This window comes from Cupressus sempervirens, chromosome 8 (assembly GCF_028749045.1).
Source record: "Cupressus sempervirens isolate cs-2001-9-10 chromosome 8, ASM2874904v1, whole genome shotgun sequence".
Lineage (NCBI taxonomy): Eukaryota > Viridiplantae > Streptophyta > Pinopsida > Cupressales > Cupressaceae > Cupressus > Cupressus sempervirens.
Window position 1 is genome coordinate 654,232,517 of NC_143125.1, and position 144,179 is coordinate 654,376,695.

At 34.3% G+C, this 144,179-nt stretch overlaps 1 protein-coding gene and 2 pseudogenes across 1 annotated transcript; all 3 read left to right on the forward strand.

Annotated features, from left to right (window-relative positions):
• The first annotated feature begins 3,906 nt into the window (after nt 1-3,906).
• Nucleotides 3,907-4,930, forward strand: LOC149544131 (toll/interleukin-1 receptor-like protein). The gene is made up of 2 exons (XM_089795896.1): nt 3,907-4,388; nt 4,798-4,930. Exons 1-2 carry the CDS (start codon nt 3,907-3,909, stop codon nt 4,928-4,930), a joined length of 615 nt encoding a protein of 204 aa, XP_089652022.1.
• Nucleotides 4,931-38,577: 33,647 nt separating this feature from the next.
• LOC149544132 (mitochondrial carnitine/acylcarnitine carrier-like protein pseudogene) lies at nt 38,578-86,353 on the forward strand (annotated as a pseudogene).
• Nucleotides 86,354-88,843: 2,490 nt separating this feature from the next.
• On the forward strand, nt 88,844-90,186 carry LOC149544133 (uncharacterized; annotated as a pseudogene).
• Nucleotides 90,187-144,179: the final 53,993 nt, after the last annotated feature.

Genomic DNA, 144,179 nt, shown 5'->3' on the forward strand with positions numbered 1-144,179 from the left:
AACCTTGTATAAACATTTCGCATAGCTACGGTCTTAAAAATTCTACTAGTTTGATTTTAGCCACTAAATGCAGAGGAAGAAAGAAGAATGCATCCACGAGAAATGGAACTTACATTATCTGTATCGATTTCAGCCACTAAATGCAGAGGAAGAAAGAAGAATGCGTCCACAGGAAATGGAACCTACATTAAGTGTATCGCGAAGGAACTCCTAATGCTTTATTTGCAACACAGCAATGGAAAACCCGAACTTAACTAAACATAGATTTCTTCCAGTATATAATTTCCATAACTAAGAACTCTAGAAACAACAATTTTACCTCAACAAAAGAAATACAGTTAATGTGCAACCCTGCAACTTTATTGTACCAAAAATTATTCTGACTGCCATAACAAATCTACAAAACTGGGTCGTATTATAAATACATCTGTTCAGTTTGAGGGGAACTTATTAGAAAAGACAAAATTATTATTTTAGATAACCAACAATTAAGAATGAATAAATTAATTAATAAATAAATGTTTTAAAATATATATATTATATTAAATTTAATATTCATTAAAGAATTAAATTTAGATTATAATTCTAATTTAAATGAATAATGTAAAATTCACATTTTATCATTTTAATGTTTATTTTTTTCTAGTATCAATAGTTTGTCGGGGATCAACCTATCACACATTATACTTTTATATTCAATTGGCTCTAATTTCTAATTAGTTGTGACTGTAGTTATCATTTTGTATGAGACATTCTCACTTATCAAGATTAAAACACAAATATACCTTCCTACTACCAACATTTTAATGCAAAGTATGGTCACCTAGATGCTTTTGTCCTCCATCATAAGCATGGTAGGAAGATAGTTGTCCTCAAGTTTTCATATAGTATGAGAAACATGAGTTATTTGAATAAACACAAACCCTTAGCCCCCCCGCAACCCTCTCTCTCTCTCTCTCTCACACACACACACACACACACACACACACACACACTCACAAGTAAACAAAATATTATCCTCTTCTAAAGCAACAATATTGCTTACACACACACACACACACACACACACACACACACACACACACATATCTGAAACAAAGAAAACACATCAGTGACACAAATTCATAGTTTAACTATGATGTGGGTTGTTTACAAAATCATTTGGGATGTGTGTATGAAATTAAGATAAATTTATTTGTCAGATGCAATGGCACAATTTTTTTTATGTAGATCCAATTCAACTCACAAACTTACAATTGCATCGCCAATAAAGCCACATGATAAAAAATATTTATTTTTAAAGGTCAAGATTTGGAGAGAGATAAATATAGAGAGATAGATAGAGAAAGAGGGATACAAAGAGGGTGTTCATGTAGTGGCAAGGAGAGACAAGGAAAGAAAGAGGGACAAGTACAAAGGAGAGGGAGGGAGATAGGGTTTGGGGTGAGGAAGATACATACATACATACATACATACATACATACATACATATATATATATATATATATATATATATATATATATATATATATATATATATATATATATATATATATATATATAGATATATATATATATAGAGAGAGAGAGAGAGAGAGAGAGAGAGATGACGTTTCATACCTCTATAGACAAAGAGACCAATACAATATTTTATTTAGGTCACATGAACAAGAATAAAGCTTATGGCCATTCCAATAGTATTCTATGTCAATGTATTGCATGCAAAGTCAAGCTTAAATATTCTTCGTATTACAATATAATCATCAAAAAAGGAAAATAAAATCCACATTGAACATATGTTGTCATGAACCATTTAATATATTTACAATTAAATGAGATCCTTAGATTTTGGATTTAAGTTGGTAATGCCCAGACTCTGTAGAAAATATCCAATCATTTTTTCTTCCTCTAGGGATGAGCATTGCTACCATTACAAATTTACAACACTCTTATAATTAGGTCTAATGGTGGAAGGAGAATCCAGGACTCTAGCTCTCACATTCATATTTTTATTATAAGAATTTGAATAATCAAAGGAAACATATATATGCCCTTATATGGTTTTAAATATTTCCTACTCAATAGACATGGAGATGGGGTCTTGGTTAACTCAATTTGAGCATAAAAAATCGATTGAATTGTCAACAATACTCTGCTCACTCTCGACACTTGCCAGACTAGACAATTTGTAATAGGAACCTTAGGTTTTCTCTTAGTTAAGAAAGAAATAAAATGCAATAGGCTTCTAGATCTTAGATCTCATAGAGGGCATATAAAAAATCAAGTCTAGAAAAATCTCTTTGATGCCTACTCAAAAAGGGTTTTAGATTGTAGGTTTGAAGTGGAGAATCCTATTTAGTCAAGAAGTGGGTTTGGCATCTAGCTGACAGAGATCACGAGTATCATAATAGTACAAAATCAAATGATTTAAGGCCACACCTTGCAGTGTATCACATTTAATCATTATGTTTGAATTAACTTGTTTCTATCTTAGACAAAATATCTTATTTTTATACTTTGCAAGAAATCAAAGTTGTATGTGATTTGATATGTGCTTTTATTCTTACTACTTTTTTTCATATATATCTTGTACCAATGACATGTCTAATGAATGCATATGTTTGGTAGGTAAGAATATGAATGGATATTGAAGAGAGGGATATGGAGCAAGAAAAGAGTGATTTAGTGAGGGGAGAGAGAGGGAGAGTAGATGGAAGATATAAACATATAAAAAAGAGAGAATGAGAGAAGTAGAAAGTGATGTAGAGAGAGGTAGAGAGGGATGTGTGTGTGTGTGTGTGTGTGTGTGTGTGTGTAGGAATGAAGAGGGATAAGAAAGATAATGAGATAGAAACAAAAATAGAGATAGAGACAAAGATAGAGATGAGGGAAGAAATATAGAGATGTAGACATTTCAAAGTATATGGAGGGGGTGATGGAAAGAGTGGATGGATATAGAGAGGGAGATGTGTCTAGATATGGAGGGGGAGAAGAAGATAGAGGTAGATATTAATGTAGAGTGCAAAAATGGGAGAAACATTTATAGATTTATAGAGATAGATTAAGCGGCAAAGACAAGAAGAATATAGAGGATGATATAGAGAGGGAAAGATAAAGAGAAAGAGATATAGACGGTAAGATATGTTGATAAAGAGATAAGGAGATATAGAGAGGATGGGAAGAAGATACATATAATGGAACAAATAGTTAAATTATCTTCCATTCCTCTACAACGTAACCATTGCACACTAAGGTGCGATTGTTTATATATATATGGGAAGTGGATTTGGCGGAGAGTTCTAGATGGTCGGCAATTCTAGAGTGCTGTTAGAAAGTCTTTGAATTAAACGTCCTTACCAGACAATTGTATATATATATATATATATATGAAGAAAGTGGATTTGGCGGAGAGTTTAAGATGGTCGGCAGGAAGTCTTTGAATTAAAAGTGCTTAGAAGACGAGACATTATTGTTAAGTTGATCTGCTGACTTCTGCGCGTCTTCCGTGCTGTTACTTATGCAAAGACTGGTCACCGGTCGGAAATCAATGGTTTCAGCCTCTTTTTTTCTTGCATCGCTATCATTTCTTCGCCTCACAGAAAGCGAAACGAAAAGGAACAATTTCAAAAATATTGATTGAAAGTTCCAAAGTTTCCTTGTGCTTCCTTTCTCCTCTGTCCACGACGAGCCACTTTTATTATTCTTATTTAATTACATCGTATCCCTTCACGCTTTCTCTGTTTGTTCCACCTGGCTTCCTCCACGTTTCTCTTTGGCGCTACCTGCATCTCTAAGCTTTTTATATGTTTCGGATTTCTCTTCGCCTGATGAACAACAAGAATCCCTTTCTTCTTTGACACTTCCATCTTTTTCACTTTGTTGTTGTGTCCCGTCGAATCCAATTTCATGGCATCATTTTCCAACACTAGAAGCAGTTTTCCGAATGTTACAAAATCTGCACCATCCGATATATTTATTAGTCACGCCAAACATCTGCTGTCTGGACTCATCTCCGAGAAACTTAAATATGCAGCCATGCAACTGAAGGTTTTGCTGAATTTAGAAGAGCGTCAATTGGCGGATCAACAAGTAAAAACAACAATCGAGTGTGCTTCCCTGCATTTTGTCATATTTTCAAAGGAGCATGCTCAATCCAACCGCTGTTTGGAAGAGCTGGCATTTATACACAGAAGAAGGAAAATCAGTAGAATTGTTCCCATCTTCTACCAAGTTAAGCCTGAAGATGTACGATATTTGAAAGGAAACTATTTTGACGCATTTGAGCGACACAAAAGAGAAGGAAAACACAACTCAAAAAAGCTTCCGAAGTGGAAGAAAGTACTTTTCAGTGTTTCACATTACATCGGTCCCATTGCTAATAACATAAAGTAAGTACCGATTGTTCCACCTCACGCGCTATATTGTTTTCCTTTCACTGCTCTCTATGTACAAAAGGAGTTTTGGGGATGCCTTTCAACGACTTAAAGAGAAGGGTAGATTCACCTCAAAGTAACTTCGGAAGTGGAAGGGAACACTATTTGGTGCTTCATGGCGTCTCGATCCAATCCTTCATGGCAAGGAGTGGGCATCAGTCCCGTATTCTTTTCATATCGATTACAAAGTTAAACTCTTATAAGATAATGTTTGGTTGTTTGATTTTTTTCTTGTATTTCGTATTAAGTGTAATCACAACTCTTAAAATCTAATGATTATTTTTTCGCATTTTGTTGTTATATATGTGCAGAGATGAGGATATGCTGCTCAAGAATATTCCATTTTGTTGTTATATATGTGCAGAGATGAGGATATGCTGCTCAAGAATATTCCATCTGTACGTAAAGGATTTGTAAAACTAAATGAAAGGCTGCAGAATACTCAGCATAAAGGGAGCTCTATTTTCAAACTGCTTTTATCATTATTCAATATTTGAATGTATGTACTTTAAATTGTATTCAGTATATTATATTATTATGAGTCAGGTTAATCCATACAAATTGCACTAAAGAAAAAATAAAATCAACTTTTTTTTTTTGTTCAGATTCACAATAGTAATTTTTTTTCAAATTTATTGTTGTTTTCGACTACGAACTATGTAGATCATGAAGATCAAATGCGAAAATTTTCAGAAAAATCTATGATGTTTTCAATTTTTTGGAAATTGGTCAACTGTACAATTTGTAGGGAGGATAGTCGCATCCTATCATTATTTTCCTCAATATGAAGCCATGTTCTCTTGATGAACAATCAAGAACGTCATTCTTATGAAAATGTTTCTAGGATGATTATTCAAATTTAGATTTATTCTATTATATCAATTTGAATGCTAAATGTGAATGATGTTTTTTGAGTGCATAATGATATCAAATGAGAAAATGAATTGCATTAAATGTATTTATATTAGTCATCCTCTAAGGAAAACAATTGGCATGAGTGGACATAATTTTTAACTTTTAATTTTCAATATTTGTGGATCAAGTATAGCAATCTAAGGTCACTCCCTTAATGACAGCATAAAAAATGGATCGATTTGAATTATATGCATGCATATAATCATTTGATAAATGTATAATTAGTGCTACTTTATTGAGATATGAGTGCATAAAGAAAATGTTAGGGGTTAATTAAATATGAAATATGTGTGACATTAGAGTAGATATTCCATTTGTCAATATATCTATTTATCAAGGGATTCTCCTTACAACAAACAAAAAAATAAATTGAAAATATAATTGGTACACGAAATTTATAATTTTTCTATCTTACCTTTCAGATGCATGTGAATCCTAGAATGATTATATGTCTAAAAATATGTAGCATTGACACAAAATTTATGCATAACATAAGATTTTGAATATCAAAGTATATAATCATTGCATACATATAAATTTAACATAACCTACAATGTGTCATCATGTAAATATTCAACATATATGTCATACATATTCTCCAAGTTAAACTTAGAAAACAAAGAGAAAGTTAGCTTGTATGATAGGAACAAAGAAAAAGAAGATTCCATATGATTGAGGATGAAGGGTGTTGAGAAAAAAAAAATTGTTGATAAAGTTGAATGAATTTGGAGATCATTGAGGGATCAATTTCCATAACCTACAATCATGGATCATAACAAGGATATTCTAATTTACCTTAACAATATCAAATTTCCACAAGCTATTAGTAAATATCAATATATTTCTAGATTCGATTGTATGTGTTTTCTAGATGCTAAAAGAAAACTAAATCAAATCTAGAAATATATTGATATTTACTAATTTAAGTTGTTATGAATTACATAAAAGAGAGTGCATAATGTGTTGGACCCTTATAATTAAAAGAGTGATAATATCTAAAAAGAAATTATTTGAATTAAATGAAATTATTTTATTGTGATGTTTATTTTTTCTAGAAGTTGAACCATTTAAATTTTTAATACTGATAGGCATTCTACAATGGCAGAATGGGGGAGTGGGATGGTGTGAGAGTGTTAATGATAACTTTTATTCTTCTAGGTTAAATTTGACAACCATATACATGTCAAAAGTTTAAATCTTATTACAAATAGAGTATAATTTCAAAAATAATTTAATAAATGCCACATAAAATGTCTATTTAAATTAGCATATTTGGAGTTATAAATCATCCATTTTTTAAGAAATTAAAACAAAAGGATCAAGTTAGTAAAACATTAAATAAATGAAGATGAAGGAAATACAAATAATTTTAGATGTAGTAAATTAAATTATAATTATTTTGTAGTGGATATCTATCAATATTTCTTTAGATAGTTTTATTTAAAATATCTATACTAGTTTAATTATACTATAAAAAATTTATAGTACATGTGCATGTAAATTTTGATGAACAAGTTGAACTATATAACATAGCCTACTTAGAATGCACATAACACTCAAGTTCAGCATTGATTGTTAATAAACATTAATAAAAATATGTAGTATCTGCACCAACACTGTCTGTTATGCTAGAATGTATGATAGTTATAATGAAGGATTGTGAATGACATAATATATGAGTACTTTCACTAAGATAACGTCATCTCTCTTCCTTCTCTTTCTCCCCACACATCTATTAATATAATAAGAAATTAACCATAATTATATTTATTTAAAAATAAATTTTAACAAACATTGTCTAGATCATTCAATTATGGGAGCTCTTGGTGAGTTGGAGTCCCTGCCTTTGAGCTTAGAATGATAAAATATTGTATTTTTTGAAAATGTATTTTCTAGTTAGAGTGTGAATTATTTTTAATCTATTATTCATTTTTTTAATTAATTTTTATTTAAATAAAATCAATATTTATCCTAAAATTAAAAATTAATAAATTTATAAAATATTTTTTTAATAAAATATTATAATGAAAATGATTTTTTTAATGAAATAATAGGTGTTTAAAAAATACTAATCAAAAGTTCTCATTTGTATGATCTTTTGAGAACATTTGACTTGTGAATTTGGAATGGCTAAATAAGCAAGTCATATATCTATTTAACTATTTGTTTGTGTAAATATGTATTTACTATTTACACTTACTTAAGTTTACTTAAGTTAGTTCATTATTTTATTATATTGTATTATTTTATTATTTTATTTTGTGAGACACTTAGGAGTTTGCGCACCTTATGAGTTTTCATGTTGACAACACAGAAGTACACAACTCTAATTCAACACATGGTGTCTACAACACTAGAATTTGCATCATTTATTGAGTTGTCATGAAGATAACACAATTATTCGCACTCCTTTTGTAGCACATGTTGTCTACAGCATAAATTTGCATGCTACACCATTATAGGCTTATCCTTTCATCATCGCACTTACTTCTTTGCTTAATGGAGGATAACCCATATCTGGTGGACATGTGCTTGGTTGTATGACTTATCATGTAGCTGATTCTTACGCATTCTAGATGCATCTCAGAGGCCTTTATATACAGGCACTCTCAGTGCACTTTCATGCATATTGAATTGAATACATTTTTATTCTGACCATGCTCCTTCTAGTCTACATTTGTGCTTGTGTTTGAGTTCTTAGTTCTTGGGTGAATTTTTCCCTAAGGAAAATTCTTACATGGTATCAGTGCTCTTGGAGATTTTCTCTTCACATGGCCATTTGAGACCATCTTCTTGCTTTAGCACCTTAGTCTGAATATGGAGTATCATAGTCATTGGGAGCATCTAGAGCCAGAACGAACCTCACCATTGTGTCCAGAATGTCTATTCAATGAAATTTGACTATAATTTTGCCTACCCTAGGCATAGTCAAAATTGAGGCAATTTTTTTTGCAAACTGACACCTGAAGGACCAATTTGCAGAATTGGTATGATCATTTCAAATTTGTACATTTAATTTTTAGATCTACATTTTTTCATCTACATCTCTGCTCTTTTTTTTGGATCTGCATTATTTTTTCTAAAAAATTAGCCATCGAGCTATAGGAGAGATTTTTTGTAGGTGAAGATTGGTGCTTGTTGGTGCAAATTAGATATTTGCATCACATTCAAAATGTGAAAAAAGAACCAAATCACATTTTGTTTCATCCAAATCAAAAATCCAAGGAAAAATCTAGAGCCATTTGATTTTTGGAGGCGTGATGGTGATGATTCAGAAAAATAGCAACAACAGTGATTTTCAAATAGCGATCTCTCCCTCATACAAAATCCTTTTTGTGAGAAATTTTTTGTTTTGTTTTAGGGTAGAATTTCATGATCTACACATTCATGTAGGTGGTTTGAGATCTCTGTTCCTAAATTTTTCTACAACTCGCAAATCCCAATTTTTTCCACTTCAAATGCTTAGTATGGGCTCATCTAGACACATATTTAGGTTTCATTTTTTTTTAAAGTGCATAATTTTTTGTCTACTATCTAAATCTGCAATAAAATTATAGGTTATGTGGACAAAAATATTGCTTGAAGAAATAGGCCCTAAATTGGCAAGTGGCTATAAAGCACCAAATCATACATTAAGTGGGGGTTCTTTGATTTATTTTGCATCTTTGGGGTTTACATTGATTAGTCCATCATGGAAGAGGAAGATTTAATTACCTTGACACGATATAACTATTAGGAATGAAGTCAATTGGTTATCCCATATCTTAGTCAGCATAATGCACTACCATATGCAAGAGGACTTTTATACGATGAGGACACATGTTCCATCCTTTGTCATGCACTCTTTCTATTTATGGATATGGAGGTTATGGATTTACTTGATGAATTGAAGTCAAAAGGTTTATATAATATTTGGATCTATCTTTGGGAGCCTTATGGAGATCCACAAATTCCTCCATTCCCAGTAGACCTTTTACCTCTAGTTCCAACTGCATCCTCTCCTAATGAGATCACACCTCTTGATGCTCTTGTTGCTCCTACTAATCCTATTTCAGCCATAGATGCTTTGGATTTATTGCAGTAGGACACTTTACGTCTTCCTACTTTACCTTCATGTGATGGCTTCCTACCAAACATTGCATAGTTGCTTGTGGAGTCGCACATTGAAGATGTGGGGGACATCCTTGATTATATTCATCTTCTTCTTGAGGCAAATTATTCATATATTGGCATGGTGAATGATTCATGTACTTCACCACAATAGGGTAAACTTCATCTTCCAGTTCTAGCCTCAGGTGATGACTTCTTCACTAACATTTTAGGTTTGTTCATAGAGTGACAGACCATAGATTTGGGAGATAGCCTTGATGATTTACATCTTCTTTTTGATGAAGATGATCCTTCTATAGTTGTTGTGAGGGCTCACTCTGACCCTAATGTCCATTCTCTACATGATCTATCTTTACAGGTTGGCGTGATTGTGGATCCTTATAAACAATAGTTATTTGAGGTCTCTTTATCAGTTGAGGAGACTGATCACTCATTGGGATAGGTTCAATAGACATCCTTGCTAGATCTTTATTTTTTCTTTTCAAAACTATTGGAAGGGGTGACCATCAGAATCAACACAAGGATAGTTGATCAGGTTTTAGGGCCACCGTACATCTTTAGGATTATACCTTTGTCTTTGTTTCTTCCAAAGGGGAGGAACATCATTTTGCACTCTTGGACCAACTTCTATCTTGAAGCAACAATCACTGGTTGGAATTCTTCATTAGGGTTGGATTACCCTATCTATTTTCCTCTTAGGGGGTTTTGTCCTTCTCCCACTACTCTTTTTTATATACTTGATGAATGTTATAATAGGGGGATCTTGATTACTCCATCCATCCATGCATCTTGCTTTTTATCTCTCTTTTTGGGGGAGGATTTTTCTCACAAGGTTTTCCCTCTTTCTCTACTTTATGAGAGATTGCATTTTATTATATACATGGGTAGCTAACATGGCCTAGTAGTTGGGAGCCATCATATATTTTCATTCTAGTTTTCATAAGCTTAAGGGCATTCTTCTAAGTTGCACTTAAGGGGGGGTGTTGGTGTAAATACGTATTTACTATTTACACATACCTAAGTTTACTTAGGTTAATGCATTATTTTATTATTTTATTTTCTGAGACACTTAGGAGTTTGTGCACTTTTATGAGTTTTCACGTTGACAACATAAAAGTATGCAACTCTAATTCAGCACATGGTGTCTACAACATAGTTATTTGCACTCCCTTTTTAGCACATTTTGTCTACAACATAAATTTGCATGCTACACCTTTATAGGCTTATCCTCTCATTATTGCACTTACTTTCATGCTTAAAGGAGGATAACCCATATCTGGTGGACATGTGCCTACTTGTATGACTTATCATGTAGTTGATTCTTAGGCATTCTAGATGCATCCCAGAGGCCTTTATATATAGGCACTCCTAGTGTAGTTTCATCCTTATTGAATTAAATACATTGTTATTCTGATCATACTCGTAGTCTCTAGTTGTGCTTGTGTTTGAGTTCTTAGTTCTTGGGTGAATTTTTCCCTAAGGAAAATTATTACACTATTGGTCCCTAAAATTGAATCACCTTAAACTCTCAGGAATGAATAATAATTTACACCCATTTAATGAAGATAAACAAAAAATAGAAACAATGTACAAAATAGTTAGAACAAAATTCATAAAGGTAGACTTAAAATTTACTTATATTTTATGTATATTTCAAATCATTCCAGTATTTTGGAAATTTAAATTTAAATTTATCATCATACTTTTTGGATGAGAATATAAAATTTGAACATTTCCAATAATGTCAACACATGCTTCCAATTTATTTTAAATAAATTTGAGCTTTTGTTTCTTAATTGAAATCACACAATTGTATTCAATAGACTATAAATAATCAACACATGATTTTATTCAAAATACTTATAATTCATGTCATAGGCATTTCCTTATTTGAAGATCAAGGAGCTAAAATTGTCATCCAACGATTGGAAATAGTGTAGGAGGAATGAGTACCATTGAAGTCATCTCCAATGTTCATTAGTTCTTACCTTCTTTTAAACTGTTATTTTGGAATGCCTATTTTCACCACTTTATAGGTCATCGCGCTTCGAGCTCATACATTTTTCGATTGGCTTTTTCCCTAGGATTTGGTTTTGCAGATGGGGGATTTGTGTGACTAGTATTTTTTCTCTACTTAAGATGTTTAGTTTGTGGAGAGTGATGATGGAGATCTAGAGATAGTTGTATCAAAGGATATAGTAGGAAAAAACCCTACAAAGTCCTATGTGATAGTTTCCTATGTGAATTTTACAAAGCTTTAATGGGGGACATTTTCCTTGATCTACATCAGGTATATCAAGAAGCATACAATTCTCATTCCCTAGGCAACATTATTAATATGGCTAATATCGAATTCGTACCTAAAGCCAGTGATCTTGAAAACATATGCAATTGGAGGCCCATCACTTTGTTGAATGTCTCTTACAAGGTTATTGCCAAGGCTCTCTCCCTTAAAGTATGACATCTACTCCCATAGATTGTTCATCCTGAACAAACTAGTTTCATTAAATCTAGATATATTATGGATAATATTATTCTTTTTTAGGAAGGTATAGAGTGGGCTCATCAGTCCAAACTATAGGCCTTTTTTCTTAAGATTGATTATGCCAAAGCCTATGACTAGATTGAATAGTATTTCATTTTGACCATGCTTCAAGCCTTGGGGTTTGGTCCAACCTTTCTGCAATTAGTTCAAGTGCTTTTTGGTGATGCCTCTGCTTGTATTATCATAAATGGTTGGTAATCTAAAACTTTTAGGCTCTACAGATGTATCCATCAAGGTTGTCTCTTTAGGGCCTTAGTGGCTGAAGGGTTAGGTTATCTTCTTTCCAACACTATCTCTCGGGGTCTTGTGCATGGCATGCCTCTCCTAGATTTCACTATGCAGCTTGTGAATGGCCATTTTGTAGATGAATCCTTTCTCACTCTTCTTGAGGATGAAAAAAATATTGGCAACACCTTACAATGCTTGGATACTTTTTTCCTTTCCTCTGGGTCTATTATTCAATGGCACAAGACCCTTTGCTATAGATAATCCTTCTTTTCAGGCTCTCAATGGCTGCAGTGTTATAGATGGAAATGGGTTCATCATGGAAAAATATTTTATTTTTTGGAAATTCCTTTTTCTTTTCAAGTTTCCCCTATGGAGCTGTGGAATGTTGCCCTGGCATAGATTGAGAAGAAATTGGACTATTGGATCACCAAACTTCACTCTCTTGTAGGAAAATTTTAGATTTGTTTTAAAGTTTTGGCTACTACACATGTCTATTATTCCTTACATTGACCCCCTTCCAAACCTTCATAACTCTAGCTTGAATGCCTTCTAAGGGATTTCCTCTAGGCCTCTAATGCTATGCATCATGACTTTCACAGAGTTTCCTGGGACTTTTGTTGTCTATCCAAAGACTCTTGCGGCCTTGGACTTCTTTCTGTAATGCTAAAAACTTAGCATACTATAAATGTTATTAATAAAAAATTTAACATTTACAATAATAAATAATAGAAACACTTATGATAAGATGAGGTGAACACCAAGAAGGAAGGAAAACTAAGAATGGTAAGCTCCTTGGGTGTGACCTATGATAATGTAGAAGTGTTTATATAGATAGGAGATGTGTGGTCAGTTGTACTTAAGCTTCAAGTGATGGGTTGTTGTCAAGCATGGAGACGAGTGGAGGATTTAGTTCAATAAATGTGTAGGTGGGTTGGAACATTGCAATGGTGTAAAATGGCTATACTATAGTGGCTAGTGGGGTGTTATAACTTTTCTTTTTGTAGATGATGGATTGTGAGAGAGGAAGGGCTCAATTTATAGGATAAGGGGTAGTGAGATGGAGGGTTAGAATGTGAGGATGAAGAGAAGGTGAGGAAGAACTAGGATGTAATGAGAGGAGAGCACATGGATTGTGCTTCTTTAGAGCTCTAGCCTTGTGACAAGTGTCATAAGAGGATTGGGTGGTCAAAATGGAGGGTAAAGGGGAGTAATGAGGGAGGAATAGTCTATAAGAGGGATGTAAGAGGCATTTATGGCATGTAAGATTAATTAATGATCTTTGATTGGGATGGAAGAGGACATGGGAGACCATTGACTTTGGCTTGGGTTAGCAAGTCTTAACCATTGCTCAAAGTTGTGCACATGTTTAGGACGGGGATTAGGCTTAGCTTATAAAGGGGTTTAGGAGGTAAGTGGCTTAGCTTTGATGGGATGGGTTAGTTAGGTGGCTAAGTGAGGTTAGTATGGGTGAATGGGTTGGATTAGGGGTAAAGATAGGTTTTAGGGATGGTTTAGAGGTTTGGGATGATTTACTAAATTATTTATTTAATAAAAGGGGGTTGAGGAATCAATTTAAATAGTTTTTTACATTTATTTAATTTAATAGAGGAATACAGATTTATTTGATAAATTAATTTTGGGTTATCATTTTATTTTATCAATTGGACTATAGTTAATTAAATAAATTATTTAACTAGGGGGTGATTATTAATTAATTAAATAATAAATATATAATTAATAATATCCTAGAAGATGACTAAATAAGATTACCTAATGTCATAATCAAATTTAGGTGTCCACTTTTTGCCCCTCTTTGACATAGTGTTGGGACAACACTATTTCAATGAAGTTCGAATATAAATGATGCGAAGAGGATTTTTTAAAGAAACATGATTGGCTTGGTTTTGAATAGAAGAAGATAGAATGAACTACATGATGCCCCTTCAAGAAGGTGGTGAAGATAGAAAATGAAACTCGATGACTTATTGAAAAGCTACAACAAAGTGATGGGAGCAAGGGGTGGAGAAGGGAAAAAAGAGTGTTAAAAAGATAATTAAATTTTAAAATTAGCATGGGGGGAGGAAATGATGGGTGCAGGAGGGGTTAAAGAGGGAGGAAGGGTGCCATAGGAGCTCTATAAGGGAGGCTAGGGGGGTAGAAAGCATCATTGACTCTCATACTAACATCGATATATCACTATTTGGAGCTCTAATTTGAATGACATGATGGATGTTTAGAGATGACCAAAGCATCAAGTGGATGGGGTATGAAAAGTATAGGTGTGGTGGATACTAGACCTAGTGGTACAGTAAAAAACTTTACTTTGTTATTTATGTATTTACTTTTGTAGTGTTCCCACAACTTAGAAAACATGTTCTCGTAGGCACAGGCTTGACGAGATCGATCTAGGGATTGATGGGATAGTGATCCCACAAAATCAGGTAGGGGGTAAGGCTAAAAATTAGTATCAAAAAATGTTTTCATGAGATCATGAACTTGGTAAATTCTTATGAGAGCACGAATCTGCCAACAATTTGTTGTAAGATAGTGAGTTCACTAGTGATTTATTCTTGTTTGCAAGAATGTGTTCTTGTGGTTAAGGGTAGTTTTAAGAAAGTTCAATGCAGGAATGGGAAAAAAATTGACTGAGATGGGTAATGGGTTGGGCATGTTCTCACAGTAAATTGGGGCTATGGGAATGCGGGGGTTCATCTAGGATAGTGGGAATGCTGGATAGGGCTCTAGGGGCTAGGAAAAAGTCAAAGAGAGATCCTACTATAAAATGTAAAGGCAATATTGCATGAACACTCTGGCAAGAATTCTAGGAAAGGAAAAACTACAAATTCTAGTGGAAAAATGATGGATTTGGGAAGGGGGATTGTTGGGTTTTTTGAATCATGGTTAAATTGTATAGAAAGTGAAAAATGGCATGATGTTGGCTTGTATGTAGTGTTCATTAGATTCTCTAGTGCCATGGGAGCAATGTGTGGCTATACTACATGCTGTGAGACTAGGTGGGGATAAATAGTATTAGATTGGATATTTGACTAGGTTACCACACACAAAAACATATATGGCAATGGTAACAGCCTTATGTGAGTGATGACATAGTAAAACTAGGACATTCTATTTGCTAATAGGGGAGATGCTAGTGACTTTAAAGGATGTTTACATGATCTTTCAATTACTTGTGTGGGGGATGCTAGTGATGACTACCAAGGAGATGATAGGAGAGGTGGCGATACAACAATTGGTGAGACCTATAGTTTAGTATCATATCTAGAGTGGAAAGTTTCCTTTAGATGGGCACTTGGACCAAGTAGCAATAGAGAGGAGGATTTATTTCTATGTATGTAGGCTTGTTTTAGGATATATTTCCCTAGATACTAGTGGCATAGGAGTTAGAATGGAATTGATGCTGATGATCATGCAAATTGTCGGCGATGGAGTCCTAGTGGCATGGGGCTAATTGATGCTAGTGGAGACCATCATATTGTATACTAGGGTGCAAGGTACGAGGGGAGGAGTGTGGGGTTTCCAAAATTGTTATAGGTGTAGGCCTAGGAGTATATTGTGGTGTTTAGGAGGTGGAGGGATATGCTAGAAAAGGAGTCAGTTGTATATAGCTAGGGTGATTTTCTCACCTATCAGCATATAGAGGAGGTGGACTACTAGCGAGTCCACATAGATGAGATTCGGGTCATTACATGGAGATCATATATATGTATGGGGTCGTGGGTGGAGGAGAGTTATCATTTTTCATACACTATTTCACCATGTTTTATTTTTGGGTGTTGGGAGTACATTACAGAGTAGTACTAGCCACACAAGCCCCTTTGATAGTGTAGATGGTCATAGGTTACAACAAGGGAGCTAAACTAATATCAATGTGTGATACAAGAGCCAATTACTATTTTTGGGCCTACACTTATGAGGGAGGGGTTACTATAGGCATGGTGAGACTTAGCACCATAGGTGTGGGATTGGTTTAGGGGTGTTGCATTTACGGGTTCAACTTAGGAGTACCAAGATGGGTTTGAGTGTCCTTGGCTAGTAGGTCAAGCTCAGGTCACTAAAGTAGCAGTAGTAGTAGGAGAGATCTCTTGAGTGGTGAGGCAGGGGAGATATGCTCTTAGGGGGTTGCAGTAGTGAGAAGAGGTGGTTGTACAGTAGGAGGTGCCACTAAAGTAGAGGTGGAGGGTTGTAAGGGAGGAGAGACTAGAGGATGTGAGGCTACAATGAGAGAGGGGAGAGGATAGGTCAATAGAGGAGAGGAGACCATAGGAGGATGTTGGAGAGGGGCCACAGGGGCTATTAGGTGGAGGGGGAGGTAGATCATTATTAGGGGGAGGAGATGATGGATTAGCATGTAGGTATGTGTGCTTGCAGTAGGCACAAGATGCAACCAGCCAGCTATTGCAGGATATGTAGTAGGAGAGCTATTAGCTCAGGCTAGAGTGCAACAAGTTCTATTATGAGTGGGATGTGGTGCTAGGATAGGTAGATAAATAAGGGATAGAGTTGGGGATGTTGCAGGTGGAGTTTGCACAATTTGATGGGAGGTTGGAGGTGACGGCTTTGGAGAGACATGTGTTGTAGGGGAGGATGGATACTATCTAGGAGGAAAGGGTTAGATTGGAAGTGGATATGGTGACATTGAGGGCCTATGTGGTGGTAGGTGGAGGTTTGGAGGAGTTAAGGTGGTTGAGGGGAGAGGTGGAGGATCTAAGGGAGAGAGCAGGGTTCTACCACAAGAGATATCATACAGTATTGCCAATTGAGAAGATAGAGCATTATAGATGGTTGACACAGTCAAGTATAGTTTAGACTCATATAGGTATGCATGGAGAAGGAGAGAGTGGATGGAGCATTGGGGTTCATAAAGGAATAGTGGGTCTCAGTGCATATGGAAAAGCCAAACGAGAGATAGGGGGATAGGTGGGAGGATGGATGAGGTTGAGAGCTTAAGTAATAAAGGGTGTAGATGAGGTCACCACCTCCACCAAAAACAACACCAGATGCAGAGTGGGACACCCATGAGTTTCATGGAGAGGACGCAATGGATGAGTATGATCAATGATATGTTATTTTGGTATAGTATTTTTGGATGTTTTTGTAGGCACAAACCCAATGTATTGATATGGGTGTTTGTATGATACGGATACTATATTTTTAGACTATGATTGACTTTCAATATTTTTTCAAGGATGGGTGGTGTATTAGTTATTCTTTGTGGGTGTGATATATATGATCATTCTTTGGGGTTGGATATGGATGTATGAAGTACTATGTCATGAGTTGTGTTTTATGTGATTATTTTGTATGAGATGTATGTGGTTAGATGTAGAAGAGAGATTGACATCATTTTAAGCAAGATGTGATGTTGATGAGATGTATGATGTTAATGACGTGTTATGATGCAAGATGTGATGTGTTTATGATGAGATTTGGAAAATAGTTTATGATGATGTTTATGATGGCTAAAACAACTGGAAATGAATTTATGATATGATGATGGATGTTATGTGTTTCAACTTTATGATGAGAAATATAATGTGAATGAACTTTTTAAAATGGTGATAATGAAACATGACAACATGACTATAAACTAGGATGATGAAGTACAAGAAAATGAATGCAAACTATGACGGTGAAACATGATAAAATGAGATTTAAAAACTATGGTTAAAGTATGATAAAATGAACTAACAAATTATGATGGTGAAACATGATAAAATGAACTCAACTATGATGGTGAAACATGATAAAATGAACTAAAACTATGATGGTAAAGTATGATAAAATGAACTCAAACCATTATGGTGAAACATGATAAAATAAATTAAAAAATATGATGGTAAAACATGATAAAATAAACTCAAACTATGATGGTGAAACATGATAAAATGAACTAAAAATATTATGGTAGGATATGATAAAATGAACTCAAACTATGACAGTGAAACATGACAAAATGATCTAATAATATTATGGTAAAACATGATAAAATGAACTCAAACTATGATGGTGAAACATGGTAAAATGAACTCAAAAATATGATGGTGAAACATGATAAAAGGAACTCAAACTAGATGGCGAAACATGATAAAATGAACTAAAACTATGATGGTGAAACATGATAAAATAAACTCAAACTATGATGGTGAAACATAATAAAATTAACTAAAATTATGATGGTGAAATAAGATAAAATGAACTCAAACTATGATGGTGAAACATGATAAAATGAACTCAAACTATTATGATGAAACATGATAAAATGAACTTAAAAATATGATGGTAAAACATGATTAAATGAACTCAAACTATGATGGTGAAACACGATAACATGAACTTGAAAATATGATGGTGAAACATGATAAGATGAACTCAAACTATGATGGTGAGACTTGATAAAATGAACTAAAACTATGATTGTGAAACATGATAAAATGAACTCAAACTATGATGGTGAAACATGATAAAATGAACTAAAACTATGATGGTGAAATATGATAAAATAAACTAAAACTATGATGGTGAAGAATGAACTTAAAAATTATGATGGTAAAACATGATAAAATTAACTAAAAAATTATGATGATGAAACACATGAGTATCAGGTTTTTGAGTCTTAAGTTTATGATAATGATGATGAACTTAATGTTCAAGATAGGGAAATGAATCAAGAGATTCTAATAATAGAGGGATTGAAAGCTATGATAATGCATAGATGACCCAAGAATGAACCATAAATATTAGGATGAGGGAAAATGAAGAGCGACGTGGGGTTTTAAGATGATGCAAATCATGACTGAAAATAGGAAAAGAGATTAAGGGAATGTAGGGGGAGGTGAGTGGATATGATATGAAATTTAAGTAGAAGGATAAGGAAACATATGTGGATTGTAGGAAGGTGGCATAGAATATCACGGATCAACCATAACCTTGGTTTGATGGTGGAAACAATATGCACAACTTTTTAAACATAATGGTTATAGGAGACTCAAGGAGATAGAAATGGGTAGGAGATTGGGATGAAAGGAAGAGGTGATAATGTGGTAGAATGGAGCTTGTAAAGGAATGGGTGAGTAGATAGGATAAATGTTTAGGGTAGGAGGAGAATGCGTAGGATGTGGATAGTACGGATGTAGTGTGAAAAAGAGGTATGAACAAGTAGTTTTTTGTATGGGACAAAATGAAAAAGGTGTTGGGATATACTTGAAGCTTGAGGGTGGGGTACTTCATAAAGAAATTCCACCATGTAGTGTGAGCACTTTGTTTGATATAGGAATATTAGGGATATGCCAAGGTTACTAAGAACATCAAGGCCTTTTCTCCAATATTACACAGGACTAACTCAAACAAGCACACAAGCATTGCCTAAGCATCACACATGAGTCCCAAAGAAATTGATATGGAAATGATGTTGGGTGATCCACAAGAAAATGATATTTCCCAGCTGCATCATATGATCACAAGTGAAAACATGTTTGGAATGTGCAAGGGTCATATATGACTGACTCACAATAACAAAAAGACCTTGATCAAAACCTCACTTTTGAATTGCCCTAGTCAGAGTGCACCATGTCAAACCACACCATGATATAAGAGATCATGGTAGCCATAAGGAGGGAGTAACTAAATTACTTGGAAAATATCCATTTGAAGAAACTACAAAAAACTCAACATCAGAAGAAATAATAAATCTATGAAAAAGTAACCTCTTACCAAAGAGATCAGTTTGACTGGATACTAATGGGCCCATGTTAGGTATGAGGAAGGATACACCCTGTAAGAACCTAGTAGTGGTATTTGTAGGCTATGATATAATTGGAAACTATAATTTTCTATAGGCAATATATTGGTGATGTGAAGTCTCACTACAGGATTCAAAAATGTACAAGTGTGACTATATAACATGTGGGTGGTTCAAAAACTATGGTAGAATATAGTAGTAGGTATGCATATGATAGGGATAAGCTTAGGATGAGAAGGTAGCATAATGCATATAGTACTTACATTTTTCAAGGGTATGATACATGGATATGATACACATGGTAAGGTACAAGGGTAGGATAGATGTGCGAACCAAAATAGAATGAAATGTTATCATGGGTTTTAAGGGATAATGATAATATGTCATGAGTTATCAAAGTGTGGGGATGGAACTCTTGGAACACCTTTGGGAAATGGTAAGATGGATGATGAGATGTGGAGGGATGATTGGGGAGGTATAGTTCATTGATATATAATGAATAGGCTAAGTACGCATGGTGTCTATTTGGTAGGTTTTCACTAGGGTACCTATCCAAGGCACTTGAATTGCCAAGTCTTCACCATTGGATGCTTATTTTTATTACTATTTTTTTCTCTAAGGTGGTAGGATACACTGAGGATCTTAGGTATAGAATTTCTATAAGTGAATGATGTTGGTGGGATCTTTCAATACTTTACCTTCAAGTGTGGATAGCTGATAGGCCCCTGAGCCATAAGATGTTGTGACCATGCAAGGACCAAGTCATGTGGGTTTCAACTTGCCTTTATTTTCTCAATTAGCCTGGACCTTCATGTTTTCTTTGAGTAACATGTATCCTTCTTGAAATTGGTGTGGATGGACCTCTTCTTGGTGAAGTTACACTTGAGGCAATTCTGATAGACCATAAGATGGTCATAGGCGTGTTGCCTTTTTTCATTAAGTAGATCTAGCTAGGTGAGTCTAGCTACTCTATAATACTCATCTAATATTTGGTCTAGAAAAGAAATTCATAGGGATGGGAGTTCAACCTTAATAGGTAATACTACTTCAGCACCATAGACCAAGGAGAATGGGGTTATGCCTATGGATGTACGAAATGAGGTGTGGTAGTCCCATAGGGTGGGGTTGATTTGAAAATGCCAATCACAACCAAAATCATTGACAAATTTCTTTAGGATTTTGAGTAGAGTTTTTTAAGTTTCCTCTGCTTGACCATTAACTTTTGGGAAGTATAGGCTAGAAAAACGGTGATGGATATGAAGGGAGGTGCACAATTCTTCCATATTAAGGTTTTCAAAGTCACCTCCATGGTTAGTAAAAATGGTATCCAAGATGTAAAAGCAACGTATGATATGGTAGAGGATAAAAATGGACACTTGAACTCTTATGGTGATGATAAGTGGGACTACTTCTACCCACATAGTGAAATAATCAATAGCGGTAATTATTCACTTGTGTCCTTCTAAAGAGAGAGGTGTTATAACATCAACAAGGTTAAACCTCCAACATGAAAATGATTATGGTGGTGCAATGGGTTGAAGATCTTGAGCTAGGGCTCAAATTAAATTGGCATGTTGTTGATAGGTAGATAACTTTTGACGAAGTCACATGCATCATGCTCTAGAGTAGGCCAATAATATCCAACCCAAAGTATCTACTTAGCTAGAACTATTCTCCTTGTGTGAGCACCACAAAGTCTAGTGTGCACCTCTTTGAGAGCCATTGTAGCCTCATTTTGGTCTAAACATTGAGAGAGAGTTTCATGATAGCCGTGATGATATAGGGTTTTAGATATGATAGTGTAATAGGATGCTCTACAAATAAGCTTCTGGTGTTGGGTTCGTGTGAGATGGGGAGATACGATAACTTTTAGTAGGTAAGCATAAATTTTGTGGTACTATGGGGATTGGGGACCAACCAAGATGCATACCTATGTTTATTCATTATTCTCCTATGCAAGCTTATGTAGCTGCTCAACTAAGAACTCATACTATGTAGCCTCTTGAGGGATCTCCAAAAGTGAAGCAATAGTAGCCATGGCATGTACAACCTTGTTTCGTAATCTAAGTATATACATGAATTAAATCTAGGTAAAATGTTCCTTCAATTTATTTATCAATTCTTTGTATGGCTAAATCTTGTCCTCTTTAGTTTGATATTCATCTAGAACTTGATTGATAATAAGTTGTGAATCTCCAAAGACTTGTAACTCTATGATGTTCCATTTAGCTACTATTTTGAGCCCTACAATAAAGGTTTCATTCTTTAAGATTTTTTTGGTACACAAGAACTAGAAATTAAAAGATTTAGGAATGTAATCACCTTGAGGGGTGACCAAAAGTATGTTGGCTCCAAAGCCATGGGATGTGTAAGATCCATTAAAGTATAACTTCCAGGATGGTTGTTTGTCAATTAGGAAGATATGTTCATTTGGGAACTCCATAATGAGAGGGTGATAAACAACCAAAGGTGCATCAACCAAGTGATCTTCTATAGCTTGACATTTGGTATCCTTTTTGTTGACATATTGGATGTCAAATTCATTGAGCAACATGGCCCATTTAGCTTGATGCCTTATGAGTACTATGCATGACAACATATATTTTAATGGATCAGTCTTGGATATTAGTTTCATAGTGTGGATTAACATATAATGATAGAGCTTCTGATTAGTAAAGACCACAGCTAAGCAAGCCTTTTCCATTGGTGTGTAATTAAGCTCATACCCAACTAGAGTATGGTTGATGTAGTAAATAGCCCTCTATTTCCCTTAATCATCAAGTTTTGCTAAAAGACCACCTAGTGCCATTGGGGTAGCTATGATGTATAATATGAGTGGGTGTCTTGGAACTAGAGGAACTAAGATAGGAAGATTAATCAAGTATTACTTGATCAGTTCAAAGTTACATTGGCAAACAAGATCTCACCTAAAATTTTGATCCTTTTTTACTAAATGTGTAAATGGTTGACACTTATCAATGAGCTGGGAGATGAATCTTCTAACTAATTATAGTTTCCCTTAGAGAGAGAAAATTTTTCTAAGTGTCTTAGGAGGAGCCATATCCATGATGGCCTTGACTTTTTTATGGTCAACCTCTATATGACGTTGTGATACAATGAACTCCAAGAGCTTTCTAGATGTAACACTGAAGAAACATTTCTTAAGGTTGAGCATGAGATGGTATTTAGCCAATCGATCAAAAACTCCCTCAAGGTGAGATAAGTGATCAAGGGGATTAAGAGTCTAGACTAGAATCTCATCCATGTAATCTTTAAGAGTTTTGTGGAATAGGTAATGGAATATGACTATTATTGTGCATAAATATGGTGCCCCAATGTTCTTTAATCCAAACGACATCATGTTATAACAAAATGTCCCCCAAAGGGTGTTACATGTTCTCTTATCTTGATATACCTCTACTATCTATATTTGATTGCATCAAGAAAAACCATCCATGAGTGATAAGAGCTCATGGCCTACGGTGAGATCAACAATCATTTCTATGTTTGACAATGAGAAATCATCCTTTGGGCAAGCTTTGTTGAGATCTTTGAAGTCTATACAAATCCTAATATCACCAAAAGTCTTTGTGACAACTACCATCTTGGATATCCATTCTAAATATCCAATCAAGCAAATGATCTTTGCTTCTAGTAGTTTTTCTAGCTCTACTTTAACCAATAAAGCAACTTTGGGATGCATCTTGTGGAGTTTTTTCCTTATAGGCTTAGCCTTTGGATCCATGACCAAATGGTGTACCACTAACTTGGGGTCCAACCTCAACATATCTTCATAGGACCATGCAAAGTGACTAATATTTTCATGAAGGAATTAGATGAGAAGTTATGCCTATTTAGGTGGTAGTGATGTCATAATGTATGTGATCTTTGGTTACTCTATTGGAGTAATATTCATCAGTCTTGTTTCTTCTATCAAGATTGATGATATTGTGGGCCTATGATCCTATGGGTGACGGATGAAATGTCCATCCTTAGGTTCCTCAAAAAGGTTTTCATTTTTTGATGTATCTTTTGTTTTCTTTTCTTTTTATAAGTCATTCAATGGTGCTCCAGAAGAGTTTTTCACTAGAGGATGCCTTTTCTTTACTTTTTTGCTTTTAGTTTCATTTTTCTATTCAATTTGGCAATTGGATACTTCCTCTTTCTTGAAGTAACCTTTTGGATCCAACTTCTAGACATATGTTGATTGTGGTGGCAGCTTTTTATTTGGTGTTTCTGCTCCTATGAATCTAAGGAGTGCATGCTTTATGGATAATATATCAACATTGACAACACTTGGTTGGTCCCAATCAATGAGTTTAGGATGAGCTAGAGGTAAGTCTATAAGCCTTCTTTTCTACATCCTTAGCAATGTCTTCAACCTCAATAGGACTATTCTGGATGTTTACGAAGACATGACCCTCTTTTGTGGTGCTCCAAATTGCAAGGAGTCTGTAACCTAAGCCTTTCTTTTTCCTTTCTTTGTATGCTTCCACAAACTACCTAATGCTAGAATCTTAATGACCTAGACCACCTCCTTGATAATCTCATTTCTTGGTAGCAAGGCAATGTGACCACAGGTATTTTTGTTTAAAGTGATTAAGAAGTTCTTCACTTTTGGAGGTGGCCCTCTATATAGCCATGTACTAATGTCAAGAGTTGTTTCCTCTCTGTCGAAGATACCTTTGGAAACAAATGTGGTAGTGCCAAATTTTCTAAGCTAATGGGTCATACTTGACTTTAGCCCTTGATATGTCGGGCACCCTTGAGTATGTGGATCAAGTGGTAAAGCTATTGTCACTTAGGTTTGCACCCTTGTCCAGGGCCTATGCACGAGGACAACCTAGTGAAACATGGAAACAACCTCCAAGATGTGGGACTTGAACTGCAAGGTTGAGTCTCCAGAGAAGGCTGACTTCCTCTTACTATCAGGGCGCACCTATCTATTCTCAGAAGGAAAAGGGAGAAAGAGAGCACTAAAGCAAATCTACCTAGTCTAATCTAAGGCGGTGATGCACCAAAACAGAGTGTTCAGACTCATTTCTGCCCATATATGCACTACAGAACTAGGGTAACATCCAAAAAGTCATACACATCCAGACTTATATCGATCAACAACCACATACAGATCAGGGAACCAAACAAGATAACACCAGGAAAAGAAGATTTCACTTATATATTATTCGGTAGGTCAAAGGTAGATACAGTATGTGGACCACTGATCTCAAGAATACATCAATGAGAGGCAAAACGATGCACATATACATTGATGGCTGAAAGAGATGATACATGATGCTTATCTAGCTCAGAGACAAAGGGATTTTTACACTGCAAGTCTGCAAGCAGTAGCAAAGAAAATTAGGAAGAGTCAACCCTAAGAACAAATCACCAAATTGCCTTTATAGATTAGGCATAACTGAAGATTTCTGCATTACATTCACTTCTCACCTACTGGCATTAACTTTCCATCCTGAGAATCCAATCAAAGATCTGATTGAACATGGCCTGCATACCAAGAAATCTGATATCCCTTTGAGAAAGAGCCTGGAGAAGACAGGAACAGTGCCACAACATTCCCTGACATGGTAGATGGATTGACCGAATGGATGGAGTGTCTTTTTGTGCTTGGCATTCATTCCAAGTTGGTGGCAATTAATCCGACCATCAGATTTGTGGCAAAACCCTGATTTCTCATCATTCATGATTCGTGCATCCATCGAATTGATCAGTCAATAGGCTCGACGTGCCAACTGGGCCATGCAAGCCAATCACACCTTTGATCTCGCCACCCTGGCAGTCCATTTACATTTGACTGGGCGCTTACCACCCTTTTTGTGCGACTGGGCGCTATGTCGCTATCGAAAAAGTCTTCGAAGATCTTGATAGCGCCATAGCGCCCAAGGGTTTCAACTTGACTGCGCCACCTTTACCATGTAACCGCAACTGTGCGCTAACTGCTACGTCGACTGCGATGATCGAAATGACTGCCATCCTTTAACTATCTTACTTACTACGCTTCCAAATCTGGGCCCACGAGGACATGCGGCGCATGGGCGCTATGTCGCTAATGTTAACTCCTAGGCAGTTCTCGATAGCGAGACAGCGCCAGTCGTAGATCCTTGCAGATCCGACGATCGTACAGACTCGCCATTCATTTTGAGACTACTGGGCCCACTGTACGCTGTGCACTAACTCATATACATGGCACTTCCCTATTTGGTTCGATGAAACACCAGCTAGCAACCCAAGACCTGATCTACAGAGCGACCACATGTCAGCTAGGTGCCATGTCGCTATGTAGAAATCAAGACCAAATTCCCATAGCGCCATAGCGCCCACTGACAGCATGCCCTGAGATTTACACGTGTCCCCATCCGATTCCCTATCCTGATGCCCGGCTGAAAAATTGCGCTACAGAGTACCGACGGGACCCATCTGCCTGATCATTCCTCGCCACGATGAACTTTCTATTTGGGCGCTATGTCACCATCAGAAAACGCATTAGTTTTTCGTTGGCGCCATGGCGCCTCGCCATTTTTTGAAACCTCCGGGCTATGAAACTTTTGACCTACCATACTCTACGATCTGCGACCAAACCCATCCCACTCAGTGCCACCTCTGCAACTGCATCGCACTCTGGATGACACCTGGCATCGCCTTGCGATACAGCCCCACCTGACACGTGTCACTAAGGTGCTATGTCACCATCATAACCTTTGTGCAACTCCTCTATAGCGCGATGGCACTTACTGTTAATCCAAGCTGATCTGACGGTGGTGATCATAAACCCCGACTGTGTTAGTCGTGCCGATAGAAACTCTGACCTGGTCACACATGGTTTCTTTTGATTTGTTGCCACGATGCTTGACTTTGCCGATTGTTGGAACTCACCGCTGTGAATATCTCCACTGGGCGCTATGTCGCTATGGATATTTTTCGGCCAATATGCAATAGCGACATAGTGCAAAGGGCGTTAAAGAACTTCTCGACCCACCGAACGTCAGACCCACCCCTGCAATATGTCGACAGGGCGTCATCGCGCTATCATAAATATCGTGCATTTCCTTTATAGCGCGATGATGCCAACTGTCGGTACTGCTCAGATCTGACGGCCAAAAAACTCATGAGTCATAGCATTAAAATACTAATATGAGACTAACCGTTGAATAAGCCATGCATTCAAATTTAAATCTTTGGTGGGTAACATGAGGTAACACTTCTGGTGACTCGCAGGGGGCATGAGCCTACTGAATGCATGACCAGTGCCTTAGAATGATCCATTGGGCCATGGAGTCAAAAAAGAGGACCTGGAAGGTACAAAACTGAGGGCTACAAGAAACCCTAACCCTTAATGAGGAAATCAAAACATTGAAAACCCTTGAAACTTTGGCTCTCTCTCTGCGACTTGGAAACAAAAATAGAACCTCCTCAACAACCTAAGACTTGTCAAAACTTTGGGAACTGGCAACTCAAGAAGTGAGCCATGTGCACGCGCACTTATTGAAAAATAGGAACAAACAGGAAGCAACTAGACTAACTATATACATGGATTCACAACCTTTTCAGAAATAGGGCTTCAGATGGATCCCATTGATTGGAATGGGCAGAATTTCACCATCTGTCCTGCTTAGCTGGAACGCATTGGCCTATTTGCAACTGGAGATCAGATAAGGGCCACTCCATAGTGGATCAAATTTGGAGTGCCTTCCTGGTTTTGCTCTGTTTGAGTCCCACTTGAGAACTAAATCTCCTTCTCTGAAGATTCTGGCCATTGCCTTCTTATCAAAACTCTTCTTCATCTGCTGCTGGTGTATCTCCAGGGTTTGTATAGCTTTGTTTCTCTTTTCTTCCAGTTTAATCAACTCTGCCATTCTTACTGACATGGAACTATTTTCAACCAATTCCAGCTGATGAGCCAACTCCAAGGATGGGAATTCCAACGAGATTGGAAGTCTGGCCTCCCTACCATATACCAGCACAAAAGGTGAATTCCCAATAGATCTCTTGGGTGTTATCCTATTAGCCCACAAAGCAGTTCTTAATTTTTTATGCTAGACCCTCTGATTGTCTTCTATTGTTCTCCTTATGATTCTGATCAAATTCTTGTTGGAAGATTCAGCCAAACCATTACCCTGGGGCTAGTAATTTGATGATGTGCTTAGATAGATATTGTGACTCATTGCCCATGCACAAATTTGGGTTCCAACAAAAGATTTGGCATTATCTGAGATGATAGTAGAAGGAGCACCAAACCTAGATACAATTCCATCAAGGAATTCAACAACTGATGGCTCTGTAGCATCCTTCAAGGCAACTACCTCTATCCACCTAGTGAAATAATCGGTAGCAGCCAAGATCCATTTATGACCTACACTAGATGGAGGATTAATGGTGCCTATAAAATCCAACCCCCACTGGGTGAAGGGCTGATCCACCTGAATAGGATAAAGAGGAAGAGCTGCAAGTCTCTGCTTGCCTTGGAAAAAAGCACATTTCTCACATTTTCTCACATACCTATAACAATCATGGAATAGAGATGGCCAATAATATCTAGCCCTCATGATCTTCATGGTGGTTGTTCTTGCAGAGAAGTGGCCACCATCAGGGCCATCATGAAGTTCTTTAATCATCCTCTCAACCTAATCCTCTTCAATACATCTCAACAGGGTCCCATTAAAATCCCTCCTGAATAGGATATCATCAATCACAACATAGGGAATGGACTGTAGCCTATATTGTCTTCTTTTAGCTCTGTCCAATCCCTGAGGGTATCCATTCCCTGATAAAAAGTTCCTCATGTCATCCATCCAGCTCCTAGGACCATTACCATTTCTTACCTCGTGCTGCTCTGTTATTACCATAGCAGTCCCTTCATCTGAATCCTGACTTGATAACATTTCTTTGCATAATCCTCTCCCTCTTACCAATTTGGTAATCTAAATATCAACTTCATATTCCATTACCCTAGTGATCCATCCAACCCTCTTCTCATTGATATCTTTGCTTAACAAGAAGTCTTTTACACTCGCATGGGGCACCAACAAATGGATCCTATTGTGGGATAAGAGGTGTCTAAATTTCTTCAAGGCTCTAATGACAGCAAGGGCTTGCTTCTCAACAAAGCTATACTTATCTTCATATTCCTTGAGTCCTTCACTAAACAAGGCTATGGGTTGCTCCTCATTCTTGTCATTTGTCTAAGTCAAGACAGCAGAAATACTTGACTCACCACCTAAAGTGTAGAGGATGAAATCTTTCTCAAAATTTGGGTTCATGAGAGTGGGGGCTGCGGCTATGGCTGCCTTGATTTCTTCAAAACTCTCATTCCCCTCCTTGGTCCATGAGAAGACCATATCTTTCCTAAGCATGGCTGTAAGGGGTTTCACCATGATGGCAAGATTAGGAATAAACCTTCTTACAAAATTTATCCTACCAAGGAAACTTTGCAGCCCCTTCTTGTGTTTAGGGAGAGGAATGGCAAGTATTGCTTTTGTTCTTTCTGGATCAATGGTCAATCCATCCTTAGATACAATGTGTCCCAGTAATTTTCCTTGGCTTGTAGCAAAGACACACTTGGCTAGGTTGAGGGAAACCCCAAACTCTCTACATCTTAGAAATACCTATCTCAAATGATCAAGATGATCTTCTACATTATTGGAATATACAGTTATATCATCAAGGTATACTAAGAAAAACTTGTCAATTAATCTTTTGAAAGCCACCTCCATTGCCTTTTGGAATGTGGCACCTGCATTTGTTAGTCAAAATGGCATCTTGCAATAAGCATAGGTGCCCCATTTAGTAGTAAATGATGTCTTATATCTGTCAGATTCTTTAACCAACACTTGGTTATAACTAGAAAATCCATCAAGAAAAGAGAACCTCCTTGACCCACTGACCTTGGATAGAATTTTCTCCGTAGAAGGGAGAGTATGGTGATCTTTAAGGGAAGCCTGATTAAGATCCCTAAAGTCCACACACAATCTGATTTCTCCATTCTTCTTCCTTACAGGGACAAGGTTAGCTACCCATGATGAGTGTTTGATAGGAAAAATTATGTTAGCTTCAATCAACTTGGATAGTTCCTTCCTCATTAAGGGTTCAATCTTGGGATTCACTGGCCTCTATTTTTACCTTACTGGTTTGACCCTATCAACTAAATCTATGGTATGCTGAAACAAACTAGGGTCAAACCCCCTTAAGTCATCATATGTCCAAGCAAACACATCATTAAATTTTGGACATAGATGAATGAAATTTTCTTGCTCAGCCTCAGAACATACCTTCCCCATGTTAAGATATTTTCCATCAGCAATTGTAACTAGGGCATGATCATCTTTTTCTGTAGCTAGATTCATTCCTTTGCCTCTTGTCTGATCATCAGGATTAAAGACACTCTCCAAGGTAATGAGACCCTTGGGAAACTTGTTGGAAATAAGGTGAATGATCTGATCACCATACTGATCTTGTAGTCTTGACTGATTTCTTTTTGAAAATTCTACTTCATTCTGTAAGAAACTCACAATCTGCTCATCAGACTCAAACACTTGCCAATGAGTATTATTATCAGCAACAGCAGGCCTTACTACCACCTTTATTTGTTGCTTCTTCTCTTCCTCAAGATTCCCTGGCACATCATAAGATGCACCCACTGCTACAAGTCTATCAGCATATTTGTTTTCTTTCCTAGGAATGCTCTGGATATTAAATGCTTGGAAACCCTCAAGCAAATCCCAGACTCTGTGTTTGTAAGACTTGAGCAGGCCATTTTTTGGTGATATTCTGATTTCTCACTTGGTTCACTACCAACTCACTATCTCCATATACTTTCAAGGCTTGTATTCCCCTCTTTTGGGCAAGTAGGAGACCTTGGATCAAAGATTCATACTCGGCCACATTATTGGTACAACTGAATTGGTGCCTAAAAGAGAAGTAGTATCTTATTTGTGCAGGAGAGATCAACATAACACTAGCCCCTAATCCATTTCTATTCCTTGAGCCATCAAAGTACATACTCCATATTCCACTTATGTCATCATTAGCTCCAACAAGATCAGGAACTTGAGCCTCCTTCTCTATTATGCACTATGTACTAAGGCCTGTCTCAAGAGTTTCCGACATAGGCTCAAACTGACATTTATTTGCCCACTCATCTAATAAGAAATCAAGAATCTCTGCTATGGAGGTGGCAGGCTCATTTACTATGTCATTTTCATCCATCTCTAGAATAGGGCAATTCATATTAATGAAGTTGGGGGTGTACGGTTCAGTGTGATGAAGGGCTTGAGGTTTTGCTCTAATTGAAGCATTGGCCCCATATCTGGTCTTAAATGACATATAAGACCAATCAGCAGATATGAATCCACCTATTTGGGCAGTGAAGTCTCTTGAAAGACAGATGCCAAAATAGGGCTTGACTTGAGCAACAGATAAGTCTTGAATCACAGTACAACCAGGGCATGCATGTAGGGCCATTTCCACATTCCTAAGGATGCCTACGGTTTTGACAGTACTCCCATCTAGTTGTAACACATCCCTAATAATAGGCTCATATTTCATTCCTAAAGCATTAGCAACACACCTAGGCATTACTGAGCTACTAGCCCCCGAATCTATCATGCAATTATGGACTAATTTTCCCCCTATAATGAGAGAAACATAGAATGGAGGAGGTCTAACCTTTTTATTTGTCTCCACATCACCTGCTGGTTGTACTAAACTAGTGTCACTCTCCATGGTAGATGATTTATCTTTGGGTTCAATCTTTTCCAATTCTTGCTGCAGCATCCTTTTCTGCATTGGTATGGTGGCAATGACATCCCACATGGAAATGCTTACATTGGTTTTCTTCATTTGCTCTACCACACTCAAGGGTGCATTAGGAATTTTTTGTGAAAAATTTGGGAGTTGTACTCATGAGAGGTTGAGATGGAGTAACATAGGGATCACTTGCATCCTCCTTTCTTGGACCTTGCCTTTTCTATTGTGAAGTGTTTGTCTGCTCATTTGCTGTTTGTGTATGAGGTGTAACACTTGAAGTTGAGGCCTGCTTAGGAGAAAGGGGGGCAGTATGTTCCATAGCTCTCTTCTTGCTTCTTGTGTTATGAGCAACGGAATCCTGGTTTACATTACAATGCTCCTCCATCTGGTGATTCATGAAAGAGCAATCACCCTCCCTCTGAATATATGAGGCCTCCTTTGGATGATCTTCCTTGTATGATTGCTTTATTGCGGGCTCCTAGACAGTTAGGGCCAAATAAGATTCTGCCTTCTGACATAGGCAATAGGTATAAGAATAGTTACATGAAGGACATAAGTCTTGATCTTGGGCTAAGTTATTTTGAGGAACTAAAGCTCTGTTCTGATTTGAGCTTGAAGCAGCAACATGACTATTTTGCCTATTCTGATCAAAAGAGCTATTCTAATGATTAGGAGGCCTACCACCACTTGGAGCCTGATGTTGTAATTGGGGAGGCTTGCCACTTTGGGCTTGCTGCCTTTCTAAGGCCACCACCTTGTTACTCATTTTTTGTATTAGAGAAAAACTATCCTCTAATCTCTTCCCTTGGTCCTTCAACTCCTTCCCCTCCTCTTGCAATTTTTTATCCAGAGTCCTCTCTCTTTTATCTGTATTCAGCACTAGACCTTGGAGCATTTCCTTGAGTTCATCTATTCCGTTTGAGGATGTGGAAGCTTGGGGAACTGGAGTAAGGGCTTGTGATGTAGAAATTGTAGGAAGGGGGCCTATTGTTGGTTGGTGGTTGGGAACATCAGGAAAGGAAGGCATAGGAGGCCTTGGAGCCAACTTTCCTCCTTGCATTAGGATGTTCTCAGCTTTTATAGCTGTGTCATAAGCATTCAGTAATGTATCTCCTCCCATAGTTTGGATTGTAGTGGCAATGTCACTGTTGAAAGCTCTAAGGTAATGCAAGAAGGCATTACCAGGGGTAGGTTTCACTATAGTAGGTATTCTATCCCATGTCTTTTAGAATCTGTAATTAAAATTAGTCATACATTCATGGGGGGCTCTTTTTATTGTAGTCAGCTGCTCTAGTAGTGACAAATGGTCACTCTTATCCTCAAAATGTTTGAATAATCCTACTTCTAGTCCATCCCAATCAGTTATGGAACCATGAGCTAAGCCTCTATACAACTGTAATGCTTTTCCTTTTAAAGATGAGGCTAGAAGTCTGATAGCAACATCGTCTTCTATAATACCATGAATATTGCAGACATTCGCTACCTATTGGATATGCTCTAAAGTGGAAATAGAAGTTTCACCAGTAAAATCAGGTATACTTTTTAGTGCAGATACTGGTATATCATGTCTTTGGGCTAACAACAGAGGACTTCCACCATTAAAGGTGGAAAAAGGATGAACTCTTGGCTGTGCCATATAAACAAGTGTCCTATTGATGAGTGTTGATGACAATCTAGGCTGAGTTCAAATAGTAGGGGGAGTAGAGACAGATCTTATAGGTATATCAACTGTTATTCTACCCCTAACTAGTGATAATGAAGTTCTAGTCCTTGTTCTCCTAGGATTTGAAAGAGAAAGCTCTTGATATTGAAATTTACCTCTAGAAGACGCCCTTGTTTCAGTCCTGGGCATGAATCACTGCAAACTTGGTCTGGAACCAGACTTTTTTGATGTTAAGAGTCACCAAGTACTTGAAGAATCAGCCTGTTGAAGGCTTGAAAACTGAAGCCAACACTACTTCTTTAGCATTTATCTCTAGAATTCTTTCTTCTTGACACTAGTAGACCTGAAATCTTCTGATATGAGTCCCACTGGGCATGCCAAAAATTGTTGTCACTTATGTTTGCACCCTTGTCCAAGGCATATGTGTGAGGACAACCTAGTGAAACATGGAAACAACCTCCAAGCTGTGGGACTTGAACTATGAGGTTGAGTCTCCGGAGAAGGTCGGCTTCCTCTTACTATCAGGGCGCACCTCTCTATTCTCATAAGGAAAAGGGAGAAAGAGAGCACTAAAGCAAATCTACCTAGTCTAATCTAAGGTGGTGATGCACCAAAACAGAGTGTTCAGACTCATTTCTGCCCATATATGCACTATAGAACTAGGGTAATATCAAAAAAGTCATACACATCAAGACTTATATCGATCAAAAACCACATACAGATCAGGGAACCAAACAAGATAACACTAGGAAAAGAAGATTTCACTTATATATTATCTGGTAGGTCAAAGGTAGAGACAGTATGCGGACCACTGATCTCAACAATACACCAATGAGAGGCAAAATGATGCACATATACATTGATGGCTGAAAGAGATGATACAAGATGCTTATCTAGCTCAGAGACAAAGGGATTTTTACACTGCAAGTCTGCAAGCAGTAGTAGAGAAAATCAGGAAGAGTTGACCCTAAGAATAGATCACCAAATTGCCTTTATAGATTAGGCATAATCGAAGATTTCTACATTACATTCACTTCTCACCTACTGGCATTAACTTTCCATCCTAAGAATCCAATCAAAGATCTGATTGAACATGGCCTGCATACCAAGAAATCTGATATCCCTCTGAGAAAGAGCCTGGAGAAGACAGGAATAGCGCCACAACATTCCTTAACATGGTAGATGGATCGATCGGATGGATGGAGTGTCTTTCTGCACTTGGCATTCATTCCGAGTTGGTGGCAATTAATCCCACCATCGAATTTTTGGCAAAACCCTAATTTCTCATCATTCATGATTCGTGCATCCATCAAATCGATCAGTCAACAGGCTCGACGAGCCAACTGGGCCATGTAGGCCAATCACACCTTCGATCTCGCCACCCTGGCAGTCCCTTTATGTTTGACTGGGCGCTTACCACCCTTTTCGTGTGACTAGGCACTATGTCGCTATCGAAAAAGTCTTTGAAGATCTCGATAGCGCCATAGTGCCTAAGGGTTTCAACTTGACTGTGCCACCTCTACCATCTAACCGTAACCGTGCGCTAACCATTATGTCGATTGCGATGATCGCAATGACCACCATCCGTTAACCGTCTTACTTATTGCACTTCCAAATTTGGGCCCACGAGGACATGCAGCGCATGGGCACTATGTCACCGATGTTAACTCTCGGGCAGTTCTTGATAGCGAGGTAGTGCTAGTCATAGATCCCTGTGGATCCGATGATCGTGAAGACTTGCCATTCCTTCTGAGACTACTGGGCCTGTTGTACACTATTCACTGACTCATACATATGGCACTTCCCTATTTGGTTGGATGAAACACCAGCTGGTAACCCAAGACCTGATCCACAAAGCAACCACGTGTCAGCTAGGCGCCATGTTGCTATGTAGAAATTGAGACCAAATTCCCATAGTGCCATAGCGCCCACTGACAGCATGCCTTGAGATTTACATGTGTCCCCATCTGATTCGCTATCCTGACGCTGGGCTGACAAATTGTGCTGCAGAGTACCGACGAGACCCATCTCCCTGATCATTCCTTTCCACGGTGAACTTTCAGTTTGGGCGCTATGTCACCATCGGAAAATGAATTGGTTTTCCATTGGTGCCATGGCGCCTCTCCATTTTTTGAAACTTTCAGGCTGTGAAACTTTTGACCTGTCATACTCTGCGATCTGCGATCGGACCCATCCCACTCGGTGCTACCTCTGCAACTGCACCGCACTCTGGATGACACCTGGCATCGCCTTGCGACACGGCCCCACCTGACACATGTCACTGAGGTGCTATGTCACCATCATAACCTTCACGCAACTCCTCTATAGCGCAATGGTGCTTACCGTTGATCCAAGCTGATCCGACGGTGGTGAACATAAACCCTGACTGTGTTAGCCATGCTGACAGAAACTCTGACCTGGTCACACATGGTTTCTTTTGATTTTTTTCCATGATGCTTGACTTTTCCGATCATTGGAACTCGCCACCATGAATATCTACACCGGGTGATATGTCGCTATGGAGAGTTTTCGGCCGATATGCAATAGCGACATAGCACCAAGGGTGTTAAAGAACTTCCCGACCCACCAAACGTCGAACCCACCCCTACAACGTGTCGACAGGGTGTCATCGCGCTATCATAAATATCATGCATTTCCTTTATAGTGCGATGATGCCAACCATCGGTACCGCTTAGATCTAACAGCTAGAAAACTCGCGGGTCATAGCATTAAAATACTAATCCGAGACTAACCGTTGAATAAGCCACACATTCGAATTTAAATCTTTGGCGGGTAACATGAGGTAAGAAAAGCATCGACAAAAGAAGCATGTTAAAGACTGTATTCTCTGCAACCTTGGTAGGTTATCTTAATCATGGAAAGGGTGGAGGCTAAAATGGTATTTGGGTCATGATAGGTGCGTGAGGAACTAGCCATGATGTGGCCAATTTTGATTCCAAGATAATGGTTGGTGTATGAAGCTTCTATCGCATTGCAATAAGAAAACGGTTCATGATTTGAATGGATGGTTATTTTAGTGCCATTATGTGGAAACTTGATGCACTAATGATATGTGGATGGAGTAGCCTTCATGGCATGAATCCATGGTCAACCAAGGAGGATGTTGTATGGAAATTTAAGATTTACTACATGGCAAATTTTTTCTTCAATGGCTGGGCCAATTCTGAGAGGTAGCAATATGGTTCCTCAGTGGTGTGCTCTAAGTTGTCATATGTTTTGATGGTGATGACCTCAGTGAGGATATTTTCCTTAGTATATCCTCCTTATTTGATGAATTTTAAGGTACATAGATTTAGAGCTGATCTATTATCTATCATGACCCATTTGATTACAAAGTTAGAAACCATGAAAACTATGTGAAGTGGAAGTATATGATCAGGGTCAGCTGTTGGGATGTTAGAAGTTTTGAAGAAATAAGCACATGATGTGGATAGATGGCCGACCAAGTTGTGGAACTTGGTGACATTGATGTCAGTGTGGACATGTGACTCATGGAGAGTATTGTTGAGGATCTCTTGATAAAATGGGCTTGTGTGAAAGAGATCTAAAGTGGAAATTTGAGCTAGCATATTTACAAGGTGTTCCAAGATGTTATATTATGGTCCTTAAGGGGGTGGTCCTAATGAAGTTGGACTCGATGGTGTAGATACAGATGGGCTAGCTATATTGAGTTGATCTCTTTGAGTGGTGGCCACAAATTGGGCTTCTAGGCCTTTGATATTTATAAGATTTATAGAAGGCTTGACTTGTGATATGCATCCAATGAGGTTTCTATAGTCCAAGTATTCTAAGGTATAATTATGAGACTTGTCTTGGTTATCACCTTTTTTTTTTAAAGCATTTTTGGGTTAGTTATTGATAGGAATGTTTGCATGTTCTTTGTTGGTGTTTGTGTTGTGTGGAGGGAAAGCATTTTGGTATATCAGTAGCCCTACATTTGGTGAGGCTTGTGCCCCCACTATTATGTATTTTTTATCAATAAGGTCTTGGACATAGTCCTTGATTTGCATGCATTTGGTGGTGGTATGCCCCTTGACATGATGGAACTTGCAAAACTCATTATCCGTATACTAGGATGCCCTAGACTAACTATGTTCTAAGGGCTATGTTTGTGGATCTCAAATAAGGTTATCCTTGGCTAGTTTCTCTAAAATTGCATCAAGGGCTTCACCCAACAAGGTATATACATGAGGTTTCCTATCAATGCATGGTTTGGGTCCAGCTAGAAGTGTGATAGTGTTAGTCTAATTTTTATGGTTGGGTACTAGGACATTGTGTTGATTATTTTGTGTAGGTAGTTACTGATAGATTGATGGTTGTTGCCAGTAAGGTTGTCTTTGAAAAAACATGGTGTGGGTGTTAGATGAGCTACTTCAATGACATAAACATGTCCAATGTTAGTGACTTCATTAGTAACTACATTCTTATTTTTGTTCTAGTATCATGGTTTTTCATTGCTTGGATTGCAATCTTGGTTGTTTTCCTTGTAAAGCTTGATGACACCATCTTTGATGAGCCCTTGCTCAATTCCCATCCCATTTTCGTTAATGTCTTTGTACATTTGTAGGAAATTCATAACCATGTGATTGGAAAGACTATGATGCACATTGTTAATGAACATCTTGAAAAGGTGACATTTACGGATGGTGCATGAGATCTAGGTTATGAGAGTTTTCCATCACTGTAAGTATTCTATGAGGATTTCTCCTCCCTTCTGTTTGTTATGAACTAGATCTACTACAAATAACTTAGTTTTGACCAAATGAACATACTAAGACACAAAGGATTTAGAGAGATAGGAAAAAAATTTAATGGTGCTCTGGAGTATACAATAGAACCATTCAAGGGAGGGGGGGGCTCCTAGGCTTTTTAGAAAAAGCCACATGAGGAAAAAAAAAATTATAGGCCACTTCTTGGTAGTGCACATGGAACTCTTTGGTGTGTGTGAATGGGTCACCTTTCCCCCTAAATTTAAAAAAAAATTGGGGTTTCAAAGTGTTTAGGAAAAGGCTTCATCATAACGGTCTTGTCAAATGGGTATGGACAATCATTTTCAAATTTGAAAGTTTTTTATTTTGTTCCATCTTTGAGGGATTTGAGAGAATTTTTCATCTCTTCCAATTTAGTGTTCATAGGCATGATAATGGGTGCCCCCAATCTTGGTGCCCACGTTGTGAGGTATGTGGCGGATGGAAAAGGTTGATCTAGAAAACCTTGACTGCCATATGGTGATGGTTGAAATATGGGTTGTGAAACTATTGGGATGGATTCTATTGGTTGTTGGAATAGGGTTTGGGCATATTGTTGTATCTGTTGGGTAGACTGTTCATGGGGGAGTTGTGGTTGGGGGACATAGGTGTGGAGTCGATGCCTAACTACATAACTTTGCATAGGTGCCCAGACATATTGTTGGTGTCATGATTGTGGCTAAGAAGGTGGCAATGTGGATAGTACATGGGCCATGCTCTAAGAATATATACCATACCCAATATATATTGGTTGTGCTCCTTCTTGAGAAAGAAATTGAGTGTAAATGGGTGCTAGGTAATTAATGCGAGGAAGGGTGTTAATAGTAGGGTTTTGCAATGGAGGGATGACTTAGCTATTACCTAAGGGTGGCATATAAAAGTAGTTGGTAATGATGGAAATGAATAGACTTGAGGTGGAAGGGATGGATGTGATTGAGGTATAGGCATGGATGTAGTGCTAAAAAGAATACTAGTGGAAAGCCCTTGTGCTTGACCAAAAATCCAAGGTCCTAGTGGAAATGAGGGAGAGGTGCTTTGGCTAGTGACAAATGGATTGATGTTGATGTTGGGTCAGATGGAAGATGAAGTACTTGACCCTAATGGAGTCATTCCTATAGTGTACTAGGAAGTGGATTGGATGTGTTTTGTGATGGAAGGGAACGTGTAGTGTTGCCAGGTGAAAAAGGATTATATTGTAAAATGGGCATAAGGGAGGTAGAAGTAGATACAAATTGTATACTTGTGGTTTTTTGGGATGTGGTGTGGACTAAGGGTTGAGTGATGATGGGTTTATTGTTTTGTGGAATAGGAGCATTGAGGACTTGGGTTCTGTTAGGATAAACCACGGACATAAATAAAAACTACATGCAAATATAACCAATAACATAAAATAATAGATCACACAGAAATGAACACAAGGCACCAACATTTAACATGGTTCAGCCAATCCCTGGGCTATGTCCACCAAACAAAAAGTTCGATCTTATTACAATCCATTGATTACAACCTGATTACAATCTGTAATCCCTTACAGCTCAATACCGTCACAAGAACCAATTTTGCATCACAACATAATGAAAAATACCTAACCCTACACCTTTTTATACAAGTATTTTATCTGTTTTAGGGTTACAACATGTCAGCCATATGTTAGCCATAATATGTCGGCTACAACATTGGCCACAGCCAAAAAAAAATTTATGTACAGTACTTTCTTGTTCAATCACCATAATCTAACAATCTCCCACTTGGGGACTGATCAGGCTCCACACTAAACACCAATCTCCCACTTGGAGACTAATCCTGTAGCAATACCACTACCACATGGGGCTCCCACTAGATCAAACCACCCTGGACTCTACTATTCTTTGATTCATGTTAAGTCTAGAAGACCAACAGAAGCTGAAGAGGAGTTCAACTTCTCCCTTGTTACAACCTTTGTCAACATATCTACTGGATTGTCATTTGTATGTATCTTTGCCATCTTTAACCGTCCATCCTCCAAAACTGACCGAATGAAATGGTACCACAACTATATGTGTTTGGTCTTAGAATGAAGAGCTGAATTCTTTGCAAGATGAATAGCACTCTGACTATCAATGAACAAATAATTATCCTTTAGAGGATGTCCCAATTCTTTGAAGAAGAACTAAAGCCATATCATCTCCTTGGCTGCCTCTATAGAAGCAACATACTCTGCCTCTGTAGTGGATAGAGCATTAATCTTCTATAACCTAGAAACCTAGCTCACAGCTGGCCCACCAACAGTAAAGACATAACTTGTAGTACTTTTCCTGGTAGCAATATCCCCTACCAAATCTGAGTCAACATAGCCTTGTAAATTAGTACTAGAGCCCCCAAAGTGCAAACACTTATTGGATGTTCCTCTCAAATATCTGAGAATCCACTTGACAGCATTCCAATGCTCAAATCCTAGATGACTCATATACCTGCTAACAACTACCACTGCATGTGCAATATCTGGCCTAGTGCATACCATAGCATACATCAAGTGTCCTACAGTTGAAGCATAGGGTACCTTGGACATCTTATCCTCCTCTTCCTATGTCTTAGGACACATATCCTTAGTCAACTTCAAATGACTTGGTAAAGGTGTGCTGACAGCTTTAGCATTCTCCATAGAGAAATGTTGCAACACCTTCTCAACATAATCAGCCCGAGATAGCGTTAATGTTTTGTTCTTCCTATCTCCGCAAATATTCATACCAAGGATTTGTTGTGCTGCCCCCAAATCCTTCATAGAAAATGCATGTGCTAACTGGCATTTTAGCCCCTTAATATGATCCATGTTAGACCCAGCTACAAGCATATCATCAACATATAAACATTAAAAAATGTAGCTATCATCATCCAACCTCTTAAAATAAACACAATAATCTAAATGACACCTGTTATAGCCATGCTCATGCATAAACTTGTCAAATTTTAGATACCATTGCCAAGGTGCTTGCTTCAAGCCATATAAATTTTTCTTCAATTTGTACACTAAGTTCTCCTTACCTTTGACCTCAAAACCTTGTGGCTGAGCCATATACATTTCTTCATCCAAATCATCATGAAGAAAAATTGTTTTAACATCCAACTGCTCTAAATGCAAATATTCAGTAGCCACAAGACTTAAAATAGTTCGGATAGAAGTCATTTAAACAACAGGAAAAAATATCTCATCGAAATCAATTCCCTTTTTCTATACAAATCCTTTTACAACTAACCTGGCCTTAAATCTTTTCTTACCTCCTTCCTCTTCTTTCAACCTATAAACCCACTTATTCTATAAAGCCTTTTTACCTGCAGGCAACTTGCATAGATCCCATGTCTTATTCTTTAGCAAAGATTCCATTTCATCTTTCATTGCAGACTCCCACTAAATCTTAGTATCCACCTGCATAGCTTCATCATAACTTTCAGGTTCACTAGCATCAATAAGTAAAATAGAATACAGAGTGGAAGAAAATCTTTGTGGAGATCTAATTTGCCTTGTTGACCATCTAACATTCACTGGTGTGTGTGGTATTTGTTGTTGTGGTTGTTGCACATCATAAGGAATGGCTGAAACATCAGCTTTTGGAGTATCATCCAGCACTACATAATCATCTTCTTTCTTCTCATGTTGCTGCAACAGATCTTTGTACAACACTTTCTCATTGAATATGACATCCCAACTTCTAACAATTTTATGATTTTCAAAATCCCAAAGCCTATAACTAAATTCATTAATGCCATATCCAACAAAGACACATTTCTTTGATTTACCTTCTAGCTTGGTTCTATTTTTAGAGTCTATATGAGAAAAAGCTATTGAGATAATGGGTGTTGCACACATTGCATAATATTGTTATATTTTATTTTGTTATGTAATGTTGTGCCTAGATGGATGTGCAACATGTAAATATTCCCATAGAATATTCTTGATGAGTTGTATTGTAACATTGTGAAAATATTTTATGTAATTATTTAATATTGGGGAAAAGAATTAAATGCCCAATATTAAATGTGGGGTCAGTGGGATAGGTAGCACATGGTTTATGTAATACCACTTAGTGGTTTTGTGGGACTTGCTACTATATAAGCAGCCACAAGGGTAGTTGTTGTAGAGAGAGAGAGTGAGAAAGGCAAGAGTCGAGCGAGACAAGGCTTGACAAGTTAGCCAAGGGAGCATTTGTGAAGGTTGAAAGCATGGCATGGGATGTGTGGATTCATGCTTGTTCACATAGTTTGCTCAGTTGTGGCTATGGCCATGAAGGCTTCCATGGTTGTATGGCAATGATATTTTTTGTTGAATAATACATGGTGATGGATGCTTTTGGAGGCTGGGTTTTTCCCTCAATGAGGGTTTTCCAGGGTATATCTTGTGTCACATTTTGTGGGTATGTTGTCTATTCTCTTGCATGTGGATTTTAATTCTGTATTTATTTCAGATCTATTATGGATTATGTGGAAACGGTTATATTCTTTGTTGCCAAGTTTCTTTACAAATGGTATCAGAGCTATGGTTTTATTATTGTAACCCTAGATTGAATCCATGGGAATGCATGAGAGGATAAAAAAAAATGGCAAGATATATGAATGATTTATTTCAGGTCTGAGGGTTTTGGATTTGCTGTTATGATGGGATGTTAAAAGATTTGGGCATGAGAAATTGTTGGACAAAAGAGTTTTTTGGATGTTTCATTTAAAATGAGGGTTTTGGGGGGTAGCATGCATAAATGACCTCCTGGGCAAAAATAGACCTCACCATTGGATTCGGATCGACATTTCTATAAATTTTGATATATAATATGCCCTAGTTTGGCCATGTTTAGAAGAAATGAAAGAGTTTTTTGGTTTTAGCCCATGATGGCCGTCAAATTTAAGCCTGTCGGAATTTTCGTCACTGAAAAAATAAAAAATAAAAAATCGTACTGAAAATGGTAAAAAGACTATCTTAGTAAAATGGCCATAACTTTCTCTCAGAATATTGGATTTTAGAGTTCTTATAGGCATTGGAAAGCTAATTCAGAGAACTACAAGATGGTGTAGGTTTGGTTCTATGATTTTGAAATTTTTTTAGGTTTTGAGAGCCCTAAAGTTAGATGTTATTTATTTTGAGCACGGATTAGGGCATAATTTGGGCATACAGAGTCAGATTTTGGACTTCAAGTAGACAACAGAAAGCTCTTGGAGAGCTCTACACATTGGTTTAGATTTGGTGTAGGTTTGGCATGATTTATTTGTTGATATATTGATCTAAATAGTTTATGGTATATATTTTGACTATGGTAACTTGTGATTTTATGGCATTGGAAGATTTAAGATTTGATGTCATTGCATACTCAGTTCATATTTTAGTTTGGTCTCATGATGATATGGTTATCAGTATTTGGTTTGGATATGCATGATGACTTCTTGGGTCTACAAGTTGTGCAGTGTTGTAAGCAGTCTATACTTACAAGTTACATTTATAGCTTGGTTATGGGTTGTCTTTGCCCATTGATCTTTCATTATTGATGCATATTCAGATTGGTGGCTTGGATTTGGGTTGTCTATGCCCTAAGTCACATGATTTTATGATTTTATCTTCATGTAGAAGGGATGAGATGTTGTTACCAGGTACAATCATGACAAAGCATTGTGGTTGACTATGCTGACAGGTTGGACATATTGAGAGCCAGATGCTCGGTTCATGGATGTGATCATGGTGTCATGGATTTTGGCATGACATGATTGGATATACAAGTACATCCTTGATGTTCACTAGCTTGGATTTTCTGATACAGTTATGGTGGTATATCTTCTTGGTAGAAGATCATGGTTATTTTTTATTTTTAGGAGCTCGTGATGTGCACTTTGAGTTCTTTGATAGTTTGATGCCTTAGTTGATTCTCATGGTTAGAGGATGGATTTTTTCATCATTATGTCATGGATAGCTTGGATACATGGTTTAGTGGGAGCTTGTGACAGTGATGGGATGACAGTGCAGGATTAGTTCCTGGTTTGGTTTATTTCTTGGTTTGGAGAGGATGGATTTTATGATGCCATAGGTAACTTGGTACCATGGTTGAGTGGGAGTTGTTGGCATTGATATATTTATTGAGTGTTTGCAGATGTTGGAGGTTTGTCTTAGATCCTGTTGCTGTAGAAGCATCTTTGACATTTTCATGGTGCACTTGTTATTTTCATGGTGTTTGGAGATGGTTAGATCTTGAGGACTCATGGAGTTCTTGGTTATCTTCATGGTGTGTGGAGATGGTTCTTCCTAGTATGTGGAGATGGTTTTTCTTCATGGTATATGGAGATGGTTGCATCTTGAGGACTCACAGAGTTCTTGGAAAAGGTGTGGTTTATGCTTTTATTTGGCATGTTATCCTTGGTATGAGGATGGTTTCATTATTAGGTCATGGTATACTCTTGATACGCATTTAGAGTTGTGACATGTTATGGTGTGTTCATGTGGAGCATGTTATCTCTTTAGTTGAGATGGTAAGATCATGTTCTCATGTTTATGTTCCTGAGGCCACGGTTGAACCTTTGACATTGATCTTGGTTTAGTTTCTTGGTATTGAGTACACTGATCATAAGCTGGATACTTCATGATATTGCTATGTTGCATTTGGATTTGGCATGGATTGATTGGTTATAGGTGCTCATGGATACTTAGGGACGGTGGTGATGCTGATTTCTCTTGGATTAGAGAAGTATTTGTTGGGACGGTCGATGGTTTCAGTAGGAAGTCTAAGGGGCAATCACCTGATATGGACTTGAGAGGAGATTTTTCTTAGATGAGCCTTGGTTGGAGACTTGGGTATCTTGATGAGCATTCTCATTCCCCACTCTTGGTCTACTCAGCAGTTTGCTACTTGAGAGGTATAGCCCATTATTTTCTCTCAGTTGCATTATATTTATGCTTGTCTTTCATGGATATGGATCTTGAGCTATGGTACATGAGTTAGTTCTGGAAGGTTCATTTGAGAGATGGTTTAGCATTGGTTATCTCCATGTGCATATGTTATTATGCTGGTTGAGTTTGAGAGATGGTTTTATATTGGGCATATTTCTTGGAGTAGGAATGGTTATTCCTTGGTTTAGGAATGGTTTATTGAGTTGGATCTTCTTGTGAGAGGCTTACAACCATGATTAGTTATATGGTATGCTTTGGGTGTTGTTGAGGCTTCTTGTTGGGGTTTAATGGAGGTCATCATACTTGCACAGTTTATATCTAGAGGTGTGTGTAGAAGGACATGATACATGTTATGATTTGCATGGTTTCTCTGCTCTTGGTTATCTTCTTGGATGTTTAGTTTTTCCTACATTGGATTTGAGATTGGTTAGAAATTGTGATCACTGGTTTGTGCTCATGTATGTCATGTGATAGATGACATGGTTATTTCTTTCTCTTTCCTTTGTTGGTTGTGGTGAACTTGGGAGAGCATTGGAGACTTGTTATGAGAGTTGTTCTTGCAGGATATCAGTTTATGTGTTGTGGATGTCCTTGATGCTACATGGATTCACTTCTTTGAGATGTGTTGAGTGGATTGGTTATAGATTTGACATTATCTTTTGCAGTGGGAGCTTCTTGGTATATATGTGGCAGGTATTGCTCTTGAGGCTTGTGATTGCAGGTTGCAGATTGGATATGTTGGTGATATAAGATTCACTTGTTATACCTTTGAGGTATGGATAGTTGGATGGGTTTGGCACTTGCTGTGGGTGCTATTTCAGCTATGGATATTTTGACAACTACAGATACATGTGATTACCTTTGGATCAGGTTATTTGTGCTTAGAATTTCAGTTGGTACAAGATTTTATGATCTTCTAATGCGACAAGTTGGGTGGCTTTCTCTTTGGATGGCTTCTATGTATGTCTAGTGGGAGTGGCATAATAGGAGGTGAGATCATTCATGTTCAAGATGCTAGATACTTTAATTTTTTGTTGCGGGTACCAGGATGGAGCACTTGGTGTATTTTTCTCCATGATGGTGGATGTGCTGGGAGGGATTCTTCCCTTGTTCATTTGTGTGGCTACGGATTGACCCTATGCAATGTATACAGCAAGTGGGAGATTGTTGAGATAATGGGTGTTGCACACATTGCATAATATTGTTATATTTTATTTTGTTATGTAATGTTGTGCCTAGATGGACGTGCAACATGTAAAGATTCCCATGGAATATTCTTGATGAGTTGTATTGTAACATTGTGAAAATATTTTATGTAATTATTTAATATTGGGGAAAAGAATTAAATGCCCAATATTAAATGTGGGGTCAGTGGGTTAGGTAGCACATGGTTTTAGCACATGGTTTATGTAATACCACTTAGTGGTTTTGTGGGACTTGCTACTATATAAGCAGCCACAAGGGTAGTTTTTGTAGAGAGAGAGAGTGAGAAAGGCAAGAGTCGAGCGAGACAAGGCTTGATAGGTTAGCCAAGGGAGCATTTGTGAAGGTTGAAAGCATGGCATGGAATGTGTGGATTCATGCTTGTTCACATAGTTTTCTCAGTTGTGGCTATGGCCATGAAGGCTTCCATGGTTGTATGGCAATGGTATTTTTTGTTGAATAATACATGGTGGTGGATGCTTTTGGAGGTTGGGTTTTTCTCCCAATGAGGGTTTCCCAGGGTATATCTTGTGTCACATTTTGTGGGTATGTTGTCTATTCTCTTGCATGTAGATTTTAATTCCGTATTTATTTTAGATCTATTATGGGTTATGTGGAAATGGTTATATTCTTTGTTGCCAAGTTTCCTTACAAAAGCTTCACAACCAAAGGTCTTGAGAAAAGAATAACTCACCTTCTTACCAGTCCATGCCTCCTCTGGATTACCATAGCCCAAAGGAGTAGAGGGACCTCTATTAATCAGATATACTAAAGTATTGACAACTTCCACCAACATGTGTAAGGGCAACCCAACATGCAACCCCATGCTCCTTGCATGCTCCATTATAGTCCCATTCATGCGTTTAGCCACTCCATTTTTCTATGGAGTCCTTGGAACAATTTCCTATCTATGAATACCATTAGTGGAGCAATAATCTTCAAATTCATGACTGCAATATTCACCACCATTATCAGATCTAAGACATTTTAATTTCTTAGTAGTCTCATTTTCAACCAAGCATTTCTATTTTTTAAAAGTTTGAAATACATTAGATTTTTGTCTAAGAAAATAAACCCATTCTTTTCTAGTTGCATCATCAATAAATGTAACATAATAATGAGAGCCACTAAGGGAAGATACCTGAGCTAGTCCCCATACATCTGTATGCACAAGCTCTAATTTCTCCTTTTTGTTTTCCTTCCCAGTCTTTACAAAACTCACTCTCTTTTATTTTTCATATATACAACTTTGACAAAAATCTATATTAACACATTTTAGACCTGGTAAAACTTTCTTTGAATGAAGTAATTTCATACCTTTCTCACTCATGTGCCCAAGTCTGTTGTGCCACAATGCTGTATCAAAATCTACAGTAGCTATTTGTTCTCCTTGCTCAACTACAACAATTGTTCCTGAACATTCATTTTTCTCTAAAATAATCAAAATAGAAGGAACAATATGACCTCTACAAAGATATAAGGTGCCTACTTTCACACCTGTTCCTACTACAAGGGAACTTTTGAAACCTTCCAATTTTTATCATTAAAAGTAACTACACAACCCTCATCACTGAGTTGCCCCGCTGAAATTAAATTCCTACTCAGCCTTAGAACATGCCTTGCCTCATGTAGTAGCCAATGATTCCCTTTCTGGAACTTAATCTTAATTTTTCCCTTTCCAAAAATTTGATAGGGTTCATTATCCCCCAAATAAACAAACCCAAAATCCCCTTGGACATAATCAATGAAATAACCTCTATGAGGTGAAGCATGAAATGAAGCACCAAAATCTAAAACCCATAAATCATCAACACTTTCTAAAGATAGAAGCAAAGCATCCTCTTCAAATTTGTTACTTACCACATTTGCCTCCTTGTCTCCATCTGATTTATCTCCTTCATTTTTCTTTCGATTCTAGTAATCTTTCTTTTTGTGCCTTGGTTTCCTACAGTACCAGCAATCCTTTGGTCCTCTTGATTGAGACCTCCTCCCCTTTGATTTTCCTCTTCATTTTCCACGATTTCCAAAGTTACTTCCTCTCTTAGTCATTCTACCCCTACTTTGTGCATTCAAAGCAATTCCTAATGTAGATCCACTTGAGGATTTCGTACAAGTTTCCTCACTGAAAACAACACCAATCACATCATCATATTTTAGGGTACTAGATCTAAGAACTGAATTACTCACCACCATTACCAATCCATTCCAACTTTCAGGTAAAGAACACAAAATCAAGAGAGCCCTAATTTCTTCATCAAAATTGATACCCACAGAAGATAACTGACTAGTAATAGTATTAAACTCATTTAAATGATCTACAACAGATCCACCTTTTGCCATTTTCATATTAAATAAACACTTCATGAGAAATACCTTGTTTGAAGAAGAGGGCTTTTCATACAGCGTCACTAGGGTTTTCATCAAATCTTCTATCATCTTTTCTTTTGTAATATTAAATGCCACTGATGGTGCCAAGCATAACCGAATGCTTTTGAGTGTCTTTCTGTCCAAAAGATCCCATTTAGCCTCTGACATAGTTCCCTGATTCTTGGCTTTGCCTTCCAATGGCTTACATAAATCCTTCTGATATAGATAGTCTTCCATTTGCATCTTCCACAACTGGAAGTTTTGCCCATTAAACCTGTCAACCCTCAGCTTACCCTCATCTTCCATCATTCCCACTCAATAGTGAGACTCCCACTTAACCGTAAGACTTTCCTGCAGAGGATAACTGAAAGAAAACCTTGCTCTGATACCCCTTGTTAAGATAAACCATGGATAGAAATAAAACCTACATGCAAATATAACAAATAATATAAAATAATAGATCACACAAAAATGAACACAAGACACCAAGATTTAATGTGGTTCACCTAATCTCTGGGCTACGTCCACCAAACATCAAGTTCGATCTTATTACAATCCAGTGATTACAACCTGATTACAATTTGTAATCCCTTATAGCTCAATACCACTACAAGAACCAATTTTTCATCACAACATAATGAAAAATACCTAACCCTACACCCTTTTATACAAGTATTTTATCCATTTTAGGGTTACAACATGTCGGCCATATGTAGGCCATATTATGTCGACTACAACATCGGCCACTAATTATGAAGTATGTACAATGCTTTCCTGATCAGTCACCATAATCTAATAGGTTGAAGGGATATTAGAGTCTATTGGTTCTATTTGTGTTGGTTGGTATCCAACACTTGATAAAAAGAAGGGATCATGAGGGCTAGACAACCCTGTGGATTGTGGGTGCCATCTAAATAGAGGATGCGTAAGATCTATAATGTTGGTACATGGTAGTCTTCCAAAATCAAAGGAACCGACATTATCCCTTAAGAATTTTGTGATGATGGTCTTCATGTGTCAATATACGATGGCATTAACAATGGTTGCATGACTAGGCTAGTTCAAAAGAATAAATTTCTAGTGTAGAACTTGATTCTTCCAAAGCTTGCGGTGGTGGATCTAACGGTGTTGTGTAGACTACAAGGAATGGTTTCACCCAAGCTATACTACTACTAAGATTAGGATCCTTGTCCTTCTTATTCTATTTTTTCTTACCAAGATGTGTAGTAGGTGGCATGAAATGATGACTTCCCTAAGGATGGAGTGTGAAAATGATGGAGGGAAGTATATGCAAGGAGGTGATTTGTCTATGTATGCCTAGGGTGGAGGGACTTTCTAAGATGAAAAGGAGAATGTATGGGAATGATCCTAATGATATGGTGCTAAGTATTTAAGAAAGTATGTTTCCCTTATGTGTGAACTCAAAATGTGATGGTGATATCAACCCTAAGTTAGTCTTGTGACCTTTTGAAAGACAAATGATGATTCAAGTGTGTAGCCCAACATTTTTGTCAAGGTGATGAGGGATACAAATGAAAATGACAACTGATCCTAAATAATGCTTAATTCAAGGATACCTATGATAGTATGATGGATGGAAGTTTCTAGGGTAAACAATTCTTAATGAGGTGATACCAAATGCTTAAGAAATGAGTAAATAATGGAGGATGTTTGGACCTATGATGCTTATTTTGGATTTTTTTTCAAAATCTAAGATTCATGAAAAAAGGGAGGGGATGAGCCTACACAAATTCTTAAGTAAGATGAGGAGCTATACGTAAGACTAAGCATGTGAAGGGATAAGTGCATAAGTGTGTGTGGAAAAAGAAGGACCTAATTAGAGTAAGTAAAACTAGAGTTGTTGATAAGGATTTGGTTGACACCACATCTAAGAGTTAAGTTCTAAGTTTTTTAATCCCACTCAATTTTTAGTGATGTGTCAGCACCATCTTTCTCAACTTGATCTAGTTTCGTGAGACTTGGGCTAGGGGTATGGCTCTTGCATTATGTTTATATTTATTTATAAGCTAGTATTTGTGGAAGTTTAGCCTTTTTTAACTTGATCTTGGGTAGGTTTGACATGAGATATTTTTACGCGGTTTATCACAATTGGTGGTTTTAAGGTAGTTTTGAGCTATTATTTTTCATAATGCTTAATGATAGGAATTCTTTCAAACTCCTATCTTGAAAAGATAATCCAAGGATGAACTCCAAGGTTTTGAGTGATTTTGCAACCTACTAGAATCCACTTAGTTGAAGATAAATGTGAATGTTCACAAGGAGGCCTTTGCTAGTTCTAATAACTTCAAATAAGATGGAGAATATATTTATTGCTTCAAAAGAGTAAACATGTAAAAAGAAACATATTTTTGTACTTTTCTATTTTATGATGAATGCAACCTAACAATGCAGCTATATGAATTCCTAATTTAACCAAGGGGTTAGTGAAGCGAATAAAAAAGATAGGGTAACAAGAACTTTAAGAAAATAACATGAAAGTAAAATCCTAATGGACATAAACTATGGTAATAGGATGTCTGAGAGTTAAGCTTTCAAAAAGATCAGTAGTAACCAATGAAAATAGCAACAATGCTTCCTTAATTCCACTAATGCAATCATCAATGGGAATTTAGTAACCATAAGATTTTTCACTTTTCATCAAATCACAAGGCCATGGAAAGTGCACTCATGTGAGGTGAAAAGTTATGTAGGAACAATATGATGATTTCTTCTCAAACTAAGTATGTTGGTGGAATTTGCAAAACTATAGAAAACACCAAAATTTAAAGATCACACAACCAAAAATAATGTAATAAACTTTTGGCTCACTTACATTGCATGAACATACATCCACAAAATATAACACACTTAGGCAAGAATCACTACACTCCAAATACAAGCACCAAAAGCATATATTATTGCAAAATAATGGCAGCCTAGAATACATGTTACATTCTTGAATTTATAAGAAATCTTCTCCTCAATTTGTACTGAGAGTGAGAGATATCTTTATGCAATCATATGCTTCTAAACTAATAAAACAAATCTAATTATATACAAATTGACTCTCTAACTAGTGCTTAATAGAACTCCATCCATTTTTCTATCATGAATTGGATGCATGAGCCCTTGCATGTCTTAAAATAAATAAAATAGGTGAAAAACAAAAGAAGAGAGCCTTCAATTGATGCAGGAGTGTTTCGAAGTGTTGAAAATAGAAGCTCCATATTCATGAGGCATTTGTTGGAATTAAAGTACTGTCAAAATGCACTTCTAATGCATGGAAAACTCTAATTTTACAATGGTGGATGTTTGAGTTCTTCAAAATCTTCTAGAACACTACTGGAAAAGTGCACTTGTGCACCTAGTACACCTATGCACCTAGCACACCTAGTGTAGCAGCATACCTTAGAAGCAAGCTCCAAAAATACAAAATTTCACTAAGTGTCAAAATTGAAATTTTGACATCTCGGGTTTGTTCCCATTTATACCAGAGTTATGTCTGGATATTTTCCCTTGAATTTCTCAATTATCTTAGTGAATTGAGCTACATGTGGCATATCTAAGGCATTATATTTGTCCTTTACTTTCTACTTGTAGTCATCCACTTCTATACAGGTTTCTACAAAATCTCCAAGTTTTACATCAAGCTCTAATAGAACTTCTTTTGTTCTAAATGCTTACTGGATATCCTCATCATTATAAACTTCATCAAAAGTTTTCTAAAATTTATCAACTACTACATCTACTAGTATTAGCTTTTCATATGTATCATTTTCAAAAATATCCAAACATATATAACTATAATATTTCTTAGCTTCCCAAATTTTCTCTTGGGCTTGGTCCTTAAGCATATGAATCTCCAAATGTAATGTTTCCATTACTTTATTACTATCTACAATCTTGTCTATCCAATCATCTATCTTATCTAATTCCTTAGCTATATATACATCAATCAACATTTGATACCTTTGGCCTTTTATTGCCTATAATACTTGCAAGTCTTTTCCCCAGGTATGCACTTCATCCATTAAACCAAAATCTTGATTCAAAATTGCTACTAACTTGTCTGCATTCTCTTGCATAACATGCAATAACTTAAGATTTCCTTTAATAATTAATACACCTTTCTCCTCAAAACTTTATCGCCATTGTTGATAAGCTCTCAAAAATGGGTTCAACTATATTGCACCCCTATCTCTTCTTTCAATTGTTGCATTTAAGGTTTCCTCGAGGTTTGTGGGATCCAAGGGACCAAAGACTTTTCTCAAATATCCCTTTAGGATTTTGTTTTCATGTTGAAGTGTTATCAATTCTACCCCATCCTATTCTAGGCTCCTAAACACTTCCTTCATTCCTATTGTTACCATCAACTTTTCAGTTTTCAAGGTTGGCTTTCCAAGCACAACTTTCTAGATCTAATCATCCCTTGGATTCAATTATTCAAATTTTTATTGTGGAGGAGGGATATCTACATGAACAAAAAGGTCTTTATTTTGATGACTCATAACAAAGACTAGTTCTCATGCATCCTTTGGAGGTGAATTAGGTTTCCTTAGAACTACTATGAATTCCATTCTATCCTCCTCCTTAGTAGTGAATTGTTGTTTCTTATTTCTTATTACTTCTTTTCTAAGCTACCTTGGGATATGTTGTACTAGGGATTTACCTTTAGAGGATGAAGAAGTTTTCTCATCTATGCTCTTCTACTTATCACTCCTTTCTAGAGTTTGTTCCCTTTGTAAGAGATCTACACTAGGATTCTCTATATCTATGGAGCCTACAGTTCTCACCCCTATGTCTTGGGAAGTTTTCTGATGTTGTTCACTTATCTACCCTTCTTTTGACACTTCATTGATAGATACTTGTTGTGGTTCTTCTTCATGTTTTGCATACACCTATTCAGCTTCTATACCTAGAGGAAGAGGGGTAGTTGATCCCTTGTCTATACAGAATGTGACTTGTACTTGGGATACCATAACTATCTTGGGTCCTTGTGATTTGGGGGTCATTTGACTCCAATCCTCCTATTGAGGTTGATTATTTAGAGTGTCTCTTATCTTATCCCCAACCAACTCAGTACCCATGGGCATAAAGGTAAAATATAACATCTAAAAGACATCAATGCCCATCACATCCTGCTCATTTATCCATTGTTGCATTTCATCTTTTGATGTAGTAGTTTGAATGGGTTCATTAGGGATAGATGGTAGTGTAACCAGAGAGCTTCCCCTTCATTCCTCCTCTGTGGCTCTGGCCAACCAAGTTCTCCAGCTCAAAGGTAGATTATCCTCTTCATCCTCATCATCCTCTTCTTCTACCTCTTTTGGAATATGTTTAGGGATTAATGGGAAATGAATTACTTTCTTGATCACTTTTTGCCTCCTCCTTACTAAAGTCTTAATCTTCCTTCTTTTAGGTGTGGAGGGGAAGGCTTACTTTATCTATTGAGGCAAGGAAACCTCTTATACCTTAATTTCTTCTTCTCCTTGGCTTTGTGATACTGGAGACACTTGGGGATCACCTTGGGCTTATTTAGCTTCTACATTCTCTGGCTCTTGTATATTTTCCCCTTCCTGCTATTGAGGTGCTTGAATTTCACCCTCTTCTAATTTTTCTTTTTGAGAAGAATCCCTCTTCCTTTTTCCTTTACCTATACCTTTCTATGCCTAATAATAACCAACTTCCCTATAAAGTTGATGCGTTGTTTCTAGTTTTACTAGTGACTAGACTATAAACATGGGCATCATGACCTTTACTCCTTGAACTTTGGCTGGGAAGGATTGGGCATGAAAGACTACTATTTGAGGAATTGGATCAAGTTTGAATAGTTTCTTGATCCAATCTTGCGTCAATTTGATGATGTGCCTCACCCTATGGTTGATGTCCAAGTTTTCTTATCTATCTATCTCGGCATTCATGATAGGCCTGTTGCCAATCTTGTACTTGTTAAACAATGGGTGAAAGAAACTCCTCTAAGTCTTGTTTCACAATCTTTAATGGGATATTTATCATTAAATCCCTCTCTACTAAATATAGAGTCATCCTACAATAATCTATTATATGGACATTGTAGTTGTCTATTGCATTCATCTAGTGATCTTCAACTGCATCCTTATGTTGGAATGTTTTACCTGCTAAGTGTTGCACTCTCCCAATATTGTCAAAATAAGGTCGTGGAGAATTATACTCTTCCAATTGATATTGATCTCATTAACATTCAAAGGATGGAATGTCTTACCTCCAATCCACTTGAAAAGGTCCTATAGTCATATGCCCCATCCAAAATGTTTTGTGTTGCTTTCTATCTCTATCATATGTAGACAAGAGTTGTTGGGAAATCTCCAAGAGGATAAGTCTATCACTGGGATACCTAGGGAGCTTCATAGGGTTGATAGTTATACCTACTACCCTCAAATATGTAAAGGTTTAGAACTGGATATAATAAGCTCCAACTAGTAATAGCTTTGCACCTACCTCCTTTGATATTCTCTTCACATAATCCCCTTCTATGAATTGGATTATTGCAAAGATGAAAGAATCATTCACTATCTTGTACTCCTTGCTTTGCTCTAAAATATTTTTCTTTACTAGCTAAGGATATACAATATATGGTCATGCATTAGCATCTTGCATACTGCCCCTTTTATATAGCCCTGGATAATCTATCACTCTAGCAACCAACAAGTATATCAAATATGAAGTTATATAAAATTTCTTGTTATTCTTCACCACTATTAGTTGATCACCCAAATTCTCACTGAGAGTAGAATCCCAATCTAGTGGCATCTCTACTTTCTTTATTGTCTTAATAAAGTGCACCATAAAAATATTTAAGTGTCCAGCTACTAGCAAATCCATAACTCTACTCAAGAGCATAATTGAATATCCAATGTCTTCCTTCATGTATCCTCTTGCCATGTCTACTTTTCCCACGTATCCAATATCCAATGTCTTCCTTCATGTATCCAAAAACCAAAGTTTTTTGCGAATGGGTTTGCTAACAATTGCTTTTGAAATAACAAGATAGTTTTAAAAAGTTAAAGTTGAAGCAACGAGAATAAAGTTGTTGCGAATAGACTTACTGACAATTTTTTTTGAGATAACAAGGATAAGACTCTTTTGGACATGATAGATTATGAGCAAATAGTCTATCAAAGGATAAAGAAACTTTGAGAGAGACAAACAAGTGATGTCTTTAGCAAAAGGATTTAATAGTAACCATATAAAATGTGTATGTTTTACAAATTTTCTTCATGGGTCTTTTGCACAAATAAAACTTCAAACACACTCTTTATCCCTAAGGTCAAATTTTGGTTGCAATATGTCATTCAACGGCCCACAACTTGATGTCTCCTAATTCTAGTGCAATATGTCCCTCTAGTTGAAGAGGTGAGTTGATATAAGAGTCGATCAACAAATGATACACATCATAGAATCTTTGAGGCATGGCAAATAGAAGTCCTCCTTCTACAGGGACAATGACTCTTGGATATGAAACCCAAGTAGCCTTACCCCTCTACTAGGGGAGCATGATGATGATTAGTCTTGAGGGATGTTGTTTCCCTTGCAATGTGAATTAACATACCAAGGATAAAATCATGATAACTAAATTGGGTTATAAATAGGTTTTTGGAGTCAACCAATCAATTGTTACGTATGTGATCCACTTAAGGATACATTCTGGACATGCTAAAATCATTAGAAAGTTTTCCTACCTTAGGATATCCCTAGAAACATACCACTTGAATTTTCCTAATAGAGTGCGAAATTTTACCTTTTCCCCTCATTTATATATAGGCCATATTTTTAGTAGTTTGAGCTCCTCACAAAAGGGGACATGCTTCCCAGAGGTGGATGAACTCACTAGAAGCACTCCTAGGTTGTTGCAAATTATCTTGCTAACAACTTTTGCTACACGCATAAGGTAATTTAAGGTCTTAATTTATAGAAAATAGAGAAGAAAAAGATGTGCTAAAGGGAACAATCTCAAGACACATAAGGAACTTGGTTCATTTATATTTTGGACACTTAGTGTATCTTAACAAGTAATCTTGAAAACAAATGTGATTTTAACATACAGCTTTCACTTCCAACTTATAGTGATGCCCAAGAAAATAAATCATGTCAACAAAAAGAAATCATGCGCAAAAGCTTTGAAAAGGAGGGAATAAGGATGAGTTTGTTTATAGAGCATTCAAGATTGAATGAATTCTTTTTAAGCCCCAAAGCTTAAGTTTTTTCATATAATGTTTATTTGCAACTTAAACTAAATGTTCATCACATTGGTTCATTTTTAAAGCTCAGCACTCAAGATTTGGTTTTGTAATTATCTAATCAAGCATTCCAATAAAAATTTTTGAATGCATAAACATTTATTCCATCAAGAAAAATTATAAGTGTTACTTTAAACATTCAAGAGTAATTGTTTGATGAGTATATGAAGAAAACCTACAAAAAGTAAATGTTTGAATTCCAACAAGATGTCTCAACAAAAAATAAAAATCAAAGGTCAGATTTGGTTGGTCAAACTAGCAAACCTATAGGTGTTAACTTACAATCTTGCAGTGCAGGAAAGAAGTTTAAAATACGTGAGATTGTGGTACATAAATTTGGTGAAATGTTAGGAAAAATGGGCCCAAGGTAAGAAAAATCACAGGGCAGTGCTGTGATAGCATGATTCCATAGGTTTATGGGGTAGTGCTCTCACTAATAGGTGTATTTTTGGGTTTCATGATGGGAGAAAAATTGAGATTTTAGGGTTTAGTTATTTTGGTCAAGCATTCTCACAAGTTTTTACAGTGACCTGACTCATAAAAGTTTGTATTTTCATGGGAAGAATGACCTATGGGAATGTTAAGGGGTGGTTATGATGCCATGTGGTGGAGGGGTTTATGGTAAATGCAATCCCACTTGTGTAGGTTTGCAATCTTGTTGGGGCATGGTATAAGATTGCAAATTCACAACCATGGGTTTGCAAATAAAGGGTGTGATCAAAGTGATTTAACAAGGATTTGATTGGATGGGTAGGAGTGTGCTTCTTGGTTGGGGATTTGTGGTACCTGAAAACAATGTTAAGAAACCAAGCACCTACACAAATAAGTGCAATGCATCAATTTGGTTAGTTAACAAAATTAACAAAACACATGATTAGAATGACCCAAGTGTGGGGTCACACTGAGTGAAACAAAATGTAATGCTAAAAACCTAGCATGCTACAAATATTAATAACAAATTTAACATTTAAAATACCAAATAATAGAAACACTTATGATAAGATGAGGTGAACACCAAGAAGGAAGGAAAACCAAGAATGGTAAACTCCTTGGGTGTGACCTATGATAATGTAGAAGTGTCTAGATAGATAAAGGATCTATGCTTGGTTGTGCTCAAGCTTCAAGTGATCGGTTATTGTCAAGCATGGAGATGAGTGGAGGATTTAACAATGAATGTGTAGTTGATTTTTTTGACATGGAAATGGTTTAAAATGGCTATATTGGAGTGGCTAGTGGGGCATTATAAGTTTTATTTTGGTAGATGATGGTTTCTGAGAGGGGAAGGGCTCAATTTATAGGCTAAGGGGTAGTGAGATGGAGGGTTAGGATGTGAGGATGGAGAGAAGGTGAGGAAGGGCTAGGATGTAATGAGAGGAGAGCACATGGATTGTGCTTCTTTAGAGTTCTAGCCTTGTGAAAAGTGTCACAAGGGGATTGGGTGGTCAAAATAGAAGGCCAAGGGGAGTAATGAGGGAGAAAAAGTGTGTAAGATGTATGTAAGAGGCATTTGTGGCATATAAAGACATTAATTCTCTTGGATAGGGATGGAAGATGACAAAGGAGACCATTGACTTTGGCCTGGGTTAGCAAGTCTTAACCCTTGCTTAAAGTTGTGTACATATTTAGGAGGGAGATTAGGGTTATCTTAGAAGGGGGGTTAGGAGGTAATATGCTTAGCTTTGATGGGATAGGTTAGTTCACTAGTACAAAAGAAACAATATGTGACTTAAAAAACCACTAATTTTTTAATTTATGTGACTAAAATTAATCAAATGACTAATAGTAGTTAATATTCAGTCATTTATAACACTACTAAATATACTACTAAGAAATTTTAGTCATTGATTTTAATATGTAGTGTATTTAGTAGTGTTATAAATGATTGGATATTAACTACTATTAGTCACTTAACTAAATTTTAGTAGTATATTTCAGTCACAAATAAAAATTAGTGACTAAAATCACTTAGTAGTATATTTAGTAGTTTTATAAATGATTGGATATTAACTAATATTAGTCACATGACTGATTTTAGTCATTGATTTTGATTGATGATATAGTCACACATTGAGTTATATAGTTAGTATATTTAATCACATATTTAGTCATAAATTTAAAAGTTGATTAAGTCATATATTTAGTGTTATATGTAGTGATCTATTTGGTCACATAATTAGTATATTTAGTAGCATATTTATTAGTATGTTTAGTTACAATAGGGCATGATGGAATTTAACAACCATCCTCCTACTTTAAAAGTAGGTTCTCTTTCATTGAGCTAATACCCTTTGAATAATAATCATAAAATGTGTGCAACATTTTATGAAAACATTTAGTAGCATATTTACTAGTATATCTATTTATAAGAGGTTATGTATAGCATTAAGATTTCTAGATCTAGATGACTTGAAGTCATTTTCATTCCAATATTTCATTAGATAAAGTATTGTAAGGAGTACACTAGAATATTTTCCTTTCTCATATCATTTAGCTTGCAATACTTGCATTCAGGTACAAGAATTGCTCTTCCACTTAGGATTTTAAGTATTTCCTTAAATTTTGATGTAACATCACCAAGGTCATGCATCAAACATGCAGTTGTTGCTACAAATTTTGCATCCACCCTTTGACCATGTAGTTACACAAAATAAATGCTTATTTTTGAAGGCAAGAATAGATGAAAAAAATATATTATAAAGTATTTTTCATTTCAAAATAAAATGATGACTACAGAGCCCAAATGACATTGCACATAGATAAGGCACAAAAGAATTTATTTTCAGAAGTAATAGTAGCCAAAAGGAAGTAAGTTAAAATATATGAAGAACACTAAAACAATAATTAATTATAGAGGAAAATTAAAAATAGATGATGTTTCATCACTTAGGCCACTTCATAAGAGCCACAAGTGCATGACTTAGGCCAGCTCATAAAAATAAAAACATTAAAGAAAGAGTAAGTATACTTGTTTTTTAATGATGTTAGTATTTTCTCCCATCTCCCTTGTGAAGTATTGAAGAACACAAACTAAAGGCATCATAAAATGGTCTATAAAAAAATTATTCTCCTCAGCTCTTTATAATAGAAAGTATAAAACTTATGATTGAATTAGCTGAGCTTGTCTCAAGATATTTGAGGTGTAGTAGCTGCTAAAAGATGTTTCTCTATCAATTCATCAACCTTGGAATGATATCTTAACATCCAATATTTTATTCATGACATATATGATAAATGCATCAAACATGGTTTTTAATAGTGTGCAAAAAGACTTCCCTATACCTAATAGCTTGTTGTTAAAACAAAGCTTGTTTAATTGAAAAACAATAGTAAAAGATAACTATATGAAAATAATGTTCAAAATTGAAGTTTGATGTATAGAAAGTATATAGCTTCAAAATATTTGATTTTTTTGCACATAGTTGAGTTATTTGCAACAAATTGTTTTGAATGAATAGATGTGGTTTCTTGTATAACACCTTATTCATAACATCAAGGCCCTATGCTAAAGCTATTGAGGGATATTTTCTTTGCCTTGAAGATTATAAACTACTAAGTAACTTTTCCAAATAATTGTAATTTATATTAACTATATTTTTGGGTTCTAATGCCTAAGATAGGAGCTATATTTTGTAGACATTTCTTTTTCCTTAGGATCTATTACCAATGCAACTTGCATGGTGTTACACAAAATAGAATATAGATGCCACATATCAATGGTTATCTAGGAAATATGTATACAACACTCAGTTTTTCAAAAATAATTGTGCAATGAATATATTCAAATTTAGCATAATATTGTATCCTTGAGTCTATCTTACAAATTTGTGAGAGTAATACTCTACACAAGCATAACCATATTATTTCAAAGTCTTTGCAAATGACATTTAATTCAACTATACAAGACTATAATGTACTAACCACTACTACTACAAAAATTGATTATAAAAAATGAAAGCATGGCCATGTACTTTTAGGGATACAGTTCCATTTATAGAAAAAAAAATTAGTAAAGAAAATAAGTATACAATCATCTATAAAACATTTGTTTAAAATTAACCAAATACAATCACCAAGGAATAATGAGAAAAACTCAATCATGTAAAATCATTTAACATGTAGTTGATGTGAGTTCTAACCAAGAAGATATATAACATATCAAATAGAACCCCTACTTTAGTTTTATCATGTCTTAGATAGTTTAGAAAACACTTGACAAGCCTCTGGGTCTCTATGACCCACCTTACTTGAACATGATCTTCTTTGAACGTTGTGCAACTTAGTCTACATATCAAACACAAAATCTTATTATATCTACATATTTAGATTTTAATTCTCTAGTATTCATGTGCATGTTGTATATATTCATGTCTTCTATTATTCTACTTTCATATTCTATAGTATTCATGTGCTTGTTGTAAATACTCATGCTAACTTTGTTGTATATATTCACGTCAGCTTTGCGTTCTATATATATATATATATTCATGTCTACTATTATTTACTTTAAATTCTATATAATTTGTGTGCCTTTTGTATATACTCATACTTTGTTGTTTTCTTTTTCTCAAGGAAGCTAGAACTTTTGTCTTAATGTTGTAGTCCTATGACTATCTTCCTAATGGAACTTGCATGGCTTAAATTTTCCATGTGTCATGATACAAGTTGTCCTTTGGTTTATAGAAATTGTCCCTTTTCATAATGGGATCCTCTCATAGAAGAACGCTAAAATGTGAATCTCAATTAGTTGACCTTAGAATTAACTCCAACCTAATGCTAAATAATAGAGAAAATGTTGTTTATCAATTTTCAATATCTATAGAAGGACAAAGTTCAAGAGACTACAATGATAATTAATCTTTCTATTACAAGATGTGTCATTGATTGATTGCACCATGTTAATATGATCAAATCACTTCATTTTATATTTTCCAAATTTAATTTATTTCTTATGTTAATAACTACTTACTTGTGATGCATGTATGCCAGTCAACATTGCAACACCAAACACATGTAGAAAGTCTATGACTAAAAATGCTAATGTGCTAGGATACTAAGTTGCTAAATGATTCATCCATGGCCTGAAGGAGGAAGGAGAAATTTGAGCTATCCTTAGTCCCATGTTTCCAAATAAATATTATAACTACAAATTGTCTAAACCTTAAACATGATCAACAATAAAAGTAAATCAATAAGTTAGTCTTGATTTTATTTGGTAGTGAAGAAGACATACATTGAAAAGTAACAATCCCACTAATCAACATTGCAAAAGTTTCCATAAAAAGAAATAAGAAAAAATCCCATTTATTCTTCTGCGACATAAGCACAATAACCAACTCAAATATCACTTCTTGTTTAAAGATAAATGTCCAATAAATGAAACATTATACTAAGTTCCAAAGGTGATAACAATTGCAAATATCACAATTAGATGAATCTCACCTTACCAACATAGTTGGATATCCAAAGAAAATAATGATCAAATTGCTCAACACAATGGTTGCAAATAGAGAAATTCTTAGAACACAAAGGTTTGACTATCTAAATATTGGAAAGTAGAGTTAATAATAAGAATAGAAAACAAAATAAATAAATAATAAAGACATAATTAACTTAAAGATATAGGAACCCACAACTTTTAGCAAACTTAAATCTATGTAGGAATTTGTACAAAAGGATATAAAATGAAGCACCTTGTAGGTTGAGCATAGTTGTGACAAATGCCCTACCAATAGAGTAGGATTGTTTGCCTCAGGATTCAAAAAAACTTCCTGCCCCATAAATACCAATCAAAAATCTCAAGAAAAAACTTTAAAATACATATCTAAACACTATTTTGATTGAAAAGGAAACTAAATCATAAAAAGGATAGACTTATTTTCACCAAATATATGAAGCAAATGAACCCAAAAACATATCAGTACTAAATTATTTAGAAACAAGTGTTTCGTCTCTACATTAGAGACTTCATATGATAAAGGAGAAACAAAGAAACAATATCAAGCAAGATTAAGATATGTTGGAATCACAAGTGGGAAAGATAAACTTTTGAGGGGGGGCAGGGGGGGGGTTAATCAAGAATTTAAACTTAGACCCATAAAAATTTCACCATTTATACATCACATGCATTAACATATTGTATTAACATGTAAAGTAAATGCATCTAAAACATATAAGTAATCAAACACACACACTTGACACCAGATATGATTACCCAAAAACCCTCCAATGAGAAGGTAAAACTGGGGTGGGGATGACACAAAAAAAATTCACTACTGTAATAATAAAGTGTAGCCAATTAAGGCTACAATAGTTTAACCATGAATCATGATCTTTCTTATGAAATGCCTACCATGTTAAAGGCTTACAAAGATTATTAAGTCCCACCTTGTTAGAGGATTTCAGCACCCTGTTAGAAGTGTGCCTAGCTAAAGGACTTTAGGTCATTCACTTGGAATGACACCCTATTAAAGGATTTGTTAAATCCTGTTAGGACTACTCACACTAGGAGATTTAACTGAAATCACCTATCAAAATGTCTTAGCATGAATCTTGTGGTTGGCACTTGCTTGCCTGATAATAGATCACTTCTATTCAATCTTTGATTTATCCTTCATGATCTAATGTATCAATTGTTGTATCCTCTATCCTCTATTCTTCACATAACTAATTTTGCAATTCATTCTTACTGCTAAGTCACCTTAAATGTTCTATAAACTATCTTGTTTGCTCCTCCAATTCGATCATTCACCTATTCACAATGCTCTCAAGTCTCTTTAAAATTTGGGGTTTTTTCCTCCTTAAGAAGACTAAGGTGTCTTAGAGTTAGGTATGAATCTATGACTGAGATTCATCCATTTTTCCACTTAATCCTTCCCATTTTCTGATTGGCTACATGTAACTACATAAGGAATCTCCACATAGATTTGTCCTTATCTCTAAAGAATAAAAAGCTATCCTTAGGTCAGTTGAAAAATGGTTTACATAGTTGTTTGTGCCATAACAAACAAATATGTCCAATATGTGTTACTCAGCATATGTAGTTACTGATGCTCGGCATACACTATAATTTTTCTTCTGAATCAACACATGAACTTCTTGGCATCTATTGTTCACTTGGTACTTGAATCACTCAGCATGGTTTATCTGCTCAGCACTTGAGTGACTTGGCACTCATTGCAACTCAACATGGTGTTATATTAACATATTATACTCGACATGCATTACTATTTTTGCATGAGCTAAGTAAATGACTTAAGTGTGTTGACACTTAATTGTGAAAACCAATATGAGATCAACAATCTCCCTTTTTGACAAGAGTGTCAAAAACAATTGAATATACATAATTAATCTGATCTTCACAAGTATAACACATCCATGACTTGACTTATATATAGAACTTCAAAATTTTCAAAAATTTGCAATAATCTATGTACCTCAAAGTGTATAACTACCCTTGAGCTAATTTGTATGTTCTATATCCAAAATATGTTCTCCATTCCGAGTAGATTTGTCTTTGTTGACTGATACTCTTTGACTTCTATGGACTTATACTCATAATGCTTTGCATTAGCTGATATCCACTCTACTCTATTTCTATCTCTACATTGTGTTTCTCAAAAAATGTATATCACTGGGGTCAAAAAAATTCATAGTTTGATATCTCCCCCTTTTCTTTATTCATCTCTCCCTTTCTTCTTGCATATTTACTCCCCCTTTTAATCTATCTCCCCCTTTTTGACACTTATGTCAAAGGGGCTATACACTTATAGTGTATTTGTCCAAAAAGGATTTGTGGACTTCCATGATTATTTTTAGAGTTGTATCCCAATTGTCACATGAAACATCTAATGATTTGACTTGGATAGCAAGCTTAGCTGCAAGGTGCACTAGGCCATCTAGTGTAGAAAGATTAGGATCTTTCCTTAACAATGTTTCTACATAGCCTAATTCTTTATGGAGGATTCCCATGTGTGGGGTAAGAGAGGCCTAAATTTGTGTCAATTTGGCTCTTATGTTAGCTTCTTCTACTATTAACACAACTAATTGACTCTAGGATTGAAGCAATGTATGGAAATGCTTCTCACTTTGAGCTAGGTTCTTGGGTATCTGTGTACCTGATATTCTTAGATTCCTCTCCAAGATCAAAATTCTATGTCTGTTGCCTTGGGTGAAGAGGTGTGATCACACAATTTAGTGTATAATGAGAGAATATTCTCAAGTACCTTCTTCACATCCTCAACCTTGGTATCTAATGCAACTTGTGTCAATGTTATGTCACTAGATATCTTTTCATTTACTTTCCCTTGAAACATTTTTTCAAACCATTCTAAAAGTTTAACATTTGTATCCAAGCCTTCATTATTAGCCTTCTCCATAATATCTGACAATTGTTGCAATAGTGGCTTGGTTTCTTCAAGTGTAGGCAAGCTAAATGCATCTAAAAAGATGTCTTGAATTTCTTGTAGTGCTTTCTTTTGCCTATATTCTTCCTAAGCTTTTGTGCTTGGCTTCTAAAAAAGTTTTGTAGGTGAAGAGCTTGATGTTGGTAAAGTTACAAATGCTTGGATGGCCTCTTGCTCCTTTACCTTTGGTGTTTGTTCACCTTCTTTAGACTTATCTTGATCTATGATAATGACATGACTTGCACCTTGTGTCTACGATTTAGGTACAAATGTATCTATCTATCCTATTTTCTCTATTATTGTCTCTTTTTATTCTATGGCAGTCTGCCTCTACTCAATTGTGTCCTCTTTGACACTTGTGTCAACCTTGATAGATGTGTCTATTGTTGTTTGAAACAAAGGTTGATCACTAGTAACTAAAGGGATGGTAGAAAGTGGTTCTTTTATATTCACCTTATCCCTTGTAACCTTAGTTACTACCTTTTGAAGTTCTTCTATACTAATCAAAATTGGATTTGTGCATAGTAGTGCTTGTAATGTAGATTGATCTAGAATCTTCTTCAAATCTTCTACAATTAACAGGTTGATTTTTTGAGCTCATGCATCAGAGACATCCTTAACAATGATAGTTGTTTCAGGTGTACTTGTATCATGAGGAGGACTGGCACTCAACATTTGTGTGTCTTGCACACTATATTGCTCATGCTATTGTTCAACTATTGGCATGTTAGTATCCATCTTCTCAGTCTCCTCCTTTGTATTTCTCTCTTCGTTGCTATCATCTTTGTCATCGTCTTCTTTGTCATCATCTCTAAACTCAAAGGGTTCCTTCTCTTCTTGCTTCACAGTTGTTAATCCTTAGATTAATTTCCACATTTGAGTGGATTTCTTAACAACATCTTCACTGTCATTTTGGAGAATGTTGAAGGCTCTATATTTTGGTGTGAACCTTCCACCATATTTCTTATTTGCCTTAGAAATTTTCCCTTTTGTTAGTTCTAGCATTACCATGGCCAGATTAGTTTCCCTTATTGATTTTCCAAACTTAAACAATAATGTCATTTTTGCTCAACTAAATCATATAATGGCTTGGGTACTGAATTAGAAAATTCTAATGACTTATTCTTAAGTTTGCATAGCATTGTGTATAGGGCTTCTTCTACTAAATTTTTCTCCTCTTTTCCCAAATTATCAAAATTTACTTTCTTAAGACCAAACAAATCTGCATTATTTTTGACATTTTCAGACATATTTTCAAGATTAGAAAGTAATGTATGACTTACCACTTTGAATTGGCTTGTATCTTCTGATTTAGTTCTTTCCTCATCTGAATTAGGTTGAGCAATATATTTTCTTCTTTGCTTCTTTTGCTCTTGGCCTCATGGTTCTATCTTCTTGTTCTTCTCCTTGGCCTTTTGTGTGGTGGCTTGAGTGCTTGCTCTAGTGGCTAGTGTTGTTGGCTTTGTTGGGCCAGGTTTTGTAACCTTCTTTGCTTTAGCCACAAGCTATGCCTTGGCCTTTCTTTTCTTTGGCTTGGCATGTGTTGGTGTTTCCTTGACTTCTTCTTCTTTGGCACCCTATATTTCCTCTTTTTCTTTGTCCTCACCCATGCGTTGGGTTAATGCAAGAAGTTCTATGGTTTTTCTTGTTCTTCCTCTTCACCCTCTTCATCTCCTTCCTCTTCTTTCTCTTCAGCACCTTCACCAAATTTTGCCTTGAGTTTCTTTACTAATTTGTCTTTCTTCTTTAGTGTAGAGGATGTCTTCAATTCTATTTCCACCTTTGATTTCATTACATCATAATTTCCAAATATTTTGGCTATTTTTTCAACTTCCTTAGCTAGAAGTGCAATAATGGTTGTTGAGGCTTCTTCAACATTGATCTCATAACCTAAGGGTCTTAGCCATCTTACCCTAGATGTAGTAGCCTATACATATGTGTAATCAATATCTACAAGAAAATTTATATCATTGTAATATTGTTCAAGCAAGGAAACATGTATTCTCATCCTTGCTTCATAGACTTCTTAAAGTCTTCAAAATGACTAGTCATGATAGTTTTAAAATTTTCACCCGTCTGCTCAATGTACTCATTTATCTAAGTAGCAACTATCCTATTTTTCTTCCATCCTATTTTTCAAAAAGATGGGAATGTATTATGTACATAGAAAAATATCAAAATTAGAATTGATCCAAATTTTCACTATGCACTCTTAGTCTTCCTCACTACTCCAAGATTTTTAATTATTTGTTGCAAGTGAAGCTGAGCTAGATCATAGGTATGATCTTTCTTCACAATTTTGTATCCAACATACACTACAATATAGGGTACACTATTCAGTCTACTTGATTGATAAAACATGGGAGAAATAACCCTTACTACAAAGTTTATTAGTCGATCAGTTATAGTGCCAATTATCATTCCACATTTGTTCCACTTTGCTCCTATTTTCTTCTCTATTGCCTCTTTGGAATCACTCCGTAGGGTCTTTGGTTGATCTAGGGTTGGGAAACTAGTCACTTGATGGATTATTCTCTTTGATATCTTTATTGGTCCTCCTTCAAGCCATAAGGATCCATTTTGAATTCTACTCAATACTATTCTTATCCAATCTGTCTTAAAAATGGTAGGAAATTCGATGGCACGCACCAAACCCTTCCTTTCAACAATTTTGAATTCTTCTTTGAAGACACTATTTACACATAATCTATCATAGGCTTCTCTTATCTCCATGTCACCTATTCCTCCTATCTTATAGTTGTAGCATTTTCTAACACTTTGGACCATAATGACTTTCCAGGGAATCATGGACAATGTGCGTAAGGGATCTTATTTATAAGTAACATCTAGAATTGCTTTAAAATCTGGTTGTTTTACCTCATTACTAACTAAGTAGACATTCAAGACCTCTTTTCCTTCTACATTTCTTGAGCTTGATGAAATTATGAAAAACTAGGGTTTTTATAAATGCAAACGGCATAGCTCAGCTTGTGATAAATATCTTAAAAATCCAAAGAACTAGAGTGAAATCATCACTGAGATCTTTGCAATCATTTCAAACTAATTTTTTAATCTCCTTCTACACTTTTAGTGCTTTCTCAAATTTTAAATGATGAGAAATGAGTGAAAAATGACCATATACCCTTCAAAAACCCTTGCAATTAACACTTAGTGCTTGTACAACTATAAAATCAACATCAACATGATTTTAGAATCATTCAGCATCTATAGATATTACCATCACTTAGTAGCTATTACAGACTCGACATCAACTAGCTAGTTTGGTAGCTCACCACTAACTAGTATTCCACTCGACATTCATTGAAAACTTTTCATGCTTGGCAACAACATGAAATACTTAAAAATTTAACCTTGAATTTTAAACAACATCTTGCATCTTCATTCATGCTAATGTATTCCTTTCAATACTAACTCCTTTTGGAATTTATGTATGATATAATATTTTAAATATAAGTCCGACATGCCTCTTGTTTGCTTAGTTTGATGAGGTGTGACCACTTTACCCATTGGGTGAAGTGATCCCTTCTCCATTTGATGTACTACAACTATCTTTCTTCTTCTATGTCTTATTCATTTCATTCCTGATGTGTTTAACATCTACCATGCCTTTGCCTTTATCAAATTCACAACTTGGTGCTTTTGACCTGGTTAGACAATGCTTACTAATATGACCAATCTTCAAACAACTAAAGCATGTGGTTTGACTCAACCACCTTTTGTAGTTACCACTGAAGTGAGTCCGAATACAATTCTCAAGAACATGTCCATATTATTGGCAATAGTGGCAGCTATATCTTGTATTGTAATCCCAATTATAAGAGTTTCCATAGCTTCTTACCTTTTTTGGCTTGTTTGATGACCACATGGACTTGGATCTACATTCAAAGAATCTATGTCCATACTTCTAATAGTTGTAGCAATATCCTTCAAATTTTGGTGCATGCATGGTTCTAGTTCTGCATTCATGTGCCTGATGACCTTATTTATTGCACTTATGACAATGAGTCATGTTCTTAGGTTTTACATTCTGATTTACATTATTACTCTTGCACATCTTAGTGGTATGTTCTTTCTTTTCATAATTATGACAAGTAGGTTTAGAATTCTTACCTCTATTGTTCGTTTCTTCAACAACTTTGGATGATTCTCCTTTTTCAATGCTTGTGTAGCCCAATCCTAATGTATCTCTATTGGATCTAGGGGATCTTTGTAATTTCTCAAAGTATTTGATGACTTCATTTGGCCTGTTGAAACTTTTAGTGAATTTCTTTATCTTTTCAAGTCATTCTACAGTTGTTCATTCTACAACTTCAATGTAGTTATGTTGACGTCCTTGACATTCAATTCATGATGAACATTCATCATTTGGATCAAGGTATCCAATTCAATGTTTGAGATCCTAGATAGTTCTCTTGACTTCTCTTCTAGTTTGTTTGCTAGAATTTTTTTGTCTTCTTCAATCATGGCTTTGTATTCCATGGCTTTCTTCTTTTGTTCAGTCACCTCACATAGTAGTATAGCTTGTGATTCTTGCTCCAACTTGATATTTCTAATTTCTTCAGCTTGGATTCTATTCTTCTCCATTAGATCTACAATTTTTACATCAAATTCACTAGAGTTACCATATACAAATAGCTTTGTGGTGTTAATCTCTTTGTATTGTGTGTCATTTCTACAATGGAAATTTCTTTCTTTCTCTTCAAGGAATTCTTCAAAACATCTCCAACTTCATTCAATTGATGTAGTATAATAGGTGTCTCAATCTCCTAGTTCTCAATGGTCTTTCCCAATTTGTAGACTTCCATTTCAAGATCTTTCCTCTAAGTTGCAAAGATTCACCTTTTGAGAACATAGTTTTGATACCAATTGTTGTAATTACAAGTGGGAAAGGTAAACTTTTGAGGGGGGTGGGGTGGGTTATCAGGAGTTTAGACTTGGACCCATAAAAGGGTTATCAAGGGTTTAAACTTTCACCCATAAAACGTTAACCATTCATACATCGCATGCATTAACATACTAAATTAACATGTAAAGTAAATGCATCTAGAACATATAAGTAATCAAACACACACATTTGACACTAGATATGATTACCTAGAAACCCTCCAATGGAAAGGTAAAACTGCGGTAGGGATGACACCCACAAATATTCACTACTATAGCAATAAAGTGTAGCTAATTAAGGTTACAATGGTTTGACCATGAAATATGATCTGCCCTATGAAATCCCACCCTAATAAAGACATACAAACACTATTAAGTCCCACATTGTTAGAGGATTTCAATACCCTATTAGAAGTGTATGTGGTTAAAGGAATTTAGGTCATTCACTTAGAATGCCACCCTATTAAAGGATTTTTCAAAGCCTGTTAGAACTTCTCTTCCTAGGAGATTTGACTAAAATCACCAATCAAATGTCTCAACATAGATCTTGTAGTTTGCACTTGCTTTCGCAATAATAGATCACCTCTATTCAATCTTTGATTAATCCTTCATGATTTGATGTATCAATTGGTGTATCCTCTATCCTCTATTCTTCAGATAACTGATTCTACAATTCATTCTTACTACTAAGTCTCCTTAAATGTTCTACAAACTATCTTGTTCACTCCTCCAATTTGATCATTCACCACTTCACAATTCTCTCAAGTCTCTTTAAAATTTAGGGTTTCATCCTCATTAAGAAGACTAAGATGGCTTAAGGTTAGGTATGAATCTACGATAGAGATTCATCCATTTTGCAACTTAATCCTTCCCATTTTCTAATTAGCTACATGTAATTGCATAGGGAATCTGCATGTAGATTCATCCTTATCTTTGAAGAATCAAAATCTATCCTTATGTCAAATAAAAATAGTTTACATAGTTGTTTGTTCCATAATAAACAAATATGTCCAATCTATGTTACGCAACATATGTAGTTATTGATGCTTGGCATACACTGTAATTCTACTTCTAACTTGGCAACTAAACTACTCAACATCTACTATTTACTTAGCACTTGAATCACTAAGAATGGTCTATCTGGTTGGCACTTGAGTGACTCAGCACATGAGAGACTTGGCACTCATTGCAACTCGGCATAGTCTTATATTTACATATTATACTCAACATGCATTACTAGTTCGGCATGAACTAAGTAAATCTCTTAAGTGTGTTGACACTCAATTGTCAAAACCAATCTAAGGTCAATAAGATAGTGCAAGGCTCCATATAGACCCACTAAAAATGAAATAAAATATTACTAAATAAAATAATATTATGATTTCCCACCATGGATGATGAAATCTCTACTAGCCTCTCTATCTTTGGACACTCCCATTTTATAGAATTTTGAATATGCCTAGCACTATCCACTTAGGTATCCTTAGCTTAATACATACTCCTATAGATATTATTATATTGTCCACTTAACTTGTGTGGTGAATGATGTTACCAATAGAGCATTCTAGATTATGTCTAAGAAAATAATAATCAGTGCTTAACTTAATGGAAAGTCTGTGGTCTATAGATATGTTCCATACACTCCTAAATCATTTATTTTAGTGAGTGATCAGCTAGAATGAAAAATTGATAAAGGTCTAGTTCTCCTTCCTCTATTCAATGAGAACTTGACCTGACATGAACACATTGACCTAGAAAATAAGGATAAGGCCCCTCTTCTAGAAGATCCTAGAAAACTAGGATAAGGTACTCATAGTCTACCTTCCTTATCTTGCACTTTATATTATTACTAAAAATGATTATTACATCTTGATTAAGCCCCTTAAACATGCCCAAATAGGGCTCATATATAACATTATCTCTCATTGCAAAGGCATATACTTTGACAAGTTTTTTAAATCAACATTTCTTACAATTTCATCACCAGGTGGATGGGGTAAAAATTTACATGTGACTATGTATGGGTCTATATGAGATTCAAAAGGTGGTAAATTAATAGTGAATTCACAAGGACATAGTTGTAAAAGTATGTTAATAGTCTTAGGCCTAGAATAATAGTTGGATGGGATCAAAGAGAGTACTGAGAACTTTGGGTGAAATAAGATCAACATGTTGCTTGCGATTAATGATAGGGAAGTATGAGTTGGATTGAGTTAAAAAATAATAGTGACTGGGAAAATAATCCTATTTTTATTGAGAATATTAGGATTGTGTCAAAGGATATTTTATGAAGAATGCCAACATCAAAAATTATAGTCTGTGCAAGTTTTGTCAAAGCTATATGTAACTCTTTCACAATGTTCATATGGACTAGAACAACAATCATCAAAATCACCCCTCTTCCTAATTATAGATTCCTGAATAACACACATAATTTAAAGTTTTCTTATTTTTTGAATTGCATAAAACTTGTGCCAATATTTTTTTTCATGTTTGCTCTTCCTAATGATGGATCACTAGTTTCAATCCAATACATGTTGCATTATTACTACATAAACTATGGAAATTTTATACCAATAATTATTTAAGTGACCAATTCCACATATTCCTCTTCCTAATGATGGATAATTTGTTGTAATCCAATATAGGTTGCATTATTACTACATAAACTATGGAAATTTCATACCAATAATAATTAAAATAAAGAATTTAGAAGGAAGACGCATACCTGATCTGTCTTCTTTGGGTTTCTTCTATAATTTTTTACATCTCTTGTATATGTTTCAAGGTCAAGAGGCTTTATATTTTGTGTTGAATCCCCTTGCACAAAACTATTTGAAATAGAGCATGTCATTAAGTATCTCCACAACATCACATCATTTATGTGTGTCTAAAGAGCCACACATATCTCTTCCCCTTACAAAGTAATAGAGAATGCACAAGCTTGAATAGGAAATAATTTCAAAAGTTCAAATATACCTTGGATCTAAAGCCTTCAAAAATTGATTCTAGATTTACCAACATGGCATAAACCATCCATACTTTAATGGATTAGAAAATTCAAGGAAGACATTATTAAGAAAGAGTTCTTTCAACAACCTACTTAGTTTGAAACTAAGATGTGTAAAGTACTCCTACAACTTGCATCTTGAAAAATACTATTGTATTACTAATACCAAAGTACATAATATCTCTCAATTCAGTAGAATGTAGTTACTCCTTTGGGACCGGACAAAGAAAATGAACCTACTCATTATGAGAAGAAAATACCTATGACTGAAAAATCAATTTAAGAATATATAAAATATTATGTATGAAGTTGAAAATATTTATTACTTAAATTCCTTCATTGAGCTCATCATTAACAACAAGCTTGAGATTAGGATAAGAATGCATAAACTTTAAACTAATTCTAGATACAAACCACATATAATAAAACTACAAGTTTATGCAAATTGTCATCTTCGGATACTGAAACCCTGTATACTTGCAAACATCAAAATATTGATCCCTGAACCACAAAAGGAAATAATAGGACTAATATGTATATTCATGATAATATTCCATGACTGAATATAATTGCCAGTAAAATACATAACAAAACAATAGAAACAATGTGTAAACAAAGATTTATAGACTTTTAGCTTAGTTGTCGATTCATGAAATGAATTTGATTTGGGCACGTGAATCAAATTCATGGATTTAGGATTTTTTTCCCAAGTATGTTTCATGGAGGATTCTGTGTGTGTGTGTGTGTGTGTGTGTGTGTGTGTGTGTGTGTGTTTGTGTGTGTGTATGAATTTGATTTGGGCACGTGAATCAAATTCATGGATTTAGGATTTTTTTCCCAATTATGATTCATGAAGGATTCTATGTGTGTGTGTGTGTGCGCGTGCGTGTGTGTGCGCGTGCGTGCGTGTGTGTGTGCGTGTGCGTGTGCGTGTGTGTGCGCGTGCGCGTGCACATGCATGCGCACGCATGTGTGGGCACGTGTGTGTGTGTGTGTACTAAATAATGAGAGAAATATACATAATTCTAAAACTAAATCATTTCATAGTATGAATCTATGGTTCTAGTATGGATCTATGAATCTAGTACGCTTAATAATTGATTTATTTTCACACTTATAAAGAAGATCAACACATTCACATTGAATTACTAAATTAAAAAATGAAATTATGATCATTTAGGATCATCGAGCTGTGGTTTGGATCTTTCAGGATCCAAGCAAGATCCTTAATTCTGCCTATGGATCCTTAGGTTGTGGGTTGATTCCATCTTGAGGATTTGTGACCTCTGCAGATCCTAATAGATACATAGGAAGAATGAAGGATCCTTCCTGGATCCTTAATGATTGTATCTGAATATGGATTTGGCCTATCTAGGATGAATCCAACTACTTAGTTTTCTAGCTATGGGTTGTACTTTACACTTTCTTATATGGGATTTGGCACCAATGAAGGTAAGGTATCACAAAAAAATAACAACATTGCTAATGAAATATAGTGATATAGAAATATAATATGTTAAACGTATTGACACCAATGAGGAATATTAGTGAATATATGCATTTTTTTTCAAAAGCATATTTGTCAAATAAAGTTGCATGTATAATGACACCAATAGAAAAAATGAAATCATTATGAAAATTTTGAGTCGCTATGCATTACCATTCATGCCTTGAAACAAGGAAGAAATATTATAGTTTGGATTAGTAAATCCTATAATAGATGGCTTAAAAATAAATCTTAAAATGGTGGAGCAATTAAGAAGGCCAGAGTCACAGCTCTTTAGGCACACTTGCCAAAAGTTGTAGGGCCAAAGGAAAACTCCCCACAACATACCTACAAACAAATAGGAAATACTACCCTATAGGGTCTCACTATCGATCATACAGATGAGGATATAGCTATAGTTGGAGACTAAGAATCATTAACAAAAACAAAACAAACATGTTGATTGATACACCAAAGAAGTCATAGAATTTTTCATTTGTCTATCTTCAAAATTCAAGATTTCAAGCAACATAGGCTTTGATTGAGCTAGATTTTATTAAAAATAGGGTCCCCAACATTGACTATACTTTTTCTAGGATTTGAAGAACTATTTTAAAGCAAAGAAAACATAGTCATGGAACAACCTTGTCATATAATGAAGTAGAGTATAAGAAATTTTTTAGTTTAGGATATGAGGTAGTATGATTATAATAGCTAAAAATACTAATCTAGGACTCAAATTTTTGTAAGCTTTCTTTAGGGTGGAAAAGGTAGTAATCTATTGTCTAATCATCTATTCAATCCAGTGATAAAGATTAACCATATAGAAAGTGAGAGATGCATTAACTAAAACAAGATGCTTTTATTTTGCAAAGTTACCACAATCTATAGAAAAATAATTTGATTTCCATATCTTGTAACTTATTTATCATCATTATGATGGGTAGAAAGCCTTTTGTTCTTGAATTTAGGAAAAGAGCACAATGAATGGGCTTACCTTTTTAGGACGAGTACTCTCAGTTGATTTTTGATGTCTTCTTATTTGGCTTTCCTTCATTATCCATATGCCCAAGCCTATAAAAATGAGTCATCTAAATGTAATTAAAATTAAAAATTACAAAGAAGGATAAATTATAATTAGAAACAAGCTATTAAAACTTATAGTGTAGAGGCACTTGCATCATGAGAAAAACTTGTAGATGCATTTAACCCAAATTTTTCCTATGAGATATAGATTTGATTATTGTTACCTTGTAAGGATGCATTTACTCTTGTCACCATATCTCATTGATAGAGCACTTATAAAATCTCAAGAAAGAAAATTCTTGGGTTTTGTCTTACATTATGAAACATTGATAAGTAGGAGATAATTTTCATAGCAAGTCAAATCAAATATTGCTATCAGGATTTAATAGTGTGATTTTGAGTCAAACTCATTGACCCATGTTTCATGAGTAGTGGTTCAACATGAATCCATCTCTCATAAGAATAAATGGAACACTTAGCACTCATTAGTTCTAAGTGATGCTCATACAGTTGAAGCATCGAGACTTCCCAAGAGGTCAACCATCGTAATACTACTCCAGCCTGAGCGCACTTAACTATGGAGTTTCCTCCATGATTAAACCCAAAGCTTACAAGCCCATTTGCAAAACCTTCACCAAGTTTTGCAAATGGGGTTGCAAGCTTTGGGTTTAACCATGGAGGAAACTTTATGAAGGTTTTGTAAATGGGGTTGCAAGCTTTGGGTTTCACTATGGAAGAAACTTTGTAGTTAAGCGTGCTCCGGATGGAGTAGTACTGGGATGGGTGACCTCTGAGGAAGTCCTGGTGCTTCTCCCCTGTGAGCATCACCTAGATCCAATGAGTGCTAAGTGTTCCATTTATTCTCATGAGAAATGGATTCATCTTGAATCAGTACTTGTGAAACATGGGTCAATGAGTTTGACTCAAAAATTACACAGTTAAATCCTGATAGCAATATCAAAATTCTATGTCTATGTTTTGATCTTTTACTTTCCATGATCTTATATTGAGCTAAAAAATGTTGGTTTTATACCACTAAGTATTTTATCTCATGAACCATTCATTATAAAGCCCCTTAAGCTCATCAATTGATAAGTAGGAGATAAGTATGGGTCAATGAATTTGACTCAAAATCACATAATTAAATCCTAATAGCAATACCACATTTGACTTATGAAGGTTTTAAAAATGGGGTTGCAAGCTTTGGATTTAATCATGGAGAAAACTCTGTAGTAAAGGATGCTTAGGCTAGAGTAGTACTTAGATGGGTGACCTCCTAGGTAGTCTCGGTGCTTCAACCGTGTGAGCATCACCTAGATCCAATGAGTGATAAATGTTCTTTTTATTATCATGAGATATGGATTCATGTTGAATAAATACTCATGAAACATGTGTCAATGAGTTTCACTCAAAATCACACAGTTATATCCTAATAGCAATATCACATTTGACTTGCTCTAGAAATTATCTACTACTTATCAATTGATGAGCTTAAGGGGCTTTCTAATGAATGGTTCATAAGGAACAAAACTTGGTGAAGGTTTTGCAAATGTGGTTGCAAGCTTTGGGTTTAATCTTGGAGGAAACTTTGTATTGGGATGGGTGACCTCCTGGGAAGTCCCAGTGCTTCACCCAATCACCTAGATCCAATGCATGCTATGTGTTCCATTTATTCTCATGAGAGATGGATTCATGTTGAATCACTACTCATGAAACATGGGTCAATGAGTTTGACTCAAAATCACACAGTTAAATCCTGATAGTAATATCACATTTGACTTGTTACGGAAATTATCTCCTACTTATCAATTGATGAGCTTAAGGGGCTTTCTAATGAATGGTTCATAAGGCACAACACTTCATGAAGGTTTTCTAAATGGGGTTGCAAGTTTTTTGTTAAATCATAAAAAAAACTCTGTAGTTAAGCATGCTTAAGCCAGAGTAGTACTGGGATGGGTGACTTCCCAAGAAGTCTTACTGCTTCACCCTTGTGAGTATCAACTAGATCCAATGAGTGCTAAGTGTTCCATTTATTCTCATGAGATATGGATTCATGTTGAATCACTACTCATGAAACATGAGTCAATGAGTTTGACTCAAAATCACATAGTTAAATCCTAATAGCAATATCACATTTGACTTGCTATGAAAAATATCTCCTACTTATCAATTGGTGAACTTATGGGGCTTTCTAATGATTGGTTCATAAGGCACAATACTTGGTGAAGATTTTACAAGAGGGGTTTTAAGCTTAGGGTTTAATCATGGAGGAAACTCTATAGTTAAGTGTGTTCAAGTTAGAGTAGTACTGGGAAAGGTGACCTCCCAAGAAGTCACAGTGCTTCACCCCTATGTGCATCATTGAGATCCCAATGACTACAAAATGTTCCATTTATCTGCATGAGAGATGGATTCATGTTGAATCACTACTCATGAAACATGGGTCAATGAGTTTGACTCAAAATCACACAGTTAAATCCTGATAGCAATATCACATTTGACTTGCTATGGAAATTATCTCCTACTTATCAATTGTTGAGCTTAAAGGGCTTTCTAATGAATGGTTCATAAGGCACAACACTTGGTGAAGGATTTGTAAATGGGGTTGTTGCAAGCTTTGGTTTTGATCATGGAGGAAACTACATAGTTAAGCATGATTAGGCTAGAGTAGTACTGGGATAGGTGACCTCATGGGAAGTCCAAATGCTTCACCCCTATGAGCATCACCTAGATCCAATGAGTGCTAAGTGTTCCATTTATTCTCATGAGAGATGGATTCATGTTGAATCACTACTCATGAAACATGGGTCAATGAGTTTGACTCAAAATCACACCGTTAAATCCTTATAGCAATATCACATTATGAAATATATTTTGTGCATAAAGCTATGGCATAATATTTGTTTTAAATGAAAGAAAAATAAGTATAGAAATGTCATAGAAAAAATAGATTGGTTGGTTCAAAATTGAGCAGCCATCAAAGCAAGAAAATGGCATAAGTAATTTACCATGATCGTGTAAATTCTATACTTTGTTAAATACTCGGTCAAAATTGTCTAAATCAATATTTTCTAATTCTTCTTTTTCCTCTACAAGGGAGAAAATCAAATCTATGACTTCCTCTGAATGCATTATAAATTTTTCTATGTATTCTAATGATAACAAGCCTAAAGTGTTACATGTTGATCCTTACCAGCAATCAAAATCTTAAGGCTGCTATATTTGTGACTCAAAAACTGTTATTCAACCATTGTCTGATTCCCTTCTTGTGGTTCTTTATCACAAAAAGCTTCTCTTCTTGTCTTGTGACCGACCCTTCCTTTTTGAAGGATGTAGCATTTTATGACTAAATGCCCCAGCATTTTTTCTTGACTTGTAAGCTATACCTCCATTCATATTCTCTGACTACCAAACAAAACATTGAATTGATTAGAGCAAAGATGGTTCCCAATAGTGTATATAGAAATTAAAATACTTTAACAAAGATTTTTTTTTGATTTGTTGAAAATAATTTAAATGAGAATAAGACAAAAATGAAAATATAGATTCATTATCATGCAATATACCTATATGGACACTTTCATACTAAATTATTGGATTCATCTATTTAGGCCTAAATCCTAATTTTGACTAAGTTCCCTAGGTTTTGCCACAATCCATGGGAATCTATAACTGTTGCTGGCATTTTTTTATTTAAGTTTTTTATTTTAAAGGCATCTAAGACCTAAATTCAACCAATAATTTAGTCATTTGATGATTATTTATTCATATTTCAAATATTTTTCAACATTTTTTCTTTTTCTTAAGCTATAGCATTTTTCTTCAATGGTGAATGCTACAGAGGACTAAAATGGCTTATAGTTTAAATTTTGATTGTGAAATGACATTTTGAGACTTTTGCAAGGAATGAATATATATGATGAGGTTTCTTTATTTATAATTCTATTGGCAGTTATAGACTTATGAGTATCACATTTCAAACTTGTTATTATTATACAATTCATGCCCATGGTACTGGAACTCACACCAATTTTTTTTTTTCCAAATCTAGGAATTGGAATCCAAACATGAGTCTGAATCTAAATCATAACCATGATTAGCAACTTAGATTTCATATAAAAGCAACAATTTTATCTTTTATCTCTACAAAACTTTAAAATAGAGGATCAAGTTCTTCATTCTCACAATACAATCTTCTAAGTTTCCATTGTAATAGATTAAAACACATTATGTACTTCCAACTATGAATTATGAAGGTCTGTGGAAAATTGAATGGGAAAATTTCAGCAATAAAATTGTCAAAAGCTCCATATGGAAGAAAATGACATTGAAGTCTATATCAATAGTAGTAATTAAGCTTGACTTATTGAAATCCAAACATGATGAGATCTCCCAACCAAGAATTATCATCCAAGTAGATGTAGATAATTAGAAATAAAAAAAACACCCCTTTGCTAAGTAATTTTAAGCTCTAGCTACCATTTGATTGCAATCTAAGCTATCTTCACTACATCCAAAAGAGTAAAGAACCAAAACCCTCAACCCATGGATCTTTTGAACCCCAATAATGTTTCACTATCAAAGTTGTTCATCTTGATATCAATTTTTTTTTGTTTACATAGTTAGGTTATTAAGAGTTCTACAAAAAATGTTAAAGATCATTAGCAACTTATAGTACATAATCAAGTCACTAAAAGTTAAAACTTCTATTTTAAAAGTTGGGGTAGATAAATATTTTAGTTATATTAATCATGTTAAAAAATCATCTTGATAAATTAAAAAAAACTCTTAGCATTTGTAATGCCATGTCTCTTCTATTTTAAGCCTACAAATTTATCAATAGAATTTTATTTGACAATCACATCCAAATCCAAAAGAAGGAAATGAAGAAATTATATTAGTGGCCACAAATGACCATGTAAAGTTAATGGACTACATGTTTTTTTAATGCAACTACTGTTGCCTTTTAAGTACTTGTCACTCTCAAGCACTACCTAATCTCTAGCACATCCCCTATAGGAAACTCCTTAGTTCAATCTCTTGGTGGGGGGATATCATCAGCAATAGAATAACCATTTTTTAAAGCACCATCGCTACAATGAAGCATCTAAGAACATAATTAAAACAATGCTCTAAATGCAAGCTAGGTTCTCTTAGATCTTTGACCCAAAATAACTTCTCTTTGACAAAATAGAACCATGTCTCTCTAAATTCTCCAATCGAGAAGATGATGGCTTGTCATGAATAAATCATTATCAAAACATTTAACTGAGTAGTTTGACCTCCTAGACTTGTCCACTCAGGTCTAATCTAGCTTAGATTTGAAGTCTATGTTTGATATGCAAAGGGGTTAGTTAGTCTAGGGCACTACAAAACATAAGGCAAATTTAAAGCCAATTGGTCCTATCACAACAAACCCATCACCTTTTTTAGAACATTTTCCCATTTTCCCATTTTAGTTTATTCATATGAATAATAATGCCTACCAACCAAGGGATTGAATTGTATGGAGTATGGACAATTCCAAACACTATTTTTTTCTAATCAAACCCACAAACCCAAACCAACACCAAGATTGATTAACATAGGAATGTTAATAGCTACATGTCTTAGATGAAGCTTCCTCTAATTTATATAATCATTTAGAAATGGTAGCATACAACACATCACCTTTACATGCAAAGGTTGGAAAATTCTTCCTTGTAATGGTAGGGATCTACTAAGAAAAAGTTATAGAGCCAAAATGAAATTGCTAGCTGAAAAAGTATGAAAGAGAAATCAAGTTTTTGTATCAAAAGATTTCGTAAATGTAAATGGCTTTCAATTTCATTGTTTAATGCATATAGAAAATAAGGCGCAAAATTCATGTTACATAGCTTTTGGATTATCAAACTTACAACATTGCAAACAACTGAAAAATGTATAGAACCTTGCATAATACTAAATCTCACACCTCTTCAATAATCTCATATATGTTATTCTTAAAGAAAGGCTTGTTTTCTTATCTTACACTAAATAGTTAATTTCCCTCATGCATGTGTGAGTTGTAGTTTACATGTAGAAAAACCAACAATTCAAACATCTTCAAAGATAACACATAGAATCTTTACCATAAACTACATTAGTAGACCATAGATTTTGAGCCAAGATATTCATGTATGAATTTTCTTGGTTATGTTCTAAAAAATCTCTCATAAACTAGGCCTTCAAGACCATCATTAACAAATCAAACCATCACCATGAACACCATTAGCCATTCACTTTTGTTCCTTTTTTCATTTTCTTGGTTGCTAATTGGCCCATTTGTGCAAAAAGTACTACATTTTGGCTGAGAGGCTACTAGTTGGTCTTAGTGGCTGGTACCATTGTGATGCCCACAAATTCTCCTTTGAATCACAACATGGAAATTCATGCTCACTAATCACCAAACAAGACCTATGTTATTGGATTGAAAGTTCCCAAGGGATCGGTTACATAAGTTGGAATAAAAACATTACTTTGGCACTTATTGCATTCTACAAATAGGTACTAAAAACCTTATTAAGATTTACTCCTTGATGGGACACATATGATCTATATCACTATGTCAATTGGAAGAAAAATAAGATCATGATATCCTAATTGTGGGATTGATTTATCCAGCAGGGCATGAAGTAATGGCCACTAATAAAATTAAGGAGACTAGAAAAGTGAAAGGAGTTCCTAATTTTTTGAATAACTTTTTTTTCTCTTCAAGACCATCTAATTCTACTTTTAACCAAAATTCCAAGGCTAGCAACACACCTCAAGGAAATCATGGTGCTCAAGCTATTCTTCAGGTGAGTGCCAGTGTTGTTACAAGTAATCCACTAGTAGAAAATACAGAGCATATTTGTAATGATAGGAGCTCTATGGAAGGGGCTATTGATATTTTAAATAAACAAGAGTCCATTTCAACATATGAGGTTGTTAAGGTAAAGAAGGAAAGCATTCAAAGTAAATGTGATAGAAGTAATGAAGGCTAAAAAAGAATGAAGAAAGAGGAAAGAGACTATAGGAATTGATAAGGCAGAAGGTAGGGGAAGAAGTTGAGCAAAACTATGGCAATAAATAGGATAAAGATGTTGAGGAACCTAGTAAGATAGAGGTTCAAGTAATTGGAGAAGGAATGGCCACTAAATTAGACCAAGAAGTAGAGCCAAAGGGAGAATAAATGTCCAAAATAAAGGATAATAATTGAACTTGGTCTTATAATCTTAGAGGCATTTTTTATTTGCCTCATTTTAAAAACATGAGTGAGTAAAACAACATTTTTGCTTCCAAGCAAATATTATTTTGAAGGTTGTTGCATTTTTCTTCAAAAGTGAGACAATGAGTGACTCATACACCAAAAGGGAAGATCTTAGATTTATTTATCAAATTTGAGGGAAAAAATAAGGTTTTTCATTTTTTTCCTATTGAGTTTTAGTTTATTTAGAAAATTTATATACATAATAAAAGAGATCAGTTGTAGTTCAGTTGACCCGTGTTTAGAGATCATGTAAATTTATTGCAGCTTCACCTCATTGTTGGCCCTAATATTTAGATACTAGCCCATATAAATTTGCAAGTGGATCAATGCATGTGGGGTTTTTCCCCTACTACAATAATGATTGAATAATTTTGTAGTGCTAGGGGTTATTCTTGGCATTCTAGCCAATGTAGGAATGAATGTAAGACCTTGTATAGTCAAGTGAAAGCTCACCTATGCACCATTGAACAATTGAGGAATAAGAATTTGTTCAAAAAATATAAAATGATTTTCCAAATCAACAAACACTAGATACATTAGGATTATAAACATGTTGGCATGGTAAGTAAAAGATTAAGAGAATGAATGCAATGATTTAGAAACCTTGGACTAGCTTAGCATATCTTGTTGGCTTACATCCTTTCATGCTAGTAAGCTCTATTGAAAGAAAGAGAAAATGATGATGAGATCAGAGAGATGCAACTTATGTTTCCAAATAGTAGTTTGGGTATAGCAACTTTAGGAGCAAGTAGGTCACATCCTACAAGAATATCTAATCTATGTAACTATCTAAAATTACACAATCTAGTTAACATTAGTAAAAGGAGTAGCTTTTAGCCCAATGGTCTCATCTCAATATCTATTGCAGATCATTCTAATGTTGTCATTAGTGATAAATAACTATGTTTTGTCATGATATGAGTCATTTCTCAATTGTTACTTTCACTGTAATGTTCGTTATATTTATGATTTAAGCTTATCACATTGTGATTTTGATTATGCTTTCTCCAACCATTTTCAATGAAAAGAACCTCTGTAGACAAGACAAAGGATCCCTAATGAAAATTGGAATTTATCATAATGGTTGAGGGTTTCCCACCTCACTCTAGTGATCATATTATATAAACAAGACAATTAAAATAGAGGACCCTTGAGGCCTATACAAAGGAATGGGAGCTCCATTAGCTATAGTAGAGACATGAATACAATTCTCTTTACTACAAGAGGATGAATGGAATCCTTAATTAGAATAGCACCTGGGGTTCCCCTTTCTATGGAATAGGAGGTAATTTGTGGAGCAGGGGTGGGCATTATTGTGTCAACTCTAGCATGCCCAACTGAGCTAGTGAAGTGTAGATTGCAAGCTCAAAGTGCTCTTTCCACTAGAGAAGCTACTACAATTACCACTGCTAGGACAACAACAAGTAAAAGATTTTTTTTTCTAATATTCTTGTTTAGTAATTTCTTTGTATGCTTCTATTTTTCCACCTTCAAAGTTAACTATATCTCAATTGGTTGCATTTGTAGAATCAACAATCATGCATCACAAGGACTGATGTAGTTGTATTATGATGTGATCAGTGTAAACTTCACCATTCTTGATAATAAATGATAGTATACATTAGCAAGCTCCAACCATTGAGATAAACCATTGGTTTTTTCTTTATACAATGGGAAATAAATCTATAGTATTAAGCATCCAACGCGGTACATAGAAATCTTGAGATTTTTTTCAAAGTTCAAAATCATTGGAATCAACCTTGACATTGCATGGAATCATGAATTAAACCATAACAATCCAATGCAATTCATTTGTACATTATTTGAGCCCTACTGATGCATGAAATAATATATTATTGGTAAATCAGTTGTTTTCCCTTAAAGATTAGCATATAATATTTATATTGAGCCCTTCCAAATTCCTATAAAATAGGTGCACCCATAGTACTTGTCATGTCCCCTTTTCAAATAATTAAAAAATAATAATCTTTGCTAAGACAGGCAGGCCCAAGAAAGTGAAGTTTCGGAAAAAGGGGGTTAATCTTTGGAAACCGTTGGACTAATAAATGAAAATTATTATTAAAATATGTTTCATTAACCTCTCTTGGACGTGAGTTACAGTTATGCCCTCTTTTAAGGGGTTTTGGAGGCATTTTGGGCTCATTCCAGACTTGATTTTCGCTCATTCTTTGTTATTCTTCAGAGGCTGCCAAACCTGTGGAGAAGGAGACCCAAGAACGGGAGTTTGCAGGTTTCCAGGGAGACCCAAGAACGGGATTTTGCAGGTTTCCAGGAAGGCTAAGGACGGGAGTTTGAAGCCATTCCATGTGCATGCTCATACAGAGTTTGCCTTTGTGCTGAACAGTGCAGATTTGTGAGTTTCCGGGTGTATTTTTGTAAGAGTTTGGTGTTTCCGGTTGAGTATTTCATATCAGTTTTGGTTGCTGCTGTATTTTAGACTTTAAGCTATTAAAATAGATCTGAATATATATATTGGGACGTGATTAAACTTCTGAGATATATTATTAGTGTTCTTGTGGTGTTTCCGGGCATATTTTGTGCTATTTCGGGAGCCCGATGAGCATAGTTTTGGTCCTACATTTTTGAGCTGTTGTGTAAAGGCTATACGGATCTGGAAATGTCAATTTGTAGGCTGTTATGCTGCTGAAAGTTCTGTAAAAATTTCCATTTTCAGATTTATTAGTAATTGGTGAAGCTGTGAAGCTTTTGGCACAATTTCTGGCATACCCGATTTGGGGTTTTTTGAGAAATTTGGAGGATCTTTGTGATATTAGTTGTTTGATCTTAAAGATCTGATTAAAGGTTGGAAATATCATGTAAAATCAGAAAAGGGACATTTCAAGTAACAACATCCATCAAATACAATGGACCATTCAATGTAGAAAAACATGTTTTAAAGTCTAAGAAAGGGTTTTTAGGACTATTTAAGGGTCCTACTCCTACTTTAGCATGAAAAGTGCCTAGAAATGTACTTATGTTTGGTGTCTATGAGAGAATAAAAGTAGTATTTGACTAGAGGATGGGATACTTCTTGATTGAACCAAAGTCCTCTCCTTATGTCATGTGGGCTTGCTGGTGCTACTTTATGGTTAGCTAGATATCCAATTGATGTTGTGAAGAGTGTTATCTAGGTTGATAACTACCACCAACCAAAATACTCTGGCTCAACCAATGCATTAAAAAAATTGCTTCTTCTGAAGGGCTCAAAGGTTTATATAAGGGCTTTGGGTTTGCCATGGCTAGAAGTATTCCTGCCAATGTTTCATGTTTCCTTTCCTATGAGGTTACAAGGTCAAGTTTGGGATGATAGAATATTTAACTAGAATTCTGGTGTATTGCATAATTTCAACAATAAAAACCAATTTAGGGAATGAACACCTTCTTCATTTGAAAGCTACTTTCAATTCTAGAGCTTCAAAAATTTTAATCATCTCTTTTAATGAAATTGTTTTATTTTCATGGTCTTTTATTCATATTTAATGAAATATCATCTGTCTTTCTCAAGACCTAAAAGTTGTTTACCTCAGTATTAGAGCCTACATATATACTTCACAATTTTTTGGTTTTTGCATCAATTATCTTATTAGTTATCTTATCATTTACAAGCAAGTTCATAGCTCATTGATCATTTAATTCTTAACATGCAACTAAAATGAAAATACAATAGTTACATGATTTTCATCCACATCTCATTTGTCAACAATATAAATGTAGACTGTAACTATTTTGTTTGTTTTAAATCTAAATTGCATGGAAGTATAAAATAGGTTATATACTAGTTTTTTCTCTGTGCTTAATACATGTGTTGGTTCTATGCTTAATACACATGTGGGTTGAATCAAACCAAATCTTTCTAAATACACATTTGTTGAAAACATTATCAAACCAGCTCTTTGTATGTTCTTAATGAGTTGAATACACAATTATCAAATCAACTCTATTATTTCCCTAAAACTATGTTTTGACTATATTTCTAATTGAGTGTTATGAAAATCTAAATTGATAGAAACTCTAGTACATAATTCATTTGAGATTAAATGGTGAGGAAAAATATAGTCAAACAACTTAGTCTAGCCAGTTCAGTATGTTCAATATTTGTTGAGTGAAGTGTGTTTAAAATTAAGACTAATGAATAAGGATAAGTTCAAGTTAAATTGTCTATGTTGAGACCCGGTATAATGTTGTCAAAGTTTTGGTTTTAGCTTAAATGCCTATGTCTCTAGATAAATTCATTTTTTTGTGATACAAATAAATAGTTGAAAAGATGATATAGAGATAGTAATTTCAATCAATGAAGGCAATGCTCTTGATAGTAAGGGGGTTTATATCAATCAAAAGAATGCAATGAGATGGCCATCATGAAAATAAATAATAGAGTAATGATTCTTGGGTGCAGAAATGATAGTAAAATAAGGTTTGTGATCAATCAAAAGACATCACATACAATGCAAATAAATGCCAAGGAATGTTCAAACACATTTATTGTAATGGAGATATGTTTAGATGTTCCACAGTTTGAAGGATTTTTTGACTAGTTTTTAAGGTTTTCTATTTAAGAGACTATTCATGGAATAGAGACATAAATTATAATGATGAGATCATATCATTTATTTTAAACAAAAACATTTATTGATTTAAGAGCATGCTAGGAGCAACTCTAGACTATTATATTTGTATCAAGATATTGCTAAAATACAAAATGATAGTGATGCTATAAGATGGAATGATAGTTATGAGGTTGTAGTATCCTATATTGAGAGTCAAGAACTACAACAAGAAGTACATGAAGGTTTCCATTAAAGGGTAATGAAAGTCATACCATTAAAATGGAGGTTTCAAAATAGAATGTTTAGTAAATAAATTTGGTTTAGAATATGCTCCATAACACCTTCACATAGATTATAGTATTTTGACAAGTATATCTTACAAGAACACAATTCAAGGGTATAGAGTTCCATAATTTGAAAACTAGAGAGCATTTATAGTAGACCAATCAAGAATGTATAAAATAAATTATAAATGTGAATCTTGGAGACTATGAATCTTAAGAAACAGTGATTAATATGTCTAATAGCCATGTTCAAATGTTTCAAGAGCTTTGTTAACATCAATTCTTAAATATAGAAGAGAAACTACCATTACAAGCACTGATATCTTCAATTTATTTAGTAGCAATGTTGGAGTCCAATTATGGATGCTCGAACACATCACCCATTCCATGAATGAAGGGAGTCTAAGATCATATCTGATGATTGGAGAAAATTATTATTGATACCATACATTCAGGTGTTATAACTATCTACACCTACCAACAAAAATAAATGGATCATCCTCTACTCTTATTTAATATATATAAATTAGGATAATTCTAAAGCATTAACTTGATATATACTAAAAACTTGCAATTAGGTGCCAGAAAGGAGAAGATATGGAGAATAATATGTAGAAAATAAATTCCGTGTGGAACATTGAGAGAAATAATAAAAAATAAATGTCTAAATTTAATTAACTAGCATGAAGATTCTATAGCAAAGAGACACAATACTAAAGCTTCTTGAGCAACTATTAAAGCCAACCTTGACCATATGATGTTCATTCAGTTAAAAGGAATCAGGTTGAAATAGCATCTTGTTTGAAATAAAACTTTAGTTATGCAAAGTTTTGAAATAAATTTGATAGACATCAAACAAGAATAATCACTAAATCATTTTTAACAAAATATCTCTTAGGAATTTATGCAAGGTGAGGAATCTAATGCTTTGAAACAAAGAATGAAGAAACTTAACATAAGGATAATATGAGAAACATATTCTTGATAATGTTACATCTTCTTGAGGAGGATACATCCACTTAAAGGATGCTGCAAATGACTATCACCAAAGATAAAATTGGATCTACTCAAGAAATTATCAATGAAGTTATACATAATGAGAATTGTTTTAGAGGTCCTCCCATGTCTATGGCAATGAAGAGTAGGGTTTTTGTGCCCCTCAACCTACTCCACAATGGGGTCCACTACATGCACCTATTATATTGTAACTAGGGTATAGGTATCAATAATCAACACTCTACTCCAATCCACCTCAATAATGCATATCTCAGCCATATGGTTGACCAACATAGTAGCTTAGAGATTATGATTACTATGGATAACAAAGCTAGACTAATGCATGTTTAGCTGAAAGAAACTATGGCTTTGGGTAGCCCTAGGTTGATGGTTATGGGAAAGGAAGTACATATGGCCAGCAGGGGTATCCCCAACAAGGTCATGGGAACTAGGTCTATAGGAATCAAGTTACATCACAGTAGGGATATGGACAACAGGAAGATGTACAACAAGAATATGATCAATAAGCCTATAGTAATCAAGGTTATGGCCCCCCAGGAACTACACAACCTATAGCTACTCAACAAGATGGACTTCCATCACAAGGATATGGACCACCCCAATTTTCTTCAAATCGAGGGACTACAACATAAGGGAAGGGGTAGCCAGATACACCCTAGCAAGGTTACAAGCAACCATCACTTGCAATGTCTTTCTATCCTCAACAAGGAGCTTCATAGTTTGGATATGGATAACAAGCACCATCTCAACTTGCCTATGGGCAACAACATGTACCATGGTTAGGATTTAAGTAATAACTATCTTCTTGACTACACTATGGGAAACAAGATTCAACCCAACTTACATACCCATAGAAAGGGTTGATAGAGGCAAGTTATGGACCACAAATATTTTTATAGAAATATACCTATTTTGGCACAACTAAACCTTTCTATGGTTAGAAAGATTCACCATGAATAGGATAAGGGAAACAACTCTCATCGCATGTTGGGTATACTTAGCAACATGCCTCTGCCCAACCTGCTTAATTGTAAAATGGAGCCAATCAACAAGCATATGTTGCATCTGGATGACAACGTTATGGTCAACATCCCTACAATGAGTTGGTTAGCTATGGGAAGCCACAAAATGACCATTCTAAAAATCATGGATATATGCAACCATCACACTATCCAACTAAAAATGGTGTCACTGCAAGTTCATGTTCAAGTTCTTAAACTGGTGGCTAGGTTGCAACAACTAAAACATCTCAAACTTTTAAAAAAATCTTTAAAGGCTCTATTATAATGTAGGATTCTATGGTAGCAAGTTGGTAAGCTAGAATGCACTATGATGGAAAATCTAGGTGAATATATTGTTTCATGGTCTTTCTACTTTTAAAGAATTAATTTTAGGAGTAGATCAAAATATATATTACATGGGGACTATATTTGAACATTTGGATGGGTATTCCCCATGATAGTCATAATGTTAAGGAACTTGATCTTCTTTAAAAAATTATTGGAGGCTTCTCCCTTAAATGCCACATTGAGGCTATAAATGTTTAGGATCCCTAATAGAGATCAAATGAGAATAAAAATTATTGATATCTATGATATAATCTTGAATATTATTAATACTTCACTATATTGTGGTCAACTTGTATAAATTAGAAATTAAAAGACAACAGAGTGAATGTATCTTGATGTAGTTGATATCCTTGGTAGATGGTAGACTGGTAATCTATTAATGCTACTATAGGAAAATGATCATTGCCACTATGATTGATTATCATTTCCAATAGAAATATCACATATATATAATTGGGAGGAGCCATTAAATTAAAGATGTTGATAGTCTCAAAGAAAACTTTGACTGATAATAATACATTCCCAATATTAATCTAGGGTATCAGAACTAACAAGGACCATCATAATTATAGAATATATATATATATATATATATATATATATGGTAATGATATAGTTACTGATATACCAAGGATGTGTGCTTCACTTAAACTAAAGCTACACTTTAAAAGAGGATTCTATGTGACTTGCACCTAAAGTAATGGAATAGAAATGAAGATAATGACTTGATGAACTTCCAAAAATAATGTACACTAGCTTCAATGTTTCCTGCTTCAATCAAATCAAAAGGCTTTTTCTATTTCTAGGGGGCTTATCTTTGTTAGATCAATCCTTTGATCTCCTCCTTAGTTACATGTCCCAAGTACACAAAAGACTCTTAATCTCACACAACTCTTAAAATTTTACTTAACACATTACAATTTTTTTAATATTTCTACATTTTTTTGGATCTACTAGGCTACAGTGTCATGTGATTGTACAATAATATTTTGGGCCTATATTTTAGGCTCTCATCACAATATAGGATAAAGGGTCCTAAAGTCTCTAGAAGGAACCACCAAACTATTTAAGTGATCACAAGGAACCACCAAACTAGTTAACCACACTTATGGAAGTATTCAACAATGATTATTTTGTTTTGCTTAATTTAAATAACTTATATGAAAACTCTCTCATGGATTCAAATATATAATCTTTGATATGGAATACAAATGTATTTGCTATCTAGAAAAGTCAAAATGATTTTTTTTTTTAAATGCCAAAGAAATCAAATCACCATTACATATACATCCACATAAAAATTGTTGTTGATCAAACACATCAGAGCATCAAACATATTGCATGTTAAGCTTGCAAACATTTTATGGTACATTGTGGTTTTTATGCTAATAATCAAAATGTTTTAATGGAAGGCATACCATAGAAATAAGTATAATCATTCCGAAAATGAATAGAAAATAATAATAAAATTATTTTATGAATCAAAATCCAAAAAGAAGGGTTTGGATGATAACTTACATAGCCCACTTTAAAATGGCATAGTTTCATGTTAACTATTGTCACACTCACTGCCATCTATGAATCCAATTTGAAATGTATACAATATTGCAACAAAAAATGAGCATTTTATGATAAAATCTATATTCACAAATGTAGAATAGAGCTTAAAGTATCCACCAAATCCAATATATATATGCAAGATCTAAGGTAAATAAGAACCAACATATGACTAAATATATCCAACAAAAATGATTGAAATAAGGTTCTATAGATTGTAGCATGAAAGTAGGGATTAAAAAACTAGTGAAATAGCGAAGAAATGCAATGGGGGTTTCACATAAGTGGCAACCTTTTTAGTTTTTGTTTTTCTTCAATCTAATTTGTATATGAATTTCATTTACATTTATCCATTTGAATTACAATCATAGAGTCAAAAATTACGTGTGCTTGATAGTTGTAGGTTTCTAAGGTTTTGTTAATCCCATTGGCAAAAAGACTTTTTAAGAACTCTATGTTCCTACTTGCTTATGTTTTGTAGGAAAAATAACCATTTCTTACAAAGTCAAAGATGCTTCATTCTTAACAATCAAGGAAGAAAATCGATCATGCCCACTCTTGACAACCTCAGGTAAGGGAATATTCTATGTTCCTACTTGATTTTTTTTTGCAAGGAAAATTACCAACATCTTCTAAAATCAAATATGTATCATTTTTAGCAAGAAAGGAAGTAGTCTGATTATGCTCACCCTTGATAGCCTGAAGTAAGGGTGTATTTCCAAATTTATCAATAAAATTGACTTCTACTCCCTTATATGATAAATACTCTAACCTATCCATATAACCTTCATACACAACCAAATGCAAAGTCATTCTTCTAATGTGATCTACCCAAGCTTGATTTTCACCAGATGTTATTAATTTCTTTATTTGATGAGATTAAATTGGGAAGAAGCATTGTTTATTTGTAAAGAAAACTCAACTTCTTCCTTTTAAATTAGAAGAGTGATATCTGATTTTAGTGACTTGGTTCTCAAATCATTTTCTCTTAAAAGAATCAATGTTAGTTTGGACTATCTTTGAAATAAAGTAGTAGATTTTCACCAAAAAATGATTTAGCTTCAGTGGCAATCTAACTTATTAATTTAGAAATTTATTCCTTGAAAGGAGGTATCTCTCCAGCATCTAACATATATAATGAGTGGCAGACCTGTGGCATAGATAGATGGTGAAGTATCTTGATTCTCAAAGAGTACTAGCTTCACTATTACTACATAGGTAAACATGGCCCTTTATTTGTGCTCTTATGCCCCTCTTAAGTGTAGTTATATTCATGTATTAGATGACACCACTCATTTTATATCTAAGTCTTTTAGTCCTATATTCTTTAACAATTTCCACTATTGTGCCACAAATCAAATAGGCATGAACAATCATGTAGAATTGTTGGTACACATATGGACCACGATTAAAAAAAATATCTCAAAACTGGATTCCCCCCACTTCAAACCTTTCCTTAGAATAAATTTTTATCTCCAATATGAAATTTAAAGATCTAATGAGGTTTTGAACTTTTTTGAACTAGTTCAGATTGTTTCAACTTGGTCTAAGGTGGTCCTTTCTAGTTCATGCAAATGCATTTGAGTTAAAAATGGTTCATATTGGTTCAAGAAGGTTAGAAGTGATTCACCCTAGTGCAAAGCGGCTCATATCAGTTTGGGTTGGTTCGAAGAGGTTCAACTTGTTTCACTAGAGTTCATCTAAGTTCAAACTCAAAAGCACTAATCATTATTTTAGAAGTGCAAATCCTGTTCAGCCCATCTACAAAGTTTAGTAGATTCAATAGATATTGATTCACCAGAAAAATAAAAAGTTTAGAGTGTAGAGTGTAAAGCTAAATGCCTCAAATTTAGAAAAATTTCCCACATGTTCACATAGTTTGAAAAGAAGACAATCAAATAATAGTGATGGTAATCTCGTTGGAGAGTGACAATCAATGTAATTCATTCTTGATTTGTATATTCAATTTTAAAGAGGTTATAAGGGATAGATTCAATGATGTTTCAATTTACTTAATAGATTTGCAACCGTCTGTAATCCAAACATGGAAAATTCCCACTCATTAATGTGCCATGAAAAGATATAACTAAATGTTTGGGGAATTACAAAATGCAATGGATTTTGGAAAGAAGCTCTAGGGAAGTTTCCAAATGTAAAAGTTTGAATTACATATACCAAGCATTGTCCCAATGAATTTGGCCAATTAGTATAGGGGAATTTTATAGAGCAGAGCATCTCTACAAAGATCACTTGTGTTAAACATTAGGCTCAGACAAGTTTGAAACACACATTATGATGCCATGTTTATAGTTAAATACAACAAAATTTGAAAGGGTTGTGAGTTCAAAAGAATGAAAATAATCCTTCTTTCTTGGGTTATCACCCCTCAATTTGGTTGAATTGAAAATAGTAAATTCTAATCCCATAACTAAATATTAATTGATATGATATATTATGCTCATTTCCTACTAGTTATGGGAGATGATGCAACTAGTGATAGCCTTCTTAAGATGATCACATATATCAACATATGTAGATCAAATAGTGAACAATGAGATTAGAAAAGACATTTCCTTATTTTGATTAGTACCTCATTTAAGCAGAAGTTGACACCAAGGAAATGATTATAGAGATTTTCCTGGAATGGGTTACAATTGGCCCTGCTAGCTTTAGTGAAGGCAAAGTAATTGATAGAGAGGTTTCGACAATTTTTTTAGAATGCAAACAAATTATTTTCAAATTTTTAAAAGCCATCTACCAGATTTGTATATAGTTTATCAAGAAAAAGTTCATTTTGAAACATTTAAACTACTAATTGTACATGGAAAAGGAAAGAATTAATGAAAAAGAAAAAAAGAAAGCCCTAATATCTTACCACTTTCTACGTGTTCTTGATGTAGAGATTATAGGAGAGGAAAATATTGTTCAAACTCTCTTTCCAAACCATGTCCATTAGAAGTCAATATGAGATGATCAAGATGGTCCTACCTATTTAGCAAGTCTTTTAGCAAGTTTTTAAAACACTGGTTCATGAAATTTTAGTTTGAAATCTATTGTGCTTCCTCCAAAAAAATCTATATATAATCCTCCCACCCTACTTTGCCTCGTATGGTGCAAATATTGTGTTTTAATTTTAATTTAAGAAATAATAGTTTCATTTTTTATAATAATCAAAATAATAATTATATATATAAGATAATACTTTTTTTATTAAAAGAATATCATAAAATATCTATATATATAACAGTGGTTAAGGAAAATGTCTATGAGCATCCAAAATAATCTAGTTATTATAGTTATTACTTAGTCAAAAATAAACATTAATTCATTAAAATTTTAAATATCATGTATAAAATTTCAATTAATTAATAATTATGGTAAATAAGTCATGTTAGTTATTGTTCTATAGTCTATGAATGTTGGTGTCCATTGACAGGATTGTTCCTGCTAGTTCATTAAAATTTGAAATATCATGTATAAATTTCAATTAATTAATAATTATGGTAAATAATTCATGTTAGGAATTGTTATATAGACTATCAATGATGGCTTCCTTTGAGAGGATTGCTCCTACTAGCAGGTTACTCTTTGATTCTAACCAATTATAAATAATTGTTAGGGATGTATTTTCAAATTATATCACATTGTTGATAATGCATAGGATGGTTGTTTCCGACATTAAACTACTTAAAAGATCACATGAAATTGGAGGAATGTAATAAATTTTTTTTATCATTCTTAGAGAAATATACAATCAGTTACTTTTGGCTTTAACTCTCCATATTGTTGTTTGTGTTTAATTAGTATAACATTGATTTAGGTAACAACTCTATAAGGCTATTTAGATTGACATAGTTTTCAATTATTTATTTGAGTTGTGTGTTTGAAATAAAAAATTTGAGAGAAGATTTTATTGTCTCTACAAAGAAGGACATAGTAAGGGAGCCAATTATTTGCACTTTTAATGATGATATTTGGTAATTTTCTTGCCCCAAATTCCCTTGAGGTAGACGCTACTACAATTTCATTCTAGATCAAATGTGAAACATGTAGTAGATGAAAATTAATCCACCCATTTATTGATATACCTCTTAGGTGAAAATTGAATCAGTTCACAATATTGATCAAAGAGCCCAAAATGGTGAATAAATCACCCAAGCCAATTAACAAAGCATTTTGTATCCTAGAAGATGCAAAGAGATAGCATGATTAGTATGAGAAAGAGAAAGTACAAGGGCTATGAATGAGTTATGAGAAAAAAATCAACCTAATCTATTAATAAATAAACCTTATAGAAAGTGAAGAGAGGAAGTACAAATGACTAATTATCCAATCAGTTATTTTGTAGTCTATTTAGTCATTTAATTGGTAGTTTATTTAGTTGTTTGTGTTTAGGTGACTAATTATTGGTAACTAATCATTTAGTCATGTATATTGTAGTCCATTTAGTCACTTGTATTTGATTGATTTTGTGATTTTACCTGGTGATCAAGTCAATCACTTATTTACTCACCTATGGTTTAGAAACCTATAAATAAATACTAGAATATGATTAGTTTTAGTCACATGACTAAAATTTTTAGTGGTATGACTAATAGTTTTAGTCACATAGTCACATATTTGCTAAAATGTATTAGTGGTTAGGTGGCTAAGTGAGGTTAGTATTGGTTAATGGGTTGGATTAGGGGTAAAGATAGGTTTTAGGGATGGTTTAGAGGTTTGGGATGATTTATTAACTAATGTATTTAATAAAAGGGGGTTGAGGGATTAATTTAAATAGATTTTTACATTTATTTAATTTAATAAAGGAATAGGGATTTAATTGATAAATTGATTTTGGGTTATCACTTGATTTTATTATTTGGACTATAGTTAATAAAATAAAATAATTAACTAGGGGATGATAGTTAATTAATTAATTAATTGATATTTAATCAATAATGAACTAGAAGATGACTAAATAAGATTACCTAATGGTGTAATCAAATTTAGGTGTCTACACTTTCCACTCATAAACAAGGGATTTCCCTCTATGCTAAGTGGATCATTCAGACTCTCACTGGCAATGAGTCCTCAAAAATCTTGTTGTGTCATTGCATTTCTTTGGGCCTTTTAGTTAATTATCCATCCTGGAAGGGGAGTTTATTTCAAACCCTTCTTGTGCCTATTGAACTAGTGTAGATTCAGGGCACCTTTGTTGCCAAAAGCATTTGGAAAGCCTAGGAAGCCATCAAGTTGTGGCTTCATTAGGTAGGCATTGGTTTTAGATATGGGCTTTCTATGAACTAGGAAAATTTTTGGTGGTCTCCCTTGTTTTTTGTTCAATGTGTTCAATTGGCTAAGACTCAAGGAGCTAGCACATTACACATATTGACAAGGGAAATCAAGACACCTGATGATCTCTTTTCCAAGTTTACTATGAGTCTTCTCAAATGGGAGGACCTACAAGTGTAGTTTAAGCTTATCTATCTATATTGGCAGATAATTGATCTTCTATTTTCTGTAGTGCCTCCCCATCTATTCTACAAGCTTGGTATTCATTCATCTCACCCATGGTGGAAATATTGGAAGTGGTATCTGACACTTCTTTAACTAGTTACAATGCCAAGTTGGGCTATCGATGGCTAGTTCCCCACCTTTTGATGGTCAACACTTTCAACCAGTGTTGGCATTTGTAATCATCTCACAAGACTTGGAGTCTTAGATTTGCCACAGTTTGGAAAAATATCACTAAGCCAAAAATAGCCCACTTTTCCTAGTGTCTACTTTCCCAGGGGTTTCCATTGGGCCCTCAGCTCTAATATCCAAGCATCTTGAACCCTAGATATCCTATTTGTGACCAGCCCAAAAAAATTTTGCACATTTTTTGTTTAGCAGGCGAGTCCAGAATTATTGGTTTGTGATTTTTTTAATTCTTTCTACCCATAGGCTTTTACCTGGCCTATGGTTATGGTGGGATATTTGACCAGACTTTGTTTTAAATACTCCTAGATATGGCATGCTTTTAGAATGGAAATTTTATTTACTATCTAGAAAGACCGCAATGTTGTTTTATTCTATCATAGCTTTCATGATATACAAGTTTCTATGTAATCTAGAATATGTATTTGTAATAATGTCATGATGTAGATTCAACTACAGACAGATATAATGACACTAGAGGTAGCTTATTGGGGTAATGCCCAATGCATGGTTGCTTGGGTACCACTAGATACTTTATTTGGTGATTGTACTCATCCTTACAATTGTCAAAGAGGATGGAGCATTTCTATGTGTAGCTCACATACTCCCAGGCTGTAGCCTTCTCATCACTCTCCCATTGGTGGTTTTGATGGTTGTGTCCATGGAGGATGCGTTCAAGTCAGTCCCAAGTGGCTCCTCCTATTGCCTTTGATGCAAGCTGGCCTTCTGCACACAAAGACCCTAAATGGGCTTTCCCTCAGCCCAATTTAGCTATCTCCCTACCAAAACCAAAGGGAGTGAAAAAAAATAGATGATGTTTTTGTTGCCCATGCTGATGGTTGGGCTCCCCCTTAGACATTTTCCAACCCTACAAGCTTTTGAGGTTCTAATGATAAAGACCCTCCCTCAGTTGGCACTGCTCTTACAACTTGATGGCTTTCTTTATTATGCTAGTGTTTTTTTTTATGAATAGCTATCTTATTTGACTGCATACCGAGTAAACTCTTGGGGTGATCGTGTATCCCCTGGCCCCTTTTTGTGTGGATATGTATCTTTACTATTTAATTAATAGGAAAGGTCTATTCATAAATTTAAAAAATGGGCAACCATTGTTTTCTATTCATTAAGCATGGGCACTCATTTCTTTCATTTATTAAAATATGGTTAGTCATTTCCTTCAGCCACCCAACCTACCTATCTCAACCATTTTCTTGAATTTTACATTTAGTTCCTCTAACGGTGTTGGGGATTTTATTTTAAATTCAGTGGGGTGAGAAATGAGAAAAAAAGATAGACAGAGCACACACATTGAAATTAAAGAAATGAAAAATTTGCGAGATTTAGAGACTTGAGAGCTTCAACCCAACTTCATTTCTCTACTCAAGTTTTTGTCATAGACATTTGAATGACTCTTTTGCTTATATCACTCCTTGAAAAATGAAAGAGTTTTTGTTCTCTAAAATTAAATTTCAAAGAAATTCTGACTATATGTATTTATCAGATATTTTTACTTTTTTTTTTTCCAATTGTTCTTACACAAGAATTAATTTGACTATATTTCTATTAAATTCAAAATGATTAGAATAAAATGGAAGAAGTTTAACAAACTACCTTCTTAAAATTGCACAAATTTTATTTACTATATTTTGAGGCAACTATCAATATTATTTTAGGGATAGTAGTAAATTTGAGCTCATGCTCATGAATTTATATTTAGAGTCAATCTGAAACAAATTGTGATAAATGGATCACAGTGATGCAAACAAAAATTAATCTGATTCATACAATTTCAACAATCAGAAGTACATTTTAAGACAATTGTAACCATTTTACATGACAAGTTTAATTTAGGATAGTTAAATGAAATAAGTCATAGCCGACCAAAATTTACTCAAATTTATCATATAAACTTCATTTTCAATAATTATCACAACTAAACTTGAGGACACTTTGTCCATGAAATTATACCTTTTTCTAGCTAAATGAATTTTTTTTAAGATAGGTAATCGGTCGAAGCCTAGATTATTTATCATTCATTATTATTATTGGATTAATTATTATTATGTGTTAATCTCAAATAGATTTGAACCCAAGATCTCCCTGATGAGAGGCTCACAATTTACCAATACATTGTAGGCTCTTGCCTTTGGCTAAATGAATTTTGAAATGAACATTTTGCTTGTGATAGTGATGGTTCAGAAGTAGTTATATTCATTAGAGTTCATTGTTTAAAAAAATGGATAAGGGAAGGGATATAGGTTATAACAATTTAATAGAAAAATAAGGAATGTGAAATGCATGTTGAATTGGCAATTATTGTATTTTTAATTTTAATTAATCTAATTAAATTGTAATTTAAAATTATAGGAATGAGAGAATTAGAATGCCATTATTGAATGAGAAAGGTAGATTTATATAAAATTTATTATATTTATTCTTGGAAAATTAGGTATTTTTAAAAAAGTTTTATTTAAATGTTGGTTATTTATTGATATTTAATGAACTAGAATGAAGATGTCAACTTAATTCTATCTTAGTAGATTAAATGAAATAGTGAATTTATTTCACTATTGTAAGATTGTAGCACATCTCTATTAAAAAGAAATTTAAAAATAGTAAAAATGAATGTTATAGATAATATGTATTATAATTTGATTAGAAGTAGAAATAAATTAGAATATAGAGGTAGTTATTTGTGAGAAGGTTAGAAATAATTCTATTAATTGCTTGATGTCAAAACTACTAAAATGATTTCTTATGACATACCTTTAGGATTTTTTTTTGTTTTTTTTTAAAAGATAATAATAAATTATTATTTAAAAAATGTCAAGAATTGATTAGAGTTGGTTCATAGTTACTTCTTTTCATTCTAGTGATTACATGAGAGAGGTGTTGAATGTAGAATAGCAGGGAAGGGTAGAATTGGAAATGATGAGCATTTCATTCTATCTACTAGTTTTAAATTATGTGATTAAGTGCTTTGGCCACAACCACTTTGTGCATTTTTGATAACCACATCTATGATTATGTTTTACATGTTAGGCATATGTGAATTGTAATTAGTTTCACTACTATACTAGATCTATCCAATCCAATCATTATAGGTTGCTAGGCTTCTCAAGTAGGGTCAAGGAGTTTTTCATATTAGGAAAAACTGAGGGGGAGCTAACCACTTCATGGTTGGGTGGTAAAAGCATTTGGGCCACACTCTTATCTTGAGATGAAAATGAACTCATGTTCAAGGGCTATGAGACTAAGACTTGTAGATGGACTGCCATTCGAGGGCACTATTGTGTACATTTATCTTGATGTAATTTTCTCCATGATGCATTTCACTTTTATGTAATGATAACTTATTATGATGTTGGAATTTTTCGATGAGTATGTTAATATATTTGTACTTGATTAATTAATGAAATATTATGATACATGACATTTTGGATTACTTGAGCAATATGGGTAAATTTCATAACTATTTTAGCTCTTTTATGAAATTTATTTTTCATTGATCAGCGAAATGTGTGTTTTGACCTTGACTCTCTTTGACTTTTCCAAGCTTTATTGAAATGGATGATGCAGAATACTTAGTAGGATGTTAGTCCTTACATCTTATAAGATAATATTTAGTTGTTTGATTGTTTTCTTGTATTTCACATTAAGTACTAGGTATGTGCAGGATCATGGTGTACTAAAAATTGGCGATCTAAAAAATCTATAGTTCTGAAATATCTCAAACCATTTCAAAATATATTCCAAATTTTTTCTCATCCACCCTAATACTAAATGAAAATAACTAATATCTTATAAAATCTACTATATCTTTTGATATCAAATCTATATAGTCAACTTAAAAAATATCCTTAAAATGTGCTTTTGGCCTAGTTTTATGTGGTTTTTACTTCACACATGTAGCCGATGACTTTTTTTTTTCACCAAAATTTGATGAAATGAAAAGGGTTTTTTAAGAATGTTCTTATCTTTCCATAAATCTAAGGTTTGTCAAATTATGAGTTTAGTAAGTAATTATTACTTATTTTCTAATAAAGTTATGTGTAAAGTGCTGACTAACACACTACTTGAAAAACAACTATAACTTTCAAATGGTACAACATTTTTAAAATCCAAAAGATGCATCACATTCTATATTTCTTCTAATATAAGGAAATAAAATGAAAAATTGAATTTTGTAGAGTTTTGAATTAGCTAAGGTGGTCAGACACAAGAGTTTTTTATTCAAAAAATACTAAAGTCAAAAATTAATTAATTATTATTTATTTAGAATAAAAATACTCAAAAATATGTATCACATCCAAACATGAGTCTGCTACGTATATCTAAAATATTATTAAAAAATATTATCATTTGATTTTGATTAAGGTGGTCAGACATAAGTCTACTTCTTATTTATGTTCTAAATTTTTTGTAATATTGCATTAAAATTCAAAATTTTGACCAATCAATATTTATTTTTTGGAGATAAGTCCTAGTAGTTTAGAAACTAGATTCAATTTGCTAGAGATTTTTCTCTCTCAACTTTTTGATATAAAGTTAATAACAAGTAGAAAATTGCACATCAAATTGGCATAACCTTGATTTTCTAATTTTTTATTATTACTTAAGAGCATAGTTTGGTTGACCATGTTGCTACACATAGCCACCTATTAAAGATAATGTTTTTTTTGTATTTTTTTGTTATATGTGTATAGATAAGGATATGCTACTTAAAAATATGCCTTCTATATGTAAAGGCTTTCTAAGACTAAATGAAAGGCTGCTGAATACTCAAAATAAAGGGAACTCTATTTTCAAATTACTTTCATTGCTATTGAAAATTTAACTATATGTACTTTAAATTATATTCAGCTATATTACATAGTTATTATGGGTTCATGTGAAGGAATGTTGTATTAGATGAATAATAAAGAACATCATTCTTATGGAAATCTTTGTACTATTATTATTCAAATTTAGATTCATTCTATTATATTAACTAGAATGTTAAACATGACTGATAGGTTTTGAGTGCATAATGATATTAAATCATAAAATAAATTGCATTATATGTGTTTATATTAGTCACTCCCTTTGGAAATCAACTTGTATGCGTGGATATAATTTTGAACATTTTATTATCAATATTATTGGGTCAAGTCAATAAATCTAAGGCCAGTCCTTCAATGAGAACATCAAAATGGATTGATTTAAATTACATGTATGCATATAATCATTTGATAAATGTATAATTAGTGCTACTTTCTTGAGATATGTATGCATAAGAAGAATGTTACAAGTTAACTGAATAAGAGATATGTTTAAAGTTTTAGCACATATTCCATTTGTCAATGTCTCTATTTATCAACGGATTTCCCTTAGAATAAACACAAGAATAAATTGAAAATATAATTGGTATACAAAATTTATAATTTGATTAGCTTACATTTAAGATTCATTTAGACCACTATAATGGGCACCTTGAAAATGCCCAAGAACCAAACCAACTAATGATAAATATTTTAATGCTTTTGCATAGATTTTGAAACCACATAACATGAACAAGAAGGAATTTATGAAAAATAATGATTGAACTACTGCTGAAATAATATTAGTTTTCAAACTAATAAAATTAAACACATATCAAACTTACTAATTACTCGAACATTATAACATGAAATTCCAATAATAACTCCCCATCTTGCTGCTATAGTATTATGAATAGTACCACACTACAGTGCCGCTACAATAAAGAATTGCATTCAATCAGTCCAAGACCCTCATAAAATCATCCCTCCACAATGGCATAAGTATCAAACAAGGAGTGAGAATGATATGAGTGAACACCTAATCTGCTTGTAGCTAGAAATGCACCCACGTTGCTTGTTAATGGAACTGGTAGCAATTAATTCCAAAGTCCAAACCCTAAGGGAATGACATCTAGAATGTCACAAGAGAGGATAGGCATCCTCTAATGCCTAAAATAGATCTGTAACTCACACATCTATTTTCCTTTCATATCCAACCTTGCCTAAAAATAGCAACAAGCTCTCCTTTTATTTCTACTTCATAGGGTAAACCACTTTTCACAAGAAATGTGGGATAAATAAAATAAAGAAAAGGCTAATGAATGCACAACTAGACAACTATTAAAGTGGGGACATTACAGTTTGCCCCCTTGAAATTGCTTGTCCTCAAGTAATCTAGCAACACAATGAACTCCAACCTCCACATGGATCCAAAATGAATTAGTATCTGACATCCTTGTTGGTATTAAACCAACTAAAAACTAGCATCATCAGGACCAAACACATGTCGTCCAGCCTAGCACCCAAAACTTGTGCTAATGATGTAGAAGTTAGAATGTCACTAGAAGGAAACTCCACATAAGATCTATGAAACCTCTTCTTCCCTAAATCCACCCACATAATATATATTGGATGGGAATCCTAATCATCACCAATGTGCATTAAAAAAGATTTAGCTATAGGTGAACCATATGCACTCATGCCAACTGTATCAACAATAGGTGCAACCACATCAAAATATATGGACATAAGAACAACACTAACTGCCACAACAAAAAACTAAACTAAATCTATAGTTGATTAAAACTCATAATCATCAACATGTGTGTCATCATTAGAACAGAATCAACAACTACATGCATACTACTAAACTACTTTTTGGATGGTTCAACTGACATAGATGTGGTTGTTGATGTGATAGTATCCTCACAATCTCCTAATCCCACTATTACTACATCACCATCCCTTAACAAAGCCTCATATGTTGACTCTTGACTTTGCACACATGACTCAATGCCAAATTGCAAATCAATAATAGTTGAGTGTAAACCCACATCTACTGACTCCATTGAAACACCCACATCGCCAACATCATAGTTGGGTGGCTCTATACATGTCTTGATCCCACCTAAGGAAGCAATTGGTTTGTACACTATAGAAACACCATGAGATCTCACATAAAAATCTTCAATAATAATCTTGTCCTCAAGAGAGCCGAAAGTATTAGTGGTAACAATTGCATCAACTATCTTTGTAGTAACTATAGCAAGAGTTATGGGAGCCTCAACCTACTGAAGCTTGGTGTTCTCCTTTGTTGCCACTAATACAACCACATGTCCCTATGAAATGAGTTCATCATCAACACTATAGATAGGACTAGTAGGTTTCATACTAAATATAGGAACATTTGCATTAGGGACTTTTGTCGGGGAAAAATCAAGCTCCCTTCCCTGCAACCCTGATGTTAACCTTCTAAAGGTGGAAATCATATACCTTGTTGCCCTTTCAATTATTTCTATATCCGACAAGCTCTTTGTCAATCTTTGTTGATGAAGCTTAAGTATCTCCATACTCTCCTGCAAAGCATTCATCTTTGTGCTAACTCTATTATTATACCACTTACTTCTAGAATTGTCAGTCCTCCTATGTCTATCCATGGCTAGAAATTGCTAGAGATCTAGTCACCTCAAATGTAACTGTAAATTTAAAAATAATAAAAATTTCCTACCACACATGATGGTAGGAACTAGGCTTTGATAACAATGTAATAGGCACCTTGAAAATGCCCAAGAGCTAAACCAACTGCTGATAAAGATTTTAATATTTTTGTATAGACTTTGAAACCACATAACATGAACAAGAAAGAATTCATGCAAATTGAAGTTTGAACTACTACTGAAATAATATTAGTTTTCAAACTAATAAAATTAAACATATAGCTAACTCACTAATTACTGTAGCATTATAACATGAAATTCCAGTAATGACTTCCCATCTTGCTGGTATAGTAATATAAATAGTGTCGCACTATAGTGATACTGTAGTAAAGAATTGCCTACAATCAATCCAAGATCCTCATAAAATATCCCTCCAAAATGGCATAAGTATCGAACAAGGAGAGAGAATGATATGAACACACACCCAATCTTCCTATAGCTGCAAATGCCACCCATGCTACCTATTAGTGAAATTAATAGCAATGAATCTCAAAGGCCAAACCCTAAGTGAATGACATCTAGAATGTCACAAGAGAAGATGGATGTCCTCTAATGTCCAAAATAGATCTGTAACTCACACATCTATTTTCTTCTCATATCCAACCTTGCCTAACAATATCCACAAGCTCTGCTTTTATTCCTACTTCATAGGGTTGCTATGGGATAAATAAAATAAAATAAAATAAAGAAAAGACTAACAGACACACAACTAGAAAACTATTAAAGTGGGGACATTACAATCCACCCCCCTTGAAATTAATTGTCATTAAGTAATCCAACAACACAACAAACTAAACATCCACCTAGATCCCAAATGAAGTAGTATGTGACATCCCTATGGATATTAAACAAACTACAAATGAGCATCATCAAGACCAACCACATGTCTTGCAACCTAGCTACCAAAACTTGTGGTGATGATGTAGAAGTCAAAATGTCACTAGAAGGAAACTTTGTAGAAGATCTATGAAACCTCTTCTTCCCTTTTTCTGCCCACATTATATATATTGGATTGGAATCCTAGTCATGACCAACATGCACTGAAAAAATGTAGCTACAGACGAACCATATGCACTCGTGCCAATTGTATCAACAATAGGTGTAACCACATAAAAATATATCGACATAGGAACAACACTAACTACTGCAACAAAAAATTGAACCAAATTTGTACTTGATAAAAAATCATAATCATAAACATGTGCTCCATGATTAGAACACATGTCAACAACTACATGCATATTGCTAAACTCCTCGTTGGATGGTTCAACTGACATAGAAGTGGTTGTTGATATGATAGTATCCTTGCAATCTACTAACCCACTGTTGCTACATCACCATCCCCTAACAAAACCTCATATATGGACTCCTAAATCTGAACACATGACAAAATGCCAGATTGCAAATCAATAATACTAGAGTATAAACCCACATCTAATGACTCCATTGAAACACACACATCACCAACATCATAGCTAGGTGGCTCTATACATGTCTTGATCCCACCTAATGAAGCAACTGCCTCTTGCACTATAGCAACACCATGAGATCTCACATACATATCTCCAATAATAATCTTGTCCTCAAGAGAGATGAAAGTATTAATGGTAATGTACTACATCAATTATCTTTGCACTAACTATAGCAAGAGTTATGGAGCCTCAACCTACTAAAGCTTGGTGTTGTTATCCTCTACTGCTACTAACACACCCACATGTTCCTATGAAATAAGTCCATCATCAACACCATAGATAGGACTAGTAGGTGTTGTACTAAATACTAAACATAGGTACATTTGCATCAAGGACTCCTATAGGGGAAAACTAAAGCTTCTTTCCCTACAACCTCAGTGTCATTTTTTCAATGGTGGAAACCATATGCCTTGCTACCCTTTCAATTTCCTCTAGATCTAACAAGCTCCCTATCAATATCTATTGATGAAACTTATGTTTCTCCATACAATCCTGCAAAGCATTCATCTTTATGCTAACTTCATTATTACAAGACTGACTTCTAGAACTGTTAGTCCTCCTATGTCTTTCCATGGCTAGAAATTGTAAGAGTACTAGTCACTCCAAATGTAATAGAAAATCTAAAAATAATAAAAATTTCCTACCCCATAGGATGGCAAGAACTAGGCTCTGATACCACTGTAATGGGCACCCTAAAAATGCCCAAGAACTGAACCAACTACTGATAAGGATTTTAATGTTTCTGCATAGATTTTGAAACCACATAATGTGAACAAGAAGGAATTCATGCAAACTAAAGATTGAACTACTACTGAAATAATATTAGTTTTCTTGAAATAATAAAAGTAAACACATAGCAATCTCACTAGTTACTCCAATATTATAACATGAAATTCCAGTACTGACTTCCCATCTTGTTGCTATAGTAATATGAATAGTGTCATGCTATAGTGTTGCTATAGTAAAGAACTACCTTCAATCAGTCTAAGACCTTCATAAAATCATCCCTCCATAATTGCTTAAGTATTGGGCAAGGAGTGAGAATGATATGAACGAACACCCAATCTACTTATAGCTAGAAATGTGGCCACACTACCTGTTAATGAAACTGATAGCAATGAATTCCAAAGGCCAAACCCCAAAGGAATGATATCTAGAATGTCACAAGAGAGGAAAAACATTCTCTAATTCCCAAAATAGATCTATAACTCACACATCTATTTTATTCTCATATCCAACCTTGCCTAACAATAGCCACAAGCTCTTCTTTTATTTCTACTTCATAGGATCGGCCACTTTTTAGAAGCAATGTGGGATAAATAAAATAAAATAAAATAAGGAAAAGGCTAGCTGAAACACAACTAGAAAACTATTAAAGTGCGGACATTACAACTACAATGGGTACCCTAAAAATGAACAAGAACTGAACCAACTCCTGATAAAGATTTTAATATTTTTGCATAGATTTTGAAACCACATAACATGAAGAAGATGGAATTTATGCAAACTAAAGATTGAACTACTACTAAAATAATAATTGTTTTCAAACTAATAAATTAAACACATAACAAACTCACTAATTACTCTAACATTATAACATGAAATTCCAATAATGACTTCCCATCTTGCTACTATAGTAATATGAATAGTGCTACACTACAATGCTGCTACAGTAAAGAACTATCTTCAATCAGTCCAATACCCTCATAAAATCATCTCTCCAAAATGGCATAAGTATCAGACAAGGAGTGAGAATGATATGAATGAACACCCAATCTGCTTGTAGCTAGAAATGTGCTCACACTGCCTATTAATGAAACTAATAGCAATGAATTCCAAAGGCCAAACCCCAAGGGAATGACATCTAAAATGTCACAAGAGAGGATAGATGTCCTCTAATGTACAAAATAGATATGTAACTCACACATCTATTTTCTTCTCATATCCAACCTTGCCTAACAATAGCCACAAGCTCTCGTTTTATTTCTACTTCATAGGGTCGACCACTTTTCACAAGTAATGTGAGATAAATAAAATTAAAATAAAGAAAAGGCTACAGGCACACAAATGGACAACTATTAAAGTGGGGACATTATAGTTTGCCCCCCTTGAAATTTCTTGTCCTCAAACAATATAGAAACAAAATGAACTCCAACCTCCACTTGGATCCCAAATGAAGTTGTATGTGACATCCCTGTGGATATTAAACCAAATGCAAACCAAAATCATCAGGACAAACCACATGTCTTGTAGCCTAGTACCCAAAACTTGTGCTAATGATGTAGAAGTCAAAATGTCACTAGAAGGAAACATTGTACAAGAACCTCTTCTTCCCTATATCCACCCACATAATATATATTGGATTGGAATCTTGATTATCACCAACATGCATTGAAAAAGATGTGACTATAGGAAAACCATATGCACTCATGCCAACTATATCAATAATAGGTGTAACCACATCAAAATATATGGACATGGGAACAACACTAACTATCACAATAGAAAATTGACCTGAATCTATAGTTGATGAAAACTCATAATCATCAACATGTGTGTCATCATTAGAACACATATCAACAATTGCATGCATATTGCTAAACTCCTCATTGGATAGTTCAATTGACATAGAAGTGTTTTTTGATATGACAGTATCCATGCATTCTCCTAATCCCACTATTGGTTCATCGTCATCCCCTGAAAAAGACTCATATATGGACTACTAAATCTACACACATGACTCAACACTAGATTGCAAATCAATAATACTAGAGTGTAAACCCATAACTATTGACTCCACTGAAACACCCACATTGCCAACATCATAGTTGGGTGGCTCTATACGTGTCTTGATCCCATCTGAGAAAACAACTACCTCCTACACTGTAGCAACACCATGAGATCTCACATACAAATCTCCAATAATAATATTGTCCTTGAGAGAGCCAAAACTATTAGTGGTAACAACTACATCAACTATCTCTACACTAATTGTAGCAAGAGTTCTAGGAGCCTCAACCCGCTAAAGCTTGGTATCATTATCCTCTACTACCACTAACACAACTACATGTCCCTATGAAATAAGTCAATTTTCAACATTTTAGATAGGACTAGTAGGTGTCATACTAAATATAGGTACATTTGCATCAAGGACTTCTATTGCAAAAATCTCAAGCTTCCTTCCCTGTAACCTTGATGTTAGCATTCTAAAGGCATAAACCATATACCTTGCTACTTGTTTAATTTTCTTTGGATCTAACAAGCTTTCTGTCAATCTCTATTGATGAAGCTTAAGTTTCTCCATACTCTCTCGCAAAGAATTTAGCTTTGTGCTAACTTCATTATTACACCACTAACTTCTAGAATCACTAGTCCTCCTATGTTCAAGTCCATGGCTAGAAATTGCTAAAGTGTTGGTCACTCCAAATATAATAGAAAATATGACAATAATAAAGATTTCCTACCCTATAGGATGGTAGGAACTAGGCTCTGATACCACTGTAATGGGAACCCTAAAAATACACAAGAATTGAACCAACTACTAATAAAAAAATTAATGGTTTTGCATAGATTTTGAAAGCACATAACATGAATAAGAAGGAATTTATGCAAACTAAAGATTGAACTACTGCTGAAATAATATTAGTTTTCAAACTTATAAAATTAAACACATAGCAAACTCACTAACTAATCCAACATTATAATATGAAATTCCAATCATGACTTCCCATATTGTTGCTATACTAATATGAATAGTACCACCCTACAGTGCTACTATAGAAATGAACTACCTTCAATCAGTCCAAGACCCTCATAAAATCATCCCTCCACAATGGCATAAGTATCATACAAGGAGTGAGAATGATATGAACGAACACCCAATCTTTTCGTAGCTGCAAATGTGCCCACACTGCCTATTAATGAAATTGATAGAAATGAATTCCAAAGGCCAAACCCCAAGGGAATGATATCTAGAATGTCACAAGAGAGGATAGATGTCTTCTAATGCCCAAACAGATCTGTAACTCATACATCTATTTTCTTCTCATATCCATCCTTGTTTAACAATAGCAACAAGCTCTCCTTTTATTCCTACTTCATAGGGTCAACCACTTTTCACAAGCAATGTGGGATAAACAAAATAAAATAAAATAAAGAAAAGCTAATGGACACACAACTAGACAACTTTTAAAGTGGGGACATTACAAGATTCGTGTATAAAATTTATAATTTTATTATCTTACACTTAAGATGCATGTGAATCATAGATTGATTGTATGTCTAAAAATTGTAGCATTGACACAAAATGTATGTGCAACATAATATTTTAAATATCTAAGGATATCATCATTGTGTGCATATAAATTTAACACAACATACAACGTGTCATCATGTAAATATATGACATATGTTTCATACATATTCTTCACGTTGAACTTAAAAAATAAAGAGAAAGTTAGCTTGTATGATAGCAACAAAGAAAACGTATATTTCATATGATTGAGGATGAAGGGTATTAAGAAAAAAAATTGTTGATAAGGTCGAGTGAATTTGGAGAAAATGAGAGGATCAACTTGCATAACCAACAATCATGGATCATACTAAGGATATTGTAATTTATAACACCTCACCATGTGACCCAAAAGAAGTTAACCTAAATTTTTACTAAGTTTTTCAAACATTTTCTTTTTAAGTTAAAGAAAATAACTTAATAATAATAGTTATAATATAACAGAAGTAATTAACATTCACATAAACACATACCATAAAATAGATTACAATTCTTAAGGGTCCCATGACATTGAATCACATTTAAGTTTAATTAATACTAACACCAATAAATAACACATCCACATTAAAGATTAACTACAAGTTCAAATCCAACTAAATAATATACATTTGTTTTGAATTTTACTTGGCAATAATTGAAATGCACAATCATCCACTGTAGAAGTCACAGGGTATGAAACACTGAAAGAATATATGTCTTAAAATAGATTACTTCATTTTGTAAGATTTATGAAATCAAATACAATACACTAAGTACAACCATCCAACATAGAAATACAATAATAGATAGAAAGGAACACCTACACAAACACATCTAGCAATGGCATTCAATGGTCAGATCTCAATGGTATAAGAAAAAGCACTACCACCCAACCTCATGGAACCTAAATGGCCCACTCCCACTATGCTAAAGAGATAGTCTCAAGACCCAAATAGGATAACAAACTCAACAATTAAATCCAACATCTAGGTTCAAGGAATCACCTAAAAGAAATCTAACTCAAAGGTACCAAGACACAAGTATCAACTAATCCCAGAGACAACATAGACATGTAGGAAATCTACTATGCAAGTGGGCAAGTGTCATTGCACAAACCAAATCTAGGGTTACCTCACTACTATTTTAATCCTATGGCCCCCTAGTGACTCTATGTGGCACTAGTATCCTTTCATATTGACAAGGCATACTAACGAGTTAACTCTAAGGTTACATGACTAGTCTTTTAATCCTTTGGCCCTTTAGTGACATTTTTTGGTACCAATATCTTGTTAATTCATTTAAAATCTATTTAATGAAATGCTATCACTTATTAAATAACCTACAATGGGTTACCCTAACAACCACATTGGGCCCCAGCCTCCACTGCAAGCCATTTCCCAAGTTAACATACAAATAACCTACCCTAAGCTTAGTAAAACCATAAGATCAGAAAAGACCACATACCATACATTAGTTTTTAAACAAGCAACTGAAAAGTATTGAAAAACATTGATCATAATCATGGATTCCACCAATACGATCATCCTAATAGGACTGATCCCAAAATAAAGTATACATAAACCAATCCATGTCATAACATGAAATCACCAAGAATAAATCATACAAACACCTTAGTCCTATACAAGTGACTAAAAAGAAATCCAAATAAAACTAATCGAAGAATTAAAGGCTATATCAAATAGGTTACACCATTAACCTCAGTTTCACACAAGAACATTGGAAAGCAATAACAATCAATGCATCAAAACATCTCATAAAGCATACCAGACACATTACTCTGGTTGAGTATAAAAGATTGAGATCAAAAAATCATCATTACATCACAAAATAGAACTCTTGAGCCTCTAGTAAACATCCTAACTAGCCAAAGCTAATTCAAACCCAAAAACCCCAACACCAGTAAAACACATGTTACATAAAGTGCATAGGTTTTGAAAACCCTAAAGTTCAATATTTACTAAAAGCTTTTAGATTAAATCACAGATGATTCTATAATCAAAATCAATTTTCTCAGACAAGAGTTTCAACCCAAACAACTTTTTGAAAATACAAACACAACAGACATGAAGAAGACAAGAATTTGAAGAATGAGAAACTATTGCACAAACCCACAACATCCTATCTGGATCTGATGCTGAAACAATGAATGCACAAACATGCAAGAATCTTCCTTTTCCTTTGAAAACCCTCTTCGAAAATTGGCTCCTCCAAACCTATGTATCTAGAAATGAGCTCTAATTTCCTTAATGAAGAGTTTTTCACCAAAATCAAGGCTTTGATCATGCAATCATGTGAAAACCCTTTGTCTTTAATTACTATAGTTTAAATTTGATGCACACTCTTTATGCAATTTAATTAAAATAAACTTTATTAAATTAAAGCTTTCTCTCTCTTATTAAATCATGCAACATTTTTAATATAATATTTATTAATTTAACTAATAATATTATCTAGAGTTTATTAAAAATAAAACTCCTAAATAAATATAAATACGCCTAAGTTAGAACTTTAATCAAATCTTTTCATTTATTTCTTTCATGCAAATTTAAAGAACTTTTTAATTAAAATATTATTTTATATTTTCTTTTCCTCCACTTATTAATTAGTGTAAGTATTATTTAAAGCATAGTTTATTATTTAAATTAATAAGAATAATTAAAGCTCATTATTTAAATGGAACTCTAATTTAATAATTATTAATTAAATAATCATAATAAAATAATATTTTAAATTGAAGTACATATTTAATTAATTTCTAACTAATTAAATAATATCATATTCTAATCTTTCTTTAACCAATTTTCTAAATTTAGACCTCTAATTTAGACTTTTTATTTAAAGCATAAATTTAATTAGGTTTTAATTCATCAAATATTCACATATTTTAATATTTTCCTTTTAATCAAATAATATTTATTGCTCAACTAATAATATTATTTAGAGTTTATTATTAAAATAAAACTCTTAAATAATAATTATTAAATTGAATAAATATAAATATGCTAACATTAGAACTCTAATTTAATCTTTTAAATTTAATTCTTTTATTTAATTAATTTTTTAATTAATTGAATACAATTAAATATTGAATTTTTTATGTACAATTTTCATGCAATAATTTTAGGCAATTTAAATTAAAATATCTTTTTTAAATTAATTTTATTTCTTACTTTAATTAATCATGAGACATTTTTAATATCATATTTATTAATTTAACTAATAATATTATTTAGAGTTTATTAATAAAACTCTTCAATAAATTAGTATTAAATTAAATAATTATAATGTGCCAAAATTAGAACTATAATTTTATCTTTAAATTTCTTGCATACACTTTATGCAATTTAATAAAAATAAACTTTATAAATTTTATGTTTTCTCTCTCAAGTTAATTACAAAATATTTTATAAATTTATTTAATAATTTAAATAATAATATTATTTAGAGTTTATTATTAAAATAAAACTCCTAAATAATTATTTTTTATAACATAAAAAGAAATGGCAAAAAATAGAAATGCAAAAATTGTCCCAAATTTTCTTTCAAAAGTAGGCTGTCAACATCTTCGTACATATGAAAAGGTTGAAAAATTAGGGCTTTCAAAATTTTTTCTAGGAACATGGCCAACCAAGAGCTCAAATCGTAGAGGCAAGTAGGACACGAATTCTCTAGGTGGCCATGATCAGACACCTCAAGCCTTTGTAGTTAAGCTGTCAAATTTGTTTGGCACCTTAACTCACATTCAGGACAAGGAGGTAAGCAACACTCCACACTATGAACCCCAGTCTCATCTACCACTAAGATATGATCCTCCTCCAATTCATTCAAATTTCAGTCTAGATAGGCAGATTTATTTCTTTAACTAAACCAAATATGCCAATCATAATCTTAACCCTTTTTTCAGAGAACAGATAGATTTCACCTTTAAACCTCCTTTTGACCCTCAAATTTAGACAACCCTTATTCCTCATTCACTGAAACCCTATGTCCCTCCTCATCAAAGGTTGCCTTTCTCGACTTCCCCCTTGCCCTATAGATCTCTTCCTTAGGATGATGGTGAATAAGTTTTCATTATTAGTAATAGAGATATTGAGGATTGCTGGCAAGAATGCCAAGAGGTTAGTTTATTCACTTTTTGGAATGGCCCTAAATCTAAGCTGCACAATTTAATTGGTTGGTTGAAAGATTTATGTGCCTATCAGGTAGGTATCTCTCATTATTTTGATAGATTAGTGTTTATTCATTGTAGTGAGGAAGATGTGAAAAAAGATTTTCTTTCCAATTCTGTTTATTTTTTTCAAAGGTCATGCGATTAAATTTTTTGATTGGATACCCAACTGCAATGAAGATATCTTAGATTTTTCTATTCCAGCCTAGTTTTTATTAAACCCTATACCTCTAGAATTAAAACTAATAAATATCATCAAAAAGATAGGACATGCCATGGAAGATCTAATCATAATAGATGCATCTTTTGAATGTTGTAATATCATTAAGCTACTAATTAAATGTAAGGCAAACAATATAACTCTCGAAGCACTCAAAATTATCACCAATAGATTGGTGTACAAACTAAACTTTTAGAGCTATGAAGGTAGAATCATAGAAATTATTAGACTTGATGATCTCTCATAGAATTCAACAAGCTACTTTAGATCTAAATGCCACCTTTCCCATGATCAGAATAAGGTATTAGGAACTAGAGCAAGAGGAATGTTTGGCTGAGGAAGATGTCTCAATAATCACAAGAAATAACTCTAATGAAAAATGGGCAAAAAATTTGAAGAAGTTCCTAATAAAAAAAACAATATCCCAAGACCTCAAACCAATCGAAATTAGAAGGAAAATATGAGGAAATCACAAGAAAGCAGCAAAGGAAGGCCTCTACTGGATAGATCCATTAATATAGATAAGGGCAAAGATAAATTGCATATTATAGATGCAATGAATCAGAAAGAATACAATCATAACATGGAGAAATCCCTTAAGTTAGGCAAGCAACCCAAATTACAGAATTTAGTAATCAACAATAAAAAAATCGAAAAAGAAAGAAAAAAGAGATAAAGATTTGGAAGATATTATGAAGGCAATCAATAAATAGAGGAATTTGGTTTCAAAAATTATTATGGAAGGAGAAAAGATCATAGAGAACTTATTCAAAAATATTGAGGATATGGAAGATTCAGCCTTATATGGAGAAGCATCAGAAAATGTTAAAAATAATCATAAGGAATATAAGACTAAGGTATAGAGGTTGTAGGATGAAGAACCTTCTTTGGTAATATCAATTTTTGACAAAAAGACTCTGAAGTTAATATCCAAATTCTAGTAGACTCCTACTCCTAGGAGAGAGTCTCTTGAGGATAATCTTAGAATAAACTTCTTTGAAGGAAAGATAGAAAACATTATCCCAGTGCTAGAATTTTAGAATTTTTTAAACAAGGAGGTGGAGGAGAATGAAAACTTTGAGGTAGAAGCATTAAAAGAGGAAGATAAGGATACAATGGAAAGGCTCTTAGAGGAACTAATTTGGGTATTTGGTTTAGAAAATAAAGAAAACTATAGTATTTCACAAAAAGAAGAACTTCTACAATAGGTATTACAGTTGGGAGGAGACAATTATACATTTGAAGACCTCAGAAGGGACCTTCTATCCTTTGAAGAAGAAAATAAGTGGAAAAAAAAATGGATGACTCGGTAGCCAAAACTTCATGTGAGACTAAGGATAAAAATACCTTGGTGTACTAGAGCATCTCAGAACAGATTCTGCAAGAGCTAGTTAATGAAGAAAAGGAGAATAGGAAGAGCAGCAAATCAGAAATAGTTATAGGAGCTCAAGAAAATTTGGAATAGCTAGGTTTAAGAATGAATCTGGAAGGGCTTAAATCACCTAATTTTGGTAAACAAAAACCCAAAAGGGGAAGAAAATCTATCAAGCAACTTAGAGAAGCGAAAGGTCAGGCACATGAATAGCCAAAGATCAGTCATATTTTTAACACAAGGAAGGGGAAGATCCTTCCCAGGGATCAATGAAGATCACCACATGGAATGTTAGGGGCTTAAATGCCCCTAACAAAAAAAGACTATTAAAACAAAATATAAAATCTTTTGAATCTAAAATCATCATACTTTAGGAATTAAACTAGGCAAGAAGTTAGGCAATTGGAGTATCACTATGTAAGAATTCGTAGGAGCATCTGGAGGTCTAGGGTTTATTTGGGATCACAGAAAAGTAACCTTAGATATCTTAAGTACAAAAAATAATTGGATTAGTGGTACAATTGAAAGCTTGAAATCCAACCTAAACTTTATTTTAATAAATATTTATGGACCTAATAGCAATATAGAGAAAAAATTAGATTGGGGAAAAATCAGTCAATTTATGGAGGTCTATCAAAATAATCTAATCTTGTTAGGAGGATATTTTAACACCATTTTAAATTTTGAAGAAAAAATAGGGGGTTCCGAACAGATTCCCCAATCCTCTAAAGATTTTTTAAAATGGTGTGATTTCCATAATCTGATAGACAATGCTTTTAAAAATGGGAACTTTACATGGAATAAAAAACGTAAGGATTTTGCATAAATAGTAGAAAAATTAGACAAATTTTTCATTAAAGGAAACCTAGATGAGGACAATCTAATTATTCAAACTTCAATTTTGCCTATTGTTGGTTCTAATCATTTTCCAGTCATAACTAAATTTATTGACCCTCATAAACTTGCTAGGAGTTCATTCAAATGTGAGAAAATGTGGTTTTTAGATTCCAGTTTTTTCAACAATATTAAGACTTGGTGGTCACAAAGTAATTTCAAAGGATCTAAGATGTTTATTTTTGTATCTAAAATGAAGATGCTCAAAGAGAAAATTTTCAAATGGAACAAAGAACATTTCAATGACATATTTAAAGAAAAATTGGACATTGAAAATAAATTAAAGGAACTAAACTTAGAAATCATCAAAAAAGGGATGAATAATGAAAGTTATCTCCTAGAAAAAGGATTCCTTGCTAAACAATAGGATATACTATCCAAAGAGGAAATTTTTTAGAGACAGAAGTCTTGAGAAAGGTGGCTAGAAGAGGGAGACTGGAATACTAAATTATTCCATAAATCGACTCTCTACAATAGAGCCAAAAGAAAAATAACAAGCATTAGGAATCAACTAGGGATTTCAACCAAAAAGCCTAGCAAAATCTCAAAAAAAATCGTGGACCATTTTCAAAAAACTCTTAATAACTTTAAAGGATCAAATTGAGAGGCTCAATCCAACTTGCTTGAAGTGATACCTAAATTGGTTTTAGAAGAGAATAATAAAGCATTAAATAAACCTATCACATTAGAAGAAGTCAAAACAATCATTTTAAAAATGAATCCTGATAAATCACCAGGTCTAGATGGATTTTAGGCATTTTTCTATCAGAAATGTTGGGATATAATTGGCATAGATATCTAGAATTCCATTGAAGCCTCTAGGAAGGGTGGTTCCCTACTATCTAAAATTAACCACTCCTTTCTCACTCTGATCCCAAAAATATAGAGCTAGATAATCTGGGAGACTTCAAGCCCATTGCACTTTGTAACACCATCTATAAAAACATTTTAAAGATATTAGCAAATAAGCTAAAGTTAATCCTTCCAACGATCATCTCCAAGGAACAAACAGGTTTCGTTCTAGGAAGGTCCATCCTGGATGGCATTCTTATCATTCAGGAAACTATTCACTTGGCCCAAAAAAATAAAGAGGTAGGTATGTTAATGAAGCTTGACATCCAAAAAGCATACAATATGGTGGACTAGAAATTCCTCTGTAAAACCCTCGAAGCATTTGGTTTTTCCAATCAATGGGTCAATCTTATTTTCAAATGTATCTCCACTACTAAAATTTTAGTTTTTGTCAACGGATCCCTTGAAGGTTTTTTTTAATTTCAAGGGGTATTAGACAAGGTGACCCTTTATCTCTATTTCTATACGTCATTATGGCTAAAGCCTTTGGGAGATCTCTGACTAGGGCTTATAACAAACAAGACATTCAAGGTATTACCATCATGAGGAATATCCCTAATATTACTCATCAACAATATGCTAATGATACTATTCTACCATGTGAGAGCTCAACAAAAGAAGTGAGAGCTTTAAAATCTATTATCAAAAGTTATATGAATGCATCTGGTCAAAGAGTAAATGTCTCAAAATGTGAGATATATTTTATTAATACAAATCCCAAGGTGGAAAAATAGATGTAACACATTATGGGATTTCAAAAAGGTTTAGTCCCGTGTAAGTATCTCTATATTCAATTAGAGAAAGGTACAAAGTCTAGTGAGGTTTGGCATAACACATTGGAGAAATTAGAAGCTAGAATCAATTATTGAAAAGATAAATGGCTAACAAAATTTGGTAAGAGCACCAAGATCATATCAGTGTTATTGCCCATCCCTATGTATTCGCTCTCTTTCCTTTCTCTTCCTAGGCCTATTCACCACAAGTTAGATTTTAAATTCAGAAATTTCTTATCAAATGATTGTGAGGAATCCAAGAAATTGGATCTCATAAAATGGGACAATATTTGTAGACCTAAAGAGCACAGTGGTTTAGGAATTAAGCATTTACAATGGAAAAATGAAGCCCTAGGGACAAAATTAATATGGTGCCTTTACATAAAAAAAGAGCATAAATGGGCCAAGATTATATGTATAATAAATACTTGAAGGCAGAAGATCCGATTTTGATTTTTAGGATGAAAAACCTTCCTAGATGTTCAAAGAGTTGGAACTTCATGGTTAAATTTCATAACCTTGTGGGAAAATACCTTACTTGGGATGTTGGCAAGGGGGATGAAGCCCTTTCTTGGGAAAATTCTTGGGACAAGCATCCTTCGATAGACAATGGTTCAATTCTAGGAGACCTCAAAAAAAATTAATTAATCAATGGGGAAGCAAAGTAAGTAACTATAAAATAAAGGTCACTACGGAAGAATACTCAAGATGGATGTGGAAACCACTTTTTTTTAATGAGATGGACCTAGCTACTATAAAAGCATATGAAAAGATCACTCAAGAAAGGAAAGTCAAGCAGCTTGAGAAAAAGACAAGCTTGTCTAGGTAGCATCAAATGTTCTTACGTATAATGTGAAAAATTGGTACAAAGCATTAATAAATTCAAAGAGATGGGAGGAACTAGAAGTCCCACCTAAACTTTTTTTGGACCCTACATGTCTACCAAAGGTAGGATTCTTCTTATGCTTGGCATCTCAAAATAGGATTGTGACGATAGTTAGAATCAAGAAACTAGGTTTTCAAGGTCCTTTGAGGTGTGTTCTTTGCAAGAATGACAATGAAAATGTGGACTATGTATTATGTAGTTGTCTGTATTCCCAAGTCTATTGGGACTAGTTGGAACAGAGTTTAGGATGGAATTCTCTATTACCCAAATCATTTTCAGACTTGCTTACGAGTTGGCCCACAAATCTATGTAAGAGAATCTACAGTAAACTTTGGGATATTTTCCCCTCTATTCTTGTGTCGTAGATATAGAAAGAAAGGAATAGAAGAGCCTTTTGTGGCACAAAATTGAAATCAGGAGAGTTAGTCCATAAAATAGAAGCTAGCATTGTTGAAATAGCTAATGCTCACCTTAGAAAATTGAGAATAATAGAAGGTTCCTTCTCTATTTGGGATAGCCAAATTAAGAAGGTCTGGCCTAACTTGATTAATCCTCCTTAGGTCTATGTGGAAAAAACCAAAGAGGCTAGAGAAAGGTGTAAATTGATCCCCCCCCCCCCTCCCCCCCAAAAGGAATGGGTTAAGCTTAATTTTCATAGAGCTACTCGAGGTAACCCAGGGATTGTAGGAGTCAGATGTATCATCAATGATCACATAGGCCATTGGATTGCTAAAATAGCCAAGTCTATTAGTCCTACATCAAATAACCTGGTAGAGCTTGAAGCTCTAGAAGAAGGTCTAAAATTCTGTCAATCCCTAGGATTACCAAAAATTGTAGTTGAAGGTGATTCTCAGATTGTATTGAACGCAATAAGGAAAAGAGCTACTCCAAACTAGGTTCTTAACTCCAAGCTAGAAGAAGTTATCAACTTATTGGATGGATTTGAAGAAACTAGGATTTGTCATATCTTTTGAGAAGGTAACTAGAAGGCAAACCTTTTGGATAAAAAAGGGGTTGGTGGGGTTAATCTCTTGCTATTCAGAGATGGTCTTTGAATCTAGGTCCTAATCTTTATTTTTAGTATGTCTCACCTATTGTTTGGATGCACTTGGCTTTTTAAAATTTAACAAGGATAGCTAGAATTGATTTATCATAGATAGGATGAGTCAAAAAGGGTAATAATATATTATTATTTAATCTATTGATATTTTAAACATTTCTTGGGTATTAGAGAAAATAGGTAATTATGGATTAGTCCCTTTATAAAATAATGAATATATAGTGGCATTTAAATTAAATTATGGGGTGTCTCTAAATATGTCTATCAGCTATAGAGCTATAGATTATTATGAGTACATAGAGGTTCTTAGGTTTTGTCACTCCACTGATTAATATAAAGTCTTTTTGTTTAGAGCGTTTATCTCATTATCGCACAATGACATCAAGTCTCGCAGTGAGTGTGGGACACTCGTGAAGTTTATAGAGTGTTCGTAGTGTCATTTTATTTCTTCTTTTCAAAGCATTTTGATTTTTTCTCTTGGTCTATTCCTCTCATAGATGGAAACAAACATTTGTATATTCCATATGGTTGAGGTCTACACCATGGCCTTCTAGGGGAATATAAAATTAGAAAGATAGAATCATATCCTTAGACGAGTTGACGGGATAACATGCATTGCAGTTAGCAGAGAAATTGGAGAAGGATTCTTCAACTATGAGTACACTTGGAGGACTAACAGTGACATAATCGACAGTTTTATTGGATGTATGGCCAAAGTTGAGATCTCCAAATGGGCCATCGTAAGGCTTTGCCTTAATTTAATCGATTCCATTTGGTATCATGGTATTATTGAAGTCATCATGAGTTTGGATGAATATCTTAGAGTGCCTCTTCCTGAGATGTACATGAATCATCCGCCAAGAAGTTTGGTGGTGGCAAATATCCCCAGCAAGCTGGCCTTAATTATTAGGGATTCAGTAGCATTCAATTTGGTCTACCCAAAGATGGATTTTTTCTTTCATTTACTACTACATTGAAGGAAGATTTCAATGGGCACTAATATTGGTTGGCTGAGTGAATATCTTAGTCTATTCAAAGCCTAAATTCATCCGAGAGTGAGTTTCAGGAACCTTGACTTGCTAGATATTTGTACCCCCAACATTGAGAAGCCTAGTGGGGATAGGTCCACTTTCGAATTCCCCCCACATTTTCATTCAAAAAATATGAATGATATTTTGGAAGTAATCATGCTCTTTTGGAAAAATTAAAATGGGGTGTAGTCTTCCAGTTCAGCCTCGCAATCTGATCCCCTCTTTTTCGATGGTAGATTTTTGGTTCTTCATTTCTCATAGAGAATGAATGTATTTTGAATGTATTTTTATTTCAATAGTCTATAGATTAATTATCTATGTATCTACTACCTTTCTATAATAGATAGGTCGCGGTCAATCTCCTCTAGCATTTTGGGTTAGTGGTAACGGTTTAAAGGTTGCCTTTGGTATGCTGTAAGGAAAAGGATAATTTAGCTACTCTTTATTCTTTAAGTATGTAAATATATGATTTTTATAAATAGATTCTAATCTAAGCATGACTATTTCCCTCTTTTGTTGGTTTCAATTATCTTGTTATGGTCATCAATATTTTTTATTTAATTAATAATTGTTTATAGCATGGAGCTCTGACTCGAAATTATAGAAAGGCACCCTATTTTTTTCTTTTAAAAGATTAGACACCTCTATGAGCTATCTTGCTTATAGAGGGGAATATTAATTGTATTCAGCAGGGCATACTACTTTTGAGATCCAAATGTGTAAGACCTTAGGGTTTGGACACCAATTTTGTTTTGTTTCCTATTTTGATGATTCAAGAATGGAATGATGAGCGAAGGAGATGTTTTTGAGCTTTCTTCTGACCTTTGGTATCCCTCCTATTTTTTCTTGAAAGGTTTACTGAGATGTTAAGATAGCTCGATTACTAATAAAAGTTTCTATTGAGATAGATGGGATTCAGTAGCTACTTTAAAAACTGTAATCAGATCTTAAGTATTACAATACTGATTAGTATATGAGGCAAGAATCAAGAGAATGTTTTCTCAAATACTACTATAAATATAATGTTCTAATAGGGATAAAATTCTAACAATTTTATTGATAATTTTTTACTTATTAAAGGAGGAACTACAGGGTATGTGTAGGATCATGGTCAACCAAACTATGGTCTTAACTAGAAATAAAAATCAACAAATTAGGGTTATGTCAACTTGACATGCAATTTTCAAATTGTTATGAACTTTCTAACAAAGAATTGAGGGAAAGTATTCTCTAGAAAATTTAATTTGGTTTCTAAACTACTAGGCCTTATCTGAAAAAATATATATAAAATAAAAAATTTTATTGGTCAAAATTTTGAATTTTAATGAAATAGTAAAAAAATTTTAGGACAAAAATAAGTAGGCATATGTTTGACCATTTTAATCAATTTCAAATGATAATTTTTTTAATAAGATTCAAGATATATGAAGTAAACTCATGCCCAGATGTGATGCATATTTTTGGGTATTTTTATTCTAAATGATTAATTAATTATGATTTTTGTACTATAGTATTTTTGGAATTAAAAAACTCTCATGTCTGACCAACTTAACTAATTCAAAATTCTGCACAAAAAAAAATTCTTAATTTTTCCTTATAATAGATGAAACATAGAATGTGATGCATATTTTGGATTTCAAAAGTATTGTACCATTTGAAAGTTATAGTTGTTTCTCAATTAGTGTGTCAATCAACACTTTATACATAACTCCATTAGAAAATAAGTAATAATTACTTACTAAAGTTGTAAGTTGATAGACATTACTTTTATGGAAAGCTAAGAACATTCTTATGAAACCATTTTCATTTAATAAAATTTGGGTGAATAAAAAGTTGCCAGATACATGTTTGAAGTAAAAAATACATAAGAACACAAAAATTACACATTTTCGGGACATTTTAAAGTTGACCATGTATGGTTGGTATCCAAAGATATACTAAGCCTAATAAATGTATTAATTTTTTGGTTTGGTATCAGGATGGGTGGGAAGAAAGTTGGAATAGATTTTGAAATGCTTTGAAGCATTTTAGAACAAAATATTTTTTAAATCACCACCTTTTGGCACACCATGATCCTACACATACCCTATAGCTATATTGATAAATCAGTAACTGTAATGCTACCTATAAAGGTTCGAGTAACAATTTATTCAGTTCAAGATAACTTTTGTGTGTTTAAGACTATTGTAGGACTATTATTAACTAGTTTGATTGGCAAGATAGATAGGCAGGGATGAATGTATTTGTTAGCTATGGAAGAACACAAAGAGAAGTGGATGGAATGCTTCTACAAAAAGTCTTTGTTGTAACTAGGAGTCATCTGATCATCTGTACTCATATGAAATAAGACCCTTTTATTGTAAAAATAGGAATGATGATAATCTGACTGGGGTATGCCCCTTTTATGATGTACTAATAAAGGACCATGGTCCTGAGCTAGATTGGTGTTTTTCTTTCCCTGTTCTTTCCTACCAGTGCCCATTTGAACAATGGTACACTATTGTAATTAATTTTTTATTAATAAAATTATCAAGGCCTTGGCTGTTTACTGATAAGAAAAAGATCCTAAATAATTATTATTAAATAAAATAAATATAAATATGTCAAAAAATAGAACTTTTATATAATCTTTAAATTTAATTCTTTTATTTAATTAATTTCTTAATTAATTAAATATGATTAAATATCAAATTTCTTTATAAAATTTTTGATTAAATTAAATCATTAAATTTCTTTTTAATTTGATCTAATTATATCAAAAAATCACAATAGACCCACAAATCCAAATATGACAACTCAACTAAAGACACGAGATACTTGTCCTATTTTCTAGGAGAATTGGCTTAGGGTTTAGGATTTGGACTCAAGAGTTATCTCCCCACTTATACCATTGAAATAATATGATAGTGTATGCTCATCCTGGAAAATCAGAGAAGTCAATACTCGGTACCTGCAATCTACATAAAATTCATACATGTGCAAAAACAATATTCTAAACTAAATAGGCAATGGCAGGGAGTGGTTCATCATGTAGATCCCAACTAGTAGTTGACTATGATTTCCTTCCTCAACCACATTAGAAACATCAAACATAAAAAAAAAACATACATGCACACCATACACATGCAAGTATGGGGTAACTATCCCTAGAAATCGCAAAAAAATCATTCATCTAACTAACATCAATCAATAACTAAAATAACTGGCAGTAAGTACCTCAACATATATATATCAACTGAATATGAAATACAACTAATCAATTCTAGTAATATAGCATTGCTAATCATAAAATGTAATAATAGAACAAGTCTAAAAGAATCTAGGAAAAATAAATCAGAAAAGTCAAGTAGGGGTAGGCATTACATCCACTCCCCCTAGAATTAGGCTTACTCCTAGAAGCCTACAAGAAAGATAAATTAAACTAGGGTAGGTAGTCAAAGAATACTATCTTCAATGTCAAACAAAAGCTTATTTAATAACTCATGCAAATAAGTTAACTATGTATACACTTTTAGTCACTTAGAACAATATGATTCTTGTTTAATAATAAACTGAAAGCCATATTGATCCAACATTCATCTTTTTAACAAATACTAAAATAGATCCCCTAAAATACTCCAAACAAAAGATCAACATATCTAAATCCATTGGAAAACATAAAATTTATAATGTATTGACATAAATCTAAAGTCAAGAACATAAATTTTATGAGATTCCAAGTTTCATGTTAAATAGTTCCACTACTTCTAATTTTCAAACTATTTAGGTTTGAGTTTGTAACTCTATTGAAAACAACTAAACAGAAACAACATAATGTTCACAAAAATAATCAAAGGCATTCTATCTTAAAGCACAATCATAAGCAAGTATGTTTGAAATCTAAATCACAAGTTTTGCAATTTTTCTATGTTTGAAGTGTCAAGTCTAGAATTTCAAGTTTCAAGTGTTCAAGTTTGAAGTTTCCAAGTGTTAAAGTTGCAAAATATACATAACACTATTTACGTTTCATTTATGTTTGAAGTTAAAGTTTGTAAATGATACATATAATAGTTCAAGTGTTCAAGTTTGTAAGAAATACATATCATAGTTTAGGTTTTGTTTCAGTTCAAGTAGTTAACAACTAGTGGCATTCCAATATACCCAGAGCTCCCAATGTAGAAACTTAGGCTTTGATACCAAATGTAATGCCCCACCATGTGACCCAAAAGAAGTTAACCTAAAGTTTTACTAAGTTTTTCAAACAATTATTTTTAAGTTAAAGATAATAACTTAACAACAATAGTTATAACATAGAAGAAGCAATTAACATTCACATAAACACATACCATAAAATAGATTACAATTCTTAAGGGTCCCACGACATTGAATCACATTTAAGTTTAATTAATACTAACACCAATAAATAACACATCCACATTATAGATTAACTACAATTTCAAATCCAATTAAATAATATACATTTTTTCTAAATGCCACTTGGCAATAATTTGAATGCACAATCATCCATTGTACATGTCATAGGGTATGAAAGGCTGAAAGAATATACATCATAAAAATAGATTACATCATCTTTTAAGATTTATAAAATAAAATGCAATACACTAAGTATAACCATCCATCATAGAAATACAAGAAACAATAGAAAGGAACATCTGCACAAACACATCTAGCAACAATATCCAATAATTAGATCTGAATGGTGTAAGAAAACGCACAACCACTTGACATCGTGGAACCTAAATGGCCAACTCCCATCGTGTTAAGGAGATAGTCTCAAGTCCCAAATAGGATAACAAACTAAAAAATCAAATCCAACATCTAGGTTCAAGGAATCACCTAAAAGAAATCTAACTCAAAGGTACGAAGACACAAGTACCAATTAATCCCAGTGGCAATACAGGCATGTAGGAAATCTACTATGCAAGTGGGCAAGTGTCATTTTACTAACCAACTCTAGGGTTACCATGCTAGTCTTTTAATCCTCCAACCCCCTAGTGACTCTATGTGGCACTAGTATCCTTTCGTACTAACAAGGCATACTAATGAGTCAACTCTAAGGTTACCTAGCTAGTCTTTTAATCCTCTAGCCCCTAAGTGACTTTCTGTGGTACCAATATCCTATTAATTCATTTTAAACCCATTTGATGAAATGTTATCACTTTTTACATAACCTACAATGGGTTATCTTGGTAAGCACTTTGAGCCCTAGCCTCCATTGCAAGCCACTTCCCAACTTAACATATAGATAACCTACCCTAAGCTTAGTAAAATCAAAAGACCACAAAAGACCACATACCATACATTAGTTCTTAAACAAGCAACTGATAAGTATTGAAGAGAACTGATCATAATCATGGATTCCACCAATACATTCATCCTAATAGGAATGATCCCAAAATCAAGTATACATAAACCAATCCATGGCATAGCATGACATCCCTAAGGATAAATCATACAAACACCTTAGTCCTATACAAGCGACTAAAAAGAAATCTAAATACAACTGATCGAAGACTCAAAGGTTATATCATATAGGTTACACCATTCACCTCAGTTTCACACAAGAACACTAGAAAGCAATAACAATCAATGCATCAAAACATCTCATAGAGCATACCAAACACATTACTATGGTTGATTATAAAAGATCCATATCAAAACATCATCATCACATCACAAAATAGAACTCCCAAGCCTCTAGTAAACATCCTAATTGGCCAAAGCTAAGTCAAACTTGAAAAACCCAACACTAGTAAATCACACATTACATAAAATGCATTTGAAAGTGAATTTCATAATTCATTAGGTTTTGAAAAGCCTAAAGTTCAATATTTACTAAAAGTTTCTAGATTAAATCACGGATAATTCTATAATGGAAATCAATTTTCTTAAACAAGAGTTTCAACCTAGAGAACTTTTAAAAACAGAAATACAACAAACAAAAAGAAGGTAGGAATTCAAATAACGAGCAACTACTACAAAAACCCATAAGATCCTACCTGGGTTTGATGCTAAAACAATGAACGCACAAACATGCAAGAATCTTCCTTTTCTTTTGAAAACCCTCTTCAAAAATTTGCTTCTCCAAACCTATGTATCTAGAAATGAGGTCTAATTTTCTTAATAAAAAGTTTTTCCCTCAAATCAAGGCTTTTGATCATGCAATCATGTGAAAACCCTTCATCTTTAATTACTATATTTTAACATTCATGCGCACACTTTATGCAATTTAATTAAAATAAACTTTATTAAATTGAAGCTTTCTCTCCCTCATTTAATAATGTGACATTATTAATATAAAATTTATTAATTTAACTAATAGTATTATTTAGAGTTTATTAAAAATAAAACTCCTAAATAAATTATTATTAAATCAAACAAATATAAATATGCCTAAATTAGAACTTTAATCAAATCTTTTAAGTTTATTTCTTTCATGCACATTTAAAGAATTTTTTAATTACAATATTCTTTTATATTTTCCTTTCCTCCACTTATTAATTAGTGTAAGAACTATTCAAAGCATAGTTTATTATTTAAATTAATAAGAATAATTAAAGCTCATTATTTAAATGCAACACTAATTTAATAATTATTAATTCAATAATCATAATAAAATAATATTAAATCTTTAATATTTTAATATTTTAATTCTATTTTTATACAACTTATTAAATTATAATTTTAAAATAAATATTTTAAACTAAAGTACATATTGAATTAATTTTTAATTAATTAAATAACATCATATTCTAATCTTCTTTTAATCAATTTTCTAAATTTAGACCTCTAGTTTAGACTTCTAAATTTATACTTTTTATTTAAAGCATAAATTTAATTAGTTTTTCATTAATTAAATATTCACATATTTTAATATTTTCTTTTTAATCAAATAATATTTATTACTCAACTAATAATATTGTTTACAGTTTATTATTAAAATAAAATTCTGAAATAATTATCATTAAATTAAATAAATATAAATATATTAAAATTAGAATTTTAATTTAATCTTTTAAATTTATTTTTTAATTTAATTTATTTATTAATTAAATATAATTAAATATTGAATTTTCTATATACAACTTTCATGCAACAAGTTTAAGCAATTTAAATTAAAAGATCTTTATCAAATTAATTTTCTTTCTCATTTTAATTAATCATGATATTTTTTTTTTATATTGTAAATCGAGGGATCAAAAAAGAGCACCAAAAAGGAGGGAGGCAGGGCCTCAACCAGCTAATCAGAGAGTATAAGAGAAGAGGGTCCAGCAAAGAGGGACCATCAAGTAAAATACATATAGAATGGAGCAGTACAAAAATCCAAGAGAGTCAGAAAAGCAACCATAAAAGGACTAATCCTGAAGGATGAAATCTTCAAACTTGTTGACCCAAGATGTCCAACCAAGCGGTCCCTCCATCCATATAGCTTTTTTTTGCACCATAAGTTGGTGGAAGACATGAAGATTATCAGCAAAGGGGCTTTTGCTGATTTTAATTTCTTGTAGGAGCTTGGCAAGGGCTTCATCAAACGCCATCTGATTGTCCATTGTAGTAGCAAGCTCATACCTATTTGGCATCTTGTAAATAAACATTATGGCCCAGCCATCACACAAAAAACTAAGCAGCTTTCTTTTCTCCAAGTTGAGCACACAGCAGACCTGTGAGGCAATTTTGAAATATATGAGATTTCTATGAAATCCAGTAAGAGATCTGGTAACATCTTGGAACTTAGAATCATTTCTAAATTTTCATATATGCCAAAGGATAAGAGAATAAAACACTTGCCTAAATAAGTTAGCATCTTTTCTAAGTCCTTTAGTAAAACCAGTAATAATATCCAAAGTATAAACATAGTGAGTAATGCAAATACCAAACATGAGCCAAACTTCACGAGCAAAGGAGCAGTCAAAAAATATATGTCTCATAGTTTTAGGAACTCTATATATAGAAAAAATATCAAGAGAGGCATGTTGGTTTCTAATGGGGAGCCTGTCCAACAGTAGCTGCCATTTAAAGCATTGAGTTTTAGGCAGAATAGGAGCTTTCCAGAGTTTATCAAACACTTTATGCCAATCAGAGGAGGAAGAGGAACAATACCAAATGACATTAAGATGGTAGGAAATAGAGGTATCATGATTAAGAAATCTATAAATATCTTTAGCCTTGGCAGTAGAGAGGAGAGTACTATCTTGCCACCTAAAGGAGAGAAAACGGTGAGAATCCACATCAGTAGTATGGGGGAGATTAAGGTGAGAGCAAGCCATTCTGATAAGATTATAAGTTTGCTTATGAGAGGCAGGGAGATCAAATTGATTGGCAAGGACTTCCCAACTGATAAGCTGATTATGCTCAAGAACATCCATGATACACTTAACACCTTTGTTGGCCCACAGTTTGGCCGAGCAACCTTTAGTCAAGGCAAGGGGCTTACCCTTGTGCACAAGATTCCACCAGATTGATCTCTCCTCATGAAGAGTATAGTGATAATCAAAGGCCAAGTTATTAATATAGTGTTGAATGTTCTCCCAGGATTTCCACAAGGAATAAAAGACCCAAGTTCCTTGCACAGATAAGGGGAAATTGCCAAAAACTAGGTCGCTGAAAGGGAGATGCTTCCAAGATTTAGCACTTTTAGGAACTCCATTTTGAATGTTATTTCTGACAAGCACTTTCCAGGGCTCGTCACCAACCAGGGATTGAAGGATCCATTTAGAGGCAAGAGTTATTCCCTGGAGTTTGAGATCTTTTAAACCAAGCCCTCCAAGACTTTTCTCCAGATGGCACCAATCCCATTTAACAGAATGCACTTTCTTAGACCCTTTACCATCAGACCAGAGAAATTTCCTGATGGCCTTTTGAATCTCCAAAATTTGATAATTACTAAACATCCAGATAGAAGAGTAGTATATACTATAGTAGGAGAGAATCTTTTGAGAAACCTGAACTCTCCCAGCAAGGGATAGGAGTCTGTGATTCCATTTATTAAGTTTTTTGAAGACTTTTTCTTTAACCCATAACCACATATCTTTGAGGGAAGGCTGCACCAAGAAGGGGATACCAAGATACCTAAAAATCTTGTTAGGACCCACCCAGGAATAGCCAAATTGACAAAGCTAGATAGGAGGGAGGTCACTCCATCCCAGCATAATGGATTTAGAGCTGGAGATACGAGCTCCAGAGGTCTTACTGAACAGATCAAGTTTATTACGGAGGCAATTTAAATTATCAAAACTAAGCTCAAGGAAGAGGGAAGTGTCATCAGCAAATTGAATATTAAGAAGCTTTGAGCTACTAGGTAGAGTAATACCATGCACCTTAGGGGAGATGGTGTCATCTTTAAGGATATAATAAAGAGCATCAGAAGAAATGACGAAAAGAGCAGGAGCAAGAGGGCAGCCCTGTTGAATAGAACGAGATAGCGATATAGGATTGGTTAGGGAGCCATTAACCTCAATCCTAGCAGAAGCATCTTTTAGAAGAATATGAACATAATTGAAAAAGGTATCAGGGAATCCAAAGGCTTTTAGCATAAGCAAGACGAAGTCCCATTCAATTCTGTTGTAAGCTTTCTCAAAGTCAAGGAGAAGCATAGCAACCTCCTGATGAGAGGACTTGGCCCATTCCATAGCTTCCCAACTGGAAATGAGGTTTTCAAGGATGAATCAACCTTTAATGAAGCCAATTTGAGTGGAACAAATAAACTTAGGGAGGATAGTTTCTAACTAGGAGGCCAAAACTTTTGCAAGAATTTTATAGGAAACATTAAGTAAAGTGATAGGGTGCTAGTTTTTAATCAAAGCTTTGTCCCCCTCTTTAGGGATAAGCTTAATGATACCAGTGTTAATAATAGGTCCTAGAGTACCATGCGAGAAGGCCTCAAGATACAAATCGTAAAGGTCCTTAGAGATCCAATCAATGTTGGCTTTGTAAAACTCAGCAGGGATACCATCTGGGCTCGGGGCTTTATTATCCTTTAGCTTCCGAATGGCATCAACAATTTCTTGCTGGGAGACAAGGTGTTGGAGAGCAGAGATATCATCCTCTGAGAGCACCTTAGGGATGAGCTTAGAACACCTAAATCGCATCACCCTTGATATATCATCATCCTCTGAGGTGAAAAAGTGCTTATAAAAATTCTCGAAGGCCAAAGAAATATCCTGGTCCGTAAGAAGCTCCCTACCATTATCAAAGATTCTATCAATCCTTTCTCTACTTTGTTTCTCCTTGAGCAGATTGAAGAAATATTTAGTACCTTTGTCACCAAACTGAATCTAGTGGTCCCGGGCTCTGATGGAGGCCCCTTTGGCTTTAATATGTTGATGTTTCCTGAGAGCATTTCTAGCCATGGCCACTTGCTCTGCAAGTCTGATAGAATCTGGTTGGGATTGGATATTGCTTTCAGCCACAAGGAGCCAATTAAACAGTTCCTTCTCAATATGCCTGTAATCTTTGGCAGACTTTTGGCCGAAAGTTTGGAAGATCTTAGTCCAAGAGGATATATTAAGGAGCCATCTATTGCTATGAGAGAGGGATTTGTTTTGCAAATTAAGGAATCTGATCATCTTAACAGCAATATTCACATCTTGATTCTCAAGTAGAGAAACATTAAGGATGAATTTATGGGGGGAGCAACAATGGGAATGGGTGAGGGTTCTGAAGTTTATATGGGCCAAAATAGGGTAATGGTCAGATAGGGTAGCAGGCAGGGTAGTGATGGGAGATTCGCACGGATTCAGAGAAAAGGAGAAAAAATTGTTATCAGCATAAAATCTATCAAGTCTGGAGTAGATTCGGTTAGCCCCCTGTTGAAGATTACACCAAGTGAACCAGAGAGACCTATTCCTAGGTATATCACCTTCAAGGGGATCGAATAGATGAAAATGATGATTAAATTGTCCCAATGAGATTTTTCAGCAAGCTTCCATTCAAAAGGGGAGCCACCCAATTTATCACTAGAATTTTCAACCATGTTAAAGTCTCCACCAAAGAACCAAGGGATACCAGGAAGGGAAGTAAGCCAATTCCAAAGGATGATTCTTTCATTATAGTCATTGGAAGCATATAGGGAACAAATCCCAAATTGATAATTATTAATATTGAAGGTAGCCCAAGTAGCTCTATTGCAGGGGGAGATGCCAAAATTAGTGATAGAATTACTCCATTTATTATTAATAAGAAGAGCAACAATGCCATTGCCTTTGGTATGATCAGTAACAATCTTGAAAGAATCTTTATAAATAAAGTTGAGGGCATTGTCAAGGTTGAATCCAATCGTCTTAACTTCTTGCAACATCATGATATCAAATTTAGCATGAGAATTCATGAAGTTTTTCACAATAGTCTTACGATCAGGGGACTCAAGGCCCCTCACATTCCAAGAGACAACTTTCATTGAGAAAGCATTTTATTAGAGCTAGTAAGGGGATCTGAATACCCACCTTTTTTCTTGTTCTTGGAACCAAGGCAACATCCCTTTTTCTTTGAACCAAACTTAATTATGGCATCCTCATCTTCACTGATGTCATCAGAGAGTAAACTTGGGTCTTGTGTAGACAATTGAGAGCCAACAGAGGCCAGATTTGGCTTGGCATAAATGACTTCAATAATCAAATTATCATCAAGTTCTTTTAAGGTAGATTATGTGGGGTTGGAGGTATCTCTTTAGGGTTGGAATCCATGTGAGGTGTAGGAGGAACAATGACAGGGCAGGAATCCCTGATTTCCTCCATGGGTGAAGTATTGTTATTAACTTCAATAATGCCAGGAGGAGAAGGTAGGGGAGTATTATTAGTACGAGAAAAGCTGAGGACATAAAATCTGTTAGCAGTGGGCTATATAGCACGAATGCGGTCTAAAGCTAACTGTTGAGCATTTTTCGTTGCCGTTTGCGTCTCCTGATAGGCTGGAAATTATCAATGGCATCCAGAGCATTAGAAGAGAAAGTAATCGGGTTCGAGTCCATAGAGATGGATGTCTAGTTATTGGTTCCTATTTGGGTAATAACAGAGGAGGGGGAGGACGCATCCATATTACTGTCTTTGACCATAGCCACCTTGGAATTATCAGGGTTACTATTCATACTCATGGTAACCTGGCTATTTACAGGTTTAGGAACTAGATTATGAGTTTGAGTAGCAGCTGAAGGTGGAGAAAAAAAGACCTTATTGTCATTAAACATAGGTATCTTAGAATTAACAGGGATAGCACCCAAGCCAACGGGAGTAGCTGAATTAGGTGTAGTCACAAGGGAGTTAACATCTTTTGCAGAAGCAGTTAGGGTTTCATTTGAAGCAAATTTTTTTTTATTGGCAATAATGAGGCAATTTTTTCTTTGATGCCCTTCTTTCTTATAGAGAAACAGGCATTTAATTTTCCTAAAACATCAATAGGGAAGGTAAAGACTTTGCCGCCAATGTTAAGATTTAGGCATGTGGGTATGTCAATACCTAGTTTAATAGAAATCAACATGCGAGCATCCATATTAGGCACTAGTCTAGAAGTTTCATCTATATGAATAATTTTTCCAAAATTATCCATCAAATGAGGAAGGAATTTCCATAGAAACGACGAGACTTCTTTTACAATAACCCATCTAGGGAAAGCTAAAGCAAGAATTTCTTCATTAATCGCATCCTGAGACCAAGCTAGGGCAAGAAAGGACGTATTTCCTATAGTCCAATAATGCTTTTTAAGAGCCTCAACCTATGAATCACGATTACTAAAGAAAATAATATGCAGTCCTCTTTGAATCTATCTACAAAATGAAATTTTCAAACCCAATTTCAAATTCCATAGAGAATGAAACCAATCATCCATGAATTTACGAGGAGGGCATTTATCAATATCCATACAGGAAAAGAAAATGGCAATAGAGCTTAATCTAGAATTCTCCATTGAAATCTCTTACAACATCTCATCATTTGGTACAATGCAAATGTTTTCCAAGGGGTTACCAGATGACTTACCTTCAGTTCTGGGTCGTGCATTTGGAGAAGCAAGAACAAATCGCACAGAAGAGAAGATACCATTGCTGGGAGAGGCAACCGTCTCAGCAAAGGATCTACTCGGTGGAGGTAGGGTAGATGCACCAGGGTCAAGCGGAAAATTCAAAGCAACAGGTTCGGTTTCCATGAGCATAAACTAAACTAGCCAGCAAAAATGCATAAAAAATAGTGCAATAAAAGCACAATAAAACAAAGTAAATGCAAGCACAGAGAAGAGCAAGGGTACTCTGCGTGGAGGAGGAAACTCCCCTCCACAAAATCATCTGGACGAAGCACAGGTATGCATAAAAAAATTGCTCCCAATTTCGTCCGCTACCGCATTCCCCCAGAGTTTGGCCCTTGATACGCGTAGAAGAAAATCCCCAAAACCTTCAGATATCTTCCATGATCCTCGAACCCATGGTAGGAACAATGATATATTTTTAATATCATATTTATTAATTTAACTAATAATATTATTTAGAGTTTATCAATAAAACTCCTATATAAATTATTATTAAAATAAATAATTATAAATATGCCAAAATTAGAACTATAGCTTTATTTTTAAATTTCTTGCATAGGCTTTATGCAATTTAGTAAAAATAAACTTTATAAATTTTATGTTTTCTCTCTCAAGTTAATTACAAGATGTTTTAATGATATATTTATTAATTCAAATAATAATATTATTTAGAGTTTATTATTAAAATAAATTTCCTATATAATTATTATTAAATTAAATAACTATAAATATGTCAAAAAATAGAACTTTAATATAATATTTTATTTAATTAATTTCTCAATTAATTAAATGTGATTAAATATCAAATTTATTTATAAAATTTCTATTAAATTGTCTTCTAATTTGATTTAATTATAACAGAAAATCACAACAGACCCACAAGACCAAATATGCCAACTCAACTAAAGACATAGGAAAAAATCAAATTCCAGGGTTCAATCAAAAATTCATGTCACTTAACGAATTCAGACAGTTAAACTAACTTAGATACTTGTCATATTTTTTAAGACAATTGGCTTAGGGTTTGGGATTTAGACTCAGGAGTTATCTCCCCACTTATACCATTGAAATACTGCGATATGATATGCTCATCTTGGCAATTCAAGGAAGTCAATACCCGGTACCTGTAATGTGCATAAAATCCATGCATGTACAAACACAATATTCTAAACCAAACAAGCAACGACAAGAAGTGGTTCATCATATAGATCCCGACTAGTAGTCGACTACGACTCCCTTCCTCAACCACATTAGAAACATCAAACATAAAGAAAACATAGATGCACATGATATACATGCAAGTATGGGGTAAGTATCCCTAGAAACCACACAAAAATCATTCATCTAACTAACATCATTCAATAACTAAAATAATTGGCACTAAGTACCTCAACATATGTATATCAACTAAATATAAAATACAACTAATCAATTCCAGTAATCCAGCACCACTAATCATAAAACATAATAATAGAATAGGCCTAAAAGAATCGAGTCAAAACAAATAAGAAAAGTCAAGTAGGGGTAGGCATTACATAATTTAACTTAGCAATATCAAATTTCCACAAGATATTATTATATATTAATGTATTTCTTGATTCAATTGTGTATTTTTTGTATACTAAAAATACACACAATCAAATCCATAAATATATTGATATTTACTAATTTAACTTTTTTTGAATTACCTAAAAGAATGTCGATAGATATCCACTACAAAATAATTATAATTTAATTTGCTACATCTAAAATTATTTATATTTTATTTATCTCTAGTTATTTAGTTTTTAACTAATTTAAGCTTTTTATTTTAATTTGTTAAAATAATAGATGATTTATCTACAAATATTATAATTTAAATGGATATTTTTATGTTTTATTTATTAAATTATTTGTATAAGTATATTCTATTTATAATAAAATTAAAACTTTTGACATGTAGATGGTTGTCAAATTTAAGCTAGAAGAATAAAAGGTTGTCAAATTTAACCTGGAAGAATAAAAGTTAACATTAACATGCTCCCACCATCTCACTCCCCCATTCTGTCATTGTAGAATGCCTATCAACATTAATTACCTAAAAGAGTGTGCATAATGTGTTGGACCCTTCTAATTAAAACAATGATAATATCTAAAATGATTTTATTTAAATTAAATTAAATTATTTTATTCTAAGGTTTATTTTTTCTAGAAGTTAAAGTATTTAAAAGTTTTAATTATACTAAAAAATTTATAGTTCATGTGCATGTAAAATGTTGACCTTCCAAGAACAAGTTGAACTATATAATATAGCTTATTTAAAATATACATAACACTCAAGTTCAATATTGATAGTTATTAAACATTAATAAAAATAAGTAGTATTTGCACCAACACCTTCCTTTATACAAGAATCCATGGTAGTTATAATGAAGGATGATAAATGCTATGATATATGAACACTTTCACTCACATAGAGTCAACCATCTATTAACATAATAAAAAATTAACCATAATTATATTTTTGGAAAATAAAATTTGACTAGCGTCATCTAGATCATTCAATATTCATTTCAATAACCATCATTAATATAGATTCTTCTAATCAAATTGGTAACTTCTTTACTTTCAGGATCCTCTAGATAGTTAGTTGCTTCCCATGAAACAAAAATGATCAATTCAAAGTCCTATACAACTCCATCTACGTTGCTCACCGGACGTTTTGCGGCCACCGGTGGTACTTCTCTAACCTCTGTCCCCACACGTTGAGCGATATGCTCGAGCACCGTGTTTTCGTCGCTATAAATGCAAACACAACATTGAATAAGAATCAGGTTGTAACAGTTGACTTTATTCTGATAAAATATAAAAGAAAATTGCAGAGGATGCATTGATAAATAAAAGGTCAAGCAATTAGTACTCACTCCTTGCTCTTAACGATGTGGCCAACATTAAATGACACATTGTAAAGCGCCTTCTTCCACTCCAAAATCTTTTTCGAGGCATATCTTCCCATCTCTACATGCTTATCAAATGCATGAGCATAGACCCCTTTAGCATATCGGACATCCATAGGGTCAACATAGTAGAAAATAGGAACAATTCTAGTGCCTGTCTGTAGCATAAGTGTCAGCTCCGACAAACACCAAGGGGATTCTGCATAGTTCATGGAAAATATAGCAATATGAATCTTAGCACTGCTTATTGCTTCTATTACACAAGTGATGTGATCCCCCAATCTAACCTCTTCTGAATCTAGAAACACCTTCAGTCCCATGTCCTTAAGCTTGTTATGGATAGCTTAGGCCAATGAACGCTTAACATCAGGACTGCGATGATTAATGTGTACGTCGTAACGGACATCTCTCCTAGGCCTTGCGTATGTTTTACCACAAAGAAATGCCAATTTACCCCGTGGGTGAATGATTGGACGAGTGTTACCTAATTTGAATTCTTGAGCCTCTTTACCTTCCTTTGTTACCAAATCCGTCATCTTCTTCAGGAGCATGTCCTCGTCACTGACATATTCAACAGCAAAGGAAACATAATAAACTTCAGATTTTAAGATATCAATTTAAAAAGTCTGTGAGCCTAAAAATGAGGAAGGAAACATGCAAAGAATTTATCAACAAGAACTTGGGTTAACTGCCTTGATTGGAGTAATCGGTACTTACTCTTTGCTATTGACGATATGACCCGCATAAAACGAAGCATGGCGAAGTGCTTCCTTCCACTCCTCCAGCTTCTCTGGGTTATATTTGCCCTTGTCTTGGTGCCGCCCAAATGCCTTACCATAGCTTCCCTTTCCAATATATCTTAATTCATACGGAAAGACATGGTAAAAAATGGGAACAAACTTACTACCTTCTCTTCCGCTAATCAACGAAAGCTCTCGCAAACACCACTTGGACGTTGCATAGTCCTCTGAAAATATAGCTATGTTAAGCCAGGTACTCTTTATTACTTGTTCTAGTACACTAGGAAAGTGACCCCCCCACTTAAGCTCTTCTAAATCCAGAAAAACCTTCAGTCCCATTCCTGTGAGCATTTTATAGATAGCTGTGGCGAGTGTACGTTTAACATCAGGACCCCGATGGTTAATAAATACATCATACTTAACCTTTCTCACAAGCATTATCGATCCACCTGAAGTAGATGTAGTTGCTGCAAATTCTTCTCCCTGTTGTTGGATGCTTGAACTAGTCTTAGCTGGTTCTACAAATTCTTGACACATTTTTCCCTCTTTCGCTACCCACTCTGTAATTGTCTTCAGCAGCATGTCTTCGTCCCTGGACACATTCGACAATGAAGAAAACAGAGTAAACGTCACAAGTTATATGGATAACTGAAGTTTATGAGCCTCAAGATAAAAGAATGAATCGATTAGTAAACGCTGAGTGCATCTGGTGGAGAGATGGGTACTTAGTACTTACTCCTTGCTCTCAACGACCGGACCTACATAATGTGAAACGCTGTAAAGCGCTTTCCTCCACTCCTCCAGTTTCTCAGAGTCGCGTTCAAGCTTTTTTGGGTCAAATGCGTAGCCTCCTTTTACATAGCGTACATCATCAGTCTTAACACGGCAGAAAATAGGAACAATTTTAGTGTCTAATTTACCCCTGTTGTGCATGGATGACAGCTCTTCTAAGCACCGGTCGGATTGTGCATAGCCCTCTGAAAATATTGGAATGTAAAGCCAGGCACTCTTAAAAGCTGCTTCTAATTCTTCATCCCCCAAATTGAGCTCTTCCGAATTTAGAAAAACCTTCAGTCCCAACGCATCAAGCTCTTTATAAATTGCTACGCCCAGACGATGTTTAAAATGATTGATAAATACATCATAACCCGGGAAATCTTTCACACGCATCGTGGATGCACAAGAAGCAGATGTGGATGATGGAAATTCTTCAGCGTGTTGGCAATTTAACGGAACACCACTATGTGGGTTAGAAGAAGATGCCATGAAATTAGATTTAAGCGAACACAACAAAGGTTGAGAAAAGGGGCGTTCAAAGAGAAAAAGAGTGGGTGCATATAAAAGAGCAAGAGAGGGATAAGTAATGAGAAATAAATGTGGGACTAACGCGTAGACTGCGTGTACTCGCTGAGGTAACCCCGCGGAAGAAACAAAGAAGCATGACAGAGTCTGACTAGCTGAGGACAGCTGAAGTTTTATTTGACTTTTCGTACTCCTTGGGCCTTCTTCCAACTTTGATATTGTGGATCCACCAGAATTAAATGTAGATGGGGCAATTTCTTCGAGCTCTTGTGTCATAACCCATTTCCCCCTCTAACGAATAAATCGGCATCACATTTCCACGTGGATGACAAAATGAAACAATTTTATAATTATAATTAATGATTAGAATTGGTTATCATTAATTTTAAAGATGGTGGATTGGATCAGTTATCATTTAGTTTTGGAGAGGTCATCTCGGGTGGGCATGCAAATACAGTTGTGCTAACAAAGAATGGGGAGGACAGTTATTGGAACGGGATGCCTCTATCCTCCTTTTTACGTGTCTTTTTCTACACCCTCTGGTTTTGATTATTCTGGGGCTCTTTCTCTCTGCTCTCTATAAACTCTTTGTATCTTCTCACTCTCAGATCTCTCATTTCTCATTTTCTTTACCTTGTCCTTCTTCAATCACTTGACAATAACGAAGGCCTTGAGGAAGTTGTGCCACCATTTGCATCTTCATCTGCATTGTTTACTTCAAACCCAAGCAAGAAGAGGCACAAATCAGCTAGCCAAGCTGTGAAATCCATTGCTCTGAATGCAAAGGAATGGATTTTACTTCGCTGGTGACATCTGTGGGGACTTTGTTTCTGATATTTGTGGTGTTGTTGTTGCTCTACATATGGCATGGTGAGCCTCTGAGGATGAGATCATTTCTGCAGCTAGTCTCGAAGCGGTTGTCTACCTCTGACGGGAGTACCACAAAAAAAAAAGATGGAAGGCTGATGGGAACACGTCAAGGGAAATAAGCCAGTATCAATCCCTAGGTTCCCTTCTCATTAACAAAAATCATTAAGTACTCGTTTGACTTTTTAATTTGTAGGTGTAAATATGCAAGTGCTATGGTTTCTTGTTGATTTGTTACTATTCTTGTATGTGAACTATTTTTCCATAGCCGTTGTATGTGAAATGCTTACTATGGTCGATGATGTCAAATGATATATAAGAGGGGATTAGATTATGATCTTTGATAGGTGCCTTTGTTGGAAATTATTTTTTTTCTAAATCTTTATTAGATTGGTTAGGAAGGATGCCCTTGTCTTTAAGGGGTCTTGGCACCATTTTGCATTGGGGTCCTTTTTCATTTCTTGCATTGATTCTCTATCTTGATTTATGCTTTCCACAACCAATATGGGAGTAGCATGTCAAGTGTCTTGAAACCACCAGATAGATGAGATACCATGTAGTCATATGGGATTATTTATAACAAGATTAATTTGACCTTTTATTATAGTTCTCAATAGTGTGGAACAGTTATGAATTAGATAGTAAATTTGTACTTAGATCACCACAATACAACATTTGAAATAGAGTACCAAAGTCCTTTGTATATGTTCATAGGGAATGATAGACAAGCAAGTGATGCAAAATTGAACAACCTATTTTGAACTATTTTAATCGTATTAAGTTGTTAAAGTTAGGACAAATGCATGAGAATGTTCATAGTTAGTCAAATTACCTACATTGTGAGGAATTAGGGTTGAGTATGGACACCCATACCCACCTTAATTTTTTGTTTGATGTTTTCACAAAAATATTGTCACTATATTTATAAGAGAACCACTGTTAGACGGTTGTTTGTGCTCAGTTATAAAGGAAATGCTATTAGAGGATATTGTAATACATTTCATGGTTGCTATGTTAAGTTGTTTCGATATAAATTTTGAATAGAAAGTTAATAGATAATTTGGTTAGTAATGCAAATCCTTTCGATAATTAAGCATTACCAACTTGATAAAACTAATTAGGACATTGCAAGAAGAGTTCTATTTAACATTTTTATATTCTATTCAAGAGTTATGGAATAAGTCAAAACTATGTGCAAGCAAACTCTAATTACGGATTACTATTCTATTGAGTCAATTAGTTATGAGAATTCCATTGTTCTTTGTTTATGAGAGAGATGTTTGTATGATTGACAATTGGAAGTAATGTCCTTAAAATTACTTGAAGTTGAAGTATCTATTTGTCTTAAACATTGAATACTTGTAATTGCATCATGTACATAAGATGATGTATGATGTGTAGGTTTAAGTCATTGGATAAATGTCATGGTCTCACATTTATTTATAAGTTAACTACTAGAGCTATGAGATTTCCACAAAATTAACTACTGTTAACCTTTGAGTATGGTGTTAAATTCCATGATGGTTGATAAAAATGTAAAGTGTTTATATGATGGTCTAAATGGCATGTTGAGGATGTCACATTATAAATTGATTAAGGTGCTTATCCTACATGTTTCACATGCATTTACGATGGTTATGATGTGAATTGGAATTAAGGATAAATTCATTACTAAGGTAGATGGATACTAGCCTAAAGATGTGATTTTGTGGCAGTCTTTACATATAATAGCTGGAATAAAACTCTTGTTACTACACAATTCCATTACCTTTCTCTTAGTTTTACTTGTTTAGACTATCTCGTTGTCGGGCTGGATATCTTTCATGTCAGGAAAGATTCCGGGGAAGCTTAACAGCTTTGTGGTAGGGTGGTAAAGCACTCCTACAATATTCTCGTCTTGTGTTCTTAGATAGGTTCTGGAGCTCTTTTCAACTTGGTTGTCATGGCTATACCACCTGGTATCTAGTATCTAGTACTAGTAATCTGGTAATGAATTTACAGTTTCTTTTAAATTTGAGCATATATGTATATGTATCAATTTAATTAAAGTTAATGATAGTTAACCGACTAATGTTGACTAGTCAATATTCAAAAGACTTTGACTCTCGTTGATTTTTTTGCATATTACGGAGATTGTTGATGTGGCATTTGTTTTGCAGGAGTAGTCGTTACATCTTGGCCACTGCTAGTGTTGGAAGTAGATGCCATGAAATCATATTTGATGAAACAAGACAACAAAAACAGAACTGAAGGACAAAACTAAAAGGGTTGTTCGTCTTCTTGTTGAGATAAGATGGACCAAATAAAATAGTTGAGGTAAAATAAACGCGCGAAAGAAGTGCTCTAGTTACGTCGTAGGCGTTTCCTCTATGAAGTTGAGAGGCTCAGTTTGACATCCAATGGTTGACAGCCATGGAGAGAAAATGACTGCCATTAAGACGCTTTCAACTGTTGATCTTTTTGCCTTTTCAAATAATAGCTTAAGAAATTTGGCGATTGATGGTTTAGAATCTCGAAAAAGGAGTAGACGACCATTGAAAGCATCCGGGCCGCTCACTTTCATCTCCGATTTTGGAATGCATCAACAAATATCGAACATAATAAAGCAGCCTGACAGAAGCATAGAATGTGTGGTAACCACTAACTATGACGTAGTCATTTACATTGTCCTTGTCCTATCACAATTGTGGATTGCATTAATGCTGGGTTGAAATAGGCAGAGTATGCAAGATGTTGCATTACTCCCGTCTTGGAGATCAATGCATGGTATTGAAGCACTCTAAAAGTGCAACGACTAAAGGGTAAACTATTTTGTTTACCCTTAGCCTGTACCGCCTACCTGTCATATCTGACACCCCCTGCCATTATGCACGCGGCCAAGTAGTGTTAGATTATAATTTCTATGATAATAATATTAAATAATTTCTATGATAAAAATATAAAAAAGAATATAATTAATTTTTTAAGGAATTATAATTATTAAAATATTAATATTTCATATCTTATTATTATTATTATTATTATAAGTTTAAATATGAAATAATAATAATAATAAGATTAAATAATTTAAATTTTATTTTGTTTTTTATTTAAATTTAAAATTTAATTATTGACTTTTATATCTTTAATGTGTGATAATTTAAACTTTAAATTTAAAGATTATAATCTATTAAAAATATATCACATAATTTAAATTGAAATAGTCATTGATTACTGGTAAAATTAAATTACTATTGTCTTATAATACATTCATATTCTTTAAAAAATTAATAATAATAATAAGATATGAAATATTAATATTTTAAT

Excerpts from the sequence above, each read along its gene's own strand:
- LOC149544131 (XM_089795896.1), top strand. The coding sequence starts at position 3,907 with ATGGCATCATTTTCCAACACTAGAAGCAGTTTTCCGAATGTTACAAAA. Across the intron at positions 4,389-4,797 it reads CCCATTGCTAATAACATAAA|AGATGAGGATATGCTGCTCA; the intron begins GTAAGTACCGAT and ends ATATATGTGCAG.